The sequence below is a fragment of the Chanodichthys erythropterus genome, chromosome 16 (assembly GCF_024489055.1).
Source record: "Chanodichthys erythropterus isolate Z2021 chromosome 16, ASM2448905v1, whole genome shotgun sequence".
Classification (NCBI taxonomy): Eukaryota; Metazoa; Chordata; class Actinopteri; order Cypriniformes; family Xenocyprididae; genus Chanodichthys; species Chanodichthys erythropterus.
In genome coordinates this window covers 28611939-28756117 of record NC_090236.1, presented here as the reverse complement: position 1 = coordinate 28756117, position 144179 = coordinate 28611939, and the positions used below count along the sequence as shown (strand labels likewise).

The window sequence follows — 144179 nt, the reverse complement described above, 5'->3', positions numbered from 1 at the left end:
AAACCAATCGCCTTTATTGTATTAACTCAAATTTTTAAGGCAACCAAGATAACTTACTTTTTTAAGTGAAACCAACAATTCTTTTTACAATGTAGTGACAGTTAGCAGAACCAGTAATAAATGTGAGTGAGAGCAGTTACTAGTGAGCCTGTAGTAAGTAATTAAAGGGATGATGGGGGAGTTGATGACCTGTGGGCCTGTTTTGATCAGATTCCACCAAGCAGCTCAGCGGATCCGCGGGTCGCTACTAGACTGGGCGGTGCAGTGCCTTCACCATAACCTGGCTTCATTATGGCTCAGTAGCTGCTTAACCACTGTTCTGTGTGCAATCAACATGCTAATGAAGCCTTCCTAGCAGTTTCCTCAGCCATGGGGGACAGAATACATCAGGCCTCCTCTGGTTTCGCACGGCTGATTACAACCACTACACTAAGAATGGTTAGTATGCTGCCGAACTGAGGTATGAAGATTTAGCTTATTCTTCAACTTTTATGCTCTTTTTTCTTAGTTACTTCTGTGTCTCAGTGGTTGATTTTGATTCAAACTAACAGATTTCAACTTTTCTTTCATTTTGTGAAGGTCAAATTAAAGACTTTTTATGCTCATCATTTATTTTTGGTATCAAATTATTCCCTCGATTTTTTTTGTTTTGTTTATCCCTTGTTTTACCCATTCAGCTATGTTAATTAATATCCATTCTAAAAATATGAATTATCACATGTTTAAAACTATGATAATTTAGTTGCACATTCATAAACCATTTCAGTATAATCATTTTTTAAAGAATTAAAGCATTTGCTATAAATAGTTCACTCAAATGAAGAACTACAGAAAGTGTCATATGTGTTTATGTTTAGTGTGTATGAAATGAATCTTTCCTCAACCTGACCTTTTGTTTGCTTTTAGACTATTGATTTTGATATCTTTATTTCTTGTTTTGACATTTTTCTTTTTATAAGCATAGCTTGTTTTTCTTTCATTTATTTTCATAGTTTTATCCACACTACAAATATCACGACGAAGACTACAAATACAAAACTTAAGACGCAAACATATTGTCCTGCAATATATACAGCTGTGACAGAGTGACCTGTCCCTGTTGGTTAGCGCAGCACACACACACACACACACACTCAGCCCAACTTACCTCATCCTCCATTCCCTGCTGAGGCGTTGTGGGTGCACACGCACGCCATTGGCACGCTGGTCATCATACACGCAAACATATCCACTCCATTTCCATCCCCATCAGAATCCACGCTGCGCATAACAACATGCATACATACCTGAGTTGTTTTCGTTTTTGTTTCTATGTTTTGTCATGTTATCGTGTTAATACATACCTGAGTTGTTTCGTGGTTGTCAGCGTCTGTGTTGCCGGTCTTTCGCGTTGCTTCTCGGCCGAACCCGAGCGTTACCCAGCGGCCAGGATAACTACCCTGCCAACACACCCATGTGGGGCCCATAAGGGTTGGATATGGGCTGGTGAGTGGGCCCCATTTGGGCTGCCCAGATGGGGCCCAGTTAGTTTTGTCCGGGGGTTCCATGGTGGCCCCATGTGGGCAAGCCCAGATGGGCTGAAGTTGGGCTTCACATGGGCCCTAGCTAAAACCCACACGGGCAACCCAGGTTTCTCCCATCTGGGGCCCACACTTACCTGGGCCCCATGTGGGCTGCACATGGGCCCCTGCTATTCTACCCATAAGGGTAATAACCATTATTATGGGCTAACAAATTCATCTTATTTTACAGTCAGCCCATACAGTTCTGTAACCCATGTTCATATTTTTTTTACACAGCTAATTTTACTGGGTCTGGTGGACCCACCATATTATTAGGCTTTTAAATCAATACAGCCATAACAATTCATGTAAAAAATACTTGACAGATGTTTACTTTAGCCATTTACCCCTGTGAGATCGCATTTATGATTGTTTGTTTTTTGTGAGAAACCAAGGAAATTCAATAAAAAAATAAAAAACATAGAAAAGATTATATCATTATTAGAGATTATTTCTTAGAACTTAATCAGAATAGGTGAAAATGCTTGAAATGTAACAATTTTGTAACTTTGTGTGGGAATAGCAGGTGCAGAAAGACAACACTCCTGCACACAGACGGCCAATGAGTTTGTGTTAGAAAAAATAATAAATAGCATATTTTTTCTTTTAGCAACCTTTAAAACAGGTCCTTAAGACCCAAACATCTTGGGTTAAATGAGCTACAATAATAACAAGACCAGTAATACAATTAATTACCTTTTTATTTAAGTAAAATTAACAAAAACATTAAGAAAACTCTCATTAAGAAAACTTTTGCTCAGTGTTCCCTCACTGTTAGAGACAGGATTAGCTACTTTCCACCTCAAATGAACCCGAAGCCTGAAGTCCTTGAGGGGTTGCCTGTCGGGCCTGTCTATTACCCCCCCCCAGTCCCTAGCACCAATGAGCCACTTGGAGACTGCCTTCTCTACATCTTTACAGATGATTTGGCTGGTCATGGTGCTTTTCTTTAAGCCTCCTGCAAGAAACAAATATAACAGTCACTTACTTTATATGTGCCACCACAACTCTCAGCCAGGACTGTAAAGACAACTATGGCTACGTTCACACTGAAGGGCTTAATGCTCAATTCCGATTTTTTGAAAAATTTGATTTTTTTGCAAGGCCGTTCACATTTTCAATTAAATGCGACTTTTTGTTATCTCCTGTGTGAACGTGAAATGACCCAAAAGTGACCCGCATGCGCAGAAGAGTACGCAACGGTCAACGACGTCACTCGTTGTTTGTGGAAGTAGACGGCCACCTTGTTTGTTCCAGGCTTTAACCCTCCTTTATTTGGCTCGGAGGCTTTTTATTTGTCGCTGGCATTGGAGCCTGGATCGTCTGTAACCACGCTCGGCCATTTTGCTGGAAATGTTTTCGTAAACCGCCCGGTTCCGATAAGAGCCCTCGAGTTTGGCCTGAATAGAGCTGTCACCCCAAATATTAATTAAATCTGTGACCTCGCTTCCCTTCCATTGACTGGTCTCAGCAGCATCGTCCGCCATGGTTGTTGTTTATCTTCTCGTTCCCGCCTACTTCAACGCACACCATTATGACATTTGTAGCATATCAATGACGTACGGGTCGGATACATGTGGTCTGGCCGTTCAGACGGAGGTTGCATTTCAAAAGATTGGATACGTATCGGATTCAGGACCACATACCCAAGTGGCCTGGGTCACATTTGAAAAGATCGGATCTGTGTCGTTCAGACTGTCATGAAAAGATCAGATACAGGTCGCATAGGGGCAAAAAAAATCGGAATTGGGTCGTTTCAGCCTGCAGTGTGAACGTAGCCTATGTAAAGAAAAGTGCTATATAAATCAATAAGATTATTATTAGAACTACACACATACTCTTAAACACACAAGTTAGGCAACTTACTTGCAACTCCATACACAGTGGCTACGTTTACATGCACCAATTTTCACCAATCCGAATGAATTGAATCTGATTGCAGATCTGTTTACATGTACTCTAAACATTGTAATCTGATTCAACTATCCATTTATATGTGTTTTATATACATTATGATTAAAACGTTTGCGCACGCACTGTGCGTGCGTGACGTCATATCAGTCACACATGCGGTAACCCAGGTTGCGTCAACAGACGATTATCATGTATCGACGATAGCGGGAGATATTGTCAACAGCTTCAAATCTTGGCAATATTAAGAGGATTTAGTATTTCCAATTAATGTAGGCGTGTTACATTCTTCTAGTCTTATTATAACTATTAGGTTCAGCTTCTTTTATTAAATTAATATTATATGTGCTATGAGGATAATAAAAGATTAGGCTTTTAGCTATCTTTAAAAATGATTTAATTTTTTAGGTCTATTATTACAATGAATTATAGCCTATAATTAAAATTATTTAGAGTGTAGGCTATAATACTATTTCCTAACACTGCAGTCATCAATGAAAATTAAGTGCAGCGTTACTTCAAGCACCGACTAAAAAAAAAAAAAAATGTTTAACACAAAATAATAATAGACAAATAAACTGGCGAATAAACAAAGAAGTTACCCAGAACTCAATGTGGCGTGACGTCAGATTCGTATTCTCTATTATTCTCACTTGTTCCACTTGCCTATATGTACAGCCACCAGATAAATAATGGAATAAATTATTTATTTATATACCGTTACCAGCATATTATATTGAAATTCATCTCTGAGAGAATATGCTCCGTTAATGCAGCGTCAGACAGCTCCGTCACTTTTTACTTTCACTTTCTGTGACTTTTTCACCAGCAATAACTCTTGCGCAAAGTTTGCACGTTGCTTCTTTTATGATATCCACTGGCTCCCCTTCTTGTTTTTAAACGGAAATATTTCCAATATTATGATGAAGGGATACAACTACGTCACTGCCTGTTGGCATCTTTTCAACTCAAAACGTGAACGTGACTTTGTGCACTGCGTAATGTGTGTCAACATTGCACTGCGCATGTGCCCCAGATCTTCTGAGAACGAATGAGATAGTAGTCGGATTCAAGCGTTTACATGGTCATTTTTTGCTGTTGGATTGGATTAGAAAAGGAATAAACCGACCCTTTCAATCCGATCTAAATTTCATTCGGATCAAGCTCAGTCGGATCGATTAAGGTGTTTACATGAACGTCTTTCAATTTGATTGAGCCGTCAATCCGATTACAAATGTATTATTTGGGTGCAAGTAAACATAGGCAGTAAATAATGTTTATAACTTTGGGGTCTTGTGACAGCTTTCTAGTATCAGTACAACTTAAAACATTATCTACATGCACACCTACCATTACTTCATACAGTTTTAAGGCCTTGAACTCTCTCTTCCCGTTTCGGCCCACAAAGTTGTACTGCCAGTTGGATGGAGGCCGTGGAGGTGTCAGCAGAGATCTGAGGGTGGATGGAGCCGGTGGATGGAGCCGGCACAGATCAGAGGGTGGATGCAGCCGGTGCGCTGTAAAAAAAAAAAAAAATAATAATAATAATAATAATTTTGTTGTGTTGGTTCAGAAAAAATCCACACTGTAAAAATCTTGTACAACAAAAAAATCTTATATATATATATATAATTTAAATTCTTAAGTACTTCTGTATCCAATAGACATTAAATGTTGAATTGGCTCAACTACAAAAGATTTGGTACAGAATAGTTTTCTCCAGAAAACAAATAATGTCAAGTTGACTTACATTTTCTTTTTTTTATAGTGGAGGTGATGACCTGAGGGTGGATGGAGGTGTAGGCCTGATGGGGCTCATCCTCACTGGACAAAATCACTCGCCTAGAAATCTATAATATACAAGCACAATCAATGAGTTTAAGTGTTTTAAAAACAGTTGGTTAAAAAAATATACATCTCTGGTATCTACACTCGATACCAGAGAGACCCTCACATTGATCCTTAACATCTGTTCCAACACCCTATGCTCCCTTCAGGCATGCACACATCCATTTGTATACATCTCTTATCCCCCCAAAACATGTGATTTGTTATTTTTATTAACTGACATTACATTACATTTAATATTATTTATTTCTTAATCATATCTGTTGTCTACCTCCCTCGTTTTGACAGCTTTGAGCCAAATACACTTAACAAAACTCCCACAAAACATGTCCTTCCTGTATCATTGGGAAATTTTTCACCATCCATTTAGTAGTAGTAATTCAAATAGCCTCACCTCTTTCTGCGCTTCCCCCTTCCCATATTCTCTGTAGAATCGGACTCGGTTCGTACATCTGTGTTCATATTCGACTAATTTTGTGCAGGCAATTTCATACGTTGCTGTGGGAGACATAGTGGCAATTAGTTTCATTCAGAGCAAATTTAACATTTCTAATGACACCCACAACCTACAAACAAAATATATATATTAAATTAATTATTATCAGTAAGTGTATAATATTTAAAACACATTGAAATAAATGAATAAACTTTTAATAGCAATAGAAGATAACTACTTCTCTTGTTAGAGAAGAGTCAACATTTTTTGAGTGCACACCCACAAAAGTGTCCGAATGCGCCATGTGCAAAATGGATTGGGTCTTCTGACCTTTTGATTTTGATTAATATGTGAAATATGAGAGAGTTAAGACAGTGCTTATTGTGAAGACCGAGAGAGGGGCGGGGGAGGGGCTCTCTGCTCGTTCTCTCTGTCACTCAGTTAACATGCGCTCTATCACAAGCGCAGCAGTCATCTACATCAGTCATAGATCACAATAACTGATCAAAACCAGGCTTTGGCGGGACAGAAATTTGTTTTGTCGGCCGCTAAAAAAATAAACGCAGGAAAACCCTGTTAACGTTTGGTGATTTACGGTAGAAATCTAAAGGCACAAGTTGACAAAATATAATGAAATAACCACCTTAATATGTAATGTTGACATTTTTTTTTTATTTTTGACATTAAAGCTTAAATGTTAAGGGAGCAAACTGGCCCAAAATCTAAAAATTGATCACTGCATAAAAAACCCGATGTTTTCACCTGCCGTGTCTCGAAGTGCAGCAGAGTGCTCGCGCGCTCCCGCGGCCAGGGGATGCAAATCCTGGCGGGGATATGTGCCTTAATTGGCACGACACCCTGGCCGATAAAACTTTGCTGACATTCACATGGACTTTCATCAGTGTTTTTGCTTTAACTGTAAATGCAACAAGTACAAATATTAAAATTCCACGAGCTGGTAAAAGCGGCTGAAATTTACAGTCTTTTTAACAGCTTGCCAATACTTGTTCGACTGCCTTGCTAAGAAGTTTAAGTTACTGTAACCAAATAGTTCTAAACAATATATTTAAGTCAACCACTCAAAACAAGCTCAAATGCTAACGTTACTGACTTAACTTAAAGTCGTCTGTTCAACGCTTAACCAAGTTTAAGCTACATCTGCTAATGCACAAACATTTGCTAAAAGCTTTCCTCGAAACTAATACTTTACAAAAAAGCTTTAGGTTAACATCATGTGATAAAATCATCCCCAAGTTTATTATACTCTTACCTGCCTTTTGTCCACACGACGACACCGGTGAACTCGAGGATCCTTAACGGACAGCAGACTACTGAAAGGCGGCAAAGTTGTTGCTGGGCAGATTCTTTCGCTCGGCGATGGGGGTTGAGCTTTCCAGATGTGCGCTGCACAGAGTGCGCACTGCTTACGGTTTGAACATTTTGTGGGGAAACCGTACAAACTTGTCTTTTGAAACTCGTACAACGTTCTTAAGACAACTGTTTAGCTGCAGTCTCCAATTTGGCGCTCTAGCGATTAATAAACAGAATTATTCTTGCGGAAGAACACTGCAGCCGGAGATACGTCTATGACGAGTCACGCAGGGACTTTGCTCCTCCGCAGCGATTCCTACTTGACCGGCCTGAAATAGTCCCAATATAAACACTTATTATAAATGTATAATGATTCGGGGTAAGACAAAAACACGGTTAGGAAAATTGATTGTTAGATGGATGGATTGAAAATGAATGTTGTACATTTTCATTATAAAATTTTTGTAAATCTTAAAACACACAAAAATGTTACAGACAGCAGCTAATCTAATAAAATTTGTATAAAAAGTGGACCTAGCCCAGAGTCTATATTGTTAAAAATAGCATCCATGTCTGACAGTCAATTTTGAATGGAGCCCTTTAGCCTATCTACTGCCCATGTGGGGCCCAACAACAACAGCCCACCCTGAGCCCATGCCCAGCCGAAGCCCAACTAGCCCAAGCGAGGCCCATGTGGGCCCCAACTGGACGTGTTTGCAGGGTAGTGCCGGGATCGCTGTGTGTGGACGCGTCAGCGCGAAGCAACCGGAAGTCAGCTCGTCCACTGTCTTGTTAATATGGGGGGGGGGGGGGGGTAATGGAAAGTTGCACTATTATTATGTGTTTATTATTATTTATGTCTATATTTGTATTTGTTATTTTGACTTTATTTTTTTTTTTTCATATATATTTCGTTATTTTATGTGTGTAAATATTTATGTAATGTTGCAATATACTCACCTGAGTACTTACCCACTCATGTTGATGATGGTTTTAACAAATGGGTGGGGCTTGGACTATAAAGAGGAGCCCCAAATAAGAAAAGGTTGTCAGTTAACCTGGCGAGCAAGCGAGCAAGTGTGGTGCTGTGAGCGATTTATTTGACATTTTGACATTGAGGTAGTTTGCGTGTATATATTTATATATATATACATTTTTCTTTCTTTGTTATTTTGTGCAGTTTTTTTTTTTTCCCCTATTTGTTTTTTTTTGTTTGTTACTTTTGTAAATAGCTTTGGTTGTTTGTCTACTGGGACTGTTTCACCTCTCGAGCACTGTAAATAAACATCACTTTACACTTACATCTCTGCGAGTATTGCCATATTTTTTTTTTAGATTTTTTTTTTTTTTTTTTTTTTTTTTGGGCAAACCCAGTTTCGCCTGACAGCGGGCCTGCGAAGACCCGTTGTCCCACATATGGTGTCAGAAGTGGGATGGCTACTCGCAAAACTGCGCCAAGAGGCAGGAAGCCTAGGACGGGGCTTCGGTCCCAGACCCAAGCTGTCACTGAGTCGGATGTGGCCTGGGACACTGCTGAGTCGACAGAGGAGGAGAGAGAGGAGAACCCTCCACCAGTTCGTCCCAAGTCCACATCACCTCAAGAGTCCATGTCTTCTGCTCCAGCATCTAGTGGTGGGATGTTTGCAGTGATGCGCGACTTCCTGAGCGCACAGGAGCAGAGAGAGCAGCGGTACGTAATGGAGCTACGGAGTCTGCGTGAGTCGATTATGCAAGCTGTCCGGCCAGCCGAGGTGTTGAGTGAGGCTGAAAGTCCACGGATGGAGCTTCCAACTCCAGCTCAACGTAGAAGCACCGCTGGTCAAAGAGATCGAGACTCACCGACGGACATGGGGTACTACCGCCAGCCAACACCGCGAACGGAGCCGAGGTTGCCAGTCCTCCAGCAGGGGGAGGACATTGAAAACTTCTTGCGCCGTTTCGAGCGTCTGGCCAGAACCTGGAGGTGGCCAGAGGATGAATGGAGTTACCATCTGGTTCCACTGCTGTCTGGGCAAGCGCTGGAGGCCTATTTGGCCATGGACGAGGACCGAGCGGAGGTTTACAACGACCTGAAGGAGGCGCTGTTGGAAAAGTTTAATATCTCGCCAGAAACTTACCGCCAGCGGTTCCGGGCCACTTCTACTCCAGCTGGAGAGTCACCGACGGAAACGTATAATCGACTGCGGAATTTGTACCGACGCTGGGTGAGACCTGAGCTGCGCACAAAGGAGGAGATCGGTGAGACAATAGTCCTGGAACAGTTTCTGCGTGTTCTACCCTATGAGATTCGAGTCTGGGTCAAGGAACATGAGCCGGCAACTGGACTGGATGCTGCTAAACTGGCTCAGCAGTACATCAACGCTCACCGTGGCAGTCAGCGCTCTCAACCAATGAAAGGTAACTTTAAAACCCCTCCCAGTAGTTCTGGGGAACCTAATACAGACTCTAATGTTACTCAGGCACAGAAAGTGGCTCCTGAGAAAAAACTTGTTTGCTTTTACTGCCAACAACTGGGTCACAAAGCAACAGTGTGTCCAGTGCGTAAAGCTAAACTGACTGGCTTTTGTTATGTCCCAAGAGAAGAGGACAGTATGAACAATGTGTGCAAAACCCAGAATGTGCAAGTGACTGTAAATGGAAAATGTATGAATGCTTTGTTGGACACTGGAAGCTCCTTGTCGCTACTAAAAAAAAGTCATGTGTTACATGTTCCATTTGATAATTTGGTCAATGTACAATGTGTTCACGGGGATGTCAAGCAGTACCCCCAAACAGAAGTTAATGTATGTGTGCAAGACCAAACTTACCTGTTGAATGTAGCAATTGTAGATGACTTACCTGCTGATATGATTTTGGGAAGAGACTTACCAGTGCTCACTGAATTGTTGCATTCTGTTGGAACTTGTGTGTCCACCTCGAATGCTGTCAATGTTGCTTGTCCGGTAATGACACGAGCCCAGGTTAAAACAGGTCTGCAGCCATTGCCAGACTTTCATCATAGTCTGCTGCAAGGCGGGACCAAGGGCCCCAGGAAGACACATCGCCAACGGCGACTGGAAAAAGGCCTGGGTACACCAGCTCCTAAGATCCAAACCGAGGGTCTGGGAATTCATGACTGGCAGGTCCCAGAGAATATTGCAGAACTGCAAAAAGCTGACGAGTCTTTGAAACCTCTGTTTACTAAAGTGTTGGAGGGAAAACAAGCTGACTTGTGTGGGGAAAAATATGTTGTTGTCAATGATATATTGTACATGCAAACACCTGATTCTACCCGTTTGGTTGTCCCTACATGTTGTCGCCCCCTTGTGTTACACCTAGCACACAGTGTTCCATGGGCAGGGCACATGGCACTGCAAAAGACCTATGCACGCATTAGCTCGCGATTTGTTTGGCCCTCCATGTACACTGATGTACAAACATACTGCACCACATGCCATACATGTCAAAAGACCAGTGCTGTGCGCCAACGAGATAGGGCACCATTACATCCTCTGCCTGTGATATCTGTCCCCTTTCAGCGCATCGCCATGGACATTGTCGGGCCGCTGGAAAGAAGCAGTGCAGGGCACCAATATATCCTGGTCGTCAGTGACTATGCGACAAGGTATCCCGAAGCTTTCCCTCTCCGTTCCATCACTACACCCAAGGTCATCAATGCTCTCGTCCAGCTGTTCTCCCGAGTGGGAATACCCGAGGAGATCCTCACAGATCAAGGGACTAATTTTACGTCACGGCTGATGAAGTTACTGCACCGGCAGCTGGGCATCACCGCTATAAAGACTAGTCCATACCATCCACAGACCGATGGGCTGGTGGAGCGTTTTAACCAGACGCTCAAGAACATGCTTCGCAAGTTTGTGTCAGACACTGGAAGGGACTGGGACAAATGGCTACCATTCGTGCTGTTCGCCTACAGAGAGGTACCACAAGCATCGACAGGCTTCTCTCCGTTCGAGCTCTTGTATGGATGGCGGGTTCAAGGACCACTGGATCTCCTACGTAAAGGTTGGGAGACTGCTTCATCTGGAGAGGTAACTAAGCCTGAGAAGGGCATTGTCCAGTACGTCCTTGAGATGAGGGACCGCCTGGAGAGCTACAGGGAGCAAGCCCAAGGAAACCTCCGACAGGCACAAAAGGCACAGAAGACATGGTACGACCAACACGCCAGATCCCGAGAATTGAAACCTGGACAAAAGGTTTTGTTACTGCTCCCGACATCGACGAACAAACTACTGATGAAGTGGCAAGGCCCATACACTGTAGTTCGTAAGATGGGACCAGTAACATATGAAATTCATCACCCTGACAAGGGCAAGACTGTACAAACTTATCACATCAACCTCCTGAAGGAGTGGAGAGAACCACCCAGCAAGCCAGAAACATCGCTGCTGATTCGTGAGGTGGAGGATGATCAGGAGGATGAACAGCCAGAGCCGAAGGTGAGAAAGCCAGCAGAGGTTGATCTCCGTCATTTGGGAGAGGATAAACGGGCTGAGCTGCACCACCTTCTGGGTCGATATCCCTCGTTGTTCCGTCAGAGGCCTGGGCGGACCAAATTGGTACAACACCAGATCCACCTGCTCAATCAGAACCCTTCACGACAGCGACCGTATCGTGTTCCAGAGAGGCTGGTGGCACCTCTGAAAGCAGAGATTGGGACGATGCTAGAGTTAGGAGTTATTGAGCCCTCTAAGAGCGAGTGGAGCAGCCCCATAGTTATCGTCCCGAAGAAGGATGATACATTACGTATCTGCATTGACTTTCGAAAGCTGAATGCTCAGTCAAGGTTTGATGCCTATCCAATGCCACGCATTGATGACCTACTGGAACGTATCGGCCAAGCCAGGTACATTACAACTTTGGATTTATGTAAAGGATACTGGCAAGTCCCCCTGGAGGAGGCGTCCAGACCCTACACGGCATTCCGGACCCCACTGGGACTATACCAGTTCACCGTTCTACCATTCGGGCTGCATGGAGCACCCGCAACATTCCAGCGACTAATGGACCAAGTCCTCAGAGGCTGTGAAGAGTGGTCAGCTGCATATCTGGATGACGTTGTCATATACAGTGCAACTTGGGAGGACCATCTTATACACCTCAGAGAAACCCTGAGCAAGATCCAGGAGGCTGGTCTGACTTTAAATGTGGCAAAATGTGAATGGGCGAAGTCTGAGACCAACTACCTTGGTTACCACCTGGGAAACGGAGAGCTAAAGCCTCAAGTGGACAAGGTAGAAGCTGTTCGACGCAGCCCAAAACCAAGGACAAAAAAAGAGGTCAGATCCTTCTTAGGACTGGTGGGGTGGTATCGACGATTCATCCCCAACTTCTCTACCACTGCTGTCCCACTGACCAACCTCCTCTGTAAGAACGTGAAGAACCCGATTATCTGGACTGAGGAATGTGAAATGGCCTTCAACACTCTAAAGAGGCAGATGTGTTCTGGCCCAGTCCTCATAAGTCCGGACTTCACAAAGGCGTTCATTGTTCAGGTAGATGCTTCAGCTGTGGGGATTGGAGCAGTCCTGGCCCAAGGAGACCTGGGCGAAGAGAGGCCCATAGCGTTCCTGAGCCGGAAACTGCTACCCAGAGAAAGCCGATACTCTACAGTGGAGAAGGAAGGTCTGGCGATCAAGTGGGCTGTGGAGAGCCTCAGGTACTACCTGCTAGGAAGGGAGTTTACCCTGGAGACAGATCACCGAGCCCTGACGTGGATCCAAACCATGAAGGACCACAACTCCCGGGTGACTAGGTGGTATCTCTCCCTGCAACCCTACCAGTTTAAGGTCAGACATCGACCTGGACCCCAAAACAAAATTGCCGACTACCTGTCCCGAAATCCGGTCAGTTTGCGGCCTGGAGAGGGGGGAGTTGATGTGACAGAGTGACCTGTCCCTGTTGGTTAGCGCAGCACACACACACACACACACACTCAGCCCAACTTACCTCATCCTCCATTCCCTGCTGAGGCGTTGTGGGTGCACACGCACGCCATTGGCACGCTGGTCATCATACACGCAAACATATCCACTCCATTTCCATCCCCATCAGAATCCACGCTGCGCATAACAACATGCATACATACCTGAGTTGTTTTCGTTTTTGTTTCTATGTTTTGTCATGTTATCGTGTTAATACATACCTGAGTTGTTTCGTGGTTGTCAGCGTCTGTGTTGCCGGTCTTTCGCGTTGCTTCTCCACCATCAGTCGGCCGAACCCGAGCGTCACCCAGCGGCCAGGATAACTAGTGCCGGGATCGCTGTGTGTGGACGCGTCAGCGCGAAGCAACCGGAAGTCAGCTCGTCCACTGTCTTGTTAATATGGGGGGGGGGGTAATGGAAAGTTGCACTATTATTATGTGTTTATTATTATTTATGTCTATATTTGTATTTGTTATTTTGACTTTATTTTTTTTTTTTTCATATATATTTCGTTATTTTATGTGTGTAAATATTTATGTAATGTTGCAATATACTCACCTGAGTACTTACCCACTCATGTTGATGATGGTTTTAACAAATGGGTGGGGCTTGGACTATAAAGAGGAGCCCCAAATAAGAAAAGGTTGTCAGTTAACCTGGCGAGCAAGCGAGCAAGTGTGGTGCTGTGAGCGATTTATTTGACATTTTGACATTGAGGTAGTTTGCGTGTATATATTTATATATATATACATTTTTCTTTCTTTGTTATTTTGTGCAGTTTTTTTTTTTCCCCTATTTGTTTTTTTTTGTTTGTTACTTTTGTAAATAGCTTTGGTTGTTTGTCTACTGGGACTGTTTCACCTCTCGAGCACTGTAAATAAACATCACTTTACACTTACATCTCTGCGAGTATTGCCATATTTTTTTTTTAGATTTTTTTTTTTTTTTTTTTTTTTTTTGGGCAAACCCAGTTTCGCCTGACAGCGGGCCTGCGAAGACCCGTTGTCCCACAACAGCCCTATGAGAATCTTACAGATGAATGTCTTCATTCATCATGTCTGTCATTATCATGAGAGCAGATGACACAATGATTGACGTTTATTCGTGATGGAATTCATTCAACACCCACGTCATTTGGATCTGCCCTTTGTATTGTTCTTGAGCGTAATTAACAGCAGCTCAGGAACGGTAACAACACTGGAGTGATCATTTTTGGTGACTACTCATTTTCATATTTCAATATTCTCTCTGTAATTAGCCTGTTGGCATCATATGAAATCCTAGCGGTACTTAAAGCTGAAAAAAGCATCATATCATAAAAGTAATTACAAACAGCCTGATGATTTTAACACAGCATTGCTTGGGAGATTTATCCATAAGACTGCTGTGAATGATAAATAAGCTTGTTCGAACAGCAGCAACACATGTAATATTCCATAATAATTGGCATGGCGATATGTATGAGAAAATTTAAATTCACATCCGAATCTACACTCCTGCACCCCAGTAATTCCTAGAGGAATCTTTGTAAATGTCAATGATGCCCTTTCGGAAACTCCCATAAAATGTTTATGAAAGATTAATGATGTAATTTGCAAGTAATAGGTGATGTTTAGGCAGTATTAGAATAATGAAGTTCTCATCCATGCGTAATATGCATTAATTATTCATTATTGCGGGTTTAATTCAGTTACATGACAGCAACGTCCAGACTGACCTGTAAATAACTGGAGACAATAAAATAATTAGAAGATATGCTTTGCATTCTTCTACGGGGTCAGGATGGCAATCATTCTGTTCTGAAGAACCCATGCAGTTTCATTACCCGTGATATTTTATATCAGATTCTTCTAATGGCATCTCTTTTTCCACCTAAATCAATCTAGAGCCAAATGCAAAATGCGAATCTTCACTCAATGATTCTTTCAAACCCTTCTGTCTTGCTGCTGCAAGTAAAAAAAAATCAAACCTCTATTGGCTCAGACATGACAGATTCACGGAGCAGAGAAAGAGAGAAGTCTCTGAATCACTGAACTGTTACCTAACAGATTTTCCCAGAATTGAACGGCTGACTCTTGGGTTAATAGACCAAGACACTTCTGACCCGAAGTAATGTTGCTCCAAATCAACAAATATCAAAGAGTCAGTTTAGACCGTTCACTGTGCTCATGAACTGAAGTGTCAGAGCAATATAGAGTAGCTTAGGTCATGTAAGCGTGATGTCGATGTTGATAGACACTGGAGAGTTTGTTTTCAGTCATCGGCTCCTTCGGCATTCTCCAGTTTGATGCATAACAAATGGCAAAAAAAATAAATAAAACATTGGTAGACAGTGGAAACCGATGTAGACTTTACAAATAGGCCTCATTGATTTTGACGGTCAGTCAGCTGCAAACGTGTGCTTGATGGAGCGGGAATTAAATCAGTGTTGACTGGAGGAGATTGGCGAAGGTTAAATGACAGATTCTGTGTTTTTCAACCCATACCTTACTAAAATGGTTGTTTCTGAACATGAATTATGGCCTTATAACACAACGTTGCTGATTGCTGTAGTTTTGAGTAAAATATTTGTCAGCCTTTCACCAGGATTGAATGCAGTCAAAACAGGCATTTGTTTAAAGCCTTCAAACCTTCCAATATTAGTCAGTGTAAATTTAAATAGTGTGAGTTTGGGTCTGTGGATTTATCATTTTAAATCAGGCATTTTAAAGCATACTGTTTTCTCTTGGGAGAAAAAAAAAAGCTGACTTGTGTGAGAATCTGCAGACTTGTTATGCCTTCTTTTCTATGCTTAAAAAAGTGATACAATTCTGAAATAAAAGACAAACTTATTTAGCTTTATTTAAAAAAAGAAGCTAAAGGCGGTACTCATACTCATTTAGGCAGAACTCATCTGTCCCTGCTTTTTCTGTCATTGGTTCTGTTTGTGTACAGTCTGTTTATTTTAATTACCAGTGGTGGAGTGTGTAAATGCTTGATTGCTTTCACACTGAAAACACCACTGATTAAAGAAAGCAAGCGCTTTGGATAGATCTACCCTATCGGATTTTGATTCATGCCATCGGCTGTGGCTTTAAGTGGTGTCTTTTATGTGCTCAGGGTAAATAGTTTGTTTACTAATGAATGGCAATTTTGGCAAGACACTCTATCCCATCAAACAGTGCCTGCAGTCAAATAAAACCACTGCAGCAGCCAGACATGGGGGATAGTTCTAATGAGAGGAAATTAAACATCAATGCAGTACAGTGTGTTTAAATAACCTGCCCAGGAGCCTTCAGCCACGAAACACACAAGTCTGGGGACAAGAGTATAGGTTTGTCAATTTCATCTGACCACATTTGCTACTTCTTCTGATGCCAAAGAAAATGTTTCGTTCTTTGTGTAGAACACGTTCTTGCATTTAAAAATATGTTTGCCTGTTCTCCATGTGACCTGCACCCAGATGTTTATACATCATATACATCACATTATACATCATATGTATTTTGATAAACATGATGTAAGCAATTGATAATATAGGAAACAGCAGACAATTGTACATAATCAATTGCATGACTGTTCAAAAGCATTTGCAATTTGTTCAAAACAATGAGAAATTGCTTCAGTGAGAGAAATGAGAAATTGCCTCAGCTAGGCATTAGTTCCTTGTGTAAGTCATTAATGTAAATGCAAAATGGTTGAACTAGTTGTAAACTATAAACTGTTGATCATATTTCTATTAGACTTTTAGTAAACGTGTCCTGAATTGATGAATTGCGGAGATGAATCCTGAATTTCACTAATTAAGGGGAATGTAAAGCATTAGATCAACCAATAAACAACCAGTTCTCTAGCTCAGAGGTGCATCTCAGGAAGCTTCATTTGGGAAAGAAACTGGGTCAATAGCCGAGAAGAAGAAGAGGTGGAAGGGTATGGAGGCAAAACAGCAGAAGAGGTCAAGATTGTAGACATGTTTTTGATTAAAGAAGAACTATATGTGGACCATGTTCTCAATCATGACCTTATGGCCGAAGTGGGAGGAAAGGTACAGCCGAATGTTTGGAGAACAACCATGTCCTCAATCATTCAACTGTTTGTAGACAGAACAGACAATGTTCACTATACTGTAATACTGTGTACCAACTGTAATGCTATATTATAGTTGTCCAATTGCATTTTAACCCTCTACTGCACACATGTTGATGGCACATGAAAAAAAAAAATATTCCACATCATTTTTTGGTTCATTTGGGAGCATTTTATTGAATTATTTTTTTTTTTTTTACAGTTTATCTCATTTTAAATAAGATAACTAAAGCAAATAATCTTGCCTTCTTCTCACACCATGTGCTCCTGTGACCATTTGTCAGAACAGGATGTCCCACCTTTAAATGGTACTTAATAGTGACTCCCACACCTTACTGGGCTGTTCTTTGGTACTTTCTCGACCTTTCTAATTGGTTGTAATCATTTGAAGAAAAATGTACTATAGGGCTTAAGAAAACTTTCCATTGCCTCAGGGCAACTCTGTGCTGTAGAGGGTTAAATTATACAGTATACTTTATAGATACATAATGTATAGAGACATAATGACTATATATACATTCACACAGCAACACAATACAGTTGGCAGTCCTGTATTTGAGTCCTTAATACGGTTACAGTCTGCTGTGTGAATGGAACAGGACTGGACAACTAGTTGTCTGTCACGTCATACAGATACAGTGCGAAGGTTTAGTGTGTGGTATCACTTTCAGTAATGCACGTCCTGATTTTGCTGAGTTAGATGCGTTCCTGGGTCAACATATTTAGTTGATCCTGGAACAACATTTGAGTCTGAAAATTTTGTCTTAAAGGTTCCCTCGAATGAAAAATTGAATTTATCTTGGCATAGTCAAATAACAAGAGTTCAGTACATGTAAATGACATACAGTGAGTCTCAAACTCCATTGTTTCCTCCTTCTTATATAAATCTCATTTGTTTAAAAGACCTCCGAAGAACAGGCGAATCTCAACATAACACCGACTGTTACGTAACAGTCGGAATCATTAATATGTACGCCCCCAATATTTGCATATGACAGCCCATGTTCCCAACATTATGAAAGGCATTAGACAAGGGCAGCTAGTATTAACGTTTTGATCTGCACAGCTGAATCAACAGACTAGGTAAGCAAGCAAGAACAATAGCGGAAAATGACAGATGGAAAAATAATAACTGACATGATCCATGATATCATGATATTTTTAATGATATTTGTAAATTGTCTTTCAAAATGTTTCGTTAGCATGTTGCTAATGTACTGTTAAATGTGGTTAAAGTTACCATCGTTTCTTACTGTATTCACGGAGACAAGAGTCGTCACTATTTTCATTATTAAACACTTGCAGTCTGTATAATGCATAAACACAACTTCATTCTTTATAAATTTCTCTAACAGTGTAGCATTAGCCGTTAGCCACGGAGCACAGCTTCAAATTCATTCAGAATCAAAACAATATAACAGTATACTCACATAATCCAACGCATGCATGCCGCACGCATGACGAACACTTTGTAAAGATCAATTTGAGGGTTATATTAGCTGTGTAAACTTTGTTTATGCACTGTTCAAGGCAAGTGCGAGCTCTGTGGGCGTGGAGCACGAGAATTAAAGGGCCAGTAGCCCTGAATCGGCTCATTTATAATGATGCCCCAAAATAGGCAGTTAAAAAAATGAATAAAAAAAAAAAAATCTATATGGTATTTTGAGCTGAAACTTCACAGACACATTCAGGGGACACTTAGGACTTTTTTAAAAAAGTTCTAGGGCACCTTTAACCCTGTTCCTACCCCTAAACCTAACCCTACCCATAAGTTATCCTAAAAATCAGCGGGAAATGATAGATGAATAACACTGATGTAGAAGCACCAATTCATGATTTTAAGCCTAAACTTGACATAATCTGTAAACTTGTCCCTCAAATCTTATTGGTTGATTTGAATGTTGTTCCAGGATGAACAAAAATGTTGACCCAGGAACATGTTGAACTCAGCAAAATCAGGTTCTGCTTCAGTAACTTACAGCAAGGGAGATATGAGCTGTGTGTCATGTGAAGGGTTTAGATCCAGTCACTATTCTCCACCGAAGCGTTTCCCGTCAGTTTTCTGCTCTGTGCACGACTGAAGTGCCATGTCATGCGTGAGACGCTGCACAGCACATGAGATGCGAGTGCAGCGGTTGTCCGGCGAGCGCATGTTTACATTGAAGCTGCTGTTTAATGAACATATAATGGATGAACTTGCGGCTCTGTCCTGTCAAAAGTGACCAGACTTTTCAGTTTTATGGACGTCGCCATCTTTTATAGTACTTTGTTCACTGTCACTATTGTTACTAGAGAATATGGGCTTGACTCTTGTTGCACCTTCATAGACAGTAATTCAAGACACGATTGTAAGTTGCTGTGTGAACAGGACATTTCGAGACTCACACCTGTAAGAAAATGCGGTTGTCAATCCCAAACACTGATAGTGTGAATGTAGCCATAGAGTATAGTCTTTTATTTAACTGTACTGTAATTTGTTGCCTGACCAACAGTAAAAATGTAACTGTGAATCATGTTCAGTCTCTTGCAATCAATATCCCTCATAGAGTAACATGTAAATTTGTACTGTTGAAATGTATATATGCCATACATAGTTTACATCTGAAAATACTGACAGAGTATGCTGTTATATTGACAACGGGGCTAAACATTTTGACCATCTTGTTTGTGAATAATGACACAAGGACTTGTTATTTTGATGGCACTGATATGTTCATTGACATAAATACTTACTTTTGATGAAGATGAACTAAGGATTTTGAGCCAGTTACAGGCTTTCGCATGTAATCCATTGTGTGGTGCTGTTTATACAAATTGTTTTGAAAAATGCACATACTGGTTTGCCAATATTACAATGCGTTCCAAATTATTATGCAAGAGTCAAATCAGTAAGATTTCTGTACAATAAACATTCAGATTTTAGTTTTTCTAAGAAAATGTTTGTTCGTTTATTTATCCATGTCTTTTTAGATAACTGGTATCAACCTCAGACAAAATAATTTGCCAGATCTATGGAAACCCTACTTAGAGGTTGTTCCACACTATTAAGCAAGTTATGGTTCTCATGCCATATGAAAAGGAAGAAAGATCTTTTTGAAGATGAAAAGCATGAAATGGTGCAATGTTGTGCAAAAGGCATGAAAACAACTAATATTGTGTGAAACTGAATGGAGATTATAGAATTATCATAAGATTTGTGAGTGATTTAGAGCACAGCAGAACTCGTCAGATAAAGGCTTATTAATGAAAGTTCCTGTCAAAAAAATGTATTGTATTAAAAGGGCAGCTATAAAAAAGGCCAGTGTTGAGCAGCAAACAGGTATTTGAAGCTGCTGGTGTCTCTGGAGTCTCGAGAAGCTCTCCATGCTGGCTGGCAGTTGTGCGTAAAGATGCATTTCAGCCACTCCAAACCAAACCTCACAAAGAGAAACATTTACAGTGGGTGTAGAAATACATGAAGACTCATTTTTCAATAGTTTTATTCACTGAATAATGCCGTACTACTACTGGATGGTCTAAATGGATGGATTCCTGGATGGTTGGTGAATGGCCACCACATTCCAAAAAGACTGCGATGTCAGCAAGGAGCTGGTGGGTGATGATTTGGGCTGGAATATTGGGAAGTGAGATGGAGGGTATTAAAATGACTTTTGCAAGATATGTGGAGTTCATAACTGTCCATTTTCAGCTATGGTATAAAAAGGAGGATAGTGCATAGTACAATGCACTATGCACTATCCCATGCTGCAAAAAACACCACAGCAATAAAACTGTTTGTATTTCTACACCAACTTTAAATGTTTCTCTTTGTGAGGTTTGGTTAGTGGTGTCTAAAATGCATCTTTACGCACAACTGCCAGCCTGCATGGTGAGGTTCTCAAGACTCCAGAGACACCAGCAGCTTCAAATACCTGTTTGCTGCTCAACACTGGCCTTTTTTATAGCTGCCCTTTTGATACAATACATTTTTTTGATAGGAACTTTCATTAATAAGCCTTTATCTGACGAGTTCTGCTGTGCTCTAAATCACTCACAAATCTTATGATAATTCGATAATCGCCATTCAGTTTCACACAATATTAGTTGTTTTCATGCCTTTTGCACAACATTGCACCATTTCATGCTTTTCAGCTTCAGAAAGATCTTTCTTCCTCCCCATATTGTATGAGACCCATAACTTGCTTAATAGTGTGGAACAACCTCTAAGTAGGGTTTCCATAGATCTGGCAAATTATTTTGTCTGAGATTGATACCAGTTGTCTAAAAAGACATGGATAAACAAACAAACAATAATTTTCTTAGAAAAACTAAAATCTGAATGTTTATTGTACTGAATTCTTACTGGTATGTCAATTGCATAATAATTTGGAACGCAGTGTAAGGATGATCTGAGAAATGCTCCAAAGCGACTGAGAAAAACTGTAATATACTGGTATAATAATCAATTAATTTCAATTCAAATAAATATTTAATGTCAATTTGGTGAGTAATAAGCTGGATAATGTACAATTAGCTGGCCATTATCACAAAATAATCCCCTTCAGGTTGATACAAGACTACCGCAGGTTCGACATGACATGAAGGTGAATAAACAATGGCAAAATTTTCATTTTGGGATGAAGTATTACTTTAACATGACCACAATCATTAGCATACCAGACTAATTTATACAGCATATGAGTCAATCCATCCTGTCCCTGCCAACCAAACACTGAATGACATGTAGTGACATGTTTTCAAACGCTATCTATCGTTTCTTGCCTGCAGAAGGAGCGTGTGTCAGAGAGAGATGACAAAGGACATTTGTCAGAATAATAAGGGTGACGTTTATTTGTCAGGCCGCAGGCAAGGTGAGCTGCAGACTGATCATTAGAGCTTTGGCCATGTCTGGACGCCTCTAAATATTCTCTCAGCTCACACAAAAATTTGTCTCCTGGCCAAGGAAAAGTGGACTGAAGCTGGATTCCATTTTTGCAACACGTCCAAGTGCTTGTGATTCTCTTTGCGTAAGTCACATGAAGGACAATTACAGTGCTGTGTGTTATGTAGGTTTTATGTATCTGTGAAAGAGGGAGGCAAGTAATAAACTGTAAGTTATTTGGAGTCGTAACAGTACGGCGAAATGTATGTTTTACATTGGGGATAAAAATATGCCTGTTCAGCTATATCCCTGTAAAGATTTACCTTAGCAAAGGGACCTGCATGAAAAGGCAAAACACCAAAGGCCTGCGTTTGTAACTAATTGACTTAGATCTGAGTTTGGTTATTTGCATTTTCTAGTTTTGTTTATTATCTGTCCTCGGCTTTCTCATTAGGGCCAATCGACTCCAACCCTGCCACTGTGTTACTGTGCGTGCATCACTGGGGCTGCTATAAATTAGCAATATTTTCTCTCTGAGTCTTGAAACTAATAACAACACCCAGCACAGCATCTGCCAACTTTGAATTAGTTGGGAAAAACTACCTTTTAACAAGAAAAGAAAATGATTAACATAACTCAATATGGCAATTAAGATAGAAGAAAGGGCAGAGAGGCTGGTGACGTCCCCATGTGTCCTGAGGGACAGTTAGCTCCAGCATGTTGATGTGTCTCTCCAGGTTGAGCCAGTTCAGCTCATCTCCAATTAGCTGCGAATGTCCCCCTGATTAAAACCAGCCCAACAGTCCCCAACCCCTCATTATCCCGACCCCACATTTTTACACATTGCTCGCAATGCACTTATCTCTCCCCAGATATACGGCTGACTTTTAATTACCTCGCTCACAACGGTGCCGCCCGTTGATAAGTTTGAAGGACAGCCTGCTCTGGGGTATACGGCAAAAGAGCAAGGAGAGGAACGAAAGCGGAAGAGAGGGCTAGAGGTACTGGGAGCCAAATGAAGGAGGAGAGGGAGACGTGTCGCTCTCTGACAGAACATCACAGTGTCGAGGCAGACATTTCATTGCATTGCCTGCCTGTGATGTCTGAGTTCAAGCCTTTTGTTCTACGCTCCTTCCCTTCGTGTGGTCTCCGAGGTTACGGTGACAGAGTTAGTCAGAGAGTATATGAAAGTTATCAGTGCTGGATAGAAACTTGTCAAGGTCCAGCGCCTGATCATGTGACTTAACTGAAGGACGATTCCATCCCAGAGGCATTGGGGAGCTACATTATTGGCCGGCCTTTAACACTGTACTGCTCTCACTCTCTGCGTGATTATAATATGCAATGTTGTTTGAAGTTCTATTTTCAGTGTTTGGGTTTCATTGTTATTCACAGCAAACACACGTTTAAGGAATTTGGCTTTAACTTCATTTTAGAATTTAATATTTTTGATGAAAAAGGCTTAATATCAGTGCCTGGCCTTGTGTTTGAACGGGAGCAATTCCCTCCAGCCATGTTCAACATGTAAGCCTCCCAGAAGAGCTGAAGCTGTTATTGAAGTCCTTCCAACTTCTTATTAGTCTTCATGGTTTTGTCATTAAATGTTCAATGAGCATGGTACTCGGGCATCCACATACTTGTAATGTAAAATATTTTATTTGTTTTGAAATATCGTAAGTTACGTCTCGGTACTCACCAAAATTCACTGTTCTGTGAAAGCCTGTTTCTGCCTCGGAGTAAAAAAATACAAGAGTTATTTATGAGATAAATCTTCCAGTCCATTGTGAGGTATAAAGTGGCAGTTATGCAAAAAAAAAAAAAAACTGTATAAATGTTGAGATATAAAGAATTGGAATTACAAGAAACAAATCTGAAGATATAAAATCACATTGTGAGATATAAAGTTTCAATAACAAGAAACAAAGTTAGAATTACCCTAAGTTTATTTATTTGTTGTTTATTTTATTTTGTATTATTTATTTTGTAATACTTTGAGGCAGAAAGCTTCCATACTGTCCACATCTATATCCTTAACTCCAGCAGAATCTAAGATGTTCAATTCTCTTTGGTTCAAAATGTGGAAACAAATACCTGATTTTTTACATTGTGACTTCAGCTTGAAACAGTCAGACACCCAAAAGTGATGTTTCAATCCAATGGACAAAATAAGCTTGCACAATTTACATATGAATACGTTCAAATGCGTTTTCAACTACCTCTGGAAGTAGTCGAATAAGTCGTGGACAAGTTCAAAACGTTTTACACCTCATTTACACTTGTATTTAGCGTCGTCCACTTGTGATCCAATCGACCAAAACGCATTTTAATACCAGGTGGAAACAGGGCCATTAATCGCACACTTCACTTCCGTTAGCCTTAGTCATGCCATTTGATCACATAAGGCAGGTTAAGTTAAGCTCGTCATCATGTCAGTTAAGCTCGCATCAGCTGACCATCAGCTGATCCACATCTACCTATATGATGCCTATCACAGCATCCCTATATATAAGGTCCATTCAGTATTATCTGCAGCTTTATCATGTTGCTCAGGAGCCAATTAAATTGTGAATTCAATGAGCCAAAACCCACCTCACTTGGAATTGTGCAATTTAGCGAATTTAGCAAGAGGAATTTGTTCCCCACACGGATTTCACCTTAGATTCAAGTTTGTGAACTAGAGCACACAGATTCGCCACATTTGATCTTAAGCTGCTTGATTTGGAAGTGACCTGAGTTAGCACTGTTTCTCGCATCACTGCATTATTGACATGGACTCTTTGCCCGCAAATCTCGCTGAAATGATACTAATGTGACTGCCTCAAGAACCAAGTTTAGATGAAATCTGTACTCCCCACATGAAGAAGGAGATCAAGCATCCACATAACAGCTGGCTGTATTTTACTCTCTGAATGTCTTTACAAAGCTAACCTAAGTTTCCTTTTTATGCTCATTGTTTAAAAACTGTCAGGTTATTGGCAACATGCTTGTGGCTTAAGCCTTATCTAGTTGTTTTAAGTAGCATGCTTGTTGCTAGGCTTTATGCGATCATATTGGCGATGTGTGTTACTTATCTGTTGTCGTTGCCAACATGCTTTGCTAAAACTTATCAAGTCACCTTTATTTTTATAGAACTTTATATAATACAGATTCAAAGCAGCTTTACAGTGCTAAACAGGAAAATAACGATTCAATGATGCAAACAGAATTAAATTCTGCTGTAAAGTAGCTCTAAAAAGACAACCGTAAACAGTCATTATTCAGTAGAAATCAGTTCAGTGTTGATTCTATTTGGGTATCAGCAACACACTTGTTCTTAAAGGGTTAGTTCACCTAAAAATGACATTTCTGTCATTAATTGCTCACCCTCATCTCGTTCCAAATCCGTAAGACCTTCATTCATCTTCAGAACACAAATTAAGATATTTTTGATGAAATCCGAGAGGTTTCTGTTCCCCCATACTAAGCAACGTAATTACCACATTCAAGGTCCAGAAAGGTAGTAGAGACATCATTAAAATAGTTCGCGTGACTACAGTGGTTCAACCTTAATGTTATAAAGCGACAAGAATACTTTTTGTGTCAAAAACAAAACAAAAATAATGACTTTATTCAACAATTTGTCAGTTTCCTATTGTTGACGTAGTAAACACAGTGGAACACTTCCAGGTTCTATGTCAGAATGCCGACTCAGTATTGGCGGATGCTGTACACGTGAGCAGCATGATGCAGGAGCTGGCCGATAATGAGTCAGCGCTCTGACGTAGAACCTGGAAGCGCTGAACTGTGTTTATTACGTAAACAGTGAATGACAGTTGTTGAGTAAAGTTGTTATTTTTGTTTTGTTTTTGCACACATGCATGAGAGGAAATAATTGTCCACACCAGTGGTTGTAGTATTCATAAAGCAAAAGAAACTTGTTCTGCGGATATACAAACCATAAGCAAGCAGCGCTTGATTGATGTTGATCACTTAATCTGCACTTTCTTCATTCCAGACGGCATGTCATTTATGGAAATATTGCATTGGAATGCTCAGAAGAACCCTTCTGTGTGTGCCCTCTTGACTTCGATGTTTGCTTGCTAATCACTTGCTTTTTCTTCTCATGTACTGGTTTGCTAAGCTGAACTGTCAATCAGAGTGATCTTTCTCTCTCACCGACAGCTTTGATGCTGATTCAATATGCTCAATAAGCTGAAACACTTTTCTGGTAATACTCGCAAAATGCTTGTTGGTTATGGCTTACATTGCAATTAGCAACATGCTGGTTTAAGTCATCTGGGTGAGGGCAACATGCTTGTTTCTTAAGGCTTTCCAGTTTTTGTTGGCAACATGCTTGTTGCTTAAGCTTTTCAGGTATTGACAACATGCTTGTTGACTTAAGCTTATTCAGATAACTGCATTTAAAGGGGCATGCTGCTCTTCTCAGATGTTTGTAACAAAAGAGCACCCTTGTCGCTGCTACTCTCCTTCTGTAAGGGGCACGCTGCCCCTTGTCTCTGCTATTTCAGAGGGACATGCTGTTCCTTTGCAAAATGTCCTATTCTTGTCTGTCTTACTTTTCTAGTACCAGTATGAAAAAAATGGTAATCAGATTTTTCACTGTCAGTTTGTGGTTGAGGGATATCAGCAAATGGTTTTGTTTTTGGGGGGTTATTGCTGCTCTCCCTGCTCTTATCCATGCTAGGCTGCATGGATGGGCAGGGTGATCTTGCCCACAACTGAACCATACCATCAATCCGAACTGTATGGTAATTGCCAATCATCTTTGATGATAGTGGTCCTGACAGAAATGCAAATAATCTAAGTACAAAGGAAATGTCATCAGATTACAAATGTGACTTGCCCAGCATAGGTGACAATGGTGATCAGACTGATCATCCAGACAAAATGTGTAAATGAAGCAACAATAACACAAGGGTTTTGGATTAGCCATACAGACGGAGCGACACATGAAAAAAAGTGCCTCTGCATGTGAAATGTCATCGTGATGACTGAGCAGGGTGGCATTTGAACCTTTGTTGGTACAGATGAATATGTTACGACTCCAAATCATGAATGATAACCTTAGGCTGTGTAGAGTATGCAAACACAGCTATATATCTCGCATCCTTATCTCCTCTCAGCCTTCATGAGTGTTCTCGCAACACAAGTTCAACTTCTGCAGCTGTTGACCCACCGTACTCAATGAATGTGTGTGCGTGTCTGTGAATTTTCACACTTTGCTGAAGTAATATAATGTGTAACTGCCTTAAATTCTCCTGGGTAGATCTCTCAGTAGTTCATGTTTAGTAGTCAGTCTTACACCTTGGGAGACTGCCAAGTGTTATAGCTACTGTCTGTTAAGCAGTCCTGCTCCCATTTTTTCCCCCAGCATATAAGTGTTGACAGCTGTCAGTGTTGCATATTTTTCACTATTTCTGGAAACCAGCTATATAATCTTTATAAATTATCCAGTAAGCATTGTACCATTTGGTACACAGTAAAAAAAAAAAAAAAAATCCATTACATTTATGGTTTAAAAAAAAAAAAAAAAAAAAAAACAGATGTGTTTACCAGGACTTTACCGTAAAAAATAAATAAATAAATACTATTGCAACATTTTATGTTTTATGGACTGAACTTAGTCACCATTAAAAAATCAAAACTCACTATTCTTATTTTTTATGGAATATTGCATTATTTATTAGAAATTATTTGTCTATGCACATCATTTAATTTTATTTGTTCACTGGCACAGGGGTGGGACAACCTTTCACCCATATGACATCACAGCAATTGCAAACCACAATGATCCAATCAATTCCCAGTGGACAAAATCAATACCACCCTACATTTTTTATTGTTCGAGAAGCTGTTTCACTCAGATATATGTCACAATATAGGGAAGAAAAGAATATTGCAACTTCCATTTTGTGTTAACTTTTAAATTTAGACTAAAAAACAAACATAATTTAATTAAATGACACCAACTTCCCAAAGTACTAAAATCTGTTTTATATCTTTATAATACACTGACAACTATCAAAACACACAGGTGATAAAGCCACATGTAGAATCAAAGCTCATCATAAGCAGCCTTTCCACTAGGTGAGGTAAATACTAAATATAGAAGGTGCATACAGTGTCATAAATACAAAACACCATCAGGGTAACACATGTAATATGTCATAAACATTCATTTAAAAACATTGGATGTAACATAAAACCCTAATCATGTACATAAGGGATAAGAAAAACAGTTATTTCAATGAAAAACCATCAAATGCGAGTGAATTCTGGGATTGTCGGTTTACATTTTTCACTGTAAATTATAAAATGACTTACTCTTTTTAACTTACAAAAACTGTACATTTAAGAAGTATATTTAAAAAGTATTTTACTGTAAAATTACATGAAATGTCCCATTGGATTTATTACAGTTTTTCACCCTATATAGTAAGAGAACTATATAGTTTTTAGTCTTTTATCCGTAAAACTACATTGTAAAAAAAACAAAAATCCCAGTAAAATTTACAGTAAAAAACTGGCAGCTTTACCGTAAAAACTACAGTAGCAACGTAAAAAAACCCTGTTAAATTTACAGTAAAATAACATATTTCATTAACTGATATAATGTTAATTTACCAACCTAATGAAGTACTAATATCTGTTTTGTACCTTTATAATACACTGACAGTCACCAAACACAGTGGTGATAAGAGTCACATCAATCAAAGTTCATCACAAGCAGCTTTTCCACAAGCTGAGGAGGACAATACTAATATATAGAAGGTGCATACAGTGTCATTCATACACACACTAAACACCATCATGGTAACATGCATGAAATATTAAAAATGCAATAAACATTAATTTAACAACATTAGATGTAACATAAAACCCTAATGTACATAACTGATTAGAAAAAAATGAGAAAAACTAAGAAGAAACAGAGTTATTTCAACAAAAATATATCAAATGTGAAGTGTCACGCAGGGAATTGTGAGAATGTCAATTTACGGTTTTTCACTGTAAATTTTACAATGAATTGTTATTTTTCACTTTCAAAAACTGAATTTAATGGTATTTTACCGTAAAATTACATTAAATGTACCATTGGATCTATTACAGTTATTCACCGTATATAGTACGGAAACTTTCTGTAAACCAATTGACAGTTTTTCACCGCAGCATTTTAACAGTCTTTTACTGTTAAAATCACGGTCATTTTTTACAGTGTAGATCCTGCTGTATCAAGCACCTTCTGAGCTGCTTTGGTGACATCAGTCTCTTTAACACCCATCTCACACAAGCTGCCATCTGATTTGCAGTGCTTTTCACAGCACATGTGTTCAGGTACCCATTAATCCATGTTAAACACATCCAAGGCCACAGGCTGTCAAGCCCTCGTCATGTTCACGTGTGACTTATGGCACACTGGAAACTACAGCAAGCACATTCTCTTAATTAAACCGGAAGGAACTATATGGGTAAAGATATAGTCAGCCAGTTATTACTGCACCTCTTATTAATTGGAATGACACATAAATTGATCCACGGGTAATTATTATTCTCTAAACCATCAATGGTAACAAAATGTCGTGACGTTAATTAAGAGCAGTCCCTGAGCATATCTCTAAAAGGGGGACATTTTTTCAAACTAACAAGGTAGTCACATTAACAGGGAAGTTATGCAGACACTGTGTGTTGGGTATTATGAATTAGTATCTAAGAATATAAAGGCTCTGAATACGCTGTTCAGAACTATGTGCCAGTGTAGAGCTGGGCTATTAGAGGTTATGTAGCTTACAGGTATTAGTGCATCAGATTTATAGACACAGTTTTACATAATGAATTCTAAAAAGCAGCAGTGGAAAAAGAATCACCACTCTGAGTGCTTGTTCTGTTAATAGAAAAAATGACTTCATATGTACTTAAAGGTATAGTTCAGCCAAAAAATTAAAAAATAAAAATTCTTCCATACTGTGAAAGTTAATAGGGTAATTTCTTGATAGGGTACTACCTTGATATTCATTGTATGAACAAAATACCATCCATCGCCATCATTTGCACCACATGCTATAAAACACAATACATTGTGTGATATGTACTGGAAATTACACTGTGGTGGGGATTTTCATTAATTTAAAAATTATAATCAAAAAGAAACCTCCTGTGATGTGTATATATGTTCACTAATGGACATAAATGTTTTTAGAGTTTAATTGCTAAATCCGCAATGCAGAATGTGTCCATTTCAACAACTGATTCAATTAAATGAATAAGACAATCTAAGGCTGCATTTGTGAGAGGAGGTGATGTTTAGTAGGAAGACATATTTAACGATTGTTTCTACACAAATTGTAGACCTCCTTAGCCTCTGCTCACTCGGTTATAAAGCTACATGTGCAATGCAGTGTGACAAAAACAGCGATGTGGCATTTTGTCATGCTACACTGCTACTTGTTGGAAATATTTGCCTGTTACTGAGAAAGGTACAGTGTTTTGAAACCAGCAGACATACTGTCAAGCTACTGAAAAATGTAGCCGTTAATAGCGTTGCTAATTTTAGTTAGCTGCAGACAGTAACTGATTAGTTTGAATGTGACAATAGTAATCTAGATCTTAGACCAGAATAAAGCCAGTGTTCTTATAGTTAAACAAAACTATTAAAATTAAAGGGTTAGTTCACCAAAAATGAAAATTCTGACATTAAAGGGATAGTTCACCCAAAAATGAAAATTTGATGTTTATCTGCTTACCCCCAGCGCATCCAAGATGTAGGTGACTTTGTTTCTTCAGTAGAACACAAATTATGATTTTTAACGCCAACCCTTGCGGTCTGTCAGTGGTATAATGCAAGCCAGTGGGAACTTGGACTATAAGAGTCAATAAAACACGACAGACAAATCCAAATGGAACCCTGCGGCTCGTGACGACACATTGATGTCCTAAGACACGAAACGATCGGTTTGTGCAAGAAACCAAACAGTATTTATATAATTTTTTACCTCTAATACACCACTATGTCCAACTGCGTTCCGCACTCGGTTAGTGAGGTCTGAACACGCTCTGACAATGGCAGTGATGTCTCATGCATATAATTCAATGAGTATAAGGACATAGTGGTCTATTTTTATTTTTGGGTGAACTAACCCTTTAATTTCCATTAAAATGATATGAAGTTAATAAAATAAAATAAAACAAAACAAAACATAAATATTAGATGAAAAATCTTAAACTTAAAAATAAGAAATGTTGCCTTGGCCACTACTGAAATAAGGTTGAAGTACTAAAATTACTAAAACTAAAATAAATAAAAATAAATTGATAAACTCTCAGTGGCATCTCTCTTTCACTTACCTTTCTTTCCTTTTCTACTTTTCATTCTATATCACAAAGATAATATTCCACATATTCAGTGAATTTTTTTTCCTAATATTAATTTCACATGCATTTCAAAATAAGTATTTCATGCTTTTTTTTTTTTTTACTGTTTCAAGTGTATAAAGACAGAACTTCCTTACTCTTCCAAACCACAGTGCAACTCAAACTTTTGATTTAAAGATTCACTTTGCTTTCTCACATATTTTGCTATTCTAAGTGTACTTATTACTATCTGGTTCAAATGGCAAAGGGTGGTAATAGACAAGAATGTGTGCAGTTTTATGCCATCATGCCGTTTCTTCAGTCATTTCTGCATTCGTAAGAACCAGTGGAGTGAAACCACCTCATATAAAGTAAAACCCTGAAGTAACATCACATAAATCTACAGAGTGAGCTATATATTTAAGCATACATTGAACATTTGCATTTAATTGACAGCAGTAGGAAATCCCTGGCAGAAATTATTTTTGAAGTGTCACAATTAGAGGCTGCGTGCCATTTTCAAAATGACAGCGTGGCTGAAGGCCAATGATTTGTGCCAACAGCTTAATGCTGAGCACTGTACTGCTAAACCATATTTGAATTTGGGTGTCTGAAATTTGCAGCATGTTATTCATATATACAGTCTTCAGATGTAGCTTATAAGAGAATATACTAGAGTAATGGTTTTTAGGATAGCTGCTGTTTTATTTTTAATTGATAAATACAGCAACTGTAACTTTGCACAGTATAAATAATATACAGAAAATACATTTCTGTGAAATAAAAAAAACAAACACTTTTTAAGTACTTTTTGCATCCTATAAACCATTATTTGAGTGGGCTTAGCCTTGAATTTGCTTAATCTAAGATTTGGCTGGAGTTTTAGAAAATTAGCTGTTTATAACATTTTTGCAGTAGGTACGTTTGATCCACAAAAGGTTTCTGGAACATTGCACTGTGATGTGGGAGCAGAAAAGAGAACGAGAAAGAAGTGCTGACAAAAGGCTTTGAAGCGAGATGGGACCCTATCCCGTGTTTCATAAATAACGTGAAATCTGCATATATGCGTCTCTGAGAGACAGAGAGATGCTGTAGGTGGGAAAAGATGAGTGAGAGGCAGTCGACCCAGCAGAGGACCTCCACCTCACAGGAGCTCAACCTGAGACGAGTGTCAGGAGCGACAGTCAGGAGGGATGTCAGGAGGAAAAGTTATGTGACGAGTCTGTGGAGTGGAAGAGTTTCTAGGGACACGCATACACACAAACTGGTATTCCTATCATTATGAGGACATTCCATAAGGATAATGATTTGTATACTGTACAAACTGTATGTTCTAGCCCCTAAGCATACCCATCACAGAAAACTCAGCATTTTTACATTTCAGAAGACATCATTTCGTATGATTTACTAGCTGTTTTCCTCATGGGGACCAAAAACAATGCAATACCAGGATGGAAATATCAGTTATTTTTGAGCTTGTGGGGACATTTGGTTCTTACAACATAGGGTTTACAAGATCAAGCAAACACACACACACTATAAAGTACTTAGATTTTACAATATTTGGTTACAATAAAGTAATATGTTTAAATTTATATGAAATCACTGCAGGCTCATTTTCTGAAAAAAAAAAAAAAACTTGGACAAAACTTGAAAACTTGATAAGCAAGGATATTTTTAAATATATCTCCGATTGTGTTCGTCTGAAAGAAGATAGTCATATACACCTAGGATGGCTTGATGGTTTATTTTCATTTTGGGTGAACTGACCCTTTAGAGTTTATTGTTTATCTAAAACTGTAAATATAAAATGAATATTAAAAAAAAAAACAAAAGTTACAACAGCATATTATACAAGATGTTACTGAACTGTAATGTCCTACACAGTTGTCATTTAATTCTAATAAACTTAATTAAAATAACCATTACTGTAAACATTGTTGTGGAAGTATGGAAAGACATATGAAATTTTACACTTTACATTTACACATGCCAATAATCTCAGTTGATTTCTGATGAAATAAAAAGTGCCTCTGCCAAGTGATTTTCAGTCCCGTCTGTCACACACTGTTCACACCAGGTGTTTTAAGGCACCACACCAAACAACATTATGACCATCTAAAAACACATCTGTTGTTTTACTCTCAGCATAGCGCATCAAATGAGAAGTTTAAATCGTACAGCAAAAAATACTGTTATCGAGGGTAAACCATAAACCTTTTCGATAAACCCTGACACAACTGCAATAATAGCCGGCTGTAGCAATAATAAAAGTGTAGTTCTCTGTAATTTTCACTTAAACTGATAACTGAGGTGCAAGACGGCAATGGTTGCATTTATATGAAAGTCCTTGAAAGTCTGCATGATAGAGACAAGAAAGTAGTAGATTTCAATTACCCAGAATAATAATGTTATATATTGTGGGTGCTTCTCAATTAGAAGGCTAAATAATTAAGAGTGACAAAAAAAAATCAGTCCTGAATTACATAATGAAATTGAATGAGCTTAATGCCAACTCACGTTCTGCCAAACCTTTTTCGTGAATTGGAATGTGTGCAAAGGACTGTAGATGAATGTCAAATCAGGACACGAAGGATACACACAATGCATCCTTGAAAATACACTGAATGAAAGACGCAAAATAAAGGCAGTCTTCCCAAGGATTCTTCAAATCGAGATGGCCTTCAACAGAGCTTGATGTCATGATATTAAGTCTTCCTACGATGCAGCCTTCCGATTGAAAAGAACCCAGCGTTTACCATAGGTAACTGCAAATGGACCAATCAGAATTGAGTATTCTAGGGCACTGTGGAGTAAAAATGTTTACCAGAAGACTCTGGCACTTTTTTTTTAAACAACTGGATTGGCTGAAAAAAAACTTGAAAAGTCTGTAAAACTTGAAGATCCCTGGTGTAATTAATATAGACAATACTGGTCATTTTTATGGTCAATATTTACTGAATAAAATATAAAAATATGTAATGTGTTTAAAATTAAAAATATTAAAGGTGCAATGTGTAATATTTAGGAGGATCTATTGACAGAAATGCAATATAATATACATAACTTTGTTTTCAGCAGTGTATAAAGACCTGACATAATGAACCATTATGTTTTTATTACCTTAAAATGAGCCATTTTTTATCTACATACACCGCAGGTCCCCTTACATGTTAAGTCGCCATTTTGTGCCGGCATGTTTCTACAGTAGCCCTAAATGGACAAACTACTCTACAGTGCGCATTTGCACTGGCTACTCTCTGCTGTTTCACATGACGACATCTTTGTCCTGTGTTGGTCACCGTAGCTTCTCTGCAATTTGCAACCTCACCGCTAGATGCCACTAAAATTTACACACTGCACCTTTAAATAAAACAATTCTAAAAAATGACTGAAGTGACATTTTAAGTTGTTCAATTTCTTACCCTGCAGGCAACAGAACATTAATAATTAGAGTGTGAGAATTACAGAATAAAGTAATATACTATACGATATCATGAGAGCTTTTGTATGTGCGCTTCTGCTGTCGTTTAGCACTGCTGTGCAGGATCATACTCATGTAGCTTCCTTTAATGGATGGTTTGGACATCACAGGCCACAAGCCTCAGCGCAGGATATCATGATTGACTCTGAATGTGGGCAGTGAATACGTAATGAGGTCCATCTGATTACACCTCTGCAAAAACCTGACTTAATTAATTAGTGCTCACTCCTCTGTGTCTTCACTCACATACACACTTACATTTGTACACACACACACAGGGTTCATCTGTTCCCAGCTTAATTAATTGCAATAACTCCCTCACGCTGCACCTGCGTGCTTGACTGCACAGAGTGTTGTGTCTCTGCTACTTGGGACAGATTTAAAGCCATTTGCTATAAGGTACACGTGCTGTGTTCAAAGTATAGTATCTGTAGTATCAGTGTAATCTGGAAATACTACATTCTCCATGTTGTCATAGTCATTGACTTACAGTACCAGTGTCACCTGCATCACTTCACTGTAATTTACAACTCCTCTCCTGTGACCTCATGGGAAAGTAAAGTGTCCACTGGATGCACACTTCAGAATCTCGCAGGAAGTAGGTCATATTGTTACTTTTTTATGAATGTGTATTCGGACATAATACTCTTTTAACACCTACTATATAGTAGGGAAGACTCATGTAGTATATGAATGAGTAGAATGTAATATAAATCTCACTTTTGACCACTTCTGCATGTATAATGTGATTTGCCTACTTTATCATTCATAATGGATTTTCTTGTTAAGCATCTCTTAATGCGTTGCACGTAAAGTGTAGTAAAGCATTTTCTATTATTTTTGTCTGTGCTTGTTATGCGTGCAACTCAAATTTGAGAAAAGGCACACTATTTTACAGCATTAAGTCCCAGGACACAGCAGTGTTGGGGAAGTTACTTTGAAAAGGTAGCTTGCCAAGTTACAAGCTATTGTATTTTAATGCAGTTTGGAAAAGATAGTTCATTAAAAGTTGACCTTTTTTCACACTGCGGAAGTTAAGACTTTTCCACAAAATATAAATGGTAAAACAATTATGAAACACAATACAGCTTATGAAATAGAAATATGTAAAATACAAAACTATCAAACTGCTGTTTTAACAGACCGAAATTGTATAATAGAAAAAAAGCAAAAATCTGTAAAAAAAAAAAAAAAAAAAATCTGACATTATTTAAAAATACCAAGCGGCAACCTCCCCCTGTTTCTCGTGAAGCCAATACGGAAGTGAATTAAACTGCAATTCATCGACTGGCCGCTAGGGACAGGCTGCAGAAGTGAGCAGAATCTCATTGACCATCATGTTAAATTAGCCAAGTTTACAGCAGAAAAAAACATGTTTACAGTCTGGTTCATATTGTGGTTTTGGTCTATACTGTGAATTTTGCCCTTCATGACAACTCTGAGGGGGGTGAATTTTTTTATAGCTCATCTGTTTAAATTATATTAAGCCTTAAAGTTCTGCATAATTAAGGGCGTGCTCACTTGAGTGACAGGAATGCCGCTGCTGTCTGTGAGCCGTCATGTTACCTCAGCAGCTAATTTCAGCCACTGAATTTGGCATCTCAGCCGTATTTGTGCCTTTTTTCTGGATTATTTTATACAATATATGGCTTGCTGCATACTTGAGACAGATGTCAGTCTGTGTACATGTGCTCGCATGCGGAACACACGTTGTTGAATTGTCGTGACATTGGCTAAAATATTTGTTCCTGAGATTTACTACAATGACAATACCAGGAGGATATACAACTCCGACAGCACTGCTTGGATATTACTAAAACTGCTGCACTATTTTGAAAAAATTATACTTTGGATACGTGCTCATTAGTTTGAGACAACATTTGAGAGATATACATTAGTGATGTGTCGTTCTTGAACGATTCGTTCATTTTGAACGAATCTTTAATGTGACTCGGGAAGAACGAGTCGTCTCGGGGGGTGATTCGTTCAGTCGCGCATGTGCAATATTCTACAGGTTCTGTACTGCTAGAAGTAGTTCACCTGATGATTCAATTGATTAGTTCATTTCATGAGTCTTTCGGGTTTTGAGTCGTTCTTTAATCACGTGACAGACCCATACGCTATGCTGTGTGACCCAAGCACATTATATTTATTAGTAAATAACGTTAACTATCCAGTTTTGTTTGAGTTTGTGTTACAACTGTTAAAGCTAAAGTTATCATAACCTTGATGTCTTAAACTAACATTAATAATTCAAATTCAAAATGTTATTTGCTTTTAATTTATGCCATTATGTCCTTTTTGAGCAATCTTCTTATACATATATTAGACTAATATGTCAAGTCTGACTAGGAAAAGCAATTATTATAACAGCAAATTCAAAATTGGAGTAAAAATGAACAAACTAGGCTATAAATACTTTGTATTGTAGGCTTGGATTATTATATTATTATATATGTTTATTTACAGATAGACAGTCAAAAAGATAAATTAATCAATACTTTATGTATAACAGGGCTTTATTTATTTATAATAACACACCACAGATCCTCAAGAAACAGTAACAAAAACAGTGACAGAAATAGCGTATGGGTCTGTCACGTGTTTAAGGTACTACTCAAAACCCGAAAGACTCATAAAAAGAACTAATCAATTCTCTTTCCGGCTCAGAATGCATTGGCTTTGTGTATGGGTCTGTCACGTGTTTAAGGAACGACTCAAAAACCCGAAAGACTCATGAGATGAACTAATCAATTCTCTTACCAGCTCAGAATGCGTTGGTTTAGCATGGGACTGCCTGTCACGTCATTAAGGAATGACTTAAACCCGAAGACTTGACAGACAAGAGGTGATGTGAGCTTAATCAGCTTGTCATAAACTGAAGACCCAGGTAAAGAATGAATTAATCATTTCTGAATCTTATAGCATTGTAGTTTTGTATTGTTTGTAGTGGGATCAACGTTTGCATAAGTAGTAGATGTATTGGGGAAGTAACACGTAACATTTTAATTACATTTTGCTAAAATGAACGAAATGACTCGAAAAAAGATTTGTTCATTTTGTTGAACGAGACTCAAAAGTCAGAGTCAGTAAAATGATCCGAACTTCCCATCACTAATATACATCTTGTACATATATATATATATTTTACCCAAGTGCCACAGATTGGATTCATCTCGCGATCTCTATTTCATTATAAAGGTATGAAATCCCATTTGATTTGTGTTATTTGCACACCCCACACAAATTAATTAGCCTATTGGTGTTAGAGCATCTATAACGCTATCGTAAAAAAATCACCGTAGATTGACAGTAATCCTTTAGTGCTTTCTAATGATATTGCTATCTTTATTAATATTTTAGATAGTATGTAAGATAGATAGCTAGGGCAGGCGTGGTTTCAGCAACAAGTCGCATGGGCTCCAACTTCGTCTCGCCTCTTTGCCCATTTTCAGTTATCCGTGAGTGACGTGCGGTCACGTGCAGCTAAGATGGCCGTGGCCTCATTTATGCGTCAAAACTGCTGTTCAGAACTCTATGGGTGACGTCACGGACACTACATCCATATTTTTTACAGTCTATGAAAAGTACACAATAAAAATAAAGGTTGTTAGTTTTGCTTTTAAAGCTGCAGTCCATAATGTTTTTGGGTTAAAATTTATCCAAAATTAATTTTTGAGCAAGTACATAACCAGCAAGTGTTACCTTGGCCCGATTCACAATGGTAAACTTGTAATAATGTTTTCTAATTCGAGTGGTACCGGTAGGTTTCCGTGGCATGCCACTGTTCGTCTTTGCGCGATTATGTCACGTCTGTTTATATAAAGAAGGAGTCCCGGATAGTAGGCTATATTCGTAAGTGAGGATGCTGCTGATAGCAGATCATTTATAGCCTTTTCTCACAGCAGCTGGGATAATTAAACATCACTCTGATGGTGGATTGTATGATATGACAAATTAATGTTCAAGATTAGACTGTACAAAACTTGAAATCTACAGGTAAGGCTAATACACACGAAATACATGTAGTCATGCAATGCTGATGTTGTTAACATTAACAATTTGAGAACAAAGTATAACAATAATAATAATTTGCATGGTTTGATGTGATATGAGCTAAGTTATCATTAGATTTAATCACCACTGGTAGTAGTTTATTGTAATGCATTTTTTCTCAGTGGGTCAGAACAAAAGTGGCAGATTTGTTACTCACTTGTTCAGATGACATTTTCCGGTGAAAATTCTTATTTTGGTCATACTTCCAAGACTTCAATCTGTGATTCCGAAGTACAGTATCCACACCGGTGAGGTGACTGACAGTTTAGATGTGATTAGAATGTTAGATTCATCCGCGCTGTGGAACCGTGCCGATGCACAACGCACGTAAAGATGGTAATTAAGCAAATAACTGCAATTGCAGGTTTCAAACAGAGATGGCGACAAAGAGGCAAATCTTACGGACTGCAGCTTTAAATTCTCTCTTGTCTGTTACTGAACACCTACGTGTGTGTAATGAAGTGAACTTAATTTAACAGAATTCTTTCAATGTGTGTGTGTGTGTGTGTTTTCAGTCATCACAACTAAGATGATGAAGCATGGTGTGGAGGGGTCACAACTGGTTTATGCACAAAAAAAAAAACTTTGTTTAGTTATTGTAACATTGGTTAATATAATGCATAAACTGATTTTTTTTAAAAACATTGCAGAATGAAAATATATGAAAAGAAAAATATGAAAAATACATTAAAGCTGGCGATTATGTGTCCATATATACAAGCTACAACTTTTTTACAAACTATATTGATTTTAGTTTTTATTATTATTTTTTAAGTTAATACTGGAAAACTATGTGCCAGTGGTGCATGAGACACTTGAGCAACCCTTCACTATAAGGCAGCAGCTATCAACCTGTAGCTATTTTTTGCACACCCACTGAAGCTAAGCAGGTTTGAGCCTGATCAGTACTGGAAGAGCCTCCTGGGAAATCTGAGGTTGCTGCTGGATGAGTGTTAGTGTTAGCAGGGTGTGCTCATCCTGTGAGAATCTCAATAATGGTCACAATATCAAACTAGACAAAACAGGTTTGCACTTAATACACATTGGGCCCTGTTTTAACAATCTGAAGCGCATGCCGCAGGTGCACTTAGGGCAAGTTTGAATCCTCTTTTGTTAGTTTAATGACAGTAAAAAATGGTCGGTGCACCAGGTGCATGGTCCAAAAGGGTTGTACCTAGTCTCTTATTGAGTCATGGGTGTGTTTCGGGCATAACGTGCAATAAACCAATCAAAGTCTTTTCCCCCATTTTCTTTAAAAGCCAGTTGCATTTGCACCATGATCGCTATTTAAATGCCGGAATTTGCAAGTGGAAAGACTGAACGCTTCTCCAGAGAGTAATCCTTTTATTTTTGATATTTAAAAATATTAAATCTTAAATGTAATATTTTAAATGTATGTGCTGCTGCACATCCCTGTGTGTGTAATAAGCAGAGTGTACGTGCATTGTGCACCCACCTATAGGTGCATACTAACGTGCCCTTTAAATAACAAAAAAATTACAGCACCATTGACTTTATACCAGGTTTTTGTTGGTCAATGGATCAGTTGTTTTCAGTTGCCTCAAAATAGCAACGCGCCTAAAATTCACCTGAGCACACCTCATATTCAGACCAGCATAAATGGATAATTCACCCAAAACTGAAAATTCTGTCATCATTTACTCACCCTTCAAGAATATTGGTAACCAAACAGTTTTGGTTTGCATTGACTACCATTATATGGACAAAAAAAAATAAAAAATCATTGGATGTCAATGAGAATGGTTATCAACATTCTTCAAAATACTTCTGCAGAAAAAAAGGTTATACAGGTCTAGAATGTCATGAGTAAATGATGACAGAAAATGATGATTTTCATTTTTGTCACAGGACTATCCCTTTAGTTCACCGCAAATAAACCACATACTGGTCAATGGTGAATAATTAAGATGAATCACACGTCCTAAATCTATTTGTGAGTAACATAAAGTGTGCTTGATGCTTCTCACTCTTCTGTGTCTCTTTTTACAGCAGTGACGATCCCATAAATGACTGTAATGATATGGCAAGAATATACAGGTTATGTGTAATGCACAGGTTATACATTGCACATACGTACAAAAAATATACACTCTAAAAATGCTGGGTTAAGAACAACCCAAGTTGGGTTGAAAATGGACAAACCTAGCGGTTGGGTTAAATGTTTGCACAACCTGCTGGGTAGTTTTATTTAACCCAACTAATGTTTAAAAATTACTGTATTGCTTGTTTTAAATTAACCCAAAATATGTTGGAAATTAACATTTATTAATATGTTTAATAAATGAACATCTATTAACAAGTTTACTTAATAATAATTAAACAATAAATTAAATTGCTTATTAATAAATGTTCACCTTTTGATTATTATTTTTGCCTCTAGTAATTATGTGTCTGATTCATTTTAAGGTTAAATTGGGGGTTAAATAAAACTATCCAGCAGGTTGGGCAAATATTTAACCCAACTGCTGGGTTAAAATAACCCAGTTGCTGGGTTTGTCCATTTTCAACCCAGCATTTTTTAGAGTGTATAATAATTGCATACAGCAATTTCAAATACTCAATAGTTTCACTAACTAAACAAAATTGACAAAACTAGGAATTGTCCCCCTTTTTTAATAACAGCACATTTCAATATTGACCACTGGCCTAGAAATATTCCTGGTTTTTGTTTCAGAAGTCTGATCACCTTTCAGTGTTGAACATCCATTAGAAATTGTCAAAATGGCGTTACATCACATATTTGATGACTCAACCTTAAAAGCAAGGCCAATGATTCTAGCACTCTATTTTTGACATTGACCATGATTAATTTGTTCTCCTGACTTCAGTAACACTTCTCCTGAGATGACTGAAGAGTCCACTAAAGTCTGCAGTTGCAAGAAGAGTCTTAATTACCTCGGCACTCAGACGTTTCATCCAGTGAAACTCCTTGCTGTAGGGGAGGGCCGCTCATTGATGGCGCCCTCTTAAATCCACCCCCCTTTGTTGAGAGTCGGTAACAGAGGGAGGTTGATTAAAAAAGCGAGCAAGGTGGACAGCAACACGTTTAATGAGCTGCCTGAAGGAAAATAGCGATTTTGGCGAGGTTTAATTTTTCAAATGGGAATGCAAGAAAGCACTTTGCTCTTCGTATCATTATACAGAGATTGTTGAACTCTGCTGCTTCCCCTCATTTATTAATGCCCCTCATTAAGATATGTCGATGATGAATTCTAACCAAATTCTCGCCTTTTGGCCTCTGTATTAAAACTCACTGTTCAGCAAATACATTTTTGGTGTTATTACCTTTTATAACCGCTGAACAAATGAGTTAACAGACTGATTACAATATGCATGGAAATACTACTTCCACCCCCATAATACTTGCATTTTTCTCCACTAAATATGAAATATGAATATAAAACAAATAAAGTCAGGATTCAAGATGGTGGAGCTCACTGATGCAGCGGTTTCTAAAATTAGAGTTTGAATGTACATGTTGTTTGCTAGGACACATAATCTATATACATTGTCCCTCATGTCTATATTGTCTGTGACATTGTGCTACTATGTAGTTGTAATTGTGTATTTCTAAAGACCAAATGTTTCCACCAAGGTGAAACTCTGTCTAGTTTTTTCTATCTGCCCTGCAAAGAAAAAAGACAATAAAATGGACTCTCTCTTTGACGTAAATGGTGAAAACAAGGCTGTGTCAATGCAAGAGAAACTTTATATTGTAAACTGGGAACATAAGGCCTTTCACTCACAGATTTAATATAAAATACACTCTTTGTGTCTAGCAAACCTCAGTGGTCTCTCACAGCATCCCTTGGTGGAAATCTGGGCTATTGTTTTCCAGATGCACCTTTTCAATCTATGCGTTCCTTTGTTTCCACTTTCCCCGTTTCAATAAAAAATGTTTTCTTCATCAGCAACTCTGATTGAATCATGTTCAGCTCCAATAACCAAGCAGAAAACGTGATGGTGGAATGACTAGAGGGAAGGAGGAGGATGGGGGGTAAATGCTGGTGGGGGTTTGAGAAAGACAGGAGGTAGCGGGGAATGAGTTTAATGGAGGCTGAAGAGCTAGAGAATCCCACGAAACTGATTCAAACCTTTGTGTTAGCCTGTCTCCTCAGCACACAACACATCTGGGTTGCTCGTCTGCATATTAGGGTTTTTAACCAGATGAACTAGTTACACAAACTCTTCCTCTGAGATCATTTTAGGCCCAGATGCAGTATTTGTGCACGCTATCTGCATCTGCTCTGATTTTGGCAGGGAATCAGCGGAATGCTGTGGATTTATAGCTACACTCTTGGAATAAAAGATTCTATAAAGTACCTTTTGTCAGGTACTATAGAACCTTTTTGGGGTTCCCAGCATTCCAACTTTGTGTATATTTATAGCAAATTCTCAATGGAATGAGTCCGAACCAATGAAATGTGATTTTCAAACTCAGGCTGATGTAAACAAATCGATCTTACTCGCGCTGACAGATCCGAAGCACCCGCAGAAAAATGCCTCAGGCGCATGATCCTGATATACACATACACAGAATTACAGTAGGCCTATTTAAAAAAATCTGTCTTTGCAAGTATTCACGCAAACATTATCTGTTATGTCTTAAGTGAACGCTTGGTTAACTGTTGGGGAAAAACACCTGATAACTCTGATATAGAGCCATGCGGTGTAGGTCTTAATATATATAGGCAGTTTCATTAATGTTAATCAAGCAGTTGTGGTATCATGGAAAAAACATTGAATATATTGTTCCAATAGATATAGATTTGGACTTGGTTTGTGCCAAATTTTGCATTATTACCAGTGGTTTTAAGGTTTGGTTGCTAGGTGATTTTGTTTTGGAACCTTCAGAAAACATGAACTCAAAATTGACTTTGCTGACTCTATCGACTTCAAACAGGTGTAGCTCAGTCATTTTTTTTTGGTCAGATTCCAACAAATTATACATCATTTTGAAGGTTTTTAATAGAGAATGCGAGAATAACAATAAATCATTTTCGAAAATTTGCTCATTGAGACTCATTTTGCCAGCACGGGTCACATAATAAGCTAACATGCACTGCTGCTATCTAATCTGACACCCAAATGTATTATGTTTCTTCAATAGCTTTTATGTCATCTAGCCATACTGCTGAAGTGTCAGGTTTGTGAAACTAGAAACGGAACAAAAAGATTAAAGAAAATGGTTGAATATTAAACTAATAATAGGTAAGACAAGAGTAAAGTTGAAATTTTGGTATTCAAGCACACTAACCATTAAACTGCATGGCCTGTATGTAAGCCTAGCCTCTCACATGATGACCCAACATTTCTAAGAGAAGGAAGGTGCACTTTTTGTCCCCTATAACAGATGCCTTAGACTGATCAAGTGAAGCATAAAACATTCTTTCCCCCAGATGTATCAGATGTCTAAATTATAATAAGGTCCATATATCAAACAAACTGCAACCATCAAAAACAGAGGGGATATGGGGCACTCCTACAGCCACTGTTATGACTGACCTTCATTACTTTGGCAACTTTCTCTCTTCAACTGATAATAGCCATAAGCTAATTGCACTAAACTTCCCAAAGAAAACATCATTACTGGTGTCTACTGTTTTAGCCACAGAGGCCACTTTTAATGAACCCAATGAAGAAACAGACATGAGTCTTTTTTCTCTCACATTACATAAATCTGTATAAATAAAAGAAATATTGTAGTTTCATTTTCAACAATGTTTATGGAACGCAAATGTGGCATGCTTTTGATTACCACAGAAAATAAATTCAGTTTGTTCTTCAGTTTGTAAAAACAAATGGAAAATGTATTTATGGTAAATGAAATATTTTAAAGAAAAGTCTGTTTTTTTTAATTACTCTCTGCAGTATATACTGTCTATTAAATCCAATGCACCCAATGCTGTTTGAAAATGTCTTTCAAAACATTGTCTTTTGTGTTCTTCAGAAAAAAATGTGTGAGTGGAAAATATGAAGCTAAATTAATTTAATTGTTTCCTGTGGAACAAAGTAGGTAATTACAAATTCAAACTATTTTTTTTCCTCAAGCTTATCTACTACTACATGAATTTTTAATAAATATTTGTTTTTTGTCTAAATCCTCCTTTTGATATTGGACTACATTTTTAGGCAAAGAACAGCGACAAGGCCGATTATATTAACATCTTTTAGTCTTGATCTGACGACAACCAATGTCGCGTCTGCGATGCTTCACAGCGTGACGACAAAAAGACTAGTATTTTTAATTTTTTCTTGCACACTGTGTGATTTATAATAGTCCTTTACGATGGTTGCTTGTCAGACTGTACAAACATGCTCCTCATGTCACACTGTGGAATCTGTCATTTAAGTCAGACTGTTACGCGTTAAAAATGGACGCGCACATGAAAACTTGTCCGGAGTTTTACATCATCAACCCACATACACGTTCAATGTGAGCTGCATTACATGCGGGACTGAAATGGTGGCTAACAAAGACATCTCTATCGTTAATTTTGATCAAGGCGAATTGTCCTGAAAAACTAAGACAATTTGACGTTCGTCGTAGGAGAAGTCACACTGGAGGATTGTGCGGAGATAAAATTTGATCACAGCGGTCACAAAGGATTTTAGGAATCTTTTAGGATTTGCAAAATTTGTCTCAGACGACCAAATCGTGGCCAAAATCGCACAGTGTGAACCAGCCTTAAGTCGTCCACGACGATTTCCGTCACGTGTGTGACACTGGCCAATTAGAAGCACAGAAGCTCCTTCCTACATGCTTTCAAACATGCGAAAACGAAAGAGAGACAAATGGTATCGTTCCTTCTAGGTGGAATTCACAATGGAGGAAATGTTTGTGGAGCTATTTCAACAATATACTCATGCGTTTATGATGTTTCCTCGAGGGACTAAGTTACCGCGACAAAAAAGGTAAATAAAACAGGTGTTACCTCAGTTCTCTTTGGAGGGAATCCAAATATCCATGTAATCTAGATACGTGACCACTTTTGGGCTTTTCTGACGACAAAACACGCTGCTAGACATTGTTTACTCTCACGGCACCTTTTGTCAGTCGATAGTCCCGCCTTCTCGGTGACAGACAGCACGCACGCGGTTAAAAGACGGCACGTGACTGTGACCGACAAAAAAAATATCTTGTAGCCTGAACACATTTTTTTAAGATGAAAAGTTAACATTAGTCAATGCAGGGGCGCCTGCAGGATTTTATCTCAGGGTACGCACAATTGAATCCAGACCACCATGGAAGTTCAAGTCCATTTACTAAACATTTTAAATATATAAACCTGTAGCCTATACTACATCATCATATGTTCTGTCATAAACAGTATTTACAATAAAATAACAACACAATTTACTTGCCTCAAACAACTCAGTATGCATTAGTATTATTATTATTGTTTTTTTTTTTTTGTTGTTGTTTTTTTGTTTTTTGGGTTTTTTTTTTATCTATTTCATCTATTGCCAGATTTAATATGTGAATTATATTATTGAAATAAACACATTTAGCGTCGGCAGGCTGTTTGTGCTTAATGGATAAAACAGCGGAATTGCGCATTCAAGTTTATGGGTGCTGTAAATTTTACCTGCCACAAGATGGCACTGTTTTCGACACTCTTGAGGCTTTGAAACCATAAACCTTTCCCGAAACCTTTAGAGAAAAGCTTCAAAGATTTAATACGCTTCATTTCTTCATCTCTACTCAATAGTTTTAGGCCATTTTGAAAATGGTTCAGTCGAATTTAGCTGTTTTAGAGAGCGTTTGCTCATTTTGAGCCTGTTTTTAAACATTATTAACTATCTGTAACGTCATTTTTCATATGTGGAAAAAAACGAAACTAAACTAGCCAATCAGATTTCTTTTCACCCATATCCCCCACGCCCACCTATAGACGCACTTAGACACAAATGCACACCTTTATGTATTCTCATTCTCTCTTTCTCTCTTAATGTGTCGAGTGCACGCAGATAGATTTTAATAATCAATTTAAAAATTATGTAAAAAAAATAAAAACTGCATTAATTAGCGCCCTCTCAAGGTACGCACAGTGCGTACGGCCGTACAGCTGCAGGCGCCACTGAGTCAATGCACTGTGAACTGATATGAACATGAACATTTTAACAAAGGTTAATAAATGCTGTAAAAATATTTTGTTCATTGTTAGTTCAAGGTATGATGCATTGATTAAATAATATTAACATTGTAAAGTGTTACTGAATCATTCTGATTGGAAAAAAAGGGAAAAATGAAACAAAATAGTATCACTTCATTGTGATTAAAGAACACTAATATAATCTTTTGAGGTAGGATTTTTCTAGGTGAAAAACAGCAGCAAGGCCAATGGCTTTTTATATTATGTTTTGATATCTAAAAAGCAGCAATATAAAATGTTAACTATCACAGTTCAAATTGGAATTGTAGTATTTATCAAAATAGTCACAATATGATTTTTTGACCTATGGTGCAGCCACAGCTTTCATTGTAAGTGTAAAACTGTACAAGTATTTCCTGTTTATAACAAACAAGACAAGACATGTTCTGTGGTAATCGACAAGCTACAGATGTGCTTCAAAGTCGCTGTCTTGAAAATAACCCAGAACATTCTTTTAATGCGGCTTTTGAAAGACGTTAAAAGCAGTGTGTGGATCAGAGAGAGATTTCCAGGGAGCACATGCGATAATGCAGCATTCTCCTTGCAGCTTCTCCTCCTCTGCTCGGACCAAAAAGTTTGGTTCAGATCAAATAGGGCTCGGTCCCCAGCGTCTACCCCGTCTGCTCTTCTTCACAGAGGAAGGGAGGATCACCTGTCATCCCAGTGTGTGCACCTGCTCCCTATCTACCTCTCCATCCTCCACCTTCTTCATCAGATCCCCCGCTTCCCCTTCATCTTCTCCTTGTCTGCTTTATTTTTTTCATGTTTTCATTCTGTCAAGCTTCCACTTGTCTTCCTGTTCTACTGTGTGATCTAAAATGTTCTGAAGATGTATTTGTTGTTCTGAAAATTTGATCAACAAATATTAAATACAGCATCTCTGAGCTTTTGAGACAAACTGATTGATTGGCACACACCGATTTTTATCTCTGGTCATGAAGAAATGTACATTTCTGTTGCCAATGCTTCTTTTGATCCATTGGATACTGAGCAAAGCAAATGAGCCTTTCAGTCTTGCTTTTTAAAGTACTGTATAAAAAGCTCAAGCACTTTAACACCATGAATTATCGCTTGTTTGACTTGTTGTCAAAATTAGCAGGAAGCCTAACAGGACTGAAATGAAGAGCTAAACATAGCGATAAATCAGGGAGGCACAGTAGTTCAGCTGTTCTTTTGAAAAGTCAACTGTATCAGTCGTCAAAGCTGTAGGTGTCGTGATGCTCACTAAAAAACCCTCATGGATAGTGTTTTCAAGCTATTTGAAGTTTGAATGTGATGTGTTTTTTGTTTTTTTTGTTTTTTGCGGTTATAACAAGGGACCCTTTTCACAGACTATGATGATGCAGTTATCAAAATCAGAAAATCTTAAAAAAATTAATACACCTTTATGACGCCATACTATGTGTTAGGCCTATATTATATTGGCAGTAAATGACAAAAATCAAATTAAGACTGTTGCGAGGGTGGTTCTAATACAATTGCTGAGTGAGTCATGGCAAATTTGATATCTTTCTCTCTTCTGACCACCATAATCAGTCTCTCTATATATATTTTTTCCCTTATTTGGAAAGTCATGGAAATGCTATAATTGATTTATTTTTAATTTATTTATTTATTTTGCTATTGTAGAGAGTAGGAATATAAAAATTATTATAACTAATACTTTCATTCACAAATATAGAAGTTTACCCAACTACTTAAACAAAATATAGAAATTGAATAATGATATATAAAATAAAATGCTACATAACAGTATTAAATATACATTGATTCATAGTAAAGCTACTAAAGTTATTAAGTCAAGAACAGTGAGTGATTTTCTCAGTTTCTTTTCTTATTTCATAAGCATTATAAGGACAGACAGCAGCAGGTATATATTATTTATATATTATTATTTATATATTATTATTAATTCTATTTCATTTAATATATTGCTCCAACTTCTAAAGTCCTCCCTGCTGCTGAGGAACAGCTAGAGCAGGACATCATGGACAAGAATTTGAATTTCAAAATTTCATTTTCATAATAACTACAATTGTTTATCTTTTAATAGATATTTCCAGGCATTATACATTTGGCCACAAACTGGCCGAAGTAAGATTTTAAGGCTTTGTGTATGAAGGGACTTAAAAATTCTGTCATCATTTATTCACCCTCAAGTAGTTCCAAAGCGGTATGAATTTTGGACATTTATGGTCCATCACCTTTTTGGTTACCAAAATTCTTCAAAATATCGTATTTCGTGTTCAGCAGAAGAAAGAAATTCATACAGGTTTGGAACAACTTGAGGGTGAGTAAATGATGACAGAATTTTCATTTTTGGGTGAACTATCCCTTTAAGGTTGCGTTTTATTTTTACATACAGCTTGCCTTATCAGATTTATGACTGGCATAATATGACTGACCTTGTGCACATGCTAATTGCTAATTCTTTGTTTTGTTAATCAGGCTGCTGTGAAATTTTCAGTAAAGGGTGCTTCTTAATCACTGTTTTCAATTTATTTTACATCATATATTCATGTTAATCACAGACTAAAAATGATTTTTAAGTAGGCAAACTGTTCTGATTTGTGGACTAAGTCTACAAATCGTGGTTTTATGTGTAAAACCACATCCATCTAACCAAAATATTTTCTTTAGTTTAGCCTGGTCATCCCAAACACCTGCCTCATGTAGATTGGCCATGACACTGATGGCCAATGAGGGCCCGAGCATTCCTCAGATAATTCAACTGCTGGACTGGCAGGACAACAAAGACCACTACATAATGATCATGGAGCGCCCTTGCCTTGAATAGTCTTGTTGAGTTTCATGGAGCTCCATGGAAGAAGCCTTGATTAAAGGACAGCATGACATGTTATGCGGCAGGTAATTGATGTCGCTATATTTGCTGTGAGTCTTCCATCAAGTCATCAAACTGAAGAACCTGTTGGTGAACCAGAATATGATGGTCAAATTGATTGACTTTGGTGCGGTACACTCATGAAGAAATCTGCCTTTATAGTCTTCATTGGTGGGATAAACCACTTTGTTAAAGGTGCCCTAGAATCAAAAATTGAATTTACCTTGGCATAGTTGAATAACAAGAGTTCAGTACATCGAAAAGACATACAGTGAGTCTCAAACTCCATTGCTTTCTCCTTCTTATGTAAATCTCATTTGTTTAAAAGACCTCCGGAAAACAGGCGAATCTCAACATAACACTGACTGTTACATAACAGTCGGGATCATTAATATGTACAACCCAATATTTGCATATGCCAGCCCATGTTCAAGGCATTAGACAAGGGCAGAACGTCTGGATGTGCACAGCTGAATCATCAGACTAGGTAAGCAAGCAAGGACAATAGCAAAAAATGGCAGATGGGAGCGATAATAACTGACATGATCCATGATATTTTTAGTGATATTTGTGAATTGTCTTTCTAAATGTTTTGTTAGCATGTTGCTTATGTACTGTTAAATGTGGTTAAAGTTACCATCGTTTATTACTGTATTCACAGAGAACCACAGACACAGAGCCGTCGTTATTTTCATTTTTTAAACACTTGCAGTCTATATAATGCATAAACACAACTTCACTCTTTAGAAATCTCTCCAAAAGTGTGTAATGTTAGCTTTAGCCACGGAGCACCATCAAACTCATTCAGAATCAATGTAAACATCCAAATAAAAACTATACTCACATGATCCGAAGCATGCATGCAGCGAACATCTTGTAAAGATCCATTTGAGGGTTATATTAGCTGTGTGAACTTTGTTTATGCACTGTATTACAGTCGAGAGCTCGGGGGGCAGGGAGCGCAAGATTTAAAGGGGCCGCAGCCTGAATCGACGCATAGTTAATAATGCCCCAAAAAAAATTTATTAAAAAACATCTATGGGGTAATTTGAGCTGAAACTTCACAGACACATTCAGAGGACACCTTAGACTTATATTACATCTTGTGAAAGAACGTTCTAGGGCACCTTTAATAAGCTCACAGAAACACATAGTCAACTTGGTGTAGAAATGTATTAAACATCAGACACTCAAGGCACAAAAGCCTGTCCTAACCAGAGTTCAAATTTTACAGCAGGTACCACGCAAAGCCAGCGACAGTGTGGACACTAGGGATCCTCCTTTTCAAAATGGTGTGCTCAGGTTATCCCACAGCCTATGACCTGAACATGATCAGTAAGAACATCTGGACATCTGTCACAAGGTGAGCTCTTCATCAAAGAAGTCATATAATCATCAGAAACGTGTTGCCTTGTCCAATTTGCTCTAAATGTAATGCATTTAGAAAAATAACATTGATTTCAATTTAGTTTCAGGTCATGGAGTAAGACCGAGAACATCAGCAAACAACTCCTGTCACGGCCACCCTGTTGCTTTCTGTCTTCAGCCAGCTTTGCGTCTGGCGGGCTGACATGAGTGGCCTTTCCATCCCTCAACTTGTCTTGCGGGACCAGCAAGTCCTGGTAGTGTCTGGCGCCTTGAGTGCAGCAATATCTGCAGCTGGCAGAATTTCAAGTCAAATGTCCAATAATGCCATATGCAAATATTGCAAAACATTATAGAAATTTTCTGTAACACTTTATAATAACTGCACGCTATGAAGCATTAGTTAAGCATTAATAAATAGTCAATTCATCACTTATAAAGCAATTAGTAAGCAGTTTATAAATACAGCTATAAATACTTTATTCTTGATTTGTAAGCATATCTATAATGTGTTTAATAATTGTATTTTCATACTTAATTGATAATCAATTTATCATTTCTAAATTAAGTATTATTTACAAACCAGTTTGTTATGTGTTAATAAATGCTTTATTAACACATATTCCTACTGCAATTCATGATTAATTCAGCTAGTTATAAAACATTTAGAAGCGATCTGTTAACTCTTTTTGTGAGCTCATCTAAAGTGAGGACTATTTATGCTTTATAAAGCTTTTATAAATGAGATTTAAAGATTCAGTGATCTTCTGCACTGCTGTCCTGTAATGTTTTAAAGTTAGTACTTTTAGGAATATGTGTTAATAAAGCATTTATTAACACACTAAGTAACTAATACTATACGTCTAGATAATAAGATGCATAAATGTACATTTAAATATTTTATTAATCATTTACTTACACTTCTTAAATGATTTTATGAACCACTGATAACTCCTAGATTACTGGTTTGTGAATAATGGAATACATAATTTAGAAATGATAAATTGATCATTAATAAAGTATGAAAATACAATTATAGATATGCTTATAAATCAAGAACAAAGCATTTATATTTATAAATGGCTTAGTAATGTCTATTAATGTTTTATAAAAGATGAATTGACTATTTACTAATGCTTAACTAATGCTTCATAGCGTGAGTTATAGAGTGTTACCAAATTTTCTTACAAAATGTCTTTTATAAGATATTTATAAGACATTTTGTAGGAAAATTAAACAAACAGCAACAAAAAGAGAATGTGACAGAGCTCAATAAAATGAGAATCAACATTTTACTTGGCTTTTCAGAGATGGCAAGAACTGAGGAATTTGAAATGGTGTAAAAGCGATGTGGAGATGGCGTTTTTCTTACTCAACAGGTGAGTTTATTGAGCAGATCAATTGGCATATGTAGCTCTCTAACAGAGTGCATTGTTAAGCATTATCTACTGTGAAGAGCATTATGGATGTTGTAGAGCTGTGCTGGAATTTATTTTCAAAGAAGTATCGTGTCTATTAATGTGTAGAGCGCACACAGAAAGGCCTCCTGACTCAGGACTCGAACCAGGGACAAAGTGTTCTCCACACATCCAAATGAAAGAGACAGTGAATTTCAACAGTGCTTTTGATCTGCCTGCACTGACACTCTTCTTTAAAAGGAAAAATTATATACCAATTATCAATGTAAAGCTGCTTTGACACAATCTGCATTGTAAAAAGCGCTAAATAAAGGTGACTTGACTTGACTTGAATTCAAGGACCTATCCATAATTTGCAATTTTTTTTTATTTTTTTTATTCAAATGTAGAATCAGTTGTAATTTCTAATATGTTACATTACCAGATAATTCCAGAATTGTTCCAAACATTTCTGTTCTGCTATGTGAATGATGTGGAGAAATAAAACTGATTATTTAAAGAAAGTGTCAAATGTTGCTTTCAGATAAGTTATAAATCCAGGATGAATCTTCTCATCTAAACATCCCTGGAGTCGTCTGACACAATCACACACCTTTCATAATTTTAAACAAGCCCTGAAATTGCACCATTATAAAGAACAAACATCCTTACTCTTCCATGGTTGAATTTTATCAGGACCGACCTATAACATGAGCTTCAATCAGGTGGAACAAAAACAAGAGGATTTTCACAGAATAATCTTTTTAGAGCAGATAAAGCAGATATAAACTTTCCTTAAATCAGTTGGAAATGCTAAAAAAGCATGTTTTAGTGAGTACATAATTTACTTTCATGACCCTTTAGGCTGTTACTTTACAACTAAACCAGAGGACACAGATGTATACTGCAGGCTACTGTCAGACAGGTCTAAGATGCTTGAATAAGCAAGAAAAATCTCAGATAATCTAATCAGCAAAGTAAAATCACTTAAGAACAACATCAAACCAACATATCTCTAAATGCTTTCTTTTTGCTGTCTCCCTTGCCTGTTCAGAAGAAATGCCCCTGACAACAAAATATACAGTATATTCATAAAATCCATTGCTAGGTCTATTACTTACATTTGTTTAATGCTGTTGATTTTCATGGTGTTCTGCTGGAAGACGTAATTGAGGAATTGGAATTTGTTATTTTTGTTTTAAAAAAACATGCTTTATTTCAAATATTTTGATTAGGAAACAGAAAAAATAAGAAAAGTCTGGAATATTTATGAATAAAGTGTCAGTTTTTCATGTTATAAGTCTGTGTGGCACACAAGGACATTACAAAAATAGCAACATCCGCTCCAAAAAAAGTAGTGAAATTACTACTCTATTGACTTTATTGTGATAAGAGAAAATATGATTTTCATTGTTCAGAGTTTTTATCCAGTATATGGCTTCTATAACGGTGACATAAAAATATACTGCATACCAGGAATGACCCAGTTATGTTATTTTTTCACCTGAATCCAAGGAATGCAAGTAACTTTTTCTTGCAGCTGATTTGTGACATTCACCAGGTCTGTTGCTCAGAAAGACTGCTATTTCAGCAGCAGTTAACCATGCTCTTATTTTTATACATCTGCTTTTTAAAAAGTTTACAATAGATTGACAGAGAGAACTGTGGAGAAAGACAAGAGAGAGAATCCATTCTTTGATGTTGTTTTGCACATGGCTGCACCACCCCATTATTTGAATATCACACGGCGCACAGTTTGAGCCTGGACACTTTCTTTCTCTCTGCTGATGCTTTTGCGTGAGCAATTAAAGCTTGTGCCACAAAGGGATGTGTTTGTTAATGACATCTAGCATTTAAAAAGCTGTCATTCCTTTGTCGCCACTGAGAATTAGTTTCTTGTGTTGCATATACTTTACATAAACTTAACCTAACAATGCAAATGATCTGAAGGGGAGGAGCTGTTTGTTTAATTTGGGTTATTCTGAGCTAATCACCTCCAAAATTAGGAAGACGTACAGGTCTATGAAAATAAAAGGTATTTCAGATATTCTTTCCAGAGATTTTTTAACAGAATAATATTTCATGCATTGCAAGTGTCTGAAATTTCTTGGCTGTATCAAATAACAGGTTATTTAGTTGAGGGTAGTATAAAACATTACATCCTTTTCACTGGCCACCAATTAAAAACAATCAAATAGCTATTCTAGCCATTCACTTGTAATTACTGGCTGCACAATCAGTCCCAAGTGTTGAAGGGTATAACTTTCAATAATTAGCCCCCAACCCTTTCAGTGTTGAAAAGTAGCCACTAGTTACACAATGTATCACTTCAGTGTAACTGTATGTTGCATATTGCTCACATTGAGTACATGACTGCACCCTATAATTTCGGAGCCAAAAAATTTGGGATGCCCCTGATTAAAGATTTTCCTAGTCAACCGATAGTTGTTCATTTAAGCAATTAGGCTAAACAATTAGTTGGGGGAGAAATCTGTAAAAAAAAAAAATTGTTAAATTACTGTAAAAACAGCAGCTGTGGCACGGATCACCTGCACCTGGACTCTATTGTTAGCACTCCCTTTATATGACACTCACTCCCTTCACTCCTGGTCCGTTCTGAATGTTGTTTACTGTATATGTTGGCGTTCCTTACCTTTGTTTGATTAAAGTTCTATGTTCATTGTGGAAATCCGTATCAGCCTCATCTCTACACCAGCATATCATAACAGAAGAACGGACCCAAAAACTTTGGATTTCCACAGTATGGAGACTTCCACCAGCTCCCTGGCTCCTGCTCCTCCAGCGCCTCTCACTCTTCTAACAGCCAGCGAACGCATTATCGGGCTCCTGCAGGTAGGACGTTCGCTGGAGAGGTATGTGGAGGAGTTCGTGGAGCTTGCTTTCTTGTCTGACTGGCCTGATGCTCAGTTGATCTCCTTGTTTTTGGATGGATTGGATGACGACACTATCCGTTTTGATGAACCTGTTTTTTGTTTCTCCTTAAGCGACACTATCAATTTAATTTTGTGGTTGAATGGCTCCAATTTCTTAGTAGAAGAGGTTCAGGATCAGTGTTGTCGTCCGGTCCATCCAAGAACACGGTTGGCCGGGCCAGTCAGTCAACCTCCGGCTTCCTCCGCATACCGCTCCAGCGAACTCCTGCCTGCCCCAGGCTGGACCCATATTCCGCTACTGGGCCCAGTAAGCGGAGGAGGAGGAAGAAAGCGGCCCCAATGTCTCCAGAGCCCGCTCCAGTATCTCCAGAGCCCGCTCCAGTATCTCCAGAGCCCGCTCCAGTATCTCCAGAGCCCGCTCCAGTATCTCCAGAGCCCGCTCCAGTATCTCCGGAGCCCGCTCCAGTATCTCCAGAGCCCGCTCCAGTATCTCCAGAGCCCGCTCCAGTATCTCCAGAGCCCGCTCCAGTATCTCCAGAGCCCGCTCCAGTATCTCCAGAGCCCGCTCCAGTATCTCCAGAGCCCGCTCCAGTATTTCCAGAGCCCGCTCCAGTATCTCCAGAGCCAGCTCCAGTATCTCCAGAGCCAGCTCCAGTATCTCCAGAGCCAGCTCCAGTATCTCCAGAGCCAGCTCCAGTATCTCCAGAGCCAGCTCCAGTCCCCACAGAGCCAGCTCCAGTGCCTGTGGGGATTTTAATTGTATTTGAGGGGATGAAATGGCCCTCAACCCCAGTCTCCGCCGAGCCAAGTTCTCCAGTCTCCTCCGAGCCAAGTTCTCCAGTCTCCTCCGAGCCAAGTTCTCCAGTCTCCTCCGAGCCAAGTTCTCCAGTCTCCTCCGAGCCAAGTTCTCCAGTCTCCGCCTCCGAGCCAAGTTCTCCAGTCTCCGCCGCCGAGCCAAGTTCTCCAGTCTCCGCCGCCGAGCCAAGTTCTCCAGTCTCCGCCGCCGAGCCAAGTTCTCCAGTCTCCGCCGCCGAGCAAAGTTCTCCAGTCTCCGCCGCCGAGCAAAGTTCTCCAGTCTCCGCCGCCGAGCAAAGTTCTCCAGTCTCCGCCGCCGAGCAAAGTTCTCCAGTCTCCGCCGCCGAGCAAAGTTCTCCAGTCTCCGCCGCCGAGCAAAGTTCTCCAGTCTCCGCCGCCGAGCAAAGTTCTCCAGTCTCCGCCGCCGAGCAAAGTTCTCCAGTCTCCGCCGCCGAGCAAAGTTCTCCAGTCTCCGCCGCCGAGCAAAGTTCTCCAGTCTCCGACGCCGAGCAAAATTCTCCAGTCTCCGACGCCTACGAGCCCTCAGCTCCAGCCGCCGCCGCCGAGCCCTCAGCTCCAGCCGCCGCCGCCGAGCCAGCCGCTCCAGCCGCCGCCGCCGAGCCTGCCGCTCCAGCCGCCGCCGCCGAGCCAGCCGCTCCAGCCGCCGCCGCCGAGCCAGCCGCTCCAGCCGCCGCCGCCGAGCCTGCCGCTCCAGCCGCCGCCGCCGAGCCAGCCGCTCCAGCCGCCGCCGCCGAGCCTGCCGCTCCAGCCGCCGCCGCCGAGCCAGCCGCTCCTAGTATGGTCTCTGTGATTGAACTCTCCAGCCCAAAGACTGTTTTCCCTCCCTGCCTCCCTCTCCCGCCTCCTCCAAGTCATGTCTATACTGCACCTCCACCTCAAAGCCCCTCGCCCAGATCTCCACCTCGGACCTCTGGGCGATTACCTTCACCCCGGCTCCAACCTCCCTCTGCTCCACCGTTGCCCATCAGTCCTCCAGCTTCACCAGTCTCCATCCTGCCTCCACTCACACCTTGGTCATTCATCGGCCTGCCCTCCCCTCTGGACTTCACTCCTCCGTCTCCGCTCCGTCACTCCGTCCCTCGGATTCAGTTGGCCTCCTCACTCCCCCCGGTGTTCGTTTTGTTGGCTGTCCTTCTGCTTTCACTGCGGCCTTCTGGAGCCCCGGCTGCGCTTCGGTCGGCGGAGCCTTCGGTTCCGCCATCACCCGCCAGTCCTTCAGCGACGCCTGGGCTCAACGCCTCGAAGGCTTCGGCTCCTGACCCGCCATGGCTGCCCGCTGCACCTGACCCGCCATGGCTGCCCGCTGCACCTGACCCGCCATGTATGCCCGCTGCATGTCTGCCCGCTGCACCTGACCCGCCATGGCTGCCCGCTGCACCTGACCCGCCATGGCTGCCTTCGGCTCCTGACCCGCCATGGCTGCCTTCAACCCCTGACCCGCCATGGCTGCCCACGGCTCCTGACCCGCCATGGCTGCCTTCAACCCCTGACCCCCCATGGCTGCCCACGGCTCCTGACCCGCCATGGTTTTTGGACCTGCCCTGGAGACCTCCACTCCAGTTTACTCCTTCCCCTGCTCCGGTTTGAGGTCTCCAGGGCGCCCGCCCCCCTCCCGGTTGTTACATCTACGGCGCGAGGACGCGCCTACCGGGAGGGGGAGGTACTGTTACAGATCCCTTGTTTCCCTGGACTCCATTTCCCAGTATCCTCCTGTTCTCCACACCTGCACTCACTTCCCTCGTCAGCTCCTCATCATCACGGATCACCTGCACCTGGACTCTATTGTTAGCACTCCCTTTATATGACACTCACTCCCTTCACTCCTGGTCCGTTCTGAATGTTGTTTACTGTATATGTTGGCGTTCCTTACCTTTGTTTGATTAAAGTTCTATGTTCATTGTGGAAATCCGTATCAGCCTCATCTCTACACCAGCATATCATAACAACAGCATGAGGGGGAGTAATTAATGACTGACTTTTCATTTTTTGGGTGAACTAGAGAAATATCAGTGCAAAAATAATCAGGCCGACAGACAAGTAGCCTTAACACTGAATGAAATCTCAGAGTTCCGAAAACAAACAAAATAAATATACGTTAAACAAAAAAATGTAATGTAAAATGTACTCTTTTGTAATGTCTCTCAACCATCTCTCTTTCTACAGTCTTTATTCAAATCTCCTCTTGTGCTCACTCTCTCTCCTTCTCCATTATGAGTTTATACATCCCCTACTGCTGATTAGCCAATCAGCAGTTTGTTGTGGTGCTTGGCCCAATTCACTTTCAACAGCGTTTCTCAGAAATCTCTTACTGCACCATTAATTATATATGATCATCCTTTTTATAAAATTTTCCATTGTTTAAATAAATCTTAACTGAGATAAAAATAAGATTAATCCCCAAAGTATACAGTGCTAAGTGTAAATGAAGACTTTTTGAAAAGTAAACAATATCTCAATGATCACAAAAACAAGGTTACACTTTATTTTTTAGTGCCGTAGTTACATTGTAATTACTCAAATAAGTACTGAGAACTATTAATTAGCTATGTACTTACTATAGAGTAAGGGTTAGGGTTTGGTTTAGTTACTTGTTATTACTATATAAGTACATGTAGTAGGCTAATGTGTAACTACACTCTTAGAAAAAAAGGTTCTTTGGGGTTCTATATAGAACCTTTTCTTCTAAGAGTGTACGGCACTGTAAAATAAAGTATTACCAAAAACAATTTCCAAAATCTTGACAAGACTAAGTTTTATATAACATCTGTTTAAAACATAAAAGTAAGGTTAATAATATAACTTAGAGAACAAAATTTTCAGTTTTACTCAAATTACAGTGATGCAAAAATGAGTACACCCCACTGAAAGTCTCTGAAGCAAAGCTACATTTTAGACTACAAATATCTAATTTAACAAGAATTCAACCACAGGGGAGTCTAATTATTCATTACACAGGAGTCCAGCAGACATTTGACTATAAAAGGGTGTTAAAACCCCTTCCCGTTTCATGCTGCCAGCAACCATGGAAGAGAAATATCACAAGACCTGAGAAAGAAAATGATTTCTTTACATCAGAAAGGTGAAGGCTACCAGAAGATCGGCAAAGCTTTACTTATCAGTCAGAATACTGTAGCAAAAGTGGTACAAAAGATGGAACTGCAACCATCTCACAGAGATAACACCTCGACAGGAGTGTCTTCTGATGAGAAGGGTTGAAGAAAATCGGCATGCAAGTTCACTGCAGTTATCTAAAGAAGTAGAAAGTCAAACTGGGGTGATTATTTCCCATGACACAATATGCCATACACTGCAGAGGAATGGCATGCATGGGTGCCGTCCATGAAAGAAGCCTCTCCTAAAGCCCAGGCACAAAAAAGCCCGCCTAGAGTTTGCCAGGGCAAATGCTGACAAAGATGAAGATTACTGCATAGATGGGACTCTATACTCTGGAGTGATGAGACCAAGATAAATGTTTTTAGAACTGATGGCTTCAAAACTGTATGGCGTTGCAAAGTTGAGGAATACAAAGAAAAATGCATGGTGCCTGCAGTGAAACATGGTGGTGGCAGTGTCCTTATGTGGGGCTGCATGAGCGCTGCTGGTGTCGGGAGCTGCATTTCATTGATGGCATCATGAATTCACAGATGTACTGCTCTATACTGAAAGAGAAGATGCTACCATCACTCCGTGTCCTTGGTCGTCGTGCACTTTTCCAACATGACAATGATCCTAAACACACATCGAAGGCCACTGTTGGATTTCTGAAGAACAGGGTGAAAGTGATTCAGTGGCTCCTGATCTGAACCCAATCGAACACCTATGGGGAATTCTGAAGAGACAAGTTGAGCTTCACTCTCCATCCAGCATCCAGTCTCTAAAAGAGGTCATTCTTGAAGAATGGAGAAAGATAGATGTTGCAAAACATCGCCAACACGTTCATTCCATGCTTAGAAGACTTGGTGCTGTCATTAAAAATCATGGAGGCCATACAAAGTACTAGATGTATTCATTTTTGTTGTGAGGTGTACTCATTTTTGCATCACCCTAATTTGAGTAAAACTGAAAAATGTGTAATCTAAGTTATATTTTTAACCTTACTTTCATGTTATAAGTTAAACAGATGTTATATTAAACTTAGTCTTGTTTTTGTGTTCATTGAGATATTGTTTAAAATGTTACTTTTCAATGGGGGTGTACTCACTTACGCTGAGCACTGTATATGAATTCGTTATACATAATAACATGCAATCTCTAAATCTCCACAAATGTTATAAATTGGTAAAGTGTGTATCGGGTCCTTTGCTGAAGGTCTAAAGTCAGGGAACAGGGCTGGAGTGTGTTATCTTGGCATCTACTTGTCGCTCATGTGACTCACCCAAACAGCTAATTAGAGGCAGCCAAGCTTGCTCTGTTACCAGGCAACAGCACCAGGGGGCATTGGTGAGATTAGCGAGTTGGCGAGCACCATGCTCTGGATCGGCTGGATCAGACTGTAGGTCCTCAGCAGGACTGTTTCTCTGAGTCACACCTGCAAGGCTCTGCAGCTGAGCACTCCTGGGGTGAGCCAGGAACAAAGTCAAACACTCCCTACACCTTCGGATGGTGTTAGGGGCAAAGGAACAGACACTATCTAGAATAAGACTAAATGTAGACCAAATTTAAGAAAATCGTATGTGGTGAAAATGGGTCACTCATACACACATACACACGCATTCATCACCATTCAAATACTGCATAAGGCGACATGCAGTTGAAAAACATTAAAAATGAAGATTAAAATGTCCCTATTTTGGATATTACCTTTCAGTGTATAACATAGCTGTTTGTGAATGTAAAAGAAATGTAAAGTTTTAAAGGAGACATATCGGTAACATTTTATAATAACTGCACACTATGAAGCATTAGTTAAGCATTAGTAAATAGTTAATTCATCGCTTACAAAGCATTAATAGACATTAGTAAGTAGTTTATTAATACAGCTATAATTGCTTTATTCTTGATTTATAAGCATATCTATAATTGTATTTTCATACTTTATTTATAATCAATTTATCATTTCTAAATTAAGTATTATATTATTTACAAACCAGTTATTCAGGAGTTGTCAGTAGTTTATTTAGGAAGTGTAAGTAAATGATTAATAAACTATTAAAACATTAATTTATACATCCTATTATTTAGACACATAGTAATGCTTTATTAACACATATTCCTACTGCAATTCATGATTAATTCAGGTAATTATAAAACATTTAGTAGTGGTCAGTTAACTATTTTTGTGAGCTCATCTAAAGTGTGTTACAGATCCCTTGTTTCCCTGGACTCCATTTCCCAGAATCCTCCTGTTTCATCACCTGCACTCACTTCCCTCGTCAGCTCCCCATCGTCACTCATCACCTGCACCTGGACTCTATTGTTAGCACTCCCTTTATATTGCACTCACTCCCTTCACTCCTCGTCCGTCTTGAATGTTATTTACTGTGTATGTTGGCGTTCCTTGCCTTTGTTTGATTAAAGTTCTATGTTAATTGTAGAAATCCGTATCAGCCTCATCTCTACACCAGCATATCATAACAAAGTGAGGACTATTTATGCTTTGTAAAGCTTCTATAAATGAGATTTAAAGGTTCAGTGATCTTCTGCACTGCTGTTCTCTAACGTTTTAAAGTTAGTACTGAGGTAGTTTTGTCACTAGGAATATGTTAATAAAGCATTTATTAACACACCAGGTAACTAATACTATGTGTCTAAATAATAAGATGCATAAATGTACATTTAAATATTTTATTAATCATTTACTTACACTTCCTAAATGATCTTACGAACAACTGACAACTCCTAAATAACTGGTTTGTGAATAATGTAATACATAATTTAGAAATGATAAATTGATCATTAGTAAAGTATGAAAATACAATTATAGATATGCTTATAAATCAAGAACCAAGCATTTATAGCTGTATTTATAAATGGCTTACTAATGTCTATTAATGTTTTATAAATGATGAATTGACTATTTACTAATGCTTAACTAATGCTTCATAGCATGAGTTATTCTAAAGTGTTAGAAAAAAGAAACAAACGCACTACCGTCTGAGGTGCCAGTCAGGAGAGATGAATTCAAATGTATATAAGAAATATATATAAAATATATATGACTAAACACTCAACTTGCGAATAGTTTATTTACCAACGTTTCGGCAAAGAGCCTTTGTCAAGGTATAATTTCACTCCAAGTGGAAAGAGCATAAATAGACAATCAACAGGTGCATACAATTAATCCCAATCAAATATACAATCAACCAATTAAGTATTCTAAGAAACTGTCCAATATACATGACAAGAATAAATACACGTCAACAATAGAAAACATCACCAACAATACAAAGTAGAAGAAACAGTTATAGAAAACAGCTTAGATCAAATTTAGATGCTTGTAATTGCAAATTAAAATAAGTTATTTTTACACTGACCATATTTTATGTTTTAATGTGATTAGAGGGTTCTTCAAATCTGGCCTTGGAGGTCCACTGTCCTGCAGAGTTCAACTTCATTCCTAATCAAACTCACCTGCACAGGCTAATCAAGGTCTTCAGGTTTAATAGAAAACTTCACGTTTGAAAGAAAATAGATTGATTAGGGTTGGAGCTAAACTCTGCAGGACAGTGGACCTCCAAGGCCAGATTTGAAGAACCCTCTAATCACATTAAAACATAAAATATAATCTGTAAATATAATTGTTGCAACATACTCAGTTAATATAAATAGTAACCAAAGCATTTCATCCTGTTAGGATGCAGCTATTAATGCAGAGCATATGGTCAGTGTAAAAATAACTTATTTTAATTTGCAATTACAAGCATCTAAATTTGATCTAAATTTGTGTTTGTGTTTATATGTGCATGGATGAATCACACACAATAAGACCAGTAACATGCAATAAAAAAATAAAGTAAATTTTGAATACATGCAGAGTTTAAAAGTGACATTAATTAGGTATAAAGAACAATGACTTATTACTAAATAATTTACAGGTAAGAGAACTGAATACTTCTACAATGTCGGATGATTTATAAAAGGGTTGGATGCTTATAAATGAAAAACATGAAAAACATTTCCATGGATTCACGGTTTTGCACAGAGCTAAAAACAATTTTCAATTCGCATATTTAAATCTATTCCTGTATAATGTCTAATTTGATTTGTTGTTTTCATAAGGAAGCTCAAACCAAGGTTGTTTTTAAAGCAAACAATAAATTAGCCTCTCTCTGTGCACCTTATTCCCACAGCCAGCATATAAATTTAATTCATTAGGACAAAAAGTTTGGGAGAGAGTTTTTTTTATTATTATTCATGAGACCCGTTATGATGATTATTACACCAGAACCTATACTGCAATCGTTTGGTGCTTTTTAATTTGTATTACTGTTAATAATATTGACAAAAATCATTCCATTAAGGTCTTTTTAATCGTACAGAATTACCATGCATTAGTTAGGAGCAAGAAAAATATCGGTACTTGCAATATTGTATAAAGTGAGACAAATAAAATTAAATGAGCAAATAAAAGTGAAATGAAACACCTCACAAACCACATCTAGTGATGTGATTTGAATTTTGCCCTTTTTTCCAAAGCTCACTTAATTTCCTTCTTGGTTTAATGAAACATTTGTCTAGATGTTGTATAGCCAATAAATGAGATGTAAATTTGAAAGAACCACAGCATGCACTGCAAACAAAACCACATGAAAGATTGAAACCGGAAGTTTACACTCATCCACATATATATATATATATATATATATATATATATATATATATATATATATAATTTATTTTTTTATTTTTTTATTTTTTTATATATAGCAAATTAGTTAAATCACAACCATGAACCTACTTGCTAGTTGGTATCAGTAAGAGGTATGTTCTTATTCTAGACATTTGATTGGGCAAATGTTCCATTTTCCTAAAAAATAAAGATTGTACATTTTAGATACAAATCAACTAAAAGTGAATACTATTAAAGGTGCCCTACATTCAAAAATTGAATTTACCTCAGCATAGTTAAATAACAAGAGTTCAGTACATGGAAAAGACATACAGTGAGTCTCAAACACCATTGTTTCCTCCTTCTTATATAAATCTCATTTGTTTAAAAGACCTCCGAAGAACAGGCGAATCTCAACATAACACCGACTGTTACGTAACAGTCGGGGTGTACGCCCCAATATTTGCATATGCCAGCCCATGATCCCAACATTATGAAAGACATTAGACAAGGGCAGCCAGTATTAACGTCTGGATGAAAGGCATTAGACAAGGGCAGAACGTCTGGATCTGTGCACAGCTGAATCAACAGAATAGGTAAGCAAGCAAGAACAACAGCAAAAAATGGCAGATGGAGCAATAATAACTGACATGATTCATGATATCATGATATTTTTAGTGATATTTGTAAATTGTCTTTCTAAATGTTTCATTAGCATGTTGCTAATGTACTGTTAAATGTGGTTAAAGTTACCATCGTTTATTACTGTATTCACGGAGACAAGAGCTGTCGCTATTTTCATTTTTAAACACTTGCAGTCTGTATAATGCATAAACACAACTTCATTCTTTATAAATCTCTCCAACAGTGTAGCATTAGCCGTTAGCCACGGATCACAGCCTCAAATCCATTCAGAATCAAATGTAAACATCCAAATAAACACTGTACTTACGCGATGAGACATGCTGCATGACGAACACTTTGTAAAGATCCATTTTGAGGGTTATATTAGCTGTTCGAACTTTTTTTTATGTTGTTTAAAGCAAGCGCGAGCTCTTGGGGCGTGGAGCACCGGATTTAAAGGGCCACTCACCCTGAATCGGCTCATTTCTAATTATGCCCCAAAATAGGCAGTTAAAAAAAAATGAATTAAAACAAATCTATGGGGTATTCTGAGCTGAAACTTCACAGACACATTCAGGGGACACCTTAGACTTATATTACATCTTTTAAAAAAAAAGTTATAGGGCACCTTTAAAATTTAGGATCATACTAACATATAAATGACCTCAGCACAAAAACGTGGACTAAAAGCCACACAACTCTCTTTTTGATCACATTTAAATCTAGTTAAGCTGGACATGAGGGAAGGGTCTGATCCCTGTTGCTTTATCTCTCTCCTCTGCCCTCCTTTGCTTTTTTGAGGCTAATTAAAACGAAAAGCAGATTTATGGGTGGGCTCCCTCTTGTCACTTCATGTTGGCAGCACTACTTGTGACTTTCACCTTGAGGGATCTGTGCCTGTTAGTCACTAGTCCTCCAAGCAAATGACTCCCAACCGTTTGACAAACCACTCCAACCTGCTGCAGTGCTGTCAAACCCTTGAAACTAAAAAAAATTTAAAAAAAAAATCATCCCACCAGCCTGGACTCAACCCTGCCCTGCCCTTGGCTGATAAAACCCAAACCCTCAACAACAAACACTAATCGAATGTAAAGAGCAGGCCAAGCAAACTAGAAAGTGATCTACTGATAAATGTAAAAGAAAAGAGGAACACTAAACAGCATAGTGTTGTATTTAGACATTAATAAACTTTTAGTCACAGCAATTTTGTAAGTATATTTAAAAGTGCTTAATTGAACTTTAGTCTCTCTATCACCATCTGTGGTTGAAACACTTATTCTACAATAGGTTTTACACAAGACCCACTGACAGTAAAAACAAACAAAAAAAAGTCCGTCAAGGCTTAGGCTGTACCTGGAAAATATGTTGTCAGTTGCAAGTAAATAGCATATCTGTCATTATTTATTTACTATTATAGTATTTTGTGGGAGCCTAATTTCATAATTACAGGCTTCCATAGTATCTATTAATATTTTAGGTTAGATATTATTCTTATATTTTTAAGTTTTCATTTTATTTGTTCACTTTATATTTACTTTTTAATTTACACACATTTTCAAAACTTTGCCTCTTTTTTTCAAAACTTCACACAAATCCAAGAATTGCACACACAAAATGCACATCTCTTGCAAAATGAAGCACTGCATTCAAAATATCACAAACACATCTCAAAAAAAAAACATTTGTCTTAGTTTGCAAACACCTTTGCCATAATATTCTATTTTTGGATATATCATACAGTTATTCAAAACCTAAAGCTCTTCTTTCATGAGCTCCTTTGTACATTTCTATACAAGGTTGAAAGTAATTGGCAGAGAGATGTGGAAAAATTCACAGTAAACACGAAAGCAAGCCTGAAACTAAATTATTTATTATTTTACGGTAAAAATTTGTGATTGTGAATACAGTATTACACAGTATGAAAGAAAGAAATCCATCAACCCTGTGTAGTTGGACAGAAACAATGGTTGTGTTTGAAAAGAAAATCAAGATACTTCCTGTTAGATTTCTGTGTTATATAGAGAATTGTGTTGTGTTTTGTAAAAAGTGTTTTATGAAATTGAAAACAAGTCGAAGGCCATGGTTTTGCAGATTTGGCGTGTGGTACTGGTGTTATAGTTTTTTAAGTTTAAGATTTTTATCTAATATTTAGCCTACATTTTATTTTATTTCAGCTTAAATTTAATTAACAAAAAAAGTGAAAAAAATCAATCAAAATATTACAATTCTAGACCTACCATGGTAAATCAGAATAAGACAAGAACAGTTTTGCACGCAGTTTTGCATTGAAATTTTTACCCAAATAATCTTCCGCAGTGCACTTTTTAAAAGATAATGTTAAGGCAAGTATACACTGCCAGAGTTGAGTGTTTTCAATCCCCCATGGCAGTTGACCAACCTTCTCTTGCTCTGGAGGAACCCTGGGTGCAGGCGGTCTGGATGGATGAGGCAACTCAGAGGCCTGACATGATGACTGACAGCCACAGGGAACAGATGTGAACACACTTCTCCGTCAACATAGCAAGAAAATGCATGTGTGTGAAATCTGAAGATGTTTGCATTTGTGCATCCATCCGTGTGTGTGTGTGTGTGTGTGTGTGTGTGTGTGTGTGTGTGTGTGTGTGTGCACGCAATATGATGGCCTCCTGAAATGAGATGACGATACGTGTGTTTGTGTGTGTGAAGGCATATTTTCGGGAGTATTCTTGGAGGCCTTTTCTCCCCTAAGATTCTCTTTTCACACTTTGCTGCACAACACATCTGCATCCAATGACCTGACTTAATGTCTCACTCAGGCAAATAAGATTGCAGAAGTGAAGAACAAAAGACCCATCACTCACAAAAAGGGACGCTTTTGGCTCAGAGTCATTTGACAGTGTGTAACGGCATCCTCTGAGAGAGAGTCTGAAGGTAATTGATTTTTTTTCCTATTTTTTTCCTCCCATTTCACCCATTCTCCGTCGTCTACTAATAGAATTAAATCAGGCCAAACAGGAGAAGGGTCCTGTGGAGGTGTTGTCAAGGTGCAGTCATCAGCATGCATTAGCAGGCCCTGAGAGGCTTCTGTGAGCATGCCTCATCTACCGTCCTCCTTCAAGGGATTAACAGACAGACAGCAATAACCAGGGAGATTAACTCAAAGGATGGTCACAATTAGCCGTCAAACTGTAAACATCTTATAACAAAATGCGATTAGGGGCCTTTGCTGAACATAGAAGTCTTTATATGCTTCATTAATTGGGGATGTACTACTTCCGAAATTGTTTGTGTTGTTTTATTATTAGTTATTGTTTTTAATTTTGTGTGCTTGCTTGTTTTCTAAATCCCACTATCATGGCTAATGCTTTAAAACCTGTAGAAATGGAAATGATGTGTTTGTACTGGGGAAGAGTAATTGATTGAAGCTCCCCTTGAAATGATTTCAATAAACAAAGCAAACACTAATAAAAAAAAGTCATGTAGCAGTGGTATCGGATAAATAACATAGTGCTTTCATGTTACTGAATGTATCATATTTAAAAATATTTCAAAGAATACCATGGTACTACATGTCCAACAATCCATATTATTGTCATGGCTGATAATTTTTCAGCCAACAAGAATGGGCTTTTCACACTTGAAATAGTTAACCCTGGGTCATTCTAAACCCTGGGTAAACGGAAGCCTGGGTTATCTTGCTTCACATTTCACACTGCTCATAATTTACCTGACGTTAACAATTAATTCTGGGTATTCATAATTAGATGTTTTACACATTGTACATTCCTAAACTCAGAGTTAACTTTTTTATTTGCATTTGCGGTGTCAGTGTCATAAACGCAGCAGGCGACCTGTTTAGCTCTATTGCACATCCTCATATTGCCGACTGCATCAAGTTTATAATTAATGGACATTTAAAAGTAATAATTAAAAGGTCCCTTCTACACTCAAATTGTTGCTTTTTTTGTCAGCATTTGACAAGCATTGAGAGAATGATTAAAATTCATTTAATAAAACTCTTAGTTCCTGGCTTTGATTCTGATTGCTCAATAGCTGTGTTTTATTCACAATAAAACTCGGCTATGACCGCTTCACCCAATGGTTCTGTGTATCACTACACAACACCCTTAACAACCACTTATAGCAACAAAAACTGTATCTTCTCAATTGATATTGTTCATTGAAGCTTATGTAGAAGAGTATTGTGAGAAAGAGATCGAGTGAGCGAGTTTATTACCTGCATTCAGATTTAGCATTTTCCTTCAGGTCAGTCCCATGTTCATAATAAAAAAATTTGTTTAAATGTCCGATGTATTATCTTGTCCTTTTAACAGTTAAGGGGTTTTCCATGACTGACAGCTAATCACATCATTTTGTTGCCTCTTGTTCCGTTTTCAAATCTTTTCAATATAAAAGTCTTCGCTACTGACTGACACACTCATAAAGACAGTATTTGCTGTCATCTAATGGTGTAATAATGTAACTTCTGTTGCTGTTCAGTCAGGGACTATATTTTCCGGCGGAAGGAAGGCTTTTAGTGAAAGTTTACTTCATGAAAGTTGCATTGATACATATTTTTGGCTTTAATATTTGTATTGTGTGGTAACCGTTTTATAAAAGCAATAAGGTAGGCTACTCGAGGCTAGTGCTGTATCGTAAATAAGTCATGGCTGAAGGAGTTATTCTTATTCACGACAGCACAGCCTCTCGTACCTTATCGCTTACGTACATGCACACTGTCAGTTTTAGGGATTGATAACTGCATTTTCTTACAGGTGTGAGTCTCGAAATGTCCCATTCACACAGCAACTTACAGTAGCATCTCGAATACCGTCAAAGTCTGCATGAACGTGCAACGAGAGTCGAGCCAGTATTCTCTTATTAGTAACCATAGCGACAGTGACCAGAGTAATATCAAAGATGGCGATGTCCATAAAACTGACTGTCTGGTCACTTTTGACAGGACAGAGCCGCGAGTTCATCCATCAAATCTTTATTAACCGACAGGAGCTTCAATGTAAACATGCGATACCTTGACACATTTAACCGATTCACTCGCGCACGACACAGCATTTGAGTCGCGCGTAGAACACAAAACTGATGGAAGCGGCTCCGGTGGAGAACAGTGACTGGATCTAACACATTCAGATGACACACAGCTCATAACTCCCTTGCTGTAAGTTAACAAAAGTGAAACCACACACACGAAACCCCTTAACTCTCACACTGTATGGTCACAGGCAAATAGTTGTCCAGTCTTGTTCCGTTCACACAGCGTGAATTTTCCGAGAATGCGGTTGTGAGTTCTGAAAATCACTTAAAAATCCCCACCACCAGTGATGTCTCAGATGTCTGGAAAAAGCAATACAGCCAAGCTATACAATCAATGAGAAATAGAAAGAAAGCTTAATAAAATCAACTTAACAGACTTTGTCACAACAGAATTTACAAGTAGGCTAAATGATGTGTGAATATGATATAATGATATGGTAATATAATATAATTATAGTTCTATAATGAATTTAATGCAGCTGTTTAATACAAATCATGTTTATAATTTAGTTTTGTAGCTAGCTACTTATAATTACTTAAATCAGAATACTTTTGTCAAACCTACGTGGTATGATGTTGGACATCAAAAGCTTATTCATCATAACATCAGGTGATTAAAATATTGAGGTTTTCTTGTAATCAATAACTGCGATCTCTAAATCTTCTCCTCATCAAATATGAAATATGAGAGAAAGCTGTTAGATTTGTTGCTCGCTTGATTAAAAAGATACCTCAAAGAGTTCCAGGACCCAGATTCATGTCTATGTTCATCCTTCTCATTAAAGGTCCATTTTCATCTCTGTACTTGTTTCACTTTTTCCATTTTGAAAACGTGCGATGAAAGAAATATAAATAAAAACAGAATTTGTTTGCTTCCGTTTTGAAACTAAGAAGCACATGTTTGATTTTTGGCAAGAGAGAAAAGGAGAAAAATTAAGGCTGATTGATTTGAGCTAAGAGATTTATTCATTTCTTTTAGTCTAATTTGAACTAATCATAATTCAGTCCAGTCTTTTTTGCCTGATTTTTTCCATAACTCCACCTCATTCCTCCAACAACTTGTCAGCAATTATACAAAATCTTTCAAACATATCATGGCGTACTGTACATTACAAAATACACAAACATTTTTGAACTTATCAAAGTATTTCCTTTTGGCTACAGTGTTCTTCAAACACCATTCCCATCCAAAAAAGTGAGTCCTTGTTTTTTTTTTTTGTTTTTTCATTCCCTGTTGTTGATGTGGGGGAGGAAAAAAATGACAGGGCTCATGGTGCAATGTATACTATGCTAAGTCAGGACTGTGGCAGAGGTAAAAAAAAAAAACTGTTCTTTCATCTGGCCGTTTTTTGAAAGAGGAGATAAAAGGACTCAATAAAAATCTCCTTGAATCTATCCCTCTCCAGCAAAATCACATTCCTGACAGATGTGTTACCTCTTGTTATTCATCCCCTTTTTGTTTCACCCCATTCATTCCCCTTACAGGAGCAGAGCTACATGGCATGCGCCGGTTATTTTCAGACGTTAATATATGCATTTTAAAGACTTTGCCTTCATTTGAAGAATGCAACGGTTACCCACACCGAGATATCAGAGAAACGTTTGAAGTGAGTGCTCTCCTGCCCGCCTTTGTGTTCTGGGCTTGTAATATGAATGAATAATGTATCAGGGATTAGAAATTCATAATGCTCTTGTTTTCACCTTCCATGAAGCTTTCCCCTTCTCACATATCCCTGCGCTGGCCTGTGAGTAAAATCTCATTATGGCAGATTCCCTGAGGTGGGCAGGGCCAGGCCTCGAGAAGCGGTCCGGACGGCACCGGGAGACTGTACGGATGATGGAAGCTGGAGGAGAAGAAAAGTTTTAATCACCTTTCACCAAAACCACTCCACCAGGGAAGGCAGGTTTGTGTTATGTGCTGGAAATTAAAAGCACAAAAAACAAACAAGCAGAGTTTGCCTGTGGTGATTAATGCTTCTGGGGTGGGGGGGTTGAATCAATTCTGTAAAGCAAAAAAGAAAAAGAAAGAAAACATGACGTCTGTGAGGTACTTCACCGTGAATGTGTTTATGGGAAGTAAGAGTGCTGGTGACGGGAGCTTAGCTGCACTAACAGCTTCTGGAAGGTGTCAGTGATTGGTTAACACCACAATTTACAAACCAAGAAGAAACCCATGGGCAGGGCTTACAGAGATATCTCACACGTGAAAATGAAGGACATGTCTCGCACAACATCTACAAAGCAGTTTTGCCTAGTAATGATGAATATCCACAGGGCATTTTTTTCAGGATTGTTCATGGGATATGCTGATTAGAGGTAGAGAAAGCCCTGTAGCTAATATTCTCTGAGATCATAATTTCACAAAAAGCCAAGAAAACTGTGTCTGCATTGAGATCATGTGCAGGAAAGTGGGAAAAGATGTCTCTAGCCTTAAATCTAGCAAACTGTAAGTGTTGTGATTTAATTAAAAAATTATGCTCGGTTGCATTTATTTGATCAAAAGTGAAAACTGTAAAATTGTGAAATATTATTACAAGTTCTATTTGAATAAATTTGAAAATATAGTGTATTCCTGGGATGGCAAAACTGAATTTTCAGCAGTCTTTACTCCAGGCTTCAGCGTCACATTAAATGTCATTCAGAAATCATTCTAATATGCAGATTTGCTGCTTAAGAAACATTTCTTCTTATTATCAGGGCTGAAAACAGTTGTGCTGCTTTTTTTCAGCATTTATAAATCTTTTGTAAGACTATAAATGCTTCTTTCACTTTTGATCAATGTAATGCATCCTTGCTGAATAAAAAACCCCCAGCATATCCAGAAAACACTTAAAGTCCTCCTGTAGTCAATAATTGTATCCCTTAAAACTCACCAAAATTACATATTTAAAAGTTTTTTCTTGTGAAAAAAATGTCTTCATGCCTTAAAACAACTTGAATGCAACTCTATTCCCTTGCTTCATTTAGTATACCCAGATCTATAAATATGCTAATTAGCCTCGCCTCCACTCACTCGCACAAGCTCAGAGATCCACTCGGTCAGCTTAAGCCGCGCACACACTTAACGATTGTAAGGCCGATTATGAATGTAAATTGATACTTATGACGGATCGCGCTCAAACGCGTCCAGTGCCTCCACAAAAAAACTGGATGAGAAAATAATCAGTATTAAAAAAAATAAAACAACGCAAATATTACAAAATTTGACATTGCAAAGTGTAAAATTACCCATTTTTCTAAAGCAACACTGTCCAACATTGACATTTTTCTTTCGTTAGCTTATTATTTTGGAATAATAGGAAGGTAAAAATGTGAAAAACTTGATGAAATTTATAGGCTACTTGGTTTTAATAAATAGAACATTTTTACATTGTAAAAATACAAATTTGGTCTCTCTTTATATGTAATGATTATTTAATCAGGACAATTGTGTAACAGGGACATAAATTTACATTTGATATAAAAAAAAAATTAAGGACTTTGCCTCCTCATTTTAAAACACCACCGCACACCACTTGCACAATGGTATAATTTTGTACAACGTCGGACACATGACGGTAATTCATATGATTAGCCTTTTGCTTGACTACATTATCAAACAGCTAATAATGTGTTGCTAATGTTACACAAACCTTGCTCCCGTTCGCCATCTCAGACAGCTGCCTTCTAACAATCAGTATCCTTAGAAACTTTGAACTAACATCATGGAGAAAGGCTTATAGTTCATCAGAACATCGTAATATACATCATACACTCGCTATATTGCTAAATCTACACGATTTTTCATATCAGCAGATAAATATACCAGGATAACCTGGCTTCTCGAGACTCCCCTGCTTCAGAGCGGTGAATTATATGCTAAAGCCCGCCGGCACGTTGACAGTCACAAACACCAGTGATTTCAAATCAAATTTTTGAAACTGTCTTTAGATCACTACAGTTTTAAAGAGAAAAATACTAAACAATGGTGTTGACTTATGAATTTGCACATGGTTTGTCTTAAAGGATATTAAAAAAAACACCACATAGACATATATAAACAACATTAAAAACTTGATTTTCACCACAGGGAGACTTTAAAGGATTTTTTGTTCTCATTGATAAATGAATGTTGCAAATGTTGTTAGATTGTCCTGAGATTCCACTAGCATCTATGATTGTTTCCTACATTTCAAAGTAAGCTTTCTTAACCACAATTTCCTATTTGTCATCTTTTACACTTGCACTGTGCTTTGTTGGGAATAAAATGGAAATATTTCCAGTAATATCTCCTCCTCTTCTGTGCAAACATGTAGGGTAAAGCTATTGCTTTTGCAATAATAAAATCCAGTAAGGAGTGATAAGATCCTATTGGGAGGTCTTTAAGAGGTGTGGGAGAGCAGCAGAACGATGGGTTACAGATGTTAAGAGCTACGGAGGAATTACTGCAACACTGAATCCGCAGAGAGAGAGTGAGAGATTTATTCAATTAATAAACTCTCAGGATAAAATAAGGAAGCTTTTATATATTTATTTCATTGTTGTAGTTATTGATTTCCTAAAAGACAATTGTTTTAAATGTGTTATGGGACAGAGTAGAGCCACCTCGCCTTAATTCAAGTGGGGCAAGGCTCATACTTTTGCAGAAGTTGCTGCTGACTTGCCCAGATTCTGTCATAGAGATCTGTAGGAAGGAGGGTGGTAGGTCACCATGGAAACCCAGGATATTTCATGTCTGTAAGCCACCTAGGGATCAATGAAATATTAAACTCAAAGACCATTCAGCAAACTAAAGGTATTAATAGTACCACAACTTCTAGCCTGTGTGCTCTATAGCTGCAAAAGTTTGTAGCTACACAAAAAGATAGAAAAAAATCGCTGAGGGAAAATTGTTTAACTTAATTATTCCGCTGATCATCCTACAATATGATTAGAAGACAAAATGAGAGTGTAAGTCAATGCAGACATTCAAATTTTAAAATATGAGTCTTTGTTCCTGATATTGTATACACACAATGTCATGCTGTGCTTCTCTCTTATTTGAGAAACATAACAAAATGGCTTTCCCTTGTTTTTCTACAACTGTGAGGAAAGAGAGGATGTAGTCGGCTGACCATGTATAAATGTAACAAATCATCTCAAATTAAAATAGATTCCAGAAAGACAATCCATTCCTATTACCCTAATCAAGGAGAATTGATTACTGTGGATCTAACTGAAGGTATTCCTGTTGGGAGAAGACATCAATTCAAAGTAAATACTAAATTTGGATTAACAAATTGAGCTTGCAGCTATGCTGTAATCATAATTCAATGAGTTGGATTTCAGTTCAGCATTGTTTTAAAATTCAACTTAAAATGCATTAAGTACCAAAAAGCCAGGTTTGAAGTGATTTCTTGCACTGTAAGAAAAGAATCTGTAGAAAAAACAGAAAAGGTACTGGTAATTTTCTGTCAGGACATTATCTGTTAAGTTTACAGACATTTCCTTTAACCACAACAAAACACAACACAACAAAAGGCAATGCTTACCTCAAAATACAGCTGAAAAAAACCTGTGAAAATCAATACGTAAATTTCCTTCGTATTAAACACAGTATTATGGGTCCTATTTTCACAGACTTTTGTATTTCTTTTCCCTCACCCACCCCAATTCAGGGAACAGAATTAAGTTTGATATTGTGTATAACAAAAATACATCAACAGCTGCATACAAACTTCCTCATATGAGAAGGAATAGCAGTGGTTGAGAAATTTGCTCATTACATTTTGGTTTTATTCAATCCTGATCAGTTTCAGGCTTGCTGGACTGGAGCAAAGCATAGTATGCATAGCAAAAAGGCAGACTATCTGATAAAGAGGTGATCTATCATTTTAATTAAGGCCATAGATAACTACTTGATCATGCCTTGAGAATCTACACGCTAGAAAATATAAATGGAAACATTAATAACAATAATGCACACATTTGATTTCTCAAGCATTTGTCAGTGGAATTCCAGCAGTTCTGCTAATTTCTTCTCCATCTGCAGGATTAACACACTTAGAGGGGGAAGCTCCTGATGGGATTAACATTTACAGTATGTTCTCTGTTTTACCTTGGTACAACCTTGATGCTTTGGAGAACATTCACAATAAATGCATTTAACAGCATTTTCACGAACGTGTCTGCTTACATGCTTGCATAATTCACATTAAAGATTTACCAAAAAATATATGTTTTATGTAGGATGCAAGTCACCCCTACACTTGCAAATAAATTGAACCTGTCCATCACAAGATCTGAAAAGATTTATTGGTGGAACCACTAAATTGAACTATGATTTATGATGTAGTCCAATGTAATCTTACTTAGGGGAATATGGTTAAAATCAGCTTTAACACTCTCTTCACAGTGTTCTACAAGCTGAATGTCATGAAATGACATCTGTCGTATTTATACCATCAGATGCTGTCTAATTCAGAGTTCATTTTGTTTTTACAGCAGGTAGTTTGTTTATATTTGCTGTTTCTATTTGATCATATCTTCTTAATATCTAGTAAAGTCATTTTTCTTGTTAGTCAGCTGATGCGAGTATCAGCAGACAATAAAAAATGAACAATAAAAGTTGTTGATAAAATGAGTAATGTGTTTAATCAATCATTTCTTGGTAAAGCAAACAAAGAAATAAAGGTAAAAAGTAAAATGAATGAGATATATCTCATAAATCACTAAAGAAAGAGAGGGATCTGGGTATAGCCAAAGCATCTCAAGAGAACAAGCCCAGATACAAGATATATTACATCATGCAACTGCATGGCAAATACACGTCACAAGCACAACCTGATCTCACAGGAAAACGTAGCTATGTTATGAGGTGACGATTTCATAGGAATTTATGTGAATTATTAGAAAAAAGAAAGCATGAAAGTCCACCCCTAACCTTAAAAATAAACATCAGATGCACGTCTCGTGAAGCATCAGCATGTAGCACGGAAAAGGTCACTGTTAACAAACCTGATTCAGCTTTCTCAAACTGTGTGAGCAAACAAATTTTGTATGTGTTAAAGAATTTCAGATTTTCACAGAGCAAATGAACTAAGCGCAATGTGTACATGATCAAATTAAACAATCAGCATAAAAGATTACAACAATTACGTGTTAATTACAACAAAACATATAAAGGCAATTAACATGAATAAAATAATAAAGAAAGCAAGGTAAATCATACCACACATAAGTCATCTACATAATTCACCAGTAATAATAGTCTGATACAACTGCAATCAGGTAGAGTTTCTGTTAAGCATTACAGCCTTGTAGTATCAGAGTTTCCTTATGATCAGGGTGTTTTACAAACGTAATCAGCACGACTGCATTCATAGGAAAGGCACCGATGAAGCAACAATTCACTTTGGTCAACAGAACTCATTTTAATTTAACCAGCGTATAATTAACCTATAAATGGCCTGAGGTGGCCTGAGTTCAAATCGTGATTACTGTATTTTATCAAGTGGAAGTGGTGCAACTCTGCTTCATGTTTAAGCTGTGCTTTGTCTGTGCGAAAGCTTGCGGTAAAGAGTGATGCAACATTGTCTGTAGCCTAGTTTGTACAATGTCTAGAATATTTTATTCATTCAACTCGCAGGTGATTGTTGAAACCCACTTAGACTCTTCATACAGAACAAGAGTGGAGATATACCCAAGCATTGCCACATCATGTCAGGGATACAATAGCCCACTGTCATGCTGAAAGCTTGATAACAGTGTTTGAAATTGATGGGCAGCACTGGACGGCAAAGTCCCTAAAAGGTTTCCTGCATTGTGTGGCTTTTGATAGGCTAAAAAAAGGGTTACTTTCTTATACAAGTATATACTGCACATCTTAGTCCAAATCCTCAGTATACAGCTGAAATGTAAATGTGTTTGAATGTGTATGAAGTGAAGGGAGTATGAAATGTGTAAGCTCAGTTTTGCAGTGTCCTTTTTTTTAAATGTTCTTGAGGTTGGTACCAAATGTGCCATCTTTTTTCATATTTCAAGGATTTTATCAGTCAACAACTTTATAATTGGGCCATATTTGTCCATAAGGAACGGCTATACGAAACGAATGCATTGCCAACTTCGGTAATGTGCTGTCATTCAACACTGCTACCTTACAAATGAACAAAAGTACCTAACTCAACCTCAGCACAACCTGGTTTCACAATCTGTTCTGTTTCTGAGCTTATGAAAGAGATTATCACACCCTACAGTCTTGTGAACTTAACAGACACACGCATGTGGCGGCCGAAAGTCCACAAGACCGCAAGTTTACTTGCTATTTGGGAGAGGGACCTTTCCAATGTAAATTCAATTAATTACATATTACTTAAAGTGTTGCACATTTTCTTGGTGCAGAGAAAATGTGTATTTTGTAAATGTTTGCAACTCACTTAATCACAAGCACCACAATTTGGCCCACTTGAACACTTGGGCCAAATACAGGAAATACATCATGGAAGTGGTAAGCAATAAGTGGTTGAAGGGATAGTTCACCCAAAAATGAAATGAAAAATTATCCCATGATTTATTCACCCTCAAACCATCCTAGGTGTATATGATTATCTTTATAAAGTAAAATACCAAGTTTCCGGCACAACTGCCATACGCATTTGACGTATGTCCAAAAAGCGTTAACTTCCGCGACGTAGTACACAATGCCATGAACGTACATCGAATGCACATGGCACATTTTACTTTATAAAGTTTTAAAATATGGATACTTGTCTTACACAAATGCATCGATTCGCTTCAGAAGGCGTTATTAACCCCCTGGAGTGGCTTTTTTTTATTTTTATGGATGGATGCATTTTTTTGACTTCAGAATTTGGGTTACTATTCACAACCATTATAAACCTTGGAGGACTAAGGATATTTTTAAATATATTTCCGATTGTGTTCATCAGAAAGAAGATATTCATATACACCTACACTGTAAAAAAAATCCTGTTGTTTCTACGGAAAAGTACCGGCAGCTGTGGTTACCAGAACAATACTGTAAAAATGACATCAAACGGTAAATATACTTACCGAGTTACATGTGAATTTTACATTTTAAATATGTATATTTAACATTGGATTTCAGTACACTGTAAAAAAAAATCCCAGTAAAATTTACGGTAAAATATTGTATTTCATGAACTGATATAATGTTAATTTACCAACCTAATGAAGTACTAATATCTGTTTTGTATCTTTATAATACACTGACAGTCACCAAACACAGTGGTGATAAGAGTCACATGATGAATCAAAGTTCATCACAAGCAGCTTTTCCACAAGCTGAGAAGGACAATACTAATATGTAAAAGGAGCACACAGTGTCATTCACACACACACTAAACACCATCATGGTAACATGCATGAAATTTTAATGCAATAAACATTAATTTAACAACATTAGATGTAACATAAAACCCTAATGTACATAACTGATTAGAAAAAAATGAGAAAAACTAAGAAGAAACAGAGTTATTTCAACAAAAATATATCAAATGTGAAGTGTCATGCAGGGAATTGTGGGAATGTCAATTTACGGTTTTTCACTGTAAATTTTACAATGAATTGTTATTTTTTACTTTCAAAAACTGTGAATTTAATGGTATTTTACTGTAAAATTACATTAAATGTACCGTTAGATCTATTACAGTTATTCACCATATATAGTACGGAAACTTTCTGTAAACCAATTAACAGTTTTTCACCGCAGCATTTTTACAGTCTTTTACTGTTAAAATCACAGTAATTTTTATAGTGTAGGATGGCCCGAGGTTGAGTAAATCATGGAATAATTTTCATTTTTTGGTGAACTAACCCTTTAACTGCAAAGACCGCAGGTGTGGGCATTGGAACATGTCTAAATGAGTCAATGAATCATTCACTCAAGTGATTAGATTCATGATTAGATTCAGTGATTCAGATTCAACACTGATTCATTCGTAAATGAAACACTTCTAGTGTGTGTTGCTCAGAGATGCATTATTTTAGAGTAAATATAGACATCTCAATAGAAGCTTTTTGTTTATTGACCTGTTGGTATTCAGAACAACAGCATGCACTCTTGCTTGTGTGATATTGCTAAATTGTTATGACGGGTTGAGGCTAGGAGAGGAAATGTGGAACTAGTTGCAGCAAAAATTTATATTCAGTATTCATAAGGCAAATCAAAACAAAGGCAGTAAATCCAATGCGGAGGGCAAAAATGTAACAGCTAGGCATAATAACATAGACAATACAGTGCCAAGAACTGAATCAGACTGAAGGTAAGTTCACACAACAACGATACTAAAAACGAATTTGCATTTTTCGCATACAGATGATACCATTGTCAGAATGATCCCCATTCACACGGACCCGCAAAAACGACTATAAACCTATAAATATTCTGCTTCCAGGCCAGTAGTTGGTGAAGTCCCTTTGTAAAGAAACACTATACACCAAATGGTGGAACTGAGGTCACTTTGTAGGCCAATCGTCAGTTAGCATCAGAGATTGTATTATTATAGGGAGATGAGAAGGTCTGTATCTGTTACCTTTGGAGAAAGCGCAACGGCTTACTTAATCACGTGCGGCACTTCTCAGCCTATCGTGTAATGGCCTCTGGTCTCCTTTCCTGCGTCCCGCCACAGCCGGAGTGTTAGCATTAGCCGTTACACTTTTTTGACTAAAGGTTGCAGGCTTGCCTTCCAGGGGCTTTGTCTTACCATTGGAGAAAGCGTAAAGGCTAACTTAATCACCTGTGACACCTCTCAGCCTACTGTGTAATGGCAGTGACATCAGTGGCCCCCATTCAAAACTCCTTCCCTGCGTACCGCCAGAGCATTAGCATTAGCCATTACACTTTTTGGCTAAAGGTTACAGGCTTGCCTTCCAGTGGCTTTGGTTAGCATCACTCTGGTTCTCTCGACAAAAACCCATAACCCAGTAGACTCTTTTCACATTTCCGAGTTTCTCAGAAGTGGAAGCCGTCATAGTTGGGTAAAATTCTGTAGCGGTGAATGAGAGAATATGTTACATTAAATATATTTTTTGTATTTCCATTTGCTCAAATAATTGATAATGAATGATTTTTTCCGCTTTTTGTATTTATTGCATTACATATTGTATGTTCAGGGATGACAGATTGATAAGCAGACATGCTATTTATGAAAATGATGAAATACTATAGTAATTTAGTGTTTTTGAACCATACTATAGTAAAGTACTTGAATTAATTTGTTACTATAGTTGCTGTGGTAATATAACAACTATAGTAAAAAAAAAAGTTTTCTATAACTATAAAGTATATTATACTACAATGCACTACAGTTTACTGTAGTAAAAAACTAAAGTATACTTCAGTATTTATTACAGTTTATCAGTTCACTATAGTTAATACTACAGTATGCTGTAGCATTCATTAACAAAGTGTTGTAAATATTATAATATATTCAGTAGGCCTATACTATAATTTACTATAATATGGTTCAAAAACAATATAGTATTTACTATAGTGTTTTTTCATGTACTGGATATAACTTTTGATACTTTGCGGTAAAAGTGGCTCTCCTATTGACTTTGTCCTATCAGTGTAGCTCTCATGAAAAAAAAATAGTGAAGACACTGCCGTAGAATAAAACGTGAAAGTATCTTGAGCTTGTGTTAACCACAGACATTATTTCAGCCATTTAACCAAAAACCCATTCAAAAAACCCATTGACTTTGGGGCAATGGAACCGAAAAAGAAAATGTTAAAATGCTAACTCGCATCCAGGCTTTGGCCTCAAAAATGCATCATAGTTCCACCACCACTGTTGGGGAAAGTTAGTTTTAAGAGTAATGCATTACAATAGTGCATTACTCCCTAAAAAAAAGTAACTAATTACGTTACTTAGTTACTTTTTATAGAAAGTAAATTTGTTACATTACTTTTGTGTTACTTATAGAGTACCTCAGAGATTATGTGTTTTTGTAGGCAAAACCCGGAAGTGAGTTAGCATTTTAGGACTTCCGGTTCCATCTAAAGTCTATGGGTTTTATGAATGGGCTTTTGCTAAATCGCCTGAAACAAGGTCTGTGGTTAACAAAGCCTCTAAATATTTTCACATTTTGATAAAACACACCAGTTATAACCCGCTTGTGATTTTTTTTAAACCTTTATTGTGACTTAAAAATGGCGGTTGCTAACAAGTTGCTAAAAGGGACTACTCCCTTTGGCGGGGACTTTAGCCGTCATCATGACAAACAGGACATTGGGACAGCATTTCTTATGAAAAAATTGGATAATAAGTATTCATAACAGCAGAGATCATAATCAGCTAGCATGTTTTTAAATAAAGTTGTTTTTTAAATAAAATTTGAGGAAGCCTGGTGGTGGTGACGTTGATCCGAGACCATGGTGTGCTGTAGTCCGTTTATAGCCAACTGTTAGCTTTTTACATCTGACGACTTTATTTAGGCTTCAAAATGTATAATTGTTGTGTTAACTTGTAAAGATTATCTTGATAGACAAAACGTGTAAGTGTCATAACCCTTTATTAAACACAGCTTATTTTTTGCGATTTTTCCAAAAGTCTATGGGAAAAACTTCCGGGTTGGCCTACAAAAACACATCATCTCTGAAGTACTCTATTCTCATCTGGGTTGGGCTTGCTTGTTTGTTTGTTTTTAATAACAAAAAAAGTTATTCTATTTTTGGCAAATGTAAAGGCCCTTTCACACCATAAGTGAAATGATTAAGCCTCAGGCTGAAGGAAATGCAAATTCAAATCTGTGCAATACATGGCGCAGCTCAGACAAGTTTAGCACTCTTCATGAATAAAAACAAAAAAACACAAATGAGTTCACAATTTCTCTCAACATGGTGACTGGAGAGCTGTCAGTCAATAAATGGGAAATCATAGTAACTTGTGTTACTTGAAAAAGTAACTCAGATATTGTGTAAATGTGTGTGTATTGTGTACATTTAAAAGCAATGCATTACTTTACTAGTTACTTAAAAAAGTAATCTGATTGCGTAGGTCGCATTACTTGTAATGAGTTACCCCCAACACTGTCCATCACTCTATAGACTGAACATGTAATGCGCATGTGCATGACATCACAGTTTTCACATATTTTTGTAGTTTACACTAAGAGTATAATAGTATCATATTCAAAAACTTGCACTTCGAAACCCATTTTCAGGCTCCCAAAATGGCGTTGTCATGTAAATGAATGGCTAAAACGTATCAAAAGGTTTTAGTTAAAAATGGTGCCATGTAAACAGCACCATTTTTAATTCACATGAAAACAAAGAAGACACAGGTGAACGTGATACAGGTGAACATAAACTGAACATGAGAACAAAGGAAACAGGAACTAAGACAAAGAAAAACAGGAACTAGGCTAATTAATCATAAATCAAAATATTTTTATTTCAACCTAATTCTTGCCATTTAAACTATTTAAATAGAGAGCAAAATATCTAACAGTTTGTTGTTTGTTCTATTTCTACATTCATTTCAGGATGTAGGTTACTGTTGACCATCAGTCATTTGAAATATAAAGTAGATGTTTTTCAGGCAGTAAGCATAATGTTTCTATGCTGTGGGGTTTTCAGGCTGAATGCAATGTTTCTTTGACCTAATAGCATAGCTTGTGTTAAATGTGCACTTGTAGATGGTTAAAGAGTTCATGCAGACGTGAATAGCTTTAGAGAGGTGCTGATGGAAAATGTGCTGTGGCAGGCTGAAGGGTTAACGGCCGACTGCTCTTTTCCAGTGGGGGGTTTCTCTCTTGCCTTTTCCCCGTAGTAAAGCAAGCTGAGCACTGGTCAGGGATGCCCACTGGCTCTCATTAAGAGATGCCAAATCATTATGGATCCCTTCCCTTCCTGCAAAGCTCCCCTAAACCTCTGGCGGCTCACGGCTGTGAGCTATCATTAGCAGATGACAAACCCCATTAGAGTGCCCCCTCTCTTGGCTGGAGTGGATCTGACAAGTCCTCTTTAGCCTTCAACCAGTTCAAAAATGCATTTAAATTTCTTTTGGTAAATACACGCAACAACATACAGATATTTCCAGAAGGATATACACACACAAGAACAATAATTTTATTGTTTTTTTTTTCTGTTCTGGCTTTCTTCTTTTATTCCTTTTTTTGTTTTTTGGGGTTTTTTTTGGCTCTAACTGTAACTCCTTTTCCATGGGTTTTGAATTTGTCTTTGTGCAAGACGTAGTAAATCAATGCATGAAACTCTATCTATCTATCTTCTTTATTTTAAAGCTTGTAGATCGAAAGCCTTGTTAAGAGAAGTTTGGGGTCTTTTCCACTTTTTCATTTGAATTGCTTTTACTTCACAATCCCACCCTGACAGCCATCCACCCTGCACCAGGTTTTAATTAGAGCTATTTGGTCGGGACCAATAGCTTTGCTTCTCAGTCCCCGCAAAGTCTTGCATGCCTACTAATTTAAAGCAACCTTGATGCCTGCGGGACTTTTTATATCCTTCCAGGCAGGAGTGTGCAACGCATGCCCACTTTCATGTGGAAAACTTTGCATGTGACAAAGAGACTTAGCCGCTAGTAATGTCGCCATTATTGAACCTCAGAAAGGTTTTCAAATGGGCCTTCAGACAGCATCGGTCTGTTTGAGCCTGGCTTCAAGTGTGCATGGCAGCTGTGTAGAGCCTAACCCTGAACCAATAAAGATCCTGAAGCCTTGTGTGTGCACTTTGTGGTTGTGTGTGTGCGTGTTTGTGATGAGAGGGGGACTTGCAAGGCTTAATGCACAGCTGGGGTAAATTTACTCCAGGGGCAATAGCGAAGAAGGCCTGCTGTTGCCAAAGTGAAATGCATGGAGAGCCTGTGCAATGAAGTGTGCTTCCATTGTCTGGAAGTAGGGCAGTGGCACAATGAGGACTGGACCTCGGAGACCATCTCACCTTGGCTGGAGAAAGCTGTTATGTTATGTTACCAGACGATTCACACAAAGTGTGTCTGGGAAACTGTTACATTTATTGCATCCTGGAATGCCTTGCAAAACAGTAATCTTGTTAGTAGGTTCACTGACATTTTTAATTTGCTGAAATATGTAAGGGACAATGTACAGTCAGTTGGTCATTATCACAAAATACACCCTGACACTGAGGGGATGGGTCTTATTTCTGCCTGAAGGAATTTATTTTGCGATAATGAACTGTACTTATGTGGCTATTCACCATATAAATGAATACATGCACATGAAATATAAAGTTTCAGTATTTTATAGTCCTAATTGGATATTATCTTAAAGCTTCCACTAATGAAAAATATAGAGTACAAATCACAGCAACAATATTCAAGTCATAGGCTATTAATACTATAAGTCCTCCAACGTCATTTTCACATCACAGTCGATAATTGAGATGTAAGATGGTGTGACATTTTTAACTTGAATGTGATTGATTGCTCCAGCTATTTTGGTTGTACAACAGCAGTCTGTTATAGACCTTATGTAGCCCCGCCCCTTTTCAGCGTTGCACTCGTTGACTTTTGACTTCCGGTTTGTATTTCCACAGCGATATTACATTTATGAATGAATTGCTCGTTTTAAAATATTCCCGATCTACTGACATTTGTTAAGACATCTGCTTTAAACATAACAATGCTCATGATAACTTTCATTAACTCTACAACAAGTAAATCCACTTAACCAACTAATTATTCTTTGACAGCGATGCCATAAAAATGTACAGAGCTACCGCAAAACGGAAGTTCAAAGACAATTTTATAAAGATGGCGGCGCGCTTGTTTCTCGGGTATATAAGGTCTATAATATAAAAAACAAATTGCAGCACCAAGCAGAATATATATACAACAGTTTGTTCTGGTTCTCGAATCTGATTGGCTGAGAAGTCTTTCCAGCTAAGCGATATTCTACCAGTATCGCCACGGGAACCATTTCACCGTTTGTATCACTCCACTTGAAGCGACTGTCATGGCGACCGATCAAATCCACCGTATTTTTTACAAATACTACACCTGTTGTACCACAAACTGCAGTTTTAAGAGTTTTTTAGGTGAGGATGTAGTTGTTTACTTCTGAAATATGTGACTCATATTTAATCATAGCTCCTATTTTACAATTTGTTTAGACGTTTTTGGAGATGGGAGCTCCAGGCTGTCAGCAGCCATTCACTGCTCATGTACCCGCCGAGAACAGCTTCATTTCGGCCAGTGCTTCGGGGATTTGCTGCTGTGGTTAAACATGAGATATAATTCATTTTGGGCACATAAAATTTGCAATCTTTGGTCTTATTAATCTATTACTTGTTCCTGAGCAAATCGAACTGGGCTATGTTAAATGTAATAATTTAATATTAAGGCTATATATAACTTACATCCTGTAGAGCACTGCTTTTGTATGTTTGACTGAATTGTACAAAATGTTTATTTCCTATTGTCATTTATAATGGCTATTAAATAATAGGTTGTATTTGGTATTGAGAAAGGGTCCATTAGTGCGTAATATGGATTGAGTGAAAATATATGCCATGGTGGCAATCTTTACGAGGAGAATGAGTCAGTTGCAAGAGACTTTTAAATTGAAAGGGAATTTTGTAAACAAAGGACTTTGTCTTAGCACTGTTATGGAAAATTCCCTTAACTGTAAAAAAGATAAATACAAAGATCACTTCCCTCAGTGGACATTCAAACAGATTTTTATAATGGATATAATATTATGGACATCGACCTAGAGAGAATGAATGTTATGGAAATGCTCACTCAGGCGATGTCAACAAAGATTGTCAACATACTCTCAGCAAAGATTTGAATCTGTGGCGGAAGGAAGTAGCTCTGCACAAAAGAGGATTTTAAAGACACTTTGTTGTTATTTCTTATATATTTACACAATTGGGCCGTCAAACTGTATAAACGCAATATCACACTCGCCGTGCGATATGGCTGTATATCAGCACGCTGTGATTACCTACGGTCGAATCACAGCCGTGCTGATATACAGCCATATTGCTTGGCTACGAGTGTGATATTGCTAATTTATTTTCATATTGATAAACACACTGGTTTGTTGTGCAAAGTTTACTGTTTACTGCACTGTGCTGCTCTTCTAGTTATTTACCTAGCGGCTAATGAATCTTAAGTCTCACGCATTCTCAGGAAAAATCTTAATTTTTTTTAATAGCTCAATGCTACGATTGACAAATCAGAATTAAGTACACCAAAACGTAAGAATAGGGTTTATACAATGAACGTTTTTGGTCATATAGACATTTAGCCTATATTTAAACCATCTGGTTCAATAACTAAAAGTACAAGAGGTATAAATCATAGGATATTGAAAATCAAAAAGATAACATCTATCAGAATGCCTATTTCCCCAATGTACTGGCCCACTTTCAGCTAGCGGACTTGCTCATATAGCCAACTCTTGGGGGTCACCTTCACACTATAGCATAATCACACATGGCAGGTAGACATTGTCATCAGTAGAAGCCCGGGTCATGCCATCACAATTGAGTGACAACTACATTCGTTTCACTGCTTCTCTTATCTCTACCTTTCCATCATAAACCACTGTTCATTCTGTGGCCTGTCTGTCCACCCACTCAGTCCTGTGTTCTGGTCACCTCATGGGTTCAGAAAAAAATGAACTTGGAGGATGGGAAATAAGTCAGAAAATTAGTCCGTGTTATCTCAGTAGGATAGTGCAAGATTGTTTCGGCCAACTACATGGAGCTTAAATTCTGGATGCCGTCTGTCACTATAAAACCATGAGATGTCCAGGGAATCAGATTTTTTTCTTTCTCATAATATTTGAACAGTTTTTATGAAGGAATATCAGTTTGGAAATACAATTACATGCTTATAAAGGCATGATATTCATTGATTCATTAAGTCCTACAACTTTACCTGTCATAAGTTTTAAAATAGAAAATGTACCATTCGCATTACATTGTAACTCACCAAAATAAACCACAAAACTTTCATATAGATTTTAATATATATATATATATATATATATATATATATATATATATATATATATATATACAGCTATGGAAAAAATTAAGAGACCACTTAACATTGATTTCTGAGCTTGGAGTGGTCTCTTAATTTTTTCCATAGCTGTATATATATATATATATATATATATATATATATACTCTAGCCTAGTAAAAAAAAAACAAAAAAAAACTATACTACAAAATATATTTAAAATACATTTAGTTCATACTAAGTATACTTTAATTCAATTAACATTTTTTGACATATCACTTAAGACTTACTGATATAAAAAATATAATTAAACTTTATTTGGAGTATTTCTTTGTTGCACACTGCACATTTCTTAATATTATGCCTAAATGTGTTTTAATATCACTATTAATAAGGATTGTATGATTTCTGTTTAATATCTTAAAGACATAATATTAAATGCAAGATATTTAAAGTGTACCTAAAGTATACTTGCAATAGTTCCACTTTAGCACAAATATACTTAAAGGGCTAGTTCATCCAAAAATGAAATTTCTGTCATTTATTACTCACCCTCATGCCGTTCCACACCCGTAAGACCTTAATCTTCGGAACGCAATTAAGATATTTTAGTTGAAATCCGATGGCTCAGTGAGGCCTGCATAGCCAATGACATTTCCTCCCTCAAGATCCATTAATGTACTAAAAACATATTTAAATCGGTTCATGTGAGTACAGTGGTTCAATATTAATATTATAAAGCGACGAAAATATTTTTGGTGCGCCAAAAAATAAATAAATAACTTATTTAGTGATGGCTGATTTCAAAACACTGCTTCATGAAGCTTCGGAGCGTTATGAATCAGTGTGTCGAATCAGCGGTTCGGAGTGCCAAAGTCATGTGATTTCAGCAGTTTGGTGGTTTGACACGCGATCCGAATCATGATTCAATACGCTGATTCATAATGTTCTGAAGCTTCATTAAGCATTGTTTTGAAATCGGCCATCACTAGATAAGTCATTATTTTGTTTTTTTGGCGCACCAAAAATATTCTCATCCCTTTATAATATTAATGTCGAACCACTGTACTCACATGAAGTGATTTAAATATGTTTTTAGTACATTAATTGATCTTGAGAGAGGAAATATCATTGCTCCCTATGCAGGCCTCACTGAGCCATCAGATTTCAACAAAAATATCTTAATTTGTGTTCCGAAGATAAACGAATGTCTTACGGGTGTGGAACGGCATGAGGGTGAGTAATAAATGACATTATTTTCATTTTTGGGTGAACTAACCCTTTAAGTATATATTTAGTTGGACATCAGCACTACTTCCACACAATTAAAGTGCATTAAGTACAAAATTAGTTAATTAATTTAGCAGACTTTATACCTGTTAAGCATACCAAAAGTACAAATGTAGTTTTTTTTATGAAGCACATAAATATGTAAATGTATTTATAGTATACTTAGCATCAAATAAATGTATTTCAAATACATTTTAATACATTTTTTCAGTAACGCTTTACAATAAGGTTCATTAGTTAAACATTAGTTAATGTATTAACTAACCATGAGCAATACATTTGTTACTGTATTTGCTAATCCACGCTAACGTTAGTTAATGAAAATTCAGCTGTTCATTGTTTTTTCATGTTAGTTCACACTGCATTAACTAATGTTAACAAGATTTTAATAATGTATTATTAAATGTTGAAATTAACATTAATAAATGCTTTATAAATACAGTTCATTATTAGTTAATGTTAACTAATGTAGTTTAATGTTAACTAATGAACCTTATTGTAAAGTGTTACCATTTTTTCACTAGGGTAAACATATTTTAAATAAACATTACTGTCTGCCTTGTTCTGACAGGAGGAAGAGGTTACATTAAAAATACCTCTTTTGTATCACGACTTTCTGTCACCATTGCGACATTTATAAAAGTAAAAAAAACAGTTGCTCAGTAGCCTTCAAAACCTTCTACAATGACCCAGAAAAATTGAAAACCTACATACTCTAAACTGCTCAGTAAATAAAAGTTGACCTGTTCTTTCTCTCAGTATTAGGATGCAGCTCAGCGCCCTCAGAGATTTTATGTGTTATACTGACATCCAGTGGTACTGCAACAATGGACGTTGTTTACTGCCAATATTAGGCTCGACAAACAGGAATACCTTTTTAATCTGTGCTTGACTTTTGCCTCTATCTTTGTGTCATTATCTAGAACACAAATTCGGTTTGTCTGAATCACTGGCGTTTGAAAAACAAATAGCGGAATAACATAAAACAAAGGAAAAACTCGAACAGCGACATTTCTGCCACACTCAATATGGCAGACAACTACTGCCAGATTTCAACTTTTCGGTATCAACGAGACGTAGTGACGCTCATGGGCAAAAGAAACCAAAACTGGCTGAATGATTGTAAACTTGAGTGATGGAAGAAGCAACAGATATGATTTCCCGTTCTGATTTTAATATTACTTGACGCTGAATGCATGAGCGGTGCTCGTGCAGTTAGAGGATGTCGCGCGTTACAGCCGATCTGAATTTTCAAACACTTCTCGAGGTAGGTTTACTGACAACACTAGCGAGGCAGCTATGGTTTACCATATTGTAATGGTTAGTGAGCTAACAGGCTAATTACCGGTGGTGCATCAAGATCAGAGCTAAGCCAGATGATAGACTGAACTAGATATTTCAATATGAGCAGCTGTCCTGCCATATATCGTGATAAACCCCTTTAGGGATTTCCTTTCAGGATATCCTGTCATGTTGTTTACTTTGCGTTTGACAGTGGTGATTAAACACCAGATTACCACTTTTGTTGTTAAAACAATGGCTGTCGTAACTATGGTATTGGTTACCATAGTAATTTTCATTAGTGAAATTTGTCTTTTTGACGTTGTGGTGCATCAGGATCCTCTTGTTTACTGTTCACTATCTTGACATTTCCCCAATAGTGTCATTACTGCTACCCAGAGGATGTTCTTAATGACGTCAAAGATGTGTCTGCAGATTTCCCAAACCTGCAGCTATACGTGGACTATTATCGTAAGTTGATATTTTAAAGCACAGTGGTCTAACAACAGATCTTTGTCAATGTGTAGCAGGGGTATTATAGTTAAAGACTTAGTTCAGCCAAAAATGAAAATTCTGTCATCATTGTACTCGCCCTCATGTCGTTCCACACTCATAAGACTTCCGTTCATCTTCGGAACGAATGAAATTGAACAGATGAAGATATTTTTAATGAAATCGGAGAGATTTCTGTTCCTACAGTTCACGCAACTACAATTGGTGCTTCAAAAGGTTCATAAAGAGATTGTAAAACTAATCCATATGAATTGAGCGGTTTAGTCCAAATTTTCTGAAGAGACACGATCGCTTTATTTGATGAACAGATTTAATTCAAGCTTTTATTTCCATGTAAGCATTCATCAACGCACACATAAGTTATGGTAAAGGGGAGATCAAGCATGTTTGAACCAGTGAGGTTCATTCATGTGATATGCAGCACGTTTGAGCTTCCACAAGAACCAATGTGGTTTGTTCTCATGCATTAAAGATTGAGCTGATCAATGTGAATAAAAGCCTAAATTCAATCTGTTATGTTAAATAACGTGATAAAAAACAACAGTTACTAAAACTTAAACTAAAATGGAAAATAAATAAATATAAATATACATTTTATATATATATATATATATATATATATATATATATATAACAAATTCAAGTAAAAAGCAGTAATTAATTGGATTAGTATGGCTGTCATTTCTTTATTCTGCTGAACACAAAGAAGATATTTTGAAGAATATGGGTTACCAAACAGTTTCTGGTCCCTTTGACTTCCATAGTTTTTTTTTGTGTTTGGTTGTTTGTTGTTTTTGTTTTTCATACTAGGTAAGTAAGTGGGGCCCATCAACTGTTTGGTTACCCATATTCTTCAAAATATCTTCTTTTGTGTTCAGCAGATGAAAGAAATTCATGCAGGTTTGGAACATCTAGAGCAGGGATGGACAACTTCGGTCCTGGAGGGCCAGTATCCAGCAGAGTTTAGCTCCAACCCTAATCAAACACACCTGAACCAGCTAATCAAGGTCTTTAGGATTAGTAGAAAGTTATAGGCAAGTGAGTTTTTATCAGGGATAGAGATAAACTTTGCAGGACACTGGCCCTCCAGGGCCGGAGTTGTCCATCCCTGATCTAGAGGGTGAGCTGATGACTGATGAAATGATGACAGAATTTTCATTTTTGGGTGAACTATCCCTTTAAGGTCTCTGCCTATACAGAAATTGACTAATGAAAGTAAATGCTCAATGAGAAATATTCACTGGAGTACAGATTGTTTCTGTCGTCTCCTATATAATCTGAAAACTATTTTAAAGGATTAGTTCACTTCAGAATTAAAATTTCCTGATAATTTACTCACCCCCATGTCATCCAAGATGTTCATGTCTTTCTTTCTTCAGTCGAAAAGAAATTAAGGTTTTTGAGGAAAACATTCCAGGATTTTTCTCCATATAGTGAACTTCAGTGGGGTTCAACAGGCTGAAGGTCCAAATTGCAGTTTCAGTGCAGCTTCAAAGGGCTCTACACGATCCCAGACGAGGAATAAGGGTCTTATCTAGCAAAACGTTGGGTCTTTTTTAAAAATTATATACTTTTTAACCACAAATGCTCGTCTTGCACTGATCTGCGATGCGCCACACATTACGTTGAAAGGTCATGCGTGATGTAGGTGGAAGTACTACTACTAAGTAGGGCTAATTTTGTCCTCCAATTTCAAAATCATCCGATACTGTTGTTTTACCTTTTTTGTAAAGGCTGTTTGGCTTAATCTTTGCATGTTCGCTTTGTACACACTGGATCAGTATTTCCGTCTACGTCATGCGTGCGGATCACAGAGCTAGTGCAAGATGAGCATTTGTGGTAGATAAGACCCTTATTCCTCATCTGGGATCGTGTAGAGCCCTTTGAAGCTGCAGTGAAACTGCAATTTGGACCTTCAACCTGGTGAACCCCACTGAAGTCCACTATATGGAGAAGAATCCTGGAATGTTTTCCTCAAAAACCTTCATTTCTTTTCAACTGAAGAAAGACAGACATGAACATGTTGGATGACATGGGGGTGAGTAAATTATCAGGAAATTTTCAAAAGTGAACTAATCTTTTAAAAACAAGTGTATAACAGCTATGTAGAATTGTTCCTTACTGTGAGTATTTCCTGAGTTTGGTTATCTTCTCTTTTTACAGTCTACCCCAACAATGATAAAAAGAAGTTGGTTTATTTGGGTGGTACAGTTCCTGTTACATACGAAGGTAACTGGTTTCAGAAGCTTTACTTAACCTATAACTCATCCTTTCCCATGTTTACATTGTTCTTTGTTCTTCATTTAATCTATTGTCTTTCCACCAACTGAAACTCATAAAGTATGTATTATGTTGTTACCAAGGCTCCAAGTACAATATTCCAGTTTGCATCTGGATCCACGAGACCCATCCCAAAAATCCACCCAGGTGTTACGTCTGCCCTTCACCATCCATGGTTATCAATGCTAAAAGCAGCAATGTGGATGCCCATGGTCGCATTCTTCTCCACTGCCTCAACAACTGGAAGATTGTAAGTCAGTTATGTAGTTATTTCACCATTACTTATTTAAAGTTAATCATTTATATATGTCATTCTGGATTTAAAATGTTTGATTTCCAGGGGTGGTCAAACTTATCCATAGTTCTGGAGGAGATGATTGCTGCCTTTCAGCGTGAAACTCCTCTATTTGCCACCTATCCTGTCCAAAACCCTCCACCGCATTCTCAAGCAAAACACCTGCCGGCTGAACTGGTAGTTCAACCGAATTCTGTTTCATCCTATGGCAGGTTAGTGCTTGTTTTGAGTTTCAGTTTAGTCATTCTTATCAAAAGCGTTTGGCCTCAGTCTCTTAATTTATCACCTTTTTAATGATCAACGGTACTGATGTTGTCTTCAACCTTCTATTTTTGTTTGTTTGTTTGTGCCCAGCTGGCCACACACAGGCAGCAGTTCAATGCAGAAGACATCAACGACTCAACACGGAGCGTCCAGTTCACCTGTGCCTCAGCATGCCAGCAACAGTAAACATTGATTTTTTTGCTGAATATTAGTCTTGCATGGATTGTTCACTTCTTCATTTTTTTGTGCTCTCTATATACCAGTGTTATTTTAGTATTATTGAGATACTATTATAGTTTTTATTTTATTAGGTTTTCATTTTAGTAAAAATATTTTCTAATATGTCTATGCAGATTTTATTAATTTTTTCAATTTTAGAACATCAAGATAAATGTAATGATTTTTTTTTTTTTTTTCAGTTTACTTTTATTTCAAGTAACAAAAATGTTTTCTTGTGGTTTTAGTTTTGGATTTTAGTTAACTATAATAACCCTTATATATACAAGTCATTCACAGTAAGTAAGGCAGTTGCACTGTAATGTGTTGAAATGACAGCCAGATTCATACTTGCATTGCCCATCTGATTACTGCAGTTCAGTGTGTCATAACATGTGATCTTTAGTGGGTTGGTAAATAAAGCTGAAATCTCCATCTTGAAAGCAGAAAGCAGGCAGCATGCTGATCCATTACAGCTTCCAAGATTATTGGTTTAGTGCAGCGAATTAATGTTTCAGAGTTTCATTTTCTATTACTGGCTAACCGTAAGGTTTCCTTCACTAGTCCTACCCAAGGGTACAAAGTCCCAGATGAACCTGAAACAAGCCAGTGAAACAGAGATGAGTGGGGTAAGGAGATCATACACGCAAGAGTTGCTGGATTTTGGGATCACATTTGGTGCACAAGCTTTAGAGTCCAACCACCAAACAAACCCATTCATTTCTCCTGCCTCAGGTAATATGTTTTTTTTTTTTTTTTTTTTTTTTTGAGAATTATTCAACATTGATATTTATGTGTTGAAAAAAAACATATGATGGTTAGGTATGTTTTGAAGCATGGCAGCTGGTTTGAGCTGGTTTAAGCTGGTTTAAGCTAGTCCTGAGTTGGTCCTTAGCTGGTTTAAGCTGGTCAAGTGCTGGTCCTAAGATGGTCTTAAGCAACTAGCCCCAGCTCAGGACCAGCTTAGACCAGCTCATGACCAGCTGCCATGCTTCAAAACATACCTAACCAGCATACAGGGTTTAAAACACCCTTTGTAAATGTTTGAATTAATTAAAGAATATCTCTGCTTCAGCTCCTACCAACAATACTTCTAACGTAGATGACATAGACGACATGTTCAAAAGCCTTCAATTACAAAGAGTTGTCAACATGTACCAGTTCAGCAACAAGGAGAAAGGTAAATAACACGTCATTTAACTGTTTTTATAGACCTCAAGAAGTCAATTTTGGAGTTCTGTGTCTTTTTTTGCAGGGTTGGGCAAAGATACATCAAAATGTATTTTAAAATAAAATACCAAATACCTTAATTTTAAGTGTATTAAAATAAACTACAAAATACAGCAGCCACACCATGTATCAAAATAAACTACTGCATTTTTTAATTTAAAAAATACTTTTTTAGACTGTGAAATTTCTTCGCAAACCTTACATCAGTTGTCCTATTTAATCTTTCCCTGGTTAGTTTTAAAATAACCAACAGTTTAATGTTTAGCAGTTTGCGAAAGACTCATAATTGTAGGCTATCCTAATACTTGGTGTTTGGTAACAAAGGGCCTACTTTGCATCAGCAACACTGACTCAATGACAAACAAGTCATTCATAAGAAGACAACTGATGGCACCTGTATTCATAGCAACTAGTTAATGAATCCTTTGATTGTTAATCATAAATATAGGGGGCTGCTGCTCTGTATAATCGTTTTTAAGAACATTATGTAAACTATTTAGCCAAGGCTATTAAAACGAACACCAAAACTTAACATGAACTGTTAAAAATGATAGCAATTTATGCAAAAAAGTGATGGAAAGCTGGCAGCCTGCACGTTTCTTATCATGACCACATTCTTCCATATGGATCAATTTTCTGTTCTGATCTCAACAAGTCTGGGCAAACTACTGAGTAAGCGCCAATCAGAGGCCGCATTTTTATGATGTCATCATGTAGACTTCTTACAAAGTATTTTACAGTATTTTAAAATAGAATAATACAAAACACTAAAGTATTTTGACACAAAATATGAAGCCATTTTCATCAATCAAATACAAATGACAAAATCCTATTTTATATTTGAAATACATGTATCATAAATACTGCCAATTTCTGCATATATGTGTCAAGCAGTTTCACTGGATTATAATTGAGATTGTACAGTTGCAGGACATTCATTATCTGAATATAAAACATACATATTAAATCAGCGTAACGTGATTGTAACATTTTTCCAGTTTGTACTGGTGCCTCTTACAAACTACTGTATAAAATAATTCATTGAATTAAAATAGACATTAATTTTCTCGTGAAGATGTTCTTCATGCTGGAGGAGCGTGGCAGGATTGGGGTGGTAGTCCCAGGGTTCACCCAGGTTTAGTGGACAACCATCACAAGGTGGTGGTGAGCAGGCTTCCTGTGGGCGTCTCTCCCACCAAAATGAAGAACAAGCTCACCATCTACTTCCAGAGGAAGCAGAATGCAGGAGGAGAAGTTCTGGATGTCAAATACCCTGCAGCACAGCCAGACCAGGCCTGGGTGCTCTTTAGAAATCAGAGAGGTACTATGAGACACCTCCAACTGGTAGCCTCCACTAAACAAAAAGTAACTTTTTCAATTAAAAGTTTTATGTTCACTTTTGTGTTTTCCCAGATGCAGAGCATGTTCTGAGGCAGCCTGACAGGGTGATTACCATTAACGAGCAGCGATTTCTTATTCAGCTGAAGAAGTTTGAGGACATGGAGGTAAGAAGAGGCCAAATCAACATAGCCTGTTCACCTACTTTTCACTTACCCACTTTGTACAGAATTGCACTACACAAAGAACCTACTGTCAGATCCCAGGTGGTGTCCAAGGTGAGAAAGCTGAAATGTTTAAGAGCATCTTGAGTCTGGAGGGGTGCAGTTTCAGCTCCACAGATGTACTGGAAGCAGTGCAGTCATGCCGAGACCTCCCTTCTGCTCTGAAATATCTCTGCCACGATTGCCCTATATGCCAGGAGCAAGTTTCCTTCAACAGGGTGAGAATAAATTAATTGTGTTCTTGACCTGAAAATATGGAGCCACCTTGAAATTGTCATTTACCAAATTCTAATTATGCATTCTGTGATTATTATTAATATTTACTGATAATTAAAGGGATAGTTCACCCAGAGATGAAAATTCTGTCATCAATTACTCACCCTCATGTTGTTCCAAACCTTTAAAACTTTTATCTTCAGAATACAAAATGAAGATCTTTTTGATGAAATCTGAGAGCTTTCTGTCCCTCCATGGACAGAAATGTTCATTTTTGGGTGAACTATCCCTTTATTACACTACTGTTCAAAAGTTTGGGGCCAGTAAGACATTTCTTTTTTAATAAATGAATACTTTTATTAAGCAAGGATGCATTAAATTGATCAGAACTGACAGTAAATACATTTATAATGTTACAAAAGTTTTATATTTCAAATAAATGCTGGTCTTTTGAACTTTCTATCCATCAAAGAATCCTGAAAAAAATGCATTAGGGTTCTTCAGAAATATTAAGCAACACAATTGTTTTCAACACTGATAATAATAAATGATTGAGCACCAAATCAGCATATTAGAATGATTTCTGAATGATCATGTGACACTGAAGACTGGAGTAATGATGCTGAAAATTCAGCTTTGCCATCACAGGAATAAATTACATTTTAAAATATGAGAGTTGTTTTTATATTGTAATAATATTTCATAATATTATTGTTTTTACTGTATTTTCTGTCAAATAAATGCAGCCTTGGTGAGCATAAGAGACTTTTGAATGGTAAAGTAGGCTATATATTTATATTCATAATTATTCCATAAATACATATTATTGTAATAATCATATTACTATGATTATTAAAATATTTAATAATATTATAATTAAACAATTATGGTTAATGCATATTCAGGACTTAATCTTACAGGGACATTACATTTTATTTTTAGCATGAAACACTCACTCTGGCCCTAAGAGTTCCAGCCATCCTTATTGTTGAGCCCTGATATTAGTTAAATCATATTTTTTACATATGGAGATAATACACTGTGGAATATATCTCTTTTATAGTCCTAAATGTCGTATCTGCCTCTCTTTTCCTCTTCAGATGGTCACCATGACGCACTGCTCTTGCACATTCTGTGAGAGCTGTTTTAAGAAGTACTTCTCCTCTGTCATTAAGGAGAAGAATATAGTACATGCTGTGTGTCCCCTCTGTAATCTTCCCGATGTCCGAGGAGGCCGCAGGGAGGACTCTATGGAGTATTTCAGTCTACTCGACACACAGGTGTGGAGCTCCAAACACGTTTTTTGGGCCTTTTTACCTTGTGCCTGATTTATTGAAATATAGACCATATGAAATTGAATATAGAATATGACTAACTGTAAATGTTTTTGTATGTGTAGATCAGGTATTATTTGGACCCTCAGATCCATGAGCTTTTCCAGAGGAAGCTCAGAGACCAGGCACTACAGGAAATGCCCAACTTCCGCTGGTGTGCACATGTAAGTTCCATCATTTACAGATTTGTTTGTGCTGTGTAATGTCAGGTCTGACTATGATAGCAATTTATGTCTGTTTATATTTTTGTAAAGTTGTCACTGTTTTTTAGTGTTGCTTTGGGCTCCTTCATGAAGCAGACAGGCTGAGGATGGACTGCCCCAGCTGTGGGAAAAGCACATGCTTTAAATGTAAAAGGCCGGTAGGTTCTGCTTTTACAAACCACAATGTAATGATTTGCATCATATGCCTTAGGCTACGTTCAGACTGCAGGCAAAAGTGGCCCAAATCTGATTTTTTATTTTTTTTTTTCTCTTCTTTTCTCATATATAGTATGACTCGGAACTGTTTTTGTTTTCGTTTTTTTTCCATAACAGTGTAAACAGCACAAACCGCAAGGAATCTGATCTGTTCGATTCTGATTTGGGCCACTTCCATATGTGTCCTAAATCAGATGCAGGTCTGATGTTTTGCAATGCGACCACATTCTGAACATTCATGTGACGTTTGCGTCCTCCTTATTGCCTATGCAAATTCACTGGCTTCTGTGACACATCACCTTATAAAGGAACATATAAAAAAAAACTCAGTAACTTCCATGTTTTTTTTTAAAGAAATGGATGCAAGAAAAAACAGTAAAGACATTTATAACTGTTTTAAAAATTGATAATAAAAATAAATGTTTCTTAAATAATTAAATTAGCATATAAGGATGATTTCTGAAGGATCATGTGACATTGAAGACTGGAATAATGGCTTATGAAAATTCAGCTTTGCCATCACAAGGATAAATTATATTTTAAAACACATTAAAATAGAAAAACATTATTTTAAATTGCACAAATATTTCACAATAATACTGTTTTTACTGTATTTTTGATTAAATAAATACAGCCTTGGTGAGCATGTATCTGTTTTAAAATGTATTAATATTTCACAGTATTACTATGTTTATGAATGGTAGTGCATGTATAATCTTTTAAACAATATTCCATATATAAATAAATATTACTATAAATATAAATGTTAATATTATAAAAATTTCTAGAAATAAAATGTAGAATTGGGCTACTTAAAATGTTGGCCAGAACAAGTAAACAATTCTTTCTGTCGAGTCCCTGAATTGTGATTGTACTTGTGATCTCATATTTATGGATGCTTGTTTTTTTAGTGGGCTCCACAGCATGAAGGAATCTCGTGTGAGAAGTTCAAAGAGTGGGAGCAGCTCAATAGCCCCGAGTACCAAAACTCAAGGCTGGAGCAGCTCCTCAGCAGGAACAAAATAGGTAAAACAATAACTCTCAATGAAGGTTCTTGGTGCAAAGTTTCTTGTTGGAACTTTCCAAGGTTGTAACGTTCTCCATGCCCCTTTCAGACTGTCCAAAATGCAAATTTCGCTTCTTCCTGGCTAGAGGAGGCTGTCTGCATTTCAGATGCACTCAGTGCCAGCATGAATTCTGTGGAGGCTGCAGTCAGCCATTTAAACAAGGCTCTGTAAGTTTAGTTCTCTCAGCAGTTGTCAGTTTAGTTACCGCAGAGCTCTGTATCAATTAATTAGCATCTGTTGTCCTTGCAGGCCTGTAATTTTTCTATCGAGTGCACAGCTAAAGGGTTACATGCTCACCATCCTCGAAACTGCCTATATCACCTGAGAGACTGGAGTGTCCTGAGACTACGGACCCTGCTGCAGGTGACACACGTCTCTACTGTTATCTAGCATAAAGGCCCCGATCGATATACTTAAAGCTAAATCAAAGAGCAAACTGGTGGGATGTAATTTTGATCAAAATCAGGTCAAAATGAAGTCTAAAACAGCTCACCGAAGCTGGTAAACGCCTTCAAACTGCCATTGTTTTATAGCGATTACGTAACAGGTAGGTGCGCTCTGAGGATCCGCCTTCTTTGATGTGGAAATATTCTTCTGTTCAGTCCATCAAGGTCAGACGCAAGTAAAACATGAAACACCGCTTTATAGTAGAAAATTAAGTTGTAATTGTAATTGAAAGGGACACTGACACTGGTTTGTTATGTGTAATACTGTAAAGCTGCTTGCGTTAAAGCAATACATGTTGCTAAGATCAGATGCTTTGTTAAAGGGTTAGTTCACCCAAAAATGAAAATGATGTCATTAATGACTCACCCTCATGTCGTTCCAAACCCATAAGACCTCCGTTCAACTTCGGAACACAGTTTAAGATATTTTAGATTTAGTCCGAGAGCTTTCTGTTCCTCCATTGAAAGTGTATGTACGGTATACTGTCCATGTCCAGAAAGGTAATAAAAACATCATCAAAGTAGTCCATGTGACATCAGTAGGTTAGTTAGAATTTTTTGAAGCATCGAAAATACATTTTGGTCCAAAAATAACAAAAACTACGACTTTATTCAGCATTGTATTCTCTTCCGGAATCCTTTCCATTGAATTGATTCCATTGAATCCTTTCATCTGTCTGTGTTGGTAATGCACTTTTACGTCGCCGTGGTTGTTTTTGGCGATTAGGACATCCACGACATTTTGAAGCATCGAAAATACATTTTGGTCCAAAAATAACAAAAACTACGAATATATTCAGCATTGTATTCTCTTCCGGGTCTGTTGACGATCCATGTTCACGACTCTTCACGACACGCTGCTTCTTCTTCTTCTTTCCTGTTTTACGGCGGTTGGCATCCAGCTTATTGGTGCATTACCTCCCCCTTCTGCTCCGGAGTGTGGTTCATGACTCCGCTGATGTAAGAAGCTGCTGACCTGTTATCCGGTGCGCCTGAGCTTCGTTTACAGCCTGAGGGAGACGCACGCTGTATTCAAGCTATTCTACATTGTTTGTATTTTAGTATTGCTATATTTTTTAAAATGGTGCGTAAGTGTGCATGTTGCGGATGTCCTAATCACCAAAAAACAACCACAGCGACGTAAAAGTGCATCACCAACGCCGACAGATGAAAGGATTCAATGGAATCAATTCAATGGAAAGGATTCCAGAAGAGAATACAATGCTGAATAAAGTCGTAGTTTTTGTTATTTTTGGACCAAAATGTATTTTAGATGCTTCAACAAATTCTAACTAACCCACTGATGTCACATGTATTACTTTGATGATGTTTTTATTACCTTTCTGGACATGGACAGTCTACCGTACATACATTTTCAATGGAGGGACAGAAAGCTCTCGGACTAAATCTAAAATATCTTAATCTGTGTTCTGAAGATGAACGGAGGTCTTACAGGTTTGGAACGACATGAGGGTGAGTCATTAATGACATTTTTGGGTGAACTAACCCTTTAACTGCTGTTTTCTCACTGCTGTTATTTTTGTTGTTTATTTTTTTTGTCGAGATGTTCGCCAACAGTATACTGTTGTTCATGTATTTCAAACTTCTTTTTACCACTAAGCGAAGAACGAAAAAAACTTCAATGTGGGTTTATCGGGGCCTCATACCCTGCCACTGTTAAAATTGGCTAAGGTACATTTATTTATCTTTTCAGCACTATGGGATATCACATCCCCTCATGTTCAGCCCCAAAGATTCAGTGAGGAGACAGTCTAAAGGTACATCTTTTGGTTTGATATAAGCCTACTTGTGAATAACATATGTTTAGATGTCACATTTTGGTGCATATTCAATTCTGGTCCTTGTAGGCATTTGCGGTGTAATGGAGTTCCAAGAAACAGGAGCTGTGAAAGAGGAGCCATGTGGACGACAAGCTTTCCCGGAGTACAATGGTTACTGCACGTAAGGAGCGATTGCTTTGATAATCGTTTATCATTCAATGAAATATGTTCTTTCATAAATACAGATTTTCTCAAATGTTATGCTCACATTTAGGTTACATTATAAAGAGTGTCTGGTGGAGCTAATAAACAACAATGCACTGGATCCTGTGGTACTGTTAGATGGTACAGAGTTGAGGGCAGAAATGAACCGCTGGAAAGTGCCAGTCCCAGACAAACAACCTTTAGAGCCGGATCAGCGGTACGAGGACAGACTTCGGCAGGTTAGTGCTTACTGGATTTAAATCATTCAAGTTACTATGCAGTAGACCAAAGCATCATTTGTGCAGTGTGTAGTTAAACTGTCATGTCCAGTTATTTGAGATAACAATGATTATTGTACACACTTTCAATCACATTTTGACATTCAAATAAGGGAGATCTACGTGAAAATAATATTGCCATAAAAAGCACATTTTTATGTTTTGTGGTTTTAATTGAACCACCTTTAAAGGTGCATTCATAGTTTTTTCAATGCCTTTTAATAAAGAATAATAATATGATCATTTCTGGTTCTTCAGCTAACGTTAGCATAACTTTTCTTTATGTACTTTAAGTACCAATACTAAGGTTGCCACCCGTCCTGTGAAATACGGAATCGTCCCGTATTTACAGCCAAAATGACGCGTCCCGTATCAAATCAATATTGTATAATATCAAATCAAAATTTGTCCCGTATTTTACATAGGTCCATATTATGCAGCATCCCATGCAAATCACCCCACCCGTATTGTGTGAAGACACGTCCTGATTCTGCCCCTGATTGGGTAATACTCGCTGCCATCATGGTTTGATTGGTTTGTTTCAGGTTCACGGGCCGTGAATCACGGCCAATCAGAGTCAGAGGAGGGCGGGATGCCGCCTCGCCGGTTTTCTCCTGAGGCAGATGGTGTAATGTTTTATTTTTTTATCACCTCAAGTTTTTGATTGATAACGTTAGATTTCATATGCTACCTATTAAGAAATAATGTTAATAATGTACATTAATCATGTTATGGTAGGATTTGTTTATTAAGGTTAAGTTGTACAGTCAGACACATAAGCATTACTTTAATAAGAGATAAGAGATATATATTTAATACATATTTAATCAACTATTTGTTATGCTTAACCAATTTAAATAATTGCATCATTCAATACTATAAAATTAACAATAGACCATATAAAAATGGAATAAATAAATACATAAATATATTTACTTACCAATAATAAAAATGTTAAGTGTTTTACTTAAATAAGAAATGTTTGTAGATATATCATTTCCAGTTATTTAGGTGTGGTTTCACTGTTTGGATGGTGTTACTGCAAACAATGACAAATATTTTAGCCAAAATCTTTGTTCACAACAAATGACAATTTATAATTTGTTTAATTTATAATTAATCTGTTACTTTAATAAGTTAATAAAATATGGTTCACATCTCACAAGTTCCTCCAAAAGCTTATATTTTGTGGTCTGTCACACTTTGTTGGCCTATGTTTATTATTGTCATAGCTGTGTATTCAATATGACCACTTAAGTTGTGATAGTGAGAGACTGCATCTGTTCAAACTGATTTCAATAGCAGATATCTTATTATAATGTCCATTGGTATCAATCTTAATGTTTTTATGAAAATATGTTTTAAGTTATGATATACCACCACTGGCACGCCATCGGGACTGTGGTCATCGTGGCCCCGAGGGGTGTGGCCCCCGCTGCGGCTGGTGTCCCTTATTTTTCTGTATTGAAGGTGGCAACCCTAACCAATACCATAATGGTGTTAGACGGCCCACACCATACATAAACAGTTTTTAAAGACAACTATCATGAGTACAGTCTTGAACTCCTATGAGCGTACTCCATTCAGATGACTTTTCACAAAAACAGTTTATTTCTTAATGTATGAAACTTTTTATATTTGCACCAAACTGCTGAATGTACCTTTTAAAATGATGCATAAAAGTGAAATTGTTAGTTGCAATTGTGTGTAGAACAATTAAAGGGTTAGTTCACACAAAAATGAAATTTCTGTCATTAATTACTCACCCTCATGTCATTCTAAACACGTATGACCTTCGTTCATCTTCAGAACACAAATTAAGATATTTCTTAGGAAATCCGAGAGCCCAGAAAGGTAGTAAAAGCATCGTTAAAATAGTCCATGTGACTACAGTGGTTCAACCAGTGTTAGAACCTTCCAGGTTCTAAGTCAGAATGCCGGCTCAGAATTGGCCGACACTTTTCTCGTGAGCACCACGACGCATGCGTGTGCTGCTGACACAGGAGCTGGCCAATAATGAGCCAGTGTTCTGACATAGAACCTGGAAGCGCTGCACTGTGTTTACAATTGCTGCTTTTCCACTGTTGGGCTGAACTGTTCTTAGAATGGTAAGGAACGGTTCCAGTTGTGTTTCCACTTGAGCCTTGTTCGGCACGGCAGGATTACAAACCATTCTCGGCCCAGAATTCTCAGCACATTTGTCTAACCGCGCTGAATCATGCTGGTAGAATCCATAGCCGCTTTTCCACCATTGGGCGGAATTGTGTAACTGTTCCATTCCGTGCCGATCCGGGCCAGCTGGTTTTATTTTCCAATGTGGGGCTGATAACGGCCGCTTTTTGAAATGTAATATAAAAGCTTCAATCATTGCTTTGGTAACGCAACAGTCTACTGATGATATGAGATGTACTAATGACCACATTATGGAGGATGATTAGATATTTCTTTTAATTGTATTATTAATTTGTGTTTACGTCACTCAAATAGAGCGCTTAGCCAGCTATGGAGAAACTGGTAGCCAGGCAACAGACAAGTGACCAATCCTGTGTGGCGATGTCACTTCACGGATTCTACCAGCACGATTCCGGGCCGAGAAATGTTTGTAATCGTGCCGTGCCGTACCAGGCTCGTGGAAACACAACTGGAACCGTTCCTTACCATTCTAAAAACTGTTCAGCCCAACAGTGGAAAAGTGGCTAAAGTCAACAGCACAAGAGACTGACAGAGAAGAGAAGAAATGTTTGAGTAAAGATTTTTGTTTTGTTTTTGTGCACATAAAGTATTCTCGTCACTTCATAACATTAAGGTTGAACCACTGTAGTCACAGTAATGATGTCTTTACCACCTTTCTGGGCCTTGAAATTGGTAATGACGTTGCTGTATTATATAGGGAGGTCAGAAAGCAAAAATACCTTAATTTTTGTGTTCTGAAGGGTTTGAAACGATATGTGATATCCAAAATTTCATTTTTGGGTGAACTAACCCTTTAAGTCAGTTAGCCAAAATGTTATGATTGTGACTGCTCCATATCATATAAATTGTTATGTCCTCTCAGATCTTAAAAGAGAGGGTGGGTCTGACCAGCGGTGCAGCTCTTGGATTGAAGACAGCTGCTCCTCCCACACCGTCGCCCTCTTCTCCTCCTGCGGCTGGAGCTCCATGGTACTCTATCTTGAACCGTGCTGTGCCTGAGGACTCTCAGCAACTGCTGCTGCTGACTGATTGAGGAGCATAGCAGAGCACATGGACTTTATATGCAATTTTGCTGTCACTATTAACACTAACAAATTGACAAATCTCTGGATTCAGCCAAATTGTTTTTCAATATATTATGGGGAAAAAAAAAGAATTTCTTACCCTTACACAATTTTAATGTAATGTCAGCAGGAAATTTTGCCTTAAAATGAGCAGAGAAACCAGCAATGACGGATTTGTATCCGTTTTTACAATAAGAAGACTGAGGTTTCTGTATCGTACTTATAGTCATTACACATAACCTTACTTCTGTTAAAGCTTGTGGTTTTCAAAACTACTCAAGTTCTCTAATTGTTGGCAGTGTCTACACATTTGTTTTAACTGTTTTATATTAATTTTATATTAAGGAAGCCTACAGTATATGCATTATACTGAGCACAAGTTTGCACTTTTGGCCCTTGTGAAATGGGTATTAGCATGGTCTGTAAGAAGTCTGAAAGGTTGTGTTGCAGGTATGATTATTTTATTGTGTGAATAACTGTGAATAAAACATTTATTTTCTCACAGTCTCATTTTTTTCCTGTTTATGAATGATGAAATAAGATGGCCGTTAAAACAAAAGCCCAACAAGTTTCTGTGTGTGTGTACTTTAATCTGCCAGAAATATTTGTGCTCTTTCTATTGTTGTTATTATTAGTTCTTCCAAGAAAGCTGGAACTGGAACTGTTTACTGTTGGAATCACTCCGTTTGTAAGTATTTTCGGGCTCCAGACAGCCTTTCTTTTGGCGGGTTACAGCGTTACGTACTCCAGTAGGTGGAAGAAAGTGGGTCAGTGAATATTGTGAGTGAGTTGGTGATTAATTTAATCAACCGATTTGTTCAAAACACAGATTCGTTCAGAAATGAGAATACTGTGTGGTGGTGTTCGGATTCGGAAACCCAACGGCTGATTCTGCTTTGACGTCGTGAAACTATTTCCGCTGACGATGCAAAATAAAGAGTCTCAAAGGGAAGATACTCTAGTAATATTACAAGAAAAATACAATTAATGGCAATGAATTAAAACGTTTTTTAAAACGTTTTTAATCAAACGTTTGCACATAGCTTTAAACAATACATTTTGACAACATTGTGAGAGAAATCATTACACAACATACAAAAGATGACAGAGAAAATGTACTGAACTTACAACGAATGTACTAATAATATAAGACTTCAATAGCACAGGAGCTTTCTTCAAAGTAAGTTTTATTTGATACTAGGGTCTACAGGCGCGTCATCTCTAACAGGTGAAAATGCTTCTATCTCTTTAATGATTCTTTCTCCAATTATGCTGTTATTAGCTGCAACAACTCTTCTCGACATCAGGTCCATTGGTCCACCTGAGGACATTTTAGGGGGGGAAAATATGCTAATACACAATAATATTCAAATTCAATAAAACAAAGTAATTTCTAAAAATACATATTTTGGAAAAAAAAAAAAAAAAAAAAAAAAAAAAACTGACAGAAAGTGTTGTTATTATCCATCCCTATTTAAAATGGTTCCAAACCCGTAAGACTTTCTGGAAAACTAATCCATATGAATAGACTGAATTTAGTCCAAATTTTCAGAAGAGACAATCACATTTTATGATGAACATTTAATTTAGGCTTTTACTCACATAAACAGATGCTCAGCTGAATTTAAATGACGCACAAGAACAAACCTCTTCCGGAACGTGCCGCGTAACCAATGAGGTTAATTCTTGTGTTTTACCCAGCAGGTTTGAGCTTCCGGAAGAGGTTTGTTTTTGAAGCGTCAAAGATCAAGTTGCAAAGGCAGTCTATGGAAGGACAGAATGCTGTCAGGTTTCATCAAAAAGATATTCAGTTGTGTTCTGAAGATGAACGAAAGTCTTACAGGTTTGTAACGGCATGAGGGTGAGTAATTAATGACAGAATTTTCATTTTGGGGTGAATTAACCCTTTAAGCTTAACAAAAAACTTAAAGGATTAGTCCACTTTTAAATAAACTTTTCCTGATAATTTACTCACCCCCATGTCATCAAAGATGTCCATGTCTTTCTTTCTTCGGTCGAAAAGAAATTAAGGTTTTTGATGAAAACATTCCAGGATTATTCTCCTTATAGTGGACTTCAATGGCCACCAGACGGTTGAAGGTCAAAATGACAGTTTCAGTGCAGCTTCAAAGGGCTTTAAACGATAACAGACGAGGAATAAGGGTCTTATCTAGCGAAACGATTGGTCATTTTTGAAAAAAATACAACTGTATATGCTTTATAAACACATTATCGCCTTGCACGTGCTTCTGCCTTCCATATTCTTCAAAAAGCTTACGCTGTATGTCCTACGCTTTCCCCTTTTCTACTTACGGAATGAACGCGGTGCCAGTTTTGTTTTTTTCCGCAAGTAGAAAAGGGAAGGCGTAGGACATACAGCGTAAGCTTTTTGAAGAATGCGGAAGCACATTCAAGCCGATAATATGGGTTTATAAAGCATATACAGTTTGGAGGCCATTGAAGTCCACTATAAGGAGAATAATCCTGGAATGTTTTCATCAAAAACCTTCATTTCTTTTCAACTGAAGAAAGAAAGACATGAACATCTCTGATGACATGGGGGTGAGTAAATTATCAGGAACATTTTATTTAAAAGTGGACTAATCCTTTAAATGATAAATGTTGCCTTGGCAACTAACTGAAATAAAAATAAATTAACGCTGACTAGAGCTCTCTTTACCTTCAACATCCATGAGAACTCCTCCTGCCTCTGAGACTATGACTGCCGCAGCTGCTACATCCCAACAGTGGATCCCAATCTCATAATAGGCCTCTACACAACCAGATGCAACCAAGCACATGTTGATGGCAGCAGATCCAACACCACGTATCCTTAGGAAGGAAATTAAATTAGAATTCAAGGGGTATTTGTTGATGCACATTACAGTATAATCGCAAAGTACATAGTATTAGATCATATTAAATTTAAGGGCAAATGAGCTGTGTGTGGAAGAAACCTGCCACATACCCATGAACTGGCAGACACAAGATCTTCCTCATACTGGAGAAAATCTTATCAATGCTGTCAGGATCTCTATTAGAGCCAAACTCTGTAGCGATGATTGACTGGTTTATCTCTGTAATATTATTTGGAAACAATTGGAGAGAATTCAGATGACTGCCAACAAACAAACATGTAACACAACTTGCTTAACATGCTCAGGAAGAAAGGTCACCTTTTTGGTCTGACACTTGCAGCGGCTGTCCATTGCAAAATGCACCCTTCCCTTTTCGAGCAGTGTACATCTTGTCTTCTATGCAGCTATATACCACACCAAACTCTAACTGCAATAGAAGAATGAGGAGTTTGACAGACACTCTTCCCACTGGATAAACTTCCAACCTTCAAAGGCATGATAAATGAGCAAGAAAACAAAGTAAGAGCAGAGTGGTTTCCGATTTCATCTCCCTGCACAGTTGCCAAGTTCCATTACCAGTGCTGTCACTTTGTTATTCTAAAAGTGCATTTGAAAGCAAATGCTGCTTACCGTTTTGTTGACAGCAAAGCCAATTGATACAGCAACAAATGGATATCTGGACAAAGGAAAGCATATTTATTTTGTGTAGCTCATGCTAGAAAAGTATAAAAGTATAAGTCAAATATATAATTGATCAGTTATATCATGTCTCACTAAGGCTATGTTCAGATTGCCAGCAAAAAATCCCCCCAAAATTTGCATATCCAGATTGCTGTAATACAGATGACACAGATTTATCATAAAACATGAAATCTTTTTTCAAATCTGATTCAAACCAATCAGATTTTTACAGATGCATCTCAGTCTGGAAGCTCTGGTAGCTCAAATCAGATTTCATATTGTATTTTGCATCAATTTTAAGGAGACACACAACAACTACATCAAAACCGGGATAATACATATACAAATGTCCAGTCTCCTCCGTTGCTGAGTTTTTCTTGTGCAAAGGAGGAGCTCTGCACAGCGACTCAACAGGGTGCTTATTTGGAGAGTATGTAACGCCTATGTTGTTACCAAAGCAACCCATGCAGATAGGTTAGTTATATCTGGACACACAAATCTTATTTGATCACTTGCGATTAAAGGCATAGTTCACCCAAAAATGAAAATTTGATGTTTATCTGCTTACCCCCAGCGCATCCAAGATGTAGGTGACTTTGTTTCTTCAGTAGAACACAAATTATGGTTTTTAACTCCAACCGTTGCCGTCTGTCAGTCAAATAATGCTAGTGGATGGGAACTTCTACTATAAGAGTAAATAAAACTTGCATAGACAAATCCAAATTAAACCCTGCGGCTCGTGACGGCACACTGATGTCCTAAGACACGAAACGATCGGTTTGTGCGAGAAACCGAACAGTATTTATATAATTTTTTACCTCTAATACACCACTATGTCCAACAGCATTCATCACTCGATTCGTTTGGTCTGACAGCGGCAGTGATGTCTTGCGCATATACTTCAATGAGAGCGAGACATCACTGCCGCTGTCAGACCAAACGAATCGAGTGATGAATGCTGTTGGACATAGTGGTGTATTAGAGGTAAAAAATTATATAAATACTGTTCGGTTTCTCGCACAAACCGATCGTTTCATGTCTTAGGACATCAATGTGTCGTCACGAGCCGCAGGGTTTAAATTGGATTTGTCTATGCAAGTTTTATTTACTCTTATAGTAGAAGTTGCCATCCACTAGCATTATTTGACTGACAGACGGCAACGGTTGGAGTAAAAAATCATCATTTGTGTTCTACTGAAGAAACAAAGTCACCTACATCTTGGATGCACTGGGGGTAAGCAGATAAACATCAAATTTTCATTTTTGGGTGAACTATCCCTTTAATAGTGTGGACAGTCTGCCTGAAAAACATTCTGATTTGAGAAATAATCTGATTTGCCTTCAGTCTGAACATAACCTATGGGTTTCTCATAGTGATATAAGTCACTAACATTCCAGATAACATTTCTGAACATATGGGTCCAAAATTGAGACCACATTGAAAATCTAGGTTTTAAAATCCCATTTACCTGGATAAATGGAAATTTTTAAAATTAAATAAATGAAATAAAAGTTATGGCTGAAAATTGGATGAATAGGGAAGAACTAAATTTAAAATTAAACTATGACATATTCAGTTGTTTAAATGTTTTAAAGTGTTAATTTTCATTTTTGGGTGAACTCTGTCATTATTACTCACCCTCATGTCATTCAACACCCATCATCTTCACAACGAAGGTCTTACGGGCGTGGAACGACATGAGGGTGAGTAATAAATGACAGAATTTTCATTTTTGGGTGAACTAACCCTTTAATTTACTTTTATTTACCTTTGAACCTCACTGTAACAGTGAATATAATTTTAATACATTACCCATGCACAAAGTTAGTGGTCCCATCCACAGGGTCAACAATCCATGTTGGTTTTTCAGTCAAAACAGAAGGTTCTCCTGCAGCCACTGACTCTTCACCAATGAAACTGAAACAAACAGGAGCAGAAACAGTCTGTTCTCTTTACTTTAGATCCAATAAGCTCTGTCTTGGAAACCATAGTGTAAACGAAGGTTTAGAGGTGTTCTGACCCTGTGTTAGACTCAGTACCTGTGCTCAGGAAACTTCTCCTTCACGGACGTAATAATAAGTTGCTCCACATTCTGGTCTGTTTTAGTGACCAGGTCAACAGAAGAGCTTTTACACATGATCTTTAGGTCATTCTGCAAAGCATCCCTCACAATCTGAGGACAACAGAGATAACAAGGTTTCAGTACAAGAAAAATTGCATCGTTTAAAAGAACAATGCTATCTCACCTCTCCTGCTTTCCTGGCCAAAGTCACGGCATGGTCCATAGCATCCTGCCAAAGGTCAGGCATTGTGCCTTTACGTAAAAGCTGACTGGACATAAAAAAAAATAAAATAATAATCTCATAAATTTTAGACCACAGGGATGCTGTAATGTTGCTGTAAATCAATTCAGGAGTCAAACTTGGTAAAAGATGCATTTTAAACCTTATTTTATTTGAGGAGGCAGCTTGCGTCTGGTTAATTCCATATTTTACCACTTTGCTGGTAGTCCCTTAATCCCTGCACACACTCCTTATATAGTGTTATTCCTCCTATAAATAGACCTCGAACTGGGTCTCTGACTTTCTTTAAAAAGTCCCTACCCCAGCAAAAACTTACTACACTCTCTTAGAAGAAAAGATTCTATATAGAAACTTAAAGGGTTCTGTCAGGCACTTCATATAGAACATTTTATGGGTTCCCATCATGGGATCATTCCATGGATCTAGTTTTAATTAATTCATTATTTATTTTGATTACATTTTATTAAGTGGCTCAAACATTATTCATCACTAAACGGAAATAACCCATTAAACATGGAAATTGTAATCATTTTATAGTATGAGCAAAACTGCACAACCACAATTCATGATATTCATGACAGGAGTTGTAGCTCATCTTTAGAGAAGATACTGTACAAATCTGCTTCCTTTCATTACTGGACCATTTATAGTTACGCCAAATATGAACATCGGTACAAACAATGCATTATTATCTATGCGCATATTTAAAGACATTTCAAAAACCCTCCTCACAAAATAAGAACACAAAATTCTTACCAATCACCGGCGAAATGAAGACGGCCGTCAGATTGTTGTTCTTCCGGGTTCTTGGAGGACCCGACGAGATTAACCCTAAACAATCGGGTTATTTTCAAATAACTGCCTAGACATTTAGTACAATAAATAAAAATTTAAAAAAAAAGCCCTAATGATCCTTTAATATAGATAAATACTAAACATTTAAGCGTATTGTTTAGCACATACGTGCTCCAAATACAATATTTTACTTAAGTTACTGCTGCGCATGCGCCGTGTCTACTTTCAACATCCCGATGACAACTGACTGACCCTTTGAACTGGCCACGTTTCTCTGTAGGATTTGCTATGAATTCAATGTAAAATACCGTACACGGTGAAAACTTCACAATAACTATACTATTTTTACTTTTCCATATTAGACATCATAAAACCCAATAATACTTTTCAACATATGAAGACCAAATGGAAAGAAAATTGTTGTATTACATGGATTGGAATGAATGGTTTAAAAAAAGAAAGAAAGAAATGTTACTATTTGACTTTGTTGTCCCAACCTTTATTGCAGCACTCAAACAAAACATTTACAGTTGTTTACAGATTTGTGTCACCCAAAACTCCCTATAATTGCAATGCCTCAATAACTTAAAATGAGTTAGCCTATACAGCAGGATTTCATGTAAACCTCTGAATAGAAAGCCTTGAGTAACCATCTGTTTGTATGTGGATTTCATTAAAAAAATATCCCCTGTACAAATGGTGTTATTGCTGGTTGTGAGGTGTCTGTCCCTTAGAGCACGACCAAAGGCTGCTATACCCCAACATTTCACATATGGCTTTGAGAAGTTAACACTTTTGTAGAATTAATTCAATTTGACTATAAAATGTCAAATCCTAAATAAAAGAAATCCTTAAAAATCCTAAACAAGAAATTAATACCACTTTAAAAATTCACATTGACTTCAAAAGTGTTAGGGGTCGAAAACACCCTCTAGTGTTGTAGAAAAAGAAATCCCTAAAAACTACATTGCAGCCACTTGTATTATTATGAAAACATTGAAGAGATTTGCAGCATTTCCTAAAGTCTAGCACAAAAACAACATCTATTCTGGCAGGCCCCGTAAAACCACAGTGTAACACACAACATTACAATGATGAAAAAAAAAAAAAAAAAAATGAATCCACAGTGAAACAATTCAGGAGCCAGAATTGTGTTTCCTTTAAAAGATCATACCTGTTTTCAGTTTCTTAATCATTTACTCTGCATCGAGGGTGAAAGCTACATTGTTGTAATAAAAACCATGACAACATTAATAGTAAATACAAACAAATTGTCTTGCTGCGATATTAATGTGACAAAATACCAGTCATCTTTCCTTTTTCAATGTAGAACAACAAAACTGTATTGTTTCTATATTGTATTCTTACAGATGTGCCTGCAACAGTTGAAAAGGCCAGAATAAATGCACTGAGAAGTCAATACATAGGCAGTGCATTACATTTGACAAATTAATTAGCACATACCGACTTGTGATGCCCCACAAAAAGCACTAGGAAAAATCTTTACCCTGCTATAAAAATAAAACATTTTGTAGGTTGCTCCATATTTATATGGGAATCCTTCACCAGTTATTACACAAGATGACAATCCCAATAAACACCGTTTCTCATACGCATACTGCACAGCAGCTGGAGTGTCTGCCTGAAATAGAGCTTGTCAAATCATGAGCCTATGAAACACGATTTACTGAAAAAGGCATTATAAATAAAAAAAAATCCTTGTTGGGGACAGACCTATGCATCTGAATTTAAAAATGTGAAATTTCCTAAATATGAAGAAATGCAAAACAGTTACAGTATTGAGGAAAATATCAACAGAGGTACTTAAATGTTGACCATACACTGAAAACACACATAGGAAAAGACCATGAAAACATACTAGTGAGGAAAATGGCTCAAATGATTGCTTCGCATGAAGTTAAACATGAATTTTCAAATTGACACGCAAACATGCACATGCACGCCCATTCACACACATTTCACATAGCAATTATCTTGGTTAACCTGCCAGCATAAACTTGTCCTTGATATGCAACATTGGAAATGTAGACTCAATACATATTGGTAGTACAAAACCTAAGGGTAAAAATAGCAAAAGATCAGTGCAGCTTTGCATAGTACCTTCACATTAAAGCAAATAGTCAGATTTAACGAAGAGAGAGACTGATGAATGTGAAGATCTCTGAGCTACAAAGCAACATGAAGGTGTTTGTACACATAGGAAACTACAACCAAACTATCATCCATGATCATTTGAAAAAATGGCTACTTCACATCTATGTTAGAGGATAGGGAAAAAAAGCTTTGTCTGTAATTACAAAATAGGGATTTGAAAGGGGAGGGGGGAGATGGGGGGGGTCAAACCACCAAACAAAAGTTGACAAAACATTCAAATAAATGTGTACTTGTACACAAGAGACTGCATTATCAATTAAAAAAAAAGGCTTGAGTGTAAAAAAAAAAAAAAAAAAAAAAATCCAGGAAAATGAAAGGGTAATAGTAGCATTCTCTTTTTTTTTTTACTCCATGGTGGGAATTGGCAGCTGCACACTTCCAGTGGAATGCCATGTGGTGCTGGTCCTCTCTGCATCTTACATAATGCCTAATATTTTATGTTTCTGTAAAAGATGAAATTATTGACATTAAATACACTTATCACTTTTAGTTGAAGCAGACACTGTATTAGGCAGAGACAGTCCACTTGTACATGTGTGAACTGGAGAAAACACATTTTTGATAGAGGCATTGCAACTCTCGATATAGCTGCAAGCAGCGATGGCGGGCCCAAGCCCGGTGGCTGACCAGTTAGTTGAGTCAGATTATTGAATAACATTTTAAACAATAAGAATAAAATAGATACTGTGACAGAAATATATACATATATATTCATATATACATTCAAATGTAATACTAACTTAAAGCATTTATAGCAAAGTTATGATTAACAGTCAAAATGTTATACGTTCAGATGAATTTATCTTAAGGTCTTTTATTAACTAAATTATTGAACAAATTATATAAACTATATAGTCAGTGAACTACAAATGAACCGGTTCTATGCCTTTATTTTGTTATACAAATTTATAGAAGCGCCTTAGTAGCTTTGGGCCCTAAATATGGCAGCTTTAGGAATGGAAGTTCTGAATTTGAATGTAAAAAAAAAAAAAGTCAATTGTCTATTTGTTGAGTCTAAAATGAACTAGACCACATATAAAAAAAAACGTTAAGATGTATAATTTGATTCCACAGTGTAGTAAAATTATATTCCTGATTTGAACTTCTTATTGAAACTTCTTACTGAATTTCAGCTAACAGTTACATCAGTTTTATTCTTTCTACATTCAAGTAGATAGGAGCTGTCAAGTAGATAACAGCCGTTTCAAATATGGCCCACAAGTGAACCAACTTGCTATTAAGCAACTTTCCTTGAATACAGAGCAGCATATCTGTAGGCTACATAAATATTCGCATGCATATTATATTATATTATATTATATTATATTATATTATATTATATTATATTATATTATATTATATTATATTATATTATATTATATTATATTATATTATATTATATTATATTATATTATATTATATTATATTATATTATATTATAAAAAAATAAAAAAATAAAAATCAAGTAAAGAGGGTAGAATTAAAATGCCAAACTTAAAGAAATGGCCCTTAATCAGATTTAATTTTTCAACTATTAGGAAAAGGAATATAAAAAAATAAAATACATCTTGATTACCTGTGGGCTCTTCTTCAAATTGTTCTGCTGTGTGGCTAATTTCCTCTGTTAATAAATAAAGCATAAAGAAAAGAATTATGATTTAGAAATTAATCATAGAATGTATGTTTCTACAAATTTCTGTACAGATTTTCCACATTAGAAAGTCTTCCCATTATTTATATCATTTATATAACCATAATATTAAAATTACCAACCTTCCTCAGTCTGCTCTTCTTCAGCATCTGCATCCTCTGTAACAAGAGAGGCATGTTTCACAACAAAGCAAACATAAAGAACTGCTCATCTGTTCAGTGTAAATGTTATGAATTTGTCCACTTCCTCTTTTGTCTTTGATTTTGTAGTATCTGATTTTAACAGATAATATTAGCTTCCACATGCTTGGACTTTTTTAATATACAAAACGTGTATTATTTCTTAATCGCCACCTGAGTGAAAACAAGAAAACGTACCCTCTTCTTCCATATTCTCTTCCTCCAGCTCTGTTTCCTCCACTGTGGAGTCTTGTACTTCCTCATCTTCCTGAACTGGCTCATTCGTTTCCTCTATAAGTTCCTCTTCTGTTACAGTTTCTTCTACAGGGACCGTCTCTTCAGATGTTTCTACTTCTTCCACTTGTTCTGCTATTTCAGGTTCCTCTACTGCTTCTTCTACCGGTACAAGCTCCTCTACAGCTTCTTCTACTTGTTCAGGCTCCTCCACAGCTTCTTCTACTTGTTCAGGCTCCTCCACAGCTTCTTCTACTGGTTCAGGCTCCTCCACAGCTTCTTCTACTGGTTGAAGCTCCTCCACAGCTTCTTCTACTGGTTGAAGCTCCTCCACAGCTTCTTCTACTGGTTCAAGCTCCTCCACAGCTTCTTCTACTGGTTGAAGCTCCTCCGCAGCTTCTTCTACTGGTTGAAGCTCCTCCGCAGCTTCTTCTACTGGTTGAAGCTCCTCCGCAGCTTCTTCTACTGGTTCAGGCTCCTCCACAGCTTCTACTGGTTGAAGCTCCTCTACAGCTTCTTCTACTGGCTCAAGCTCCTCTGCAGCTTCTTCTACCGGTACAAGCTCCTCAACAGGTTCTTCTACTGGTGCAGATTCCTCTACCGTTTCTCCCACTGGTGCATTCTCTTCTACTACTTCTATTGCCTCCTCCACTGGTGCACCCCCTTCCTCCAATACTTCCTCAATTGCTTCTTCCACCGATGCAACCTCTTCAACTACTTCTTCTACTGCCTCCTCCTCTGGTGCATCTTCTTCTTCTTCTATTGTCTCTTCAACTGGTGAATCTTTTTCCACTGGTGCAGCTTCTTCCTCAACTGCTTCTTCCACCGGTTCTTCAACTGGTATAACCTCTTCCTCTGTTGCAAGCTCTTCCACTGCCTCCTCAAAAGCCTCTTCCTCAACTGGAACAGTCTCTGTAACCTCTGGCACTTCCTCCACCACCTCAGGTTCTTCCTCAGGAACTTCTTGCTCGTCTTCAATCTCTGGTTCCTCCTCTGCTACTTCTTCGTCTGCAGCAATGGGCTCTTCGTCTACTGCCAGAGGTTCTTCCTCAGCAACTGGCTCTTCCTCCACAGTCTCTGGTTCTGCAGGGAAAATATGGTAAAATCTAATATACTACGCTCCTGTTGGTAGGTGCCAAAATATTTTATATATGATCCAATTCATTTGTTAGGTAAAGTTATTCTAAAGGTATTTTTGTAGTATATACACTACATACACCACATGCATGCATACATAATCCTTGAGAGTGAAAATAGCAACAATTGCAGACTGTAACTTTAAAAGGACATCATAAAAGCTGTACCTGGCGGTGGCCGAGCCGCTTCCTCAACTTTAATGGCGTGGATCTCTTCCTCCACAATAGGTTCTGGAGCTAAACAGGAAACTAAACTATTAAACTTCAGCTTTTTTTATTATTATTATTGAAAGCCTTTATCTGTCATAAAAGATGCTGCGCAATAACACTTTGCTGATTTAAACATACAAGTTTAATCATACATCTCTGCTATTTGTAAAAGGTCAATGGTTTTACTTTCATGTCACACATGAGCTTTTTGTGGCATGTCTGTGGCATGACTACTATATCACTGGTGTGCATTTCAGATACAAAAGTCTTCATAGTTGACCATAAAAATAATTTCTACATAGTACACAGATGATGCATATGTACAACACCATCCTTATGAACACAGCGTTAATGTTTAATGATATGTAAGACAAAGTTAACTCCCCTGCAGTCAAACAAATGCTTTAATGCTCATATTAATCTTTTCTTTACTTCATATACTACTTATATATTCTCACTGCACCCTTATTTATTGTATTAAACTTGTGTATGATTCTACTTTACCTTCTTCCACAGGTTCAGCAGAGGTCTTAACCGATTCACTGTTCTCAATGGTGGGCTTATCTTTCAGTCCTGAGGATTTTACATGTGGATGTGTATACATGAGGCACTTGTAAAATACAATCACATAAAACAAGCACATTGTTCTAATCTATGAAGTGCATTAAACAACCTTTACACTTTCAAAAAATGATTTACATAATTAACAATTTGATGACGTTTGGTTTACTTTTGCAATTGAGATTTTTTCTTTCCTTTGTTTTACAGACACAAAGGTATGTGTTTGAGATATGAAAACAGTCCAATGGGGAAACAGGAGAGGAAAAAGGAATATTTATAGATATTATTAAAGGACAGACAAGCATTCTTGTGGAGAAAAAAAAATTGCCGTTTTTAATACTGTGCAACTGTTCGTTCTTCTTATATCAATCAACACCCAAAAGAAAACACTCAAAGCACCGAAAAATCAAATCAGGTGACTCATATTTTATTGATAACACAAGAATTCTCTCTTAGTAAAGTAATGCAACTTGTTTCATTTATTATAAATGAACAAAATCAGAAAAACATCAATGTTGAAATCCACACTATAACTAGTATTTTGTAAGAGTAAACCAAGATCCTACCCTCAAACAAAAACTTTGAGAAATAAAAGTAATTCCACCTGATGATCAGCATATAGCACCTTGTTCTGATTCTGCTCTTATTAATCTCAATGTTATGATTAACATCACTGATTATCTCTCATAGAGGCAAAAGGTCTTGCCTTCAGTCTGTAAGGGGTGATCTCTGAACACTGCTCATAACAGACTGAGATCAAGTTCAGCCAGATGTTAACACAATGTACACAAAAGAAAAAACGATCTGCCGTTTAATGCTTTACAATTTCTTTTTAGCTGCAGCCTTCTTGGATTCTTTGCCTTTTCCATCTTTCTCAACCTTTTTAACATCACAATCATCAACAGGTTTCTCATGGGATTTCTTTTCAACCTCTGGCTTTTCTTTTACCTCATCCTTTTCCACCTTAGTAGTCTTCTTTGTTTCTTCACTTTCTGCCAATTTCTCTCTTTCCTCCTTCTCCATTCTAATTCTTTCCATGGCCTTTTCCACATCCTCTTTCTCTATTCTCTCCCCTTCCTCTTTCAGCCGAGCCTCAGCTCTTTCCCAAGCTTTGGCTTCAGATTCCTCTCTGATGCGATTCAAGGTCCTCTCTTCCTCCTCTTTGGCTAGGATGTTCCTCACTTCTGCCAATGCCAATTTTGCTATCTTCCTGGCTTCCACTCTTTCATGGATGATGGTGAGTTGCTGTTTCAGAGCTTCCCTAAGCTTCAAGCCAACATCTTTGCCATGGGACAGCTCTGGGGAGAAACTTTGCTTGATGATGTAATCATGGTAACTGAATTTCTAACAGTACGCAGACTACGCACACCTCAAGTCATAACGCAATTAGTTGGAAAGATGCAAATCACTTCACATCAGAACTCCCTCATTAGTATGTTAAGATATTCTGAACACCAGTGGTTCTACACCTCTACACTCAACTGATTTAATTAGAAGGCCTCCCAATTATCCAACACAATATTCAAAGGCTGCCCATACAGGCTAAAGTATTTCTGCTGTAATTATGACAAAGCTTCTCAAACTTTTCTTCCTGATATATTAAAATTAATTATTTTGATTCCAGTAGTTTCAAGAACTGCATGTTTTTCAATAAATAGTTATTGTAAAAATGAAGGGGAAAAAAAACATTACATTTTAAATAATTTATATAATTTAATAAATACTCTTAAAAATATATAGAAATAAAAATAAACCTAATTTACTATACATAATTAAAAGTCATTCAGTGGCCCCCTTGGAAGTTTGCTTCCCAGTTGAGGACCACTGCTCTACACATTACTTTACAAGATTAAATATTTAGGATTTGTTTATGACAAGTCCACGGCTCCCTAATATTATTTGCAAGTAGCATTGAAAATGTCATTGTTCATGCAGGCTCATAAAATGTCAATTACAAGAGGTCTTATTGTTAAACAGAAACCTTGGTTAAACAGAAAAAAAAATATTATGCATCTTAAAATATTTGATGTCAGCTTAGTCATGCAAACAGAAAAAAAGTCGATCAAGTAAACTTAGAAAATCCCAAACCACACTAGAGGCTTGTCTGCTGCATGCACTTAGATCAAGTGTGCAAAATACCTCCTTTTCTCCTGGAAACATCTTTAGACGTTTCATCTAGTGCAAATGAGACAGTGCAAATTAAAGTCAGTGACTGCTACTCAAAACAGTTGAATCATGCAAGTCCTGCTTTTGAGGCCTTATTTATACATTTGTGTTACAAAACACTGCGCATGGTGACTCATGTAATGGTTGGTGATGTATACTTTTAAATAATGCTGAGAGAAAAGAAAATCTTTTTTAAGTAGTATGCATATGCTATTGAGAGTCAAACACCTTACAATGTGCATCACCCAAACGAAATCTGCAAAAGTGGCTATCTGTACAACATTTGAGAATATGTAATCTTATTAACACAAATAAAAAAAGCCAAACAACACCAAAAGGAAAAATATAGGAAGTTTTTAGCCTGACGTGGTCATACTCAATTCTAGTTCGAATATGAGTCTGATACTGCTCCATTGGGCTTTGATTATGGGGGCGTATTTCAACCGATCCAGAAAAGACCTCAATTGGATAGACCTACAGCCAATCAGAGCTACAGAGTAAGTGATGTATGTTGAGCGACGCATAGTTGTCAACAGAACTCAACTGCACACATGCTGGAACTAGTAGAAGATGAGCGTAAACAATCTTTGCCGGTGTTGTAAAAAGAATAAGTATACACGGAGTACTTGCCAATTAATGCGCTGTCGATATCTTCTATAACAGACGCGATGGCGGAATCTACACATCTCAGTTCTTCAACAACAGCCATCATTGTTGTAAACTAATTCAACCCAAGCGCTCTTTGATGACGTGACTGATTACGTTTCTGGTGATAATCTGTCAATCATCGCCCTGACAAATGTGACTGGTCCGAACAGTTTCTGTTCGGGCATAATTACTCCTCTATGGATCGAGCCCAGACCGAACTCCCCGACCTCAAAATGTTGTGGGCGGGGCTAAGTTCAGCTGGCATCCAGGCTAGGAAGTTTCCATTTCAGATGCAAAATTTATAGGAGGAGAGTATTTAAACGAATCTTGCAAGGTGATCGACTAAGGTTTGCGCTAGTCAATTTACTGGTATTTGCGCCATTAATTACCGCCCCCAAAAAAGCCTGTCTTAAACCAGATGCTTAAACTTGAGCTGCTCTTGGTAGATTGCGTTCCGACTGCGTCTGTGTTCTTTAATTTGCACGTTGTCAGTAGATCACGCATAGAACTTCCCACACCTATCTGTGCTTTTTTGGAATTGCGCTCTCACTCCAAGTTGCCCAGTTTAGTAAATCTGGCCCTAAAAGTTTACTTGAAGTGTTTGAAGGTATAATTACTTAAATGAGAATGAAGGAAATACTCAATAACTAACAATATCCCTCAATCTAAACTTAATTCTACACAATTAATTCTCTGAAAATACACTTCCAGACACAAAAACAGACATTTTGTAAAGAAATCCTGATGCGTACGCAGTAAATGTTGTACTTATTGCTTAAGTACTATTTAAGTTATTGACACTCATAGCCCTCTGAAGTCCCACCTAGTAATACAGAAGCTATATATAATCACTGTATTACTTATCAGGCACACTATTTCAGATGCTTTAGATTGGCAGGTAGGAACTGATTGTTGACGGTTACAGTACTCTGGGGTTCAGGTGATGCCTCCTACACAAGGCTATTGAACTAGTTCTTATCTAGAACAACTGATGCAGTAAATTGACACCCATGTGCAATCTCTTGTTTAGATCAGTAAAAAGTCTGCATAGGCCAGTGGTTCCCAAACTGTGGGGCCTCGGAGTTATAAAAGTGGTGCGTGGCAAGGCTAAGAGATGGTGTAAAGTCAGCAGATTGTAAATATAAGTGAATGATGCATGGTTCTGTACCAAGCATAGACAAGTTTGTGAAAGGACTGCCAGTGCCATGTAAACGTATAGCAGACGATGAATATATTTTAACATCAACAACGTCTACACCAGAAGCGAGCATCACAACGCAACAAAAGCAAATAGAACCGATTATAATCAGTGAAGCTGTCTACACTGGATGCAGCACGACGTGACAAATTCCCAACAGTAAACTGATGCTTCGTTCTATTTCTGATGTACTCCAAAGCGCTTGTGCAACTTCTGACACAAAGGACCAATGGATTTGTAACATTCACTTTTTGTCTCATGCAGTGTAAACAGCCTCAAGACAAGAACTTATGAGGCATATCTTGCCCTGGATTCACCAATACAATGGTGGGTAATGAAGAGAGACCAAGTGTGTTGCGTGCTTCAAAATATTGGCTTCTGACAGTATGAAGCTGAGCAAGTTAAGATGCCAGTTAGAGACTTCTCCTCATGAACACAAAGAGAAGTCTGTTTAAGTTGAGAAGTTGCAGTTTTGCATTAATAACAATGTTTCAAATGAATCCTATAGGATTTTGCAAGTAAGGTCATGTATGTACAAAAGGGAGGCCCAGCAGAAAAAGTTTGGAAAACACTGGTATTGGCTATACTACAAGATTCCTGTCTGAATTTAATTGAGGTAATACTGCAAGAGGGGTGGAATATATACATACTTTATATCTAACCCTATCAATATTCTCAACAGCTTTGAAGGAGAGCAAAGGCAACCCGTATAATAAAGAAACACAACAACTGACAAACGTTACGCAAAACTGCCTATTCAGTATTTAGTAGAACCATAAAAATGTTAAAGGAAATACAAAAACACAAAAAGATAAATCTCCACTGAGTTGCTGAGGATGCAAATCATCCCAAAATGCTTTGTGTAATATAAAATGGCTCAAAATAAACTATTCACAGCCTAAAGATAAAAAGAAAAATGATAATCAGATTACAAGAAGATCTCAAATGTACAAATGTTAAATGTTAAATTGCAAGGCTCAAATAGAAATACATACTATTGTTCATGATATAAGGGAACTGAGGCATGCAGCAAAGGTGATATTTTCAGATTTCAGCAATAAGGTCATATGCAAAAGGTAAGTAGTATATTAGTAGTTGAAAATAGCTGTTGCAAAAGAGCTGCAACAAAGCATATACTACACAAGTTCAATATTTACAAAGGTGTAAATGTTCATAATGACATCATCTTCTCAAGAGTTCACAGGTTCCAAAGTCACTGTTGGCGATCGTCCCAACAAAATATTTCTTCAAGTGTTAGGAACAGAATCAAGTCCTCCTCTAATAAAGTGCTTCCGTCACAATCGCGGTAGAAAACAACTATTGGTTTTGAAGGCCTAAAATAACGCATGTCTTTTGGCCCTGAACCCCTTCAGTCTGTGACGCGCCAGCAACATCTTCCGCTGCTGCCTCGGTTTCTTCATCCTCTAGCGTTTCAAAAGGACTCATAACGTCATAAAGGAAGGTGAAGAAACCTTGAAACCAATCAGTGCCCTCTTCTGCTAAAATATCGAGGACTTCCTCAAGTGAGTCTGAGTTTTCTTTGCTGCCATCTTTGGTCAGCCCTACGCAAATGGGAAAATAAGGAAACAGAGAAAGAGAGGGAAAGAAAGAACAGTGGGAGAGCAAGAAAACAGAGAGAGGGTGGAGGTGGTTCGGTTTGCAAGGTTTAGTAGATAAGGATTCAGTGCTATAAAAAAAGATGGTAAAGATGCTATTAAAAGCATAAAAAGAGGTAAAGGAGAAAGGGAACATGCATGAGAAGCACCAATGAGGCCGTTTTTAATGAATGTAGGACTCAGTTACTTGTGAAATCAGTTAAGCTACCTGCAAAATGAGAAAATAAATCTCTTTATTTTCTCTCCTTATGACTTGATGTTGCCCTTAAATGTAATATTGGTCTAATTCACAAACTCATGCAGTAAGGCAATAATCTCTCATCTCCTATTCTCCAAAATGATGATTACAAAAGCATGAAAAAGTACCATGCACATGCATCAGTCTGATTTAATTTGTCATTGCACAAAAGTGAACCAAAGTCAGTCATGCAAAACAATCTTGTAAGAATCTCATTGAAATCAGTGCACTTGCCTAGTAGTACTTTAGCGTCTTCCACATCAAAGTCCCCATCACCATCAGCATCATAGGACACAAGTTTACCTAGTAAAGTAAAGTGAATCTGATTTAGTCATTTGACATGCATTGCGAGTAATTCATTGTGCCATATATAAAACTAGAAGTCTTATTATAGTGCTTTTACTTGTCTTTTATCAAATAGTTTAAAGTATCCCAAAAGAGACCCTGTACTAAGAAATGTCCCTAATGTTATTTTAAATAATTGTGTAGCAATGAAAACTGCTTTATTACAACTTTCCTTAGGATGTCATTAAGTAACATCATTCCTTACCATTAGCATTTATTATAAAATACATTCAAAACTTATACACTATCGTTCAAAAGCTTGGGGTCATTTTTTTTTTTTTTTGTATATTTTTAAAAGTGTCTCTTAGCAAGGCTGCATTTATTTGATTAAACAGTAAAAAGAGAAATACTGTAAAAGTAATACAATTTAAAAATAACGGTTTTCTTTAATAGATTTTAAAATGTAACCGATTCCTGTGATGAGAAAGCTAGATTTTTTTAGCATCATTACTCCAGTCTGTCTGTCACATGATCCTACAGAAATCATTCTAATATGCAGATTTGCTGCTCAATAAACATTTTATTATAAATGTTGAAAACAGTTGTGCTAGTAAATATTTTTAATACATTTTTAAGTTAAAAAGTATACTGCCACTTTTAATCAATTTAATGCACCCTTGCTGAAAACAAAAAAAAAATTTAATTTCTTTAAGAAAAAAAAATCTCACTGACCCCCAAACATTTTAACAGAAGTGTACATTTATAGACATATACATTTATATATTATATGTTTTAATTATGAAAACTACTAAAAAAAGAACTACAAATTAAATGACACTTTCACTTTTCCCTAATTTGTAATTGAAGAAGGTTTATGGTGGTGATTTACTGGTGATAAATCACTGGTTCAGATGTCATACCTTGCAATACCTCTGAAAGATTATAGCGAAAGTCCTTTGCTTTGGCTGCATGCAAATTAAGGCCAGATATACAAAAAAAATTACATACAACATACATGTAGTATACAGTCAAGATAAACGCAATGTCTCGAAAAAGAGAGAAAACAAAGACTCACCAATGACACCTTGATAGTCAACAAGGTCAAAATACACCACAGCTACTGAGGTCCAGACACCCAGGAGAGCCAAAACCATGAACCAGGTGAAGAACGAGGTTCCTCCTCCAACCTCTGCCTTCTTCCCATTCTTATGCGCCAGCTGTGGCTTGGCCTCTGAAGGACAAAAAAGGATGATTATACACAATGTCAAAAAATGAAATAAAAAGTAAAGGACCAATTAATTCATTAAACAAATTCAGTGCAGCACAGCAAAACCCTCTACACGTACGAATGAGGAACACATGCCTTTAAAAGCAAGATTAGTCCTTTAGTATTACTGTACGCAAAAGCATTTTCACTCAAAGTCACTAGTTGATAGAAAATGTATGTAATATTAGCTTTGAAGCTGAAAATCTCATTAATAATCCTTCTATATTTAAAAGCATGTATAAGATTCAAGGGATATCGGATTCAGGTGAAAGGAAATTCCCTTAAAGATGTTTTCCATTTGAAATCTATAGTAATCACAAGGTGACAAAAGTCTAAAAGAGTGCAGTTATTCTGAGGTCTGTTAACACTCCTCACGGAGCTGTGGTATAAATACATCTGCATTCAGAGCTCTAGTGGGAAGAATGAACAGGTGTTTTGTCCGCTACGTTCTGCTAGGTCAAACCACACATTTGTTCATGCACACTACAAACGTTAGTAACAGACTGTAATAACAACACTAAAGTGTTAAAACAAAGAAAGTCTCCTTTTCTACATTTTGTACAGGTGTTATATATACTGACTAATATATATATATATATATATATATATATATATATATATATATATATATATATATATATATATATATATATATATATACACACACACACTGAGAAAACGTTATAACAAAGCATTTCATAGCACGCCAGCAATCTCCAAATAAATAAATAAATAAATTTAAATTTGTACTGCTCATTTGCACAATACACAAATTAAACTAAAAATCAAGCATTATGAATAAATTAATTTTCAAATATTAGGGGTTTCCTCTCACACTCCAGTGATTCATTAAATGTCATCTCTAGTCATAAAAGCGTATTCCAAATACGAATACCGGTTTCTTCGTTCACCACCTTGACCTCTGCATTCGGCTCCCCCATCCCTCCAGGTAAAATGGGGAAGAAGAGAGCGTCTTTCACCCCAATCCTACCCCGAACCCCTGTACAACAGCAGGTCTCCTGTCTTTTTGTTCTTGGTGAATTGAGCCGGAACTTAAAATGGAACTCGACCAGCAAATGGATTATTTTTAGAACAGTCCGTTTGAAAGCCAGAAAATCTCAAGCACTCATAGGAAAGGGTAGAGGCACATCCCACTTCATCCTGCTGTTCTTTGTCACATCACATATGAAAGCAGAAATGGCTGATTGGTCATCCAAATTACTATACTTAAAAGAGCAGCACAGAGTGGAGGTTACAATGCTTTAACATGCGTTTTAATAACATGCAAATTAAACTTTGGAAAGCTTTTTAAAGCCTCCAGGCAGAGCATGTAAATCTTGGCAAACTCACAGTGACTCTCCTGCCACAGAGCTATTTATTTTCCATACAAGGACCGGTCTCTCGAGTTTCTTGATGAAATAATAAACATGTTAATGGTGGCTTCTGCTTAGATTTGTCAAAAACAAAACAGTCATGCAGCTGGAACAGAATAACTACCATCAAAAGATTATTAGTCAGTAAAACTGCCATAACGTACCTAAATAATCCTGTATCTATTTACGCTAAATCTTAATCTTAATGACCCCAAGCTTTTGAACAGCAGTGTACAAACCAAAACCCCAAAGCTTTAAGTTTTAATAGTAAAAACTACATTTGAATCTTTCAGATAGATCAAAGTTGCATGCAACGTTTGGAAATAACAAGACACACCCCTAAAGACACACATGCTCAACTCGTCTCTAAATCTACAGATAGTCAAATGGCTGCCAATTGTGTCCTAATCAACATCTTCTCCTCCCCCATGTAAACCAGAAAAACAGCGCTTCAAACTAATTTTTCTAACTTGGTACAGTTTTTGCCGTTGCTTCGACTATGCCTTTGTGGTACAAAATGTTCATTTTCCAGCTTACATAAGACTGTATTGGGACATGTGCCTTTGAATACCTTTTCTTCAGTCGTACCTACACACCCTACTGCTTAAAGCAAGCAGTTTGTGCCTGGTCACAGGAACAAACCCTGGACATTAACCCCTTATGTGATCTTATCAGCATACATAACCCAATTGGAATCTTGAATGACCAGCAAACTTCCACTTCTTTAACATAATCGATCATACACTGGTTTAAAAGTTTAGTGGGTTGTCTGATGTCATAACAGGAGTTTAAATGTAAGATTATTCAAGACATTAAATTAAATTATGAGACTATTTTGTATGCCATAAAGCATTTAATATTTGAATATTATTGTCATTCATAAGAATATCAGGACTGAACAGTGTTAAATTATGTTAAATTACACACAAATGCATTCTTCAATCTGTGCATGACAGAAAATTGAACATTGTGAGCACAGCACTGCATTTATTAAAAGCAAATAAAATATTTACTGCACAAACCATATATGACAATTGTATTGGATTAAATGCCCTTGAAAAAAAACACATGCAAGGTTATTTGAACATAACCTTGGAATCAATGAAGTAAAAAAAAAGGGCAAGCACATCATGACGGACTGTCATTTCTTTACCATTTCTTTGGAACTCTGCAAGTTATTCTGTGCAGCTGAAAAGATCCCTGAAATGAATGATTTTGACATTTGATAAAAGAGGGCATTGCACCACTTTGCAAAGCAATGCAACAATCTAACTTTTGTTAGTTAACTTTGTATAAATGCAGCATTTAAATTGGGTGTGGCTCTAGTCTAGATAAATATCATTACAGGAATTTTTTTCCATAATGGATGAAGAAAAACTATATTTTACAGTTTTCATAGCTGCTCAGTGACACCAACATTTTAAATAAAAGACATGTTGTAAAAAAAAAACATGATGAGAAAAGATTCAGGTATCATTGTATGCCTTTTTTTTTTTTTCAGCATCTTTTTACAAATGATAAATCAACCTACTTGATCGGCTTGATTAGCTTAAAGGGTTAGTTCACCCAAACATGAAAATAATGTAATTTATTACTCACACACCCATAAGACCTTCGTTCATCTTCAGAATGCAAATTAAGATATTTTTGTTGAAATCCGATGGCTCAGTGAGGCCTACAAAACACTGCTTCAGAAAGCTTCGGAGCATTATGAATCAGCGTGTCAAATCAGCGGTTCGGAGCGCCAAAGTCACGTGATTTCAGCAGTTTGACATGTGATCCGAATCATGATTCGACACAAAAGATTCATAATGCTCCGAAGCTTCATGAAGCAGTGTTTTGAAATCGGCAATCACTAAATAAGTCGTTATTTTGGTTTTTTGGCGCACTAAAAATATTCTCGTCAATATTGAACCACTGTACTCACATGTACATCACTGATTTAAGTACGTTTTTAGTACATTAATGGATCTTGAGAGAGGAAATGTCATTGCTGGCTATGCAGGCCTCACTGAGCCATCGGATTTCAACAAAAATCTGTTAATTTGTGTTCCAAAGATTAACGAAGGTCTTATGGGTGTGGAACGCCATGAGAGTGAGTAATAAATGACATTATTTTCATTTTTGGGTGAACTAACCCTTTAAAATATAGAGATAGATAACCAACCACCATTATAAAGTAGATTGTAAAAAGAGAAGGCCACATGATGAACATTTTTTCATGACCAAAACTTACTTTACTGTGAACAGTAGCTAAAAACACAAATAAAATGTGCACAGTGACCCAGGGAAACAGGGTAATTCCCAAAACACCAAATAATGCAAAACATATTAGCTACTAAAATGTAATATAACTGAAAATGTTCATGGCTGATAACAATTCTACAGTATAACTGCATGTATTGTCCTGTAAATGTATATCTTTATCGTATATGGTGAAGAAACTATGCATTATTAGGTTTTTACGTAACATTTTACATAGTTTTTCGTTAAAATTAAACTTTGAAGTCAGTCTATATGGCGAATCTATACACACGTGTATAACACTTCACTGTTGGAGTTCATATACCTTCAAAAGTCCAATAGTTTATCTACCACTCTTACGTAACCACGCAGTTACTAAAGTCAATAACAGCGGCTAGATAGCTAAACCAAACACCCGGACATTGTTAAGCAGCAGCAGTGGGGTCCTGCAGTGTGGCAGACTTTTTTTAATTACAGTGTGTGGGGACATGGGACCCTAGAGTCCACGTGTAACCCCTCCCACGCTCTCCCAATATTGACACGTGAGCATTTAAGAGTTCGCAACTCTGACTCCAACGAAGACCAAATATTTATCTGAAAATATAGGCCATTTGCTGCTGTTGGGATTAACAAAACAGCACAGTAAACTAGGCCGTTCGGGACTCGTGCAAATGAGACCAAAAGCTTGCAGAAGTTCTGCAAACACTCCTTCCCATTTTCCAAACGCACAGACATGATCGGGTTGGGAGATTTTATCCACCCTACAATAACTTGCTCAGATTGTAGCGACGATTAATGAACTATTACTGTGCAGCACAACTAATGTAGTTTATATAGCACGACTGTAGTCGACACAATGCACTGGGTATATGTCTTTTTGTAGTCTCTTTGTGGTTGATAATCCCTACTGAAGGCATGTTAAATTAGATAAACAAAATCAATCTTGCCGCCTGATTAACTTTCAGGCCTGGCCTTCGCAGAAATATACGTATTTTTGACGACAACAAACGTAAACACACATACCTTTTTTAACTGGTCCTTTTGTATTTTTCTTAGCCATTGCAAATGGTAGTTCTTCGACGTTTTCTTATTCTGTACAAAGCGAACAGACTGTAATTCTAGTCTCAGTTCTGGTACTGATGCCCTGCAAAATCAAATCCCTATGCCTTCATACACTCAGGCCCATAGCAACCCATCCCCCTTTTGAGTGACTGGGCGTTCGACCAATGCTGTTCAGACAAAGCCGCTGTGGGCGGGGAAAATGAAAATGTCATCCAATCGCCGAACAGAGGTCGATGACTTATTCAATCGTGTGGATACCTGCGAGGTAAGACCGCCCAGTTCTTCTCTGTTTTTTTCTACCAGCACTGGAACGTGGCAAGATGGAAGGTCGCACTTATCGCGAGATCTAATCCATATCTGTTTACATACAGTGCTGTGAATTCAAAACAATTCGCAACATTATATAATTATCGTTGAGTATAACGGTCGGATGATGTCTTCGTGTGATGTATGACCTATATAGTCCTAGACTAGGTTGTTATTTGCTAAATTAGTTCAGTCTGGACTCTGGAAAGAGAGGTCTGTTCTGCCTCCAGTTTACTTTTAAACGTAGCCTGTAGTAAGAAGCACACGCTGCAGAAAACAAAGTAAAATACGATAATTTAGTTATTAAACTAACTGAATAATTGAACCGTGTTTGACCTAATAGTGTTATATATTGTGAGGGGGTGAAATTAACAACGAAAACTTTGTTCTTTTTTCTTGGAACAAATTGTCCTATTGTTGCGCCCCACCCCCTTTGTCCACCTCATCCTAAGATTTAGTAGCACTAGTGTGTAACTTTACTCACACGAAGTTAAAACTTGTTGAAACTATAATTCTGTTAAACACTGACTTCGTATTCATATAGAAAAACCTAAAAATTAATGTTTTTTTTTTCTGATTACTTATGCTGAAATTTAAGATCGAAACATAGGATGTTTAATTGTAAGTGTTGTAATCACTCAAAGAATGAAGTACCATTTATCATTTTTTTCTTTTCACCTGTCGAGACCTGTGCTTGTTTAGCAGATCTCATTTTTTCTAACCTCTCAAACAATGCTGCCATACTACATATTCATGTCAATCATGGTAACTGAAAGATTGGAAAGAACTTTGACTTAATTAAATCAATGTAGATGCAAAAGCTATTTTTTATCCTTTCAAACATCCATTAACACTTAAGTAATGAAACACTTAGTGTTGTAGTACTCGAGACCGGTCTTGGTCTTAAATAAATTTGTACTCGGTCTTGTCTTGGTCTCAGACTATGAGGACTCTGTATTTTATTTCAAGACCACAATTGAGAGGATATCACCAAATTACCAGTGCATTGTCTGATTTGTTAACATCATTAATGTGATTGTATGTAAAACTTCTTGCTTCAGATGCAATAAATAACTTATTTCTAATTTGATTTATTTATATTGTTGTGCCGAGTCAGAAATTAATGAGTGATTAATACAAATGCCCACAAAATTCAAAATATTGTTGCAAAAATGTACTTGTATGAGATCTTATATTACAACATAATATATAATTATTAAAAAGCAATACGAGCATGAGAGCTGTTTTCGATTTTATATAAATGTTCAATAAACAAAACATTCTGTGCCGCTTCTGCAGTGCAACGATGAATTCTGTTGATAATAATTTAATTTAATTGTTAACAGCTCTATATAGTGTCTTATTATAATTGTATTTATTGATTAAAAATAAGACATTTCTCAGGCAGTAATGGTGAATTTGAGTGCTGATCTGGTCTTGCCTTTATATATATATATATATATATATATATATATATATATATATATATATATAATTTGAAGTTGGAGCATTGACTAAAAAAATGTATATATATATATATATATATATATATATATATATATATATATATATACATATATATGACGACTTCAGATGCAAAAGCCTCTAAGTACCATCTGAAATTTTCTTCTAAAATGAGCATTTTTATCAAGCTCATATGTTTAGGTTCAGTAATTTCACTTTAATGGCAATTTATACGTCCTTTTCATTGCCATTAAAGTGAAATAACTGAACATAAACACATGAGCTTGATAAAAATGCTCATTTTAGAAGAAAATGTCAGATGGTAATTAGATATATATATGTCAATACTACAATACTCTTGCTGTGTGCACAAGATGTTGAGATACATGCTAGGATAAAAGAGGTATTGGAAGCATTTGGGCCTTTCCCACCATTTGGCATGTGTGAAAAAGATGTTGAGATACATGCTAGGAAAAAAGAGGTATGGGAACCATCTGAGCATTTCCCACCATTTGGCATGTGTGAAAAAGTGTAATTTACTTAATTCACACCACAGATCTTCAGGATACTTCTGCCTATCCATTCTGAAGTGGTTGTTGTTACCACATAATGTTTCATAGTAGTGCTTTGGATATTACTTATTTGGTAGTATGACATAAAATCACAGAACAATTGGAGGTTGGCCCTATGACATGTACAACATTATGTATTATGTATTTTTACCAGCAGAGGGCATGGGATAGTTGTCTAAAAATATAGTTTTATTAGTATATGACAGAACTGAGGTATAATGTTGTGTCATTACCAAGTGTGATTTGGTGGATAATATACACAGAATTAATACAATAAAAAAAATGCAAATTATTGTTTTAGATAGGTACACATTTGAAAGTACCTCACATATGTTGTGCAAAGAATAACATTATAAGTTTGTTGCAGCTTGTTGATGTTTTTCCCTTTGAAAATAGCTTCTAGTACACCAGTTGTCCCCCTGGATCAATACGGCATTACAGCCCTTACACAATAACACCATGGTGATAGGGAGGGATTGTTATCTTATCCCCCTGGAGACCTTCAATTTTTATGTCCCTAACCATTGCTAGACTAGAACACTATGGTTTTATTGATTTCTTAGTGATCTTCTTATTGTTACTGTTAAATCTTACAATCTAAATCGACAGGCAAGATAATGGAAGATAATATGAATTTGACAGGAATGTAGTACACAGCCCGGAGCAATTTTATTTGGTAGCTTAATACTGAAGATTGCAAAAATCAGTTGGAAACTTCTTCACACAATGACCTTTGCGATTGTCCAGTTTCCACGTTTATTTGAGTTGCAAATTGTGTATTAACAGTTTATTAATGTGTCTGTGTGGATCTTTTCTATAATTATGGTAATGTACATTAAAGTTGAAAAAAAAAAAACAATTGTATTTGGATAACAAGTGATGACAACACAATTAAATAATGAGCCACTAATGTAAAACAGTGATTTTCTTCTGTCATTAGATTAGCACTGTCTGACAGAAAAGGTGCAACAAACAGAACAAGAGGTATATACATGGTTTCAGAAAATCACATTTAAGGAAATCTGTAAACATGAAGTGCTCCAGTAAGGTCATTAGACTCTGGTTATATTTGTTTTAAGAGTCAGAGCAAAAGGCAATAGACCAAAGTGCCTCTTTATAATCGCACTAAGAGTGACTAAATAAAATACAGCAAAGGTTACTGAACGCTGCAGTTTACAGATCATTTGACTTTTAAGAGCTGTATTATAATGAAACAATTCATTTTAACTTGATATGTAACTTCCAGAAACACAGAGACTTATGTAACATCCTGAGTTATGTCAATTGTTAAGAAAATAATACAATAAAAAAAAATGACAATTCACAAGTAAAAGTAACAAAGGCACTTTGATTTTTCAGATACATACAACATTTTACAATAGTTGTGTTATTTTAAAGTGACTACGAAATTCTTCATCTAAAAGTAACAAACATCTGATATCTAATGCTATATTGTATATTCAGAGGTATAACAATTACTAGCAATGGATATCTGTGAGATATAGAATTCAATAAAATCACATTATCTAAATGTGACAACTGGGAATGTCAATTTTTTCCAGTCTGGAAGGAAAAAAGTAAAGGAAAAAATCTTATTTAGTAAAAGTTTACACTAATATGCCTTACAATTTATGTCAGCACATTATCCTTAATTTCATAGAAAGTATGTAACCTGCCACAGCAGAACACAAAGAGTATCTTCATTTTAATCAGTCATAGGTGGATGATTGAGAAGCATCTCCTCCACCTAAGTGTATAGAGAGCCTATAGAGATAGTCTTCAGACTGCATGATGAACTCAGTCCACTCTTGACACACTTCATCTATGCTGGGTCCCGTTCCTCCGTAAATAGGAGGGAGGATAGCCTTCGGAAAGTAACTGCTGAGACTTCGGACATATGAACAGCCATGCATATGAATCTATAAGAAAAAGCATCACCTTTAACTGATTAAAACAAATTCTCTTAAAATCTCATATACATGTAGCCCACTTATTAGTTACTAACCCGTTGTTTGATTTTGTCTGGAAGAAATGGGCGGATCATGGCAAAGACGGGACGAAAAAAAATGGGCTCGTTTATCAAATGGATGCCGCGTACTTTCAAAGGAAAGGAATCCTGCAAAAGAGATTTGATTTATTATTTGTTGGACTCATGAGACAATATATTCATATATTTTTTTCCATTTTTTAAATTAATATTAAAAAGCTTCCTATAAGAGGAGAAGAAACTATATATGGGTCTCCAGATATTTCATTGATAATTTCTTCACTAAATTATATTGCGTAGTGAAAATGTTTAAATGGACACACCTACCGTGAGTACAGCAGATATCTTTTTTGCCAAGGAAGGATTTATCTGTATGGCATGAGCAAAGCACCAGTCTTGGAGATCAAAAATCACTTTGAGTCCATTTCTTTGAGTCTCCCACTCTCGAACAATCAACTCGGACGTAATGAGGCTCACACGAAAAACCTCGTAAGCTGTGAATTCTTTGGGGTTCCACTGACCTGAAAACAGTGTTTGAGCATTTGTGATATTTGCCATTATGTGGCAGAAACAAATATTAAAAAAAATAAATAAATAAATAAATGTTTTTTTGTGTATGTACTTGCCAATCCGATAGATTAAAACTCGGCTTCCAGCATCATCTCGTGTTCTCAAAACTCCATGGTAATTGTTTCGGAGAAGTCCTATAACGGATGATGGCCGCAGATCAGCTGTTATTTCTGGACATTCTTGTCTCCATTTATGATAGTTAATCAACAGCTGTTGAAAAACATAAGATCAATGATGCATTAGTCTCAAGTTTTTTACTTTTAAGAAAATTATCAGGACAAAAGAAGCATTGCTCATTACATTATGGTTGATTATGGTTGATTATGATTATGGTTGGGTTGACATCTGAATGCAATTTCAGCTACAAAACAATATATATATTTGTGTACTGTACATCAATTTTTGAAAATCCACACCCTAGCAAGTCAGTATGGCTGAAATAACCTCATAGTCACTTCTAGACTTAAACTTGAGTATGTTTGTGGGCTATATATAAAATAGGCTATAGTCTATAATGTACATTAGTACATAAATGAACTGGTGTATATGAACACAATATAAATGGTTAAAAAAGAAGGTAAGATAACTAATAAATAAAGAATAATAAACTTTAAAAAAAACAAAACAACAACTGTAAATACCAAAATAGTGATGATACGCTTGGAATTGCATTACGCATGGCCAATGCAAATAAATCTAGGTTTAAAGGGATAGTTCACCCAAAAATGAAAATTTTATGTTTATCTGCTTACCCCCAGTGCATCCAAGATGTAGGTGACTTTTTTTCTTCAGTCGAACGCAAATTATGATTTTTAACTGCAACCGCTGCCGTCTATCAGTCAAATAATAGCAGTAGATGGGAACTTCAACTATAACAGTAAATAAAACTCGCTTAGACAAATCAAAATTAAAACCTGCGGCTCGTGACGACACATTAATGCCCTAAGACACGAAACGATCGGTTTGTGCGAGAAACCGAACATTATTTATATCATTTTTACCTCTAATACACCACTATGTCCAACTTCGTTCAGCTTCCTGCTAGTGAGGTCAAAAAACACGTTCTGTTGACGGAAGTGATGTCTCGCCCATATACTTCAATGAGCGCGAGACATCACTTCCGTTGTCAGAGCGCGATCCGACCTCACTAGCCGGAAGCTGAACAGAGTTGGACATAGTGGTGTATTAGAGGTAAAAATTATATAAATACTGTTCGGTTTCTCGCACAAACCGATCTTTTCGTGTCTTAGGACATTAATGTGTCGTCACGAGCCGCAGGGTTTAATTTGGATTTGTCTATGGAAGTTTTTTCGACTCTTATTGTTCAAGTTCCCAATCACTGCTATTATTTGACTGACAGACGGCAGCGGTTGCAGTTAAAAATCATAATTTGCGTTCGACTGAAGAAAAAAAGTCATCTACATCTTGGATGCCCTGGGGGTAAGCAGATAAACATCAAATTTTCATTTTTGGGTGAACTATCCCTTTAAGTTCAAAGAGACAAGATAGTCTACGACCTGACGCAGAGCTGCCAACTTTTGAGTTCAGCTTGGAGTGAGAATTAAGAAGATAGGGTGGTACTGACACAAATTTCAAGATTCGCATTCCAGTCGATTTCAGTATTGCATCATTTGAATATATGTTAATTGTTCACAAGGGAAAAAAATCTTGCTCAGCCAATGTCAATAAACTTTACAGGGGAACCCTGACAGCTGGTACATTATCATTAAAGGTTAATTAATGACTGATTTGTATACAATTGCATATAAGGCAGTGTTCATAATAATACTGATAATAATAACTTTATAATAATAATTTTTTTAATGGTATTATAAGTAAAATGTAATGAATATGTAATATAGGCCTAGTGCTAGATCAATATTAGGCATGGTAAAACATGGTACTGGGGTAAATTAAGAATATTAAATTTAAACAGTAAGAAAAGCTATATAACATGATTAGATTTCTGTCAATTAATGTATCCAAACAGTTGCTCACCTGTCTAATAAAACATAATATATTAAAGCGTCTTTGGTGTTTCCATGGTTTCTACAAAATAAAACTGGAAATCGAGGGTATTTTGTTTTAAATACTTTATAGCTTTCACATGATTTTATATCATAACATGATTATATCATTTTAAATAGACATAGTATTATTGTGTTATTACTGTATTATGTTTAATACAGTATCTCTTCAGTTAAAGACTACAATATGTAATCATTTAAAGTAAGAGGTCGCTAGAAGCCTATTCAAAACAAAGGCGTAGCTTGATGACGGCAAGTTTGAGAGCTGAATCTTAGAGAGCTGAATGGTACGATTATCACAAATATCACAAATTATCACAAATTATCACAAATTTCTTTAATATACATAGATGTTTTATTTGGTCTGCAAAACTTTGATAAAGATGTGAAGGACCAATATTTTTTGATAAATTTGTTTATTTTTCTAGCTAAATATTTCTTACATAAATGTAAATTTCAGGGTGCTAAGCCTTACTTTTTTATTTTTTATAAGGAACTTAAATCCTACATGGACACTCTTTTTACATCCAGCAACTCAAAAGCACTTAAAACGGTCTCATTGTGTCATCTGTATGACATTTTCCTGATTTTGTAATGCGCAATTGTACTCTCAGTTGTATTTATGCAATGCAATTTAAAAAAAAAAAAAAAATGGTATGACATCATTGATAGGCAACGCACAGACACGGTCTGTGTCCTGGGTAAAATTGCTTATTTCTCTGGATTTAAACATTTTTGGAAACATCTGGGATAATGCAAGTACACAATTCAACAAAATATATAACATTGTTCTAGTGGTTTTTGGATATTTGAATCCTGAACATATTGTGCCTTTAACTAGTAGTAAAGTGATGATCGGTCAACATGCCGCTTGAACTGAAGCGCGATCAGTCACGCCACATTAAGAGCTCCAAAACGGTATCTATTGTTTGAATTTCGTAATTAAACTTATAAAATTTGAAAGATGAGACTTTGTTTCATATCAAATGTAACTTGCTCTGTCTTGTCTGTCAGCGCATTGTCCGTGTCCTCTTTTCTCCAGGATGTTTTTCATAGTGTCAATGTGAGAATGGACGTGAATTTGTGAAAGTTGGCATTGCCTCACATTTTATTCTTATTCAAGGCGATGTAAACATTATTGGAGCGCTAAACACACTCATGTTGTAATGTATGTTTCATTCATACTCGAAGGCAGAGGGCGCTCCCTCGCACAAAGTCCAAAACGGACTCATAAAGTAATAACTTATGACGTTCTGGGAAATCCCTTATATGGACAAAGGCGTCCCATGCAGCTATCTTTGAATAAAAAACAGAAACGTGACTGATGAAACATGAAGACAATAAAGACACGATTGCGGCACACACAATCATGTTATTCAAGCCATATTTTCATAATAATAAAGTATATGAATAACGCAATTCTAATAGACATAGCCTTAAATACAGTACAGAAGCTATAAAATATATTTTCTGTGATAATTTATTTTTTTTTTTTACTTAATGCACAAGTGAGTGTAGGCTAGGCTACATAAATCACAAAATTATCATTAGACAATATAGGAAAATAATATTATAGAATACGAAATGATTGGTTATTGTTCAGCCGTGTATTTGATGAACTTAGCCAGTTAAAAGAGAGAGAAGGAAAATAAAACCAAAGGAGGTCAGAAAAAAACTGGTAGCCTATTACAGACATTTCTGTCCCCCTATATTCTGAAAATGATGACTACGCTCCTGTAAACATGTGTGAGGTGTAAACAAACATGTGTGAGGTGTGAGTGTCATTTGAGCCCGTAAATGTTATCGCTAATCAAATCACGTATCACCAACGGTGTTACTATCACAACAGAAAGCACGCGCATGTTTACACATTAATATCATTTGAGTTCAGGCAAAGTTTAGGTGAAGCAGGGTCCCAAACCTTGAACGCCAGTGCCACATCAAAGTCTCTCGCCTGCAAAAACCGTATCAAGAATGTTTTCGACAAATCCAAATGTCGAATACTTCTTTCTGCTTCTGCTTTTTGCTTCAGTTCTGACAAATAAGGCGCAATCCGAACAGAATCGACAGGTAAATTATTTAATTCTTCGATGTTGTCAACTTCTTCAGACTTCATAGTTGCGCGAGCCGATCGAGTGTCATTTTCTCAGAGCAGCGGTCTCACGTAAAAGGGGGCAGGGAACGAGCCCCTCACATCCCAATGAGAACTATAGCCCAATGTTTTTTCACCTTTGTACATGTCAAGTTTCGTCAAACATTAACCGAGCCAACTTTGAAGACTGAATTCATTCTTTCTCGTCCAATAAACAGACAAGAACCACGCCTTGTTCAAAACTGAGATAAACTGTTGACGACTTCTGTATATAATCCATATAATTCATCCAGATTTTTAAGAGGAAGTCAACGGGAGTGTGAAATTAATCATATTAATCATAATAATCAATAATATTGCTGTTAATTTCCACCACCACTATGAAAAAGTAAATTGAACTTGAAACCAAATAATAAACTAAAACAAAAAGCTAAAGTTAATTAACTTTAATGTAGAAAATATCAATTAAAAAAATCAATCAGTTTAATTAAAGGGATAGTTTACACAAAAATGAAAATTCTGTCATCTCTTACCCTCAAGTTGTTCCAAACTTCTTCTGCTGGACACAAAACAAGATATTTTGAAGAATACAGGTAACCAAACAGTTGATGGGATCCATTGACTTCCATTGTTTTCCCATGCAATGGAAGTCAATGGATCCCATCAACTGTTTGGTTACCTGTATTCTTCAAAATATCTTGTTGAGATGCCAATCAACTGTCAGGTTACAGACATTCTTTAAAATATCTTCTGTTGTGTTCAGCAGAAGAAAGACGTTCATATATGTTTGGAACAACTTGTGGGTGAGTAAGTGATGACAGGATTTTCATTTTTGGGTGAACTATCAACTTTACACAGCAATTTGAATTATTTTACAACTTTCCCCCAATTGTACATTTAACCCTTTTATACATATTTTTTTTTTTTTAGGGCATGAAAAACAAGATCTAAATCTCAGATGTCCACTATATGGGACAATAACGTTTTTAACTGAAGAGATAATGTAAACATAATACAGTAATAACACAAAAATACAATATGTATATAACAAACCAATGAATAAAATGATATAATGATATAAAATCATGTGAAAGCTATAAATTATTTAAAACAAAATATAATACGGCTTCAGTTATTGCAAACAAACGTTGAACGTTGCATGTCTTTGATATCAGAACATGAGGATGTGATTCCATCAAACATCCGGTGGAGGTACAGCTCAGTCTATGAAGAAAACACTCACGCTCCCTTAAATCTAGAGTATGTCGACCCTAGCTGTTAATTCTGATTGTGTTGAAAATAGACAAATTTCTACCGTATAAGCTCTCCTCTCTAAGAAAACCTCCGACTGAAAACTATTGATGATGTTTTCAGACTAGGGGGGGAAAAAATAATGATTAGGTGTTTTCAATGTCATCTGAAATGAGCAGTGTTGAGGATAACACATTACAAATAACATGCATAATGTAATCAGATTACTTTTTTGATGTAACAAGTAAAGCAATGCATTACAAGTAATATGCATTAAGTAATCAGATTTATTTTTGATGAAACAAGTAATGCATTAAAAATAACATGCATAATGTAATCAGATTACTTTTTTGGTGTTACGAGTAAAAATAGGCTAAGGCATAACATGCGTTACCTAATCAGATTTATTTTTTTACAGCAAATTACATTCTAATAACACAAATACATTTATTTACAACCAAAAAAAAGTTACTGCAGATGAAGTATTATTGAACTGAATTAATATGATTTGTAGCTGGTGCATGATGTCCAATTTAGTGATTAATCAGAATTTCCTCCCAATCTAAAATCAATACTTGGATAATTTGGATAACAGTGATATGACGTTACTTGATGTTGCAACATTTTCCATTCAAGAGTCTAGAAGGAATGGATAGATATTCCAAAGCAACTTTGCATTTCTGACTTGCCCTCAGCCATCTTGGTTTGGAGAAAAAAAAGAAAAGAAATAAAAAACATACAACGGCTTGCCACTTGGTGGCAGTGTATAGAATGATGCGCTATACTACTCTCCACTGTAGTTGATGTGCAACATGCGCAAGAAATGGCCATATCAAATAGCCTACCTGAATATACGTCAGTTTGTTTTACTGTGTTAACTTGTTTACACAACCACAGATATTATATATATATATATATATATATATATATATATATATATATATATATATATACAGAGCTTGGTAGATTACTTATGAATTGTAATCAGTTACTGATTACAAACTACATGACAAAAATTGTAATCAGTAATATAATCTCTTAGATTACACATTTTTTGGTAACGTAATCTGACTACTTTTGGATTACATTTAGATTACTTTTGTGCTAACCCTTATTTGATGTCACATACAGCTATGGAAAAAATTAAGAGACCACTTAACATTGATTTCTGAACTTGGAGTGGTCTCTTAATTTTTTCCGTAGCTGTATATTGTAGGATAATCCTGTACTATTTTGACAGATACAAAGAAAAATATATATTCCAAAAAATATATATTATATTCACCAACAAGTGCCTCAACAGATTCTTTTTAAAGTGCAATGGACAGTTAATACTTCAAAATATAACACTAATGAACCTGTTATTTGCTGATAGTAACACTGAATAAAACAAAATCACATCTTAAACATATCTTTATCTCTAAAACATATTTACTTAAAATTAAGTAAATTTAGAAAACAGCAACATTACAAAAACAAATATTGAAAAACATAAAATTCACAGCAATATCACTGCTACATCAAATATTTCATCTATATTTCATATATTATTATTATTATTTCATATTATATATATATATATATATATATATATATATATATATATATATATATATATATATATATATATATATATATTCACCTATATTTCAACTATAATTCCCCCTCACTGCCTGAAAAACTCGAAGAATCAGGAACGTATATAAGTGGCAGCTTTATTAGGAAAAAAATATAAACGTTTAAAAAATGAAAAATGACTTACTGCCATTGTGTAAATAATATGTAATCATGTAATCCATAACTAAAGTAACTGTAGTCTGATTACGAGTATTTTAAAAAGTAGTTTACTCTAATTACAAGCACTTGATTTTTGGAATCTGATTATGTAATCCAGATTACATGTAATCCGTTACTACCCAGCTCTGCATACATAGTTTTAGTTAAAAGGACAAAGATGGCTTTGAATTAGGGGTTTTAACAAACCCACTCCTCAGAAACTTCATATATAAATATTTAAAAAAAAAAAAAAAGAAAAAAGAAAAAGAAACAATAAAATAAATTTTATGTTTTAATGTGGCTTTCTTTGTCGTCTTCCCAAAATGTAACGTTAGCCATATCAAATTTTATGTCCGACTCTAGCTACTTATTTTTATTTATTTTTTTTTAACGATCTCCTAGCTGTTGACATACCATTATTCCCATTTAAGGGTTATAATCAATCAATCGTCATTTATTGGCTAACATAGCCCGTATGGCTCAGCTCAAGGACGCAGGGATTGAACATCTGTCTGCATGGTGACGTCACGCGCCTCCCTTACAATGTAGCGCTCAGCGCAGTTTCCATATTTATATGTCGCTGGCTCGTCATTTACTCGAAAGTCCTCTTTAATATTAAGCAGAGATATGAACACGTTTGCATGGCTTCACGGAGGTATGTACATGAACACCTAAATCCTAAATGAACGTAGATAACAGTCTCATCCACCCTTGTGGGATGATGCAGTGATGATGCAGGGAATTAAACGGATGCTGCCTGCCGACGACAGTGGGATTAAATAATAATAACCTTATGAATGTTCTGCGAATTCTGCTACGATTTCATAAGCGGATATTTCGGATCAATTATCTTTTTTTCTTCTAATGTTACATATGAGGCATACATTTGTGCTCCATTTGCGAGTGTTGTGTAGCTAATGTTCGACGTTATTCTGTGTATACATTTCGAATAGGCCTGGTTGCCATCATGGTTTAACTGTTTTGATTTTTTATGTTTTAGGTTACAGGGATGGAAAGCTGTATTTGATGCCTTGGATGTGCAGGCATTTTGAATGCATTACCTCAGGCTGTGTGCTTTGTCCATCAGAACACAGGCTGCCAGTATCAGCAGGCTCACCGGATAAGGAAACATTCGGCGCTACCAGGATGAGATTCACATCTAAATAGGCCTTAAGTGTGCTTTTGAATAAATACACCTGTTTGCAGAATCTGATTTGTCTGGTCTGTGGTGCACAGACTGTCAAGTCATGGAGAATATCCTAAATCTGATACAGGTTCAGCTGCTCATCAGGCGCAGAAGAATCTCTTTTTTGGCTCTCGCTGTACGTGTTCACAGTGGACCTTGATTTAATGTATTTCAATTAAGGCACGCGGTGAATGCCAAGAGCGGAGCCACATGTCCTTCAACAAATATAAAGTTGCCTGTTTATGACTATTTTAATGTTGTTGGGTTTTGTTTTTTTTTTAATACATTTATATTCCTAGTACACTCTTACTAGGCCTACAATGTTCAATCAGAAGGGTAGATAGCTAAAGCCTTTACAAGGTCTTCAATCATCTCTGTATTGGCACACTTTTACATGGTCATGAAAGTATTCACAGTTTTTGGGATTTCAAACAAAACATGGAATCTGAGCTGATGT

General features: G+C 37.1%; 4 protein-coding genes across 11 annotated transcripts; 1 reads left to right on the top strand and 3 right to left on the bottom strand.

The window, feature by feature from the left end:
- The first annotated feature begins 89837 nt into the window (after positions 1 to 89837).
- On the top strand, positions 89838 to 106076 carry si:dkey-181m9.8 (uncharacterized). Of its 4 annotated transcripts, none has more exons than XR_010891973.1 (22): positions 89838 to 90234; positions 90629 to 90719; positions 92925 to 92990; positions 93125 to 93291; positions 93382 to 93548; positions 93691 to 93782; positions 94381 to 94551; positions 94892 to 94996; positions 96122 to 96367; positions 96460 to 96551; positions 96644 to 96826; positions 97925 to 98104; positions 98224 to 98322; positions 98430 to 98519; positions 99489 to 99603; positions 99693 to 99811; positions 99894 to 100007; positions 101805 to 101868; positions 101959 to 102052; positions 102146 to 102314; positions 102899 to 102981; positions 105409 to 105549. XR_010891973.1 is itself a non-coding variant. In XM_067363625.1 (21 exons), exons 1-21 carry the CDS (start codon positions 90190 to 90192, stop codon positions 105577 to 105579), a joined length of 2610 nt encoding a protein of 869 aa, XP_067219726.1. In that variant the 5' UTR covers positions 89838 to 90189; the 3' UTR covers positions 105580 to 106076. The 4 variants fall into 4 exon arrangements, 2 of the variants coding, with proteins under 2 accessions (XP_067219726.1, XP_067219725.1); XR_010891972.1 differs by having other exon boundaries at positions 102899 to 105098; positions 105409 to 105535; XM_067363625.1 differs by lacking the exon at positions 102899 to 102981 and having other exon boundaries at positions 96460 to 96491; positions 96614 to 96826; positions 105409 to 106076.
- A 528-nt stretch (positions 106077 to 106604) lies between these two features.
- On the bottom strand, positions 106605 to 112346 carry impa1 (inositol monophosphatase 1). Its single transcript, XM_067362972.1, has 9 exons — positions 112210 to 112346; positions 111397 to 111481; positions 111190 to 111323; positions 110963 to 111067; positions 109099 to 109144; positions 108787 to 108895; positions 108579 to 108687; positions 108291 to 108442; positions 106605 to 106931 (listed from the first exon to the last, which is right to left on the bottom strand). The coding sequence occupies exons 2-9, from the start codon at positions 111457 to 111459 to the stop codon at positions 106798 to 106800; spliced, it is 852 nt and encodes a 283-aa protein (XP_067219073.1). The 5' UTR covers positions 111460 to 111481; positions 112210 to 112346; the 3' UTR covers positions 106605 to 106797.
- A 392-nt stretch (positions 112347 to 112738) lies between these two features.
- Positions 112739 to 130631, bottom strand: asph (aspartate beta-hydroxylase). 3 transcript variants are annotated; one of them, XM_067363343.1, is made up of 10 exons: positions 130453 to 130631; positions 125621 to 125776; positions 125466 to 125510; positions 124495 to 124563; positions 118338 to 118406; positions 117792 to 117860; positions 116452 to 117564; positions 116197 to 116232; positions 116000 to 116044; positions 112739 to 114866 (listed from the first exon to the last, which is right to left on the bottom strand). In XM_067363343.1, exons 1-10 carry the CDS (start codon positions 130487 to 130489, stop codon positions 114859 to 114861), a joined length of 1647 nt encoding a protein of 548 aa, XP_067219444.1. In that variant the 5' UTR covers positions 130490 to 130631; the 3' UTR covers positions 112739 to 114858. The 3 variants fall into 3 exon arrangements, with proteins under 3 accessions (XP_067219444.1, XP_067219443.1, XP_067219442.1); XM_067363342.1 differs by lacking the exon at positions 125466 to 125510 and having other exon boundaries at positions 116452 to 117570; positions 130453 to 130626; XM_067363341.1 differs by lacking the exons at positions 125466 to 125510; positions 130453 to 130631 and adding an exon at positions 126708 to 126842 and having other exon boundaries at positions 116452 to 117570.
- Positions 130632 to 133495: 2864 nt separating this feature from the next.
- On the bottom strand, positions 133496 to 139640 carry ttpa (tocopherol (alpha) transfer protein). 3 transcript variants are annotated; one of them, XM_067362940.1, is made up of 5 exons: positions 139339 to 139640; positions 135447 to 135600; positions 135144 to 135341; positions 134839 to 134949; positions 133496 to 134752 (listed from the first exon to the last, which is right to left on the bottom strand). In XM_067362940.1, exons 1-5 carry the CDS (start codon positions 139531 to 139533, stop codon positions 134652 to 134654), a joined length of 759 nt encoding a protein of 252 aa, XP_067219041.1. In that variant the 5' UTR covers positions 139534 to 139640; the 3' UTR covers positions 133496 to 134651. The 3 variants fall into 3 exon arrangements, with proteins under 3 accessions (XP_067219041.1, XP_067219040.1, XP_067219039.1); XM_067362939.1 differs by having other exon boundaries at positions 135148 to 135341; positions 139339 to 139639; XM_067362938.1 differs by having other exon boundaries at positions 135148 to 135600.
- Between the last annotated feature and the right edge of the window lie 4539 nt (positions 139641 to 144179).

Bases quoted from the DNA above. Each gene is read 5' to 3' on its own strand.
- si:dkey-181m9.8 (XM_067363624.1), top strand. From the start codon at position 90,190: ATGTCGCGCGTTACAGCCGATCTGAATTTTCAAACACTTCTCGAG. The intron at 90,235-90,628 runs GTAGGTTTACTG...TTTCCCCAATAG, and splicing joins ATTTTCAAACACTTCTCGAG to TGTCATTACTGCTACCCAGA. The intron at 94,552-94,891 runs GTAATATGTTTT...TCTCTGCTTCAG, and splicing joins ATTCATTTCTCCTGCCTCAG to CTCCTACCAACAATACTTCT.
- impa1 (XM_067362972.1), bottom strand. From the start codon at position 111,459: ATGCCTGACCTTTGGCAGGATGCTATGGACCATGCCGTGACTTTGGCC. The intron at 111,324-111,396 runs GTGAGATAGCAT...TGTTGTCCTCAG, and splicing joins TGGCCAGGAAAGCAGGAGAG to ATTGTGAGGGATGCTTTGCA. The intron at 108,443-108,578 runs GTATGTGGCAGG...TTCCTTCCTAAG, and splicing joins TTGTGTCTGCCAGTTCATGG to GATACGTGGTGTTGGATCTG.
- asph (XM_067363343.1), bottom strand. From the start codon at position 130,489: ATGGCTAAGAAAAATACAAAAGGACCAGTTAAAAAAG. The intron at 125,777-130,452 runs GTATGTGTGTTT...TTTGTCCTTCAG, and splicing joins AAAAGGACCAGTTAAAAAAG to AGGCCAAGCCACAGCTGGCG. The intron at 124,564-125,465 runs GTATGACATCTG...TTACTTTACTAG, and splicing joins TCTTTCAGAGGTATTGCAAG to GTAAACTTGTGTCCTATGAT.
- ttpa (XM_067362938.1), bottom strand. From the start codon at position 139,533: ATGAAGTCTGAAGAAGTTGACAACATCGAAGAATTAAATAATTTACCT. The intron at 135,601-139,338 runs GTTTGGGACCCT...GTTTTTCAACAG, and splicing joins ATGTGGCACTGGCGTTCAAG to CTGTTGATTAACTATCATAA. The intron at 134,753-134,838 runs GTTAGTAACTAA...TTTTTCTTATAG, and splicing joins CAGACAAAATCAAACAACGG to ATTCATATGCATGGCTGTTC.